This window comes from Triticum aestivum, chromosome 1A (assembly GCF_018294505.1).
Source record: "Triticum aestivum cultivar Chinese Spring chromosome 1A, IWGSC CS RefSeq v2.1, whole genome shotgun sequence".
Lineage (NCBI taxonomy): Eukaryota > Viridiplantae > Streptophyta > Magnoliopsida > Poales > Poaceae > Triticum > Triticum aestivum.
Window position 1 is genome coordinate 469437534 of NC_057794.1, and position 144179 is coordinate 469581712.

The window sequence follows — 144179 nt, forward strand, 5'->3', positions numbered from 1 at the left end:
AAGGTTTTATTTTATTTCGTACTAGTTTTGTTCTAGGCATAAGTAGAGTTTTAGAATAGTGTTTAATGCAATTCTTTTTCAATAAAATTTATTTGCTGTTTTATTTGATGTTACTTAATAAAAATCTTGTTTTTGTTCTGTAAAATAATGTTTTAATAGTAGGAAGCTATTCTTATAGTTGTTTCTCTTATAGTAAAGCCTTGTTTTGTTTCTTGTGATTTTCGTTGTGTGTATGATTGTGTTAACAAATTTTACTTGCTGTTACGTTAGAATTTTGTATGATGTTATACTTATTTGTGCTATGTTTGACTCGGTAGAATTTCCAGAGTGCGAGGCTTGCTACTTGGAGTCTTTACCATTTGAAGATCATTAGCAAGGCAAGTTTTGATCATGAAATTTTATCCCATGTTTTATTGCATTAGTAGTTTACCTCCCCACCATGCATGCAGTAGGAGAATTGAATCAAATCTTGAGTAGTATCATGTGGTAGGATGACCCAAATCCCTATGTTACCCTGGCCCAGGATGTTGTCGAGTTTATGCTATGCTCGTAGACGGGGTTGGTTGAGTGATTCATATAGGAGATGTGAGAGTCAAGATGATGACAACCCCATGACTTCAAGATGCTCAAGATAGACTTCAAAAATTCACTACTGAGTGGAGGACGGTTGATGGGCACCCTGGAGAAACCAGCGGATGGTCGGGATGCATGGAAAAGCACCATGACATCTAGCGGAATGCTTCACCCAACCACGAAGAGACGGGTGGATATACCTTGACCAGGAGCTTACACTAAAAAAAGACACATCCGAGACATTTTGGGAACGAAATTTTTTTCTGTCATGCTTATGACACTTCTACGACGATAATTGTGACAAAACCCGGTATCATCATAGATGTGGTGGGCTCCTGCTTCTGTGACAAAAATTATGACAAAAAATGGGCTTTTCATCCTGGGCGGGCCAGAGACGTAGCCGCATGACATTCTTTGGGCCGTGCATGACAAAAAAACCATGGTAGAAGCGAGGGCGAGGAAAATATCGAGGGAGTTCCCGGTTACGCTGGGTGGTGGGGGGTCGAGCGATGTGTTTTCTCTCATACGTACGCGCGTGTGTACGAGGTGTTGAGCTCTAACTGAACGCGAGCGAGGCGTTGGGCTCTAACTGAACCCGAGCGACTGCATTATAGCCTACGCGTTACTGAACCCGAGCGATTTATCGATGGCTGTTAACTGAACCCGATCGAGCGATTCCTTCGCTACTACTGCTAACTGAACCCGATCGAACCTGCTGCCTCTAGATGAATAGTGAGCATTGTTGGGGGGTTGTATGAACAGTTCCTGGTGGGGGGTGGATGAACAGGCCCCCGTGGTAGTAGAGGTCGTTGCCTCTGGATGAACAGTACCCCGATCGATCAAGCCAATGGATGAACAGGACCTGGTGGAGGGCTGGATGAACAGGACGACCCCATGGAGGGCTTGTTGAACAGTAGCTGGTGGAGGGCTGGATGAACAGTAGCCAGCGGAGGGGTGGTTGAATAGGACACCATGGCGAGGGCTGGTTGAACAGTAGCCAGTGGAGGAGCGCGCGGTGGAGGTTGGATGAACAAGAGCCCGTGGATGAACAGTCGCAGGTGGAGGCTGGAGGAGATCGACGGTGGATGAACAGTAGCCCGTGGAGGCCGGAGGAGGTCGACGGTGGAGATGAACAATATCCCGTGGAGTCCCGCTTTGCGGTACGCCCCACCCCTCCCGATGAACAGGACCCCCGTTTCGACCGTAGCGCTCCAACACAAGTCTATTTCCTCCGTTTTGCGGTACGCCACACCCCTCCCGATCAATAGGACCCCATTTCGACCAAGAGAAGTCTGTTTCCTCCGTTTTGCGATATGCCAGATGCCTCCCGATGAACACGATCATGTTTCGATCGTGGCTGGTCGAACACAAGGCCATGTCCTCTGCTCTGTGGTACGTCAGGCCTCATTTCCATCGGTTATTCCATCCAAGTCGGTTGCCTCCCGATGAACAGCACGCGTTCCGTTGCCTCCCGATGAACACGACACATTTCGTTGCCTCCCCATGAACATGATGACAACGCAGTTTCGCCGATGCGACCCAGCCATGTACACGAGCCCTGGCCGTACGTATGCACGAGTAGGCGTTTGAGACCCCGCCCGTATGTACGTACATGGCCGTATTTACTTTCTTGCACCCTGGCCGCTGTACGTACATGTACATGCTACGTGCGCGCCTCTACTACAACACATGCCCTTCCTTACACGACCACGGTTCATCGCTGCAGCATGCACACAGACCGGTTGTATGTACGTACACATTCGTGACCAGAATGACAACGCTACGTATGCTTCGACCAGGTGGGTCCCGACTGTCAGGCACTTCCTTGTGTGCGAAGATGTAGCTGGTGGGTCCCAACAGTCAGGGGGCGAATCATTTTTTCACCCGTAATATGGACGCACTTCCTTGCGTGTGAAGATGTAGCTAGTGGGTCCCAGCAGTCAGGGAGGAAACGTTTTTTTTCATGAAATACAGTGGCCCGTCTGGTGAGTCCCAGCTGTTAGGTGGACGGATCATTATTTTTCGCGTAATAAGGAGGCACTTCCTTGCTGCAGCCGTGGACCCAGCTGTCAGCCTCTCCATGTATAGTACTCTTCCGTTGGAAGTCGTTTTTTGACCACATTTACCACGCCGCGCCGAGAGCACCAAGGCGGTGGACGACGGTGAGGCCTAGGAAAGGGACGACGTGGAGCCGGGGAAGACGCGGCAGTGGATGCCCACGCGGAGAGGAGTACGAGGGTTCAGTGGTTCAACGTCGGTGTGAGGCTGTCGTCGCTGCAGAATAACAGGGGGTGTGGGTGAGTGGAGGGATGGCCTGGCCAGCGGTGGGAGTAGTAGGGGGCGGTCAGGCCTCCGCAGCAGCACAACCGACCAAGGGAGGCAAGAGCATGCGGCTTGACCGGCATTGCTTTGGGCGGCTGGAGCAAGAAGACCAAAGGTTGAAGAAGCACTACGGGCGTTGGATGGACATCGTACGATCACTGGAGCTAGAATCGTTCGCATTGACTAAGTTGACAAAGCCCTCCGACCCCGTCAACTTAGTGGGCCCACAAGTAAGCCTCCCACTACGCTGGGTCCCAGCTAGCAGGGGAGTATTCGTTTTTTGTGCGTAATAAGGAGGCACTTCCTTGTGTGCGAAGATATAGCTGGTGGGTCCGACCTGTCAGCGGGGGGAACATTTTTTTTCACGAAATACAGATGCCCTTCCGGTGGGTCCCAGATGTTAGGTGGAGGAATCATAATTTTGCACGTAATAAGGAGGCATTTTCTTGTGTGCGGCCGTGGACCAACCTGTCAGCTTCTCCACGTATAGTCCACATCTGATGGATGTCGTTCATTGACCATGTTGACCACGCCGCGCCAAGAGCACCAGGGCAGTGCACAACGGTGAGGCCTAGGAAGGGAACGACACAGAGTCGGGGAAGACTCGGCAGTGGTTGCCCACGCGGTGGGGAGTACGAGGGTTTACTGGTTCGACTGCCATCGCCGGAAAATAACAGGAGGTGTGGGTGAGTAAAGGAATGGCCTGGCCAGCAATGGAGTAGGGTGGGGCAGTGCGGCCTATGTGGCAGCACAGCCGGCCACGGGAGGCGGGAGTAGGCAGTCCCACCAGCGCTGGTTTGCGCGGCTGGAGCAAGAAGATCAGATATCACTAGTAGAAAACAGGGCTATGGTCCAGGCCGGCTCAGCCCATTAGTCCCGGTTCAGTGTAGAACCGGGACCAATGTGGGCATTGGTCCCGGTTCGTGAGCCCAGGGGGTCGGCCGGGCCACGTGGGCCATTGGTCCCAGTTCGTCTGGACCTTTTGGTCCCGGTTGGTGGGATGAACCGGGACCAATGGGCCTCGCTCCTGGCCCACCACCATTGGTCCCCGTTGGTGGCTTGAACCAGGACCAAAGGCTCCCCTTTAGTCCCGGTTCATGCCACCAACCGGGACCAATGAGGTGCCTATATATACCCCCTCGCGCAAGAGCAGAGCACAGTGCTCTGTTTTTTCTGGCCGAGGGGGGAGAGGGCTTTTGTGGTGCTCTAGCTCACCTCCTATGCACATGAGGTGTTCGATGGAATGCCCGAGCCACACTACTTAAGCTTTCTCCTCTCGAAGGTCGACCTCCAAGCTCCATTTTCCTCGAGATTTGTACACTTCTATTAATTTGGACACTTAATTATATATAATGCACGCAGATGAACCGGCAATGGATGTACGGTGACAAACACACCCGCGAGTACATTAAGGGCGTGCATGAGTTTCTCGATGCGGCTGAGGCAAACAAGCAGAATGGTTTTATGTGTTGTCCATGCACTGAATGTGGGAATACGAGGTCTTACTCTAACCGGAAAATCCTTCACTCCCACCTGCTTTACAAGGGTTTCATGCCACACTATAATGTTTGGACGAGGCACGGAGAAATAGGGGTTATGATGGAAGACGACGAAGAAGAAGAGTACGATGACAACTATGTGCCCCCTGAATACGGTGATGCTGCAATGGGGGGAGCTGGTGAAGATCAAGAGGAACCAGACGATGTGCCCAATGATGCTGCCACGGGTGAAGCTGCTGAAGATCAAGAGGAACCAGACGATGTGCCCGATGATGATGATCTCCGCCGGGTCATTGTCGATGCAAGGACGCAATGCATTAGTCAAAAGGAGAAGCTGAAGTTCGATCGCATGTTAGAGGATCACAAAAAAGGGTTATACCCCAATTGCGAAGATGGCAACACAAAGCTCGGTACCGTACTGGAATTGCTGCAGTGGAAGGCAGAGAATGCTGTGGCTGACAAAGGATTTGAGAAGCTACTGAAAATATTGAAGAAGAAGCTTCCAAAGGATAACGAATTGCCCGACAGTACATACGCAGCAAAGAAGGTCGTATGCCCTCTAGGATTGGAGGTGGAGAAGATACATGCATGCCCTAATGACTGCATCCTCTACCGCGGTGCATACAAGGATCTGAACGCATGCCCGGTATGCGGTGCGTTGCGGTATAAGATCAGACGAGATGACCCTGGTGATGTTGACGGCGAGCCCCTCAGGAAGAGGGTTCCTGCGAAGGTGATGTGGTATGCTCCTATAATACCACGGTTGAAACGTCTGTTCAGAAACGAAGAGCATGCCAAGTTGATGCGATGGCACAGTGAGAACCGAAAGAAAGATGGGAAGTTGAGAGCACCCGCTGACGGGTCGCAGTGGAGAAAAATCGAGAGAAAGTACTGGGATGAGTTTGCAAAGGACCCAAGGAATGTATGGTTTGCTTTAAGCGCGGATGGCATTAATCCTTTCGGGGAGCAGAGCAGCAATCACAACACCTGGCCCGTGACTCTATGTATGTATAACCTTCCTCCTTGGATGTGCATGAAGCGGAAGTTCATTATGATGCCAGTTCTCATCCAAGGCCCTAAGCAACCCGGCAACGAAATTGATGTGTACCTAAGGCCATTAGTTGAAGAACTTTTACAGCTGTGGAATGGAAACGGTGTACGTACGTGGGATGAGCACAGACAGGAGGAATTTAACCTTAAGGCGTTGCTGTTCGTGACCATCAACGATTGGCCCGCTCTCAGTAACCTTTCAGGACAGACAAACAAAGGATACCACGCATGCACGCACTGTTTAGATGACACTGAAAGTATATACCTGGACAAATGCAGGAAGAATGTGTACCTGGGCCATCGTCGATTTCTTCCGACCAACCATCAATGTCGAAAGAAAGGCAAGCATTTCAAAGGCGAGGCAGATCACCGGAAGAAGCCCGCCATGCGCACCGGTGATCACGTGCTTGCTATGGTCAATGATTTACACTACGTAATCTTTGGAAAGGGTCCCGGTGGACTAGCTGTTCCGAATGACGCTGAGGGACACGCACCCATGTGGAAGAAGAAATCTATATTTTGGGACCTACCCTACTGGAAAGACCTAGAGGTCCGCTCCTCAATCGACGTGATGCACGTGACGAAGAACCTTTGCGTGAACCTGCTAGGCTTCTTGGGCGTGTATGGGAAGACAAAAGATACACCTGAGGCACGAGAGGACCTGCAACATTTGCACGAAAAAGACGGCATGCCTCCGAAGCAGTATAAAGGTCCTGCCAGCTACGCTCTTACAAAAGAAGAGAAAGAAATCTTCTTTGAATGCCTGCTCAGTATGAAGGTCACGACTGGCTTCTCGTCGAATATAAAGGGAATAATAAATATGCCAGAGAAAAAGTTTCAGAACCTAAAGTCTCATGACTGCCACGTGATTATGACGCAACTGCTTCCGGTTGCATTGAGGGGGCTTCTACCGGAAAACGTCCGATTAGCCATTGTGAAGCTATGTGCATTCCTCAATGCAATCTCTCAGAAGGTGATCGATCCAGAAATCGTACCAAGGCTAAGGAGTGATGTGGCGCAATGTCTTGTCAGTTTCGAGCTGGTGTTCCCACCATCCTTCTTCAATATCATGACGCACGTCCTAGTTCATCTAGTCGACGAGATTGTCATCCTGGGGCCCGTATTTCTACACAATATGTTCCCCTTTGAGAGGTTCATGGGAGTCCTAAAGAAATATGTCCGTAACCGCGCTAGGCCAGAAGGAAGCATCTCCATGGGCCATCAAACAGAGGATGTTATCGGGTTTTGTGTTGACTTCATTCCTGGCCTTAACAAGATAGGTCTCCCTAAATCGCGGTATGAGGGGAGACTGACTGGAAAAGGCACTCTTGGAAGAGACTCAATAATATGCAGGGACGGATATTCTTGGTCTCAAGCACACTACACAGTTCTACAGAACTCTACCTTGGTGACCCCGTATGTCGATGAACACAAGAACAGTCTGCGCTCCAAACACCCGGAGCAGTGCGACGACTGGATTACATGTGAACACATCAGGACTTTCAGCAGTTGGTTGGAAACACGTCTCAGAGGTGACAACACTGTTTGTGATGAGTTGTACTTGTTGTCCAGGGGACCATCTTTGACTGTATTGACTTACAAAGGATACGAGATAAATGGGAATACATTTTACACGATCGCCCAAGATCAAAAGAGCACCAACCAAAACAGCGGTGTCCGCTTTGATGCAGCAACCGAGAGCGGAAAGGACACATATTATGGTTACATAGTGGACATATGGGAACTTGACTACGGACCTGATTTTAAGGTCCCTTTGTTTAAGTGCAAATGGGTCAATCTGTTAGGCGGCGGGGTACAGGTAGACCCACAGTACGGAATGACAACAGTGGATCTGAAAAATCTTGGGTACACTGACGAACCGTTCGTCCTAGCCAATGATGTGGCACAGGTTATCTATGTGAAGGACATGTCTACCAAACCGAGAAAAAGAAAAGATAAGGAAGCGAATACATCATACGATGAGCCAAAGCGCCACATAGTTCTTTCAGGAAAAAGGGACATCCTGGGAGTGGACGGCAAGACAGACATGTCTGAAGATTATGAAAAGTTTCATGAAATTCCTCCCTTCAATGTCAAGGCTGACCCAAGCATCCTGATAAACAATGAAGATTATCCATGGTTACGGCGCAATAAGCAAATGACACAAGCGAAGAAAAAGTGAAGACTTTCTCCCGCAATAAGCAAATGCTATGTGGGTGAAATTATGATACCATCCCAACTTTCAACTTTTTCAGAGTTCATTTGAAATGCTTTCATGTCTTATGGTTCGAAACTTTGATACTTCGAAAGTGATTGTCCATTTTGTACACGAAGTGCATCAAGTTTTTGTCGTAACCCTCTCTACTTTTTGGAACATGCTATGTGGGTGAAATGATGAGACCATGCCAACTTTCAACCTTTTCAGAGTTCATTTTGAAATGCTTTCCAATTTCAGAGTCATTTAGCTCAAAGAATGAATTAATAGCAAACAGAATGAACTACAAAACTTTTATGAAAATAAAAACAATCAATTAAAATATTATGTTATGATCAACTAAAATAAAACTATAATATTCTTCAATAGCAAAAAGAATATAATTTGTGTGACCTAAAATCAAACTATAATTTGTGTGACCTAAAATAAAAAATAAATAGCAAAGAAGAAAAAAAAAATTCTAATTTTATAGTAAAGTTATTCATAAACTAGTGATTCACACAAATTTTTAAAAATTCAAATTTAAACTATTTAAAATTTAAAACTAATGGCACTAACAGAAAGTTTATAATTTTTGTGACCTAAAAGCAAAAAGAAATCACTAAAAAACTGTAAGTATTTAGTTGTAAGTAGAAATAAAAATAAATAGAAAAAAATTCTAATTTTATAGTAAAGTTATTCATAAACTAGTGATTCACACAAATTTTTAAAAATTCAAATTTAAACTATTTAAAATTTAAAACTAATGGCACTAACAGAAAGTTTATAATTTTTGTGACATAAAAGCAAAAAGAAATCACTAAAAAAACTGTGTTAAGTAGAAATAAAAAAATAAAAAACCAAAAAATGTAGAAATTAAAAAGAAAAAACCAAAAAAAAAATGCCACCTACTGGGCCTCCACGGCCTGAATACGACTAGAAACCCTACATGGGCCAGGATTCAGGCCCGCAGAAGGCCCAATAGGCCCACAGGCAAAGCAGTGTCAAATTAGGCCCATAGGCCTGCAGTTCAGAGGAGTTCGAGAGGGAGGAGGCAGCAGAGCTTATAAACTGGTGTTGGGCGCTGTCAACTAGCGATATGGGACTAAACTTTTTGGCGCGGGGCGCACAAGGGTATTGGTCCCTGTTGGTGGCACCAACCGGGACTAAAGGGTGCATTCGTCACGGTTCGTGGCACCAACCGTGACCATTGCCCTCCTTTAGTCCCGGTTGGTGCCACCAACCGGGACCAATGGGCTTCGCTTCCCGCCCTTTGGGCTGCCGAAAAGAGGCCATTGGTCTCGGTTCATGGAAGCAACCGGGACTAATGCCCACCTTTAGTCCCGGTTGCTTCCACGAACCGAGACTAAAGCCTCTGCTATATAAGGCCACACTTTGGAATTTTTCATTCTCATCTTGCAGTTGTAGTTGCCGACGCCGCCAGGCTGCCCCGGCGCCGCACGCCCCCATCGTCGTCGTCGCCCGCGATGCGCGCCGCCCCAGCCCGCCCCCGTCACCGTCGCCCTCGTCCCTGCCCCGACGCGCACCGCCCCGTCCCTCCCTCGCCGTCACCAGCGCCGGCCGGCCCCTTGCCCGACGCCCGCCGCCCCGACCCGCCGTCGCCGTCGCCCGCGTCTCCTACCCCAAGCACGCGCCCACTGCCCCGTCGCCATCCTCGCCACCGACTCCGCGGTCCTCTTATGGTCTGGCCGGCGCCCTAGCTAGCATTTTTTTCATATATATGCTTTTTTTCATATATATATATGCTTGTTTTATATATATATGTATACATATGTTCTTTGTGTATATATCTATGTTCATGTATATATACAAAAGATAGTTTTTTTTAGAAAAATTAGGATTTTTTTCTGTTCATAGATTTTTTTGGTGATATTAATTATTGTAAATATGAAAATGTTTGTATATTCATATGAACAAATGAATTAGAAGAGGGAGAAGAAGAGGGGGTCGAGAGGGGGTCTAGGGTCGCCGAGGGGTCGAGGGTCGTCGAACATGAGAGGAGGAAGAGGATAAAAAAAGAAGAGGAATAAGAAAAGAAAAAAGAGGAGAAGCAAGAATAGAGGAGATGATCTTCTCCTCTATTCTTTCTTATCCTCTTTTTTTCTTCTTCTTCCTCTTTTTTTTATCGGGAACGAGGGTCGTCGAGGGTCGCCGAGCGGTAGAGGAAGAAGAGGATAAAATAGAAGAGGAAGAAAAAAAAGAGAGGGGTCGATGGTCGCCTAGGGGTCGAGGGTCGAGAGGGGGTCTAGGGTCGCCGAGAGGGGAGAGGAAGACGAGGAGAAATAAATAAGAAGAAGAAAAAAGAAGAAAAATAAGAGGAGAAGAAGAAAGGAATAGAGGAGAAGAAGAGAAAAATAGAATATATATTCTATTTTCTCTTTTCTCCTCTATTCCTTTCTTCTTCTCCTCTTTTTTCTTCTTTTTTTTCTTCGACACGTGGGGGGGGTCGAGAACGCCGGACATTCATGAGAGAGGCGAGGAAGAAGGGGAAGAAGAGGAGAGGAAGAAGAGGAAGTCTTCTCCTCTATTCTTTCTTTCTTCTTTTTTCTTCTTCTTCTTCCTCTTTATTTTATCGGGAACGAGGGTCGTCGAGAGGGTCGCCGAGCGGTAGAGGAGAAACCCTAAATAGAAAGTATCGTCGGTGTGAGATACATGTACCGTCGGTGTCGGACACTACATCCACATCCCACAAGTGGCGCGGGCTTCGACGCCCACGTCACTTGTGGGACGTGGATGTAGTGTCCGACACCGAAGGCCACATGTATCTCACACCCACGATACTTGCTAGCTATTTAGGGTTTCCTCTACCGAAAAAAGAGGAGAAATAAATAAGAAGAAGAAAAAAGAAGAAAAAGAAGAGGAGAAGAAGAAAGGAATAGTGGAGAAGAAGAGAAAATAGAATATATTCTATTTTCTCTTTTCTCCACTATTCCTTTCTTCTTCTCCTCTTTTTTTCTTTTCTTCTTCTTCTTCTTCTTCTTCTTCTTCTTCTTCTTCTTATTAGCCGGAAGTAGAGAGAGGTTTCCTAGTGTCAAAGTATTGAAGAAATCCATGCCTTCATCATTAGCCGGAAGTAACCAGGGCATGTTGGTATGAAGTTCTGCAAAGTTATTCTGGAATGGAGTCCCGGATAGAATAATCCGCTTTTTGGTATGAATTCAGCAAAGGCCTTCCAAATAGCGATATTCGGAAGGCTCTTGCTGAACTTTGTACCAAAAAGCGAATTATCCTATCTGGGACTCCGTTCCAGAACAACTTTGAAGAGCTTCGTACCATCATGCACATGTTACTTTCGCCTAATGATGAAGACATGGTTTTGTTGAATCCTTTGACACTAGGCAACCTCCCGATCCCTCGGCGATCCTCTCGAACATGAGAGGAAGAAGAGGGTCGTCTAGGGGTCGAGGGTTCCAGGGTCGTCGAGGGTTCGAGGGGTCGAGGATCGCCGAGGGGTCGAGAGAGGTTTCCTAGTGTCAAAGTATTGAAGAAATCCATGCCTTCATCATTAGCCGGAAGTAACCAGGGCATGTTGGTACGAAGTTCTGCAAAGTTGTTCTGGAATGGAGTCCCGGATAGAATAATCCGCCTTTTGGTACGAATTCAGCAAAGGCCTTCCAAATAGCGATATTAAGAAGGCTCTTTCTGAACTTTGTACCAAAAAGTGAATTATCCTATCTGGGACTCCGTTCCAAAACAACTTTGAAGAGCTTCGTACCATCATGCACATGTTACTTTCGCCTAATGATGAAGACATGGTTTTGTTGAATCCTTTGACACTAGGCAACCTCCCGACCCCTCGGCGATCCTCTCGAACATGAGAGGAAGAAGAGGGTCGTCTAGGGGTCGAGCATTCTTCTCCTCTATTCTTTCTTCTCCTCTTATTTTTCTTCTTCTTCCTCTTTTTTTATCGGGAACGAGGGTCGTCGAGGGACATAGATGTAGTGTCGTCGTTGTCGATATATACCCCCTCGCGATAGCTTACTATGATTAGGTAGCTAGTTCTACGTTTGGCACTAATATATCCATTTTTCATGTTTGAATAATAATTGCCATGTTGTAAATATTTGTAGAAACTATGGACACCGCCCTAGACGAAGCAACAAAAGAAGCATTGTTGAGGGACATAATCGCAGAAGGAAGTGATGCCATCTTGTTGTTTCTCAACAAAACTGATGGTCTGGAAGGAGAGGGTGAACAAGCTGGCTCCGGTGACCCAATGCCGGTGCAAGAAGGAGACTGTGATGATGGCTCCGGTGACCGAACCGAGTCCGGCCAGGTATATGTATTAGTTAAGCCTATGCTGACTAGCTGATTGATGCATTCATTGTTTTGGTATGTACACATATTAATTAAGTCTTTGTTCTTTTTTCTAGCCCTCCGAATCGAGCACAACTTCGGTAAAGAGACGAGGCCCAAAGAAAAAGTTGAGCTCGGATGAAAAGTTTGACATCATAGCAATCGCGCCCGACGGCCAACCTATTGAACCCCTCCGGACAAAGAGCACATTTGTTGCTCAGTGCGGGGTTCTGGTTAGGGACAAGATCCCGATAAGCATCCAACAATGGTTTAAGCCGGCTACAGAAGACCCTGAGGTGTCTTATGTCAACGATATGCAGAAAAATGATCTTTGGACTGAGCTGAAGTCAAATTTCACCCTACCGCCTGAGGATAATCCAGAGAACCCAGTTAAAGAGAAATTAATCAAGTCTTTTGCTCTGAAGAGGATGGCAGAACTATTCAGGAGGTGGAAGAAAGAGCTGAATAAGTTTGTCAAAAATAATGAGACACCAGAATTCAAGGGCAGATATGAGAAGATCAGAGATCACTAGCCCGCATTTGTGGCCCACAAGACATCAGAAAAGAGTAAGAAGATGTCGGCGACAAACAAGCAAAATGCTGCGAAGAAGAAGCTTCACCATCGCACGGGGTCAGGTGGCTACCTCGTAGCCCGGCCTAAGTGGTCCAAGACTGAGAATGATCTGGTTCATAAAGGGATCGAACCAGAGACAATTAACTGGCCAGACCGTTGCCGGACTTGGTTCTTCGGGGCTGGCGGAACACTGGACCCTGTAACAGGGAAGTGCATTTGGACGAACGATCAAATGGACATACCAGTCAGTAAGCTTAAGCAGTATATCGAAGCAGCGCAGGAAGGGACATTCTTTCCAGACAGAGAGAACGACGAGCTCACAATGGCCCTCGGGAATCCTGAGCACCCTGGACGGACACGAGGCACGCCAGGCTCCATTCCGTGGAAGGTTGGGTTTCCGGACGCAGGCGGTTACAAATCCCATGAGAGGAGGAAAAAAGTGCAGCAGACCCAAATACAGGCGCTGCAAGCAAGGGTAGACGCGATAGAGGAACGAGAAGCAAATCGCAGCAAACGTACTGCCGAAGCCTCCCCCGAAGCTACCCCGCCATCTCAACGCAGAAGCAGCGTGGCTTCCACCGAGCTGCTTCAGCTGGAGCATGCCTTGACGGCTCCTACCAGCTATCCCGTGGATGCTATAACGGAGTCTCAAAACTGCCACCTTATGACGCAATGGATGAATTTGAAGGTCAAGGCGGCTGTTGGCTCTGTTTATCCTACTGAACCCGGCGCAACTTTTCACTGCCGGCCGATTCCAGAAGGATATGCTAGGGTGATGGTGGATGAGATAACGGAGGGATTTGAGGACCTCCAGCTTGACCACCCTACCGGTGAAGGGGAGACTCGGCTGGGGTCTGCTCTGAAGACTCGATGCCTATGGCGGAAGGAGCTCATCAACCTTCCGAACTGGACGCCACCGCCTCCTCCTCCTCCTCCGGCGAGTCAGGGCACTCCGCCTCCACCGCCTCCTCCTCCGGCGAGTGATGATCAGGGCCCTCGGCCGGCTCCTTCTCCGGCGCGTGGCGGCACTCCGCCTCCTTCTCCGCCTGCGCCGACGCGCCCGAGCAGCCAGCCTCCTCCTTCTCCGCCTCGTCAGCAAGGGCGGAAGAGACCTGTCGCTGCTCCAGCTGCTCCGGCGCGTCATAGTCCTTCTCCTCCGCCGCTTAAGCAAGTAAAGAAGACAATCGCTCCGTATGCTCGGTCGGTGTCTACCAGTACATCCAGAGGCGGGAGGACATACAGATTCGGTCCTTCTCTGAAGACTCCAGAGAAGTTGCCATATGAGAGGACCCTGGAGGAGAACGCCGAGATCGCGCGAGAAGAAGTGAGGAACTTCTTTGAAGGGGTGAAAGCAAAGAAACATCCACCTTCGGAGGAGAAGGTAGATTGGGTGAAAGTGAAGCGCACTCTAGCTGCCCTGACAAAACCACCGAAGTCTGATCCGCCGAAAGGAAACTATCACCGCATTATTGGAAAGGAATTTGCCGAAGCGGAGCGGTCGGGAAGTACTGTCAGTGATCAAAGGCTGAAAGAACGACGAGCTGGGAAACAAATTGCCCAGCTCGGCGAACAAGCGAAGCAATCGTGCCCCCCGCTCAAGGTGCCTAGCCACAACGTCGATAATGATCCGAGGATGGTGCCCGGTTATAGCAATCTTGCAGATTACCTGCCCGACGAAGTACATTATGAACCCATGGAGGTGCAGATACAAAGATACGAGTACGGGAAGCCTCTCGTCAAAGATGAAAGATCTCTATCAACGATGATGCGAAGATTGCATGATTGGTACTTGAAAATCTGCAGAGACTCTGGGGGAGGAGTACTTTGTATGCGAGAGTTAAACCGGAGCATGACCTCGTTGGAATTGATCTGTTGCCTGTTCCATTTGAGGAGTTCTATCAGTTTTTCAATCAATTGGCCCTCGATAAAACAACGGTCGCCTGCTACTGTCTGTAAGTAGTACTACTTCTGTCATTAAGTTTCTCTATATAGCTTAGCTCTTTCATTGCATGTATTTATAATCATCCTCACTATATTATGCAGATTGAAGATCGCCGAATTGAAGAAAAGACAAGTCGGTGATATTGGGTTCATTAACACATATCTCATAGATGCAACTCAGGTTAAACTTCATGCCGCAGCTACCGAGGCCAGCTTGCTACGATCGTTCGTAATAAATCAAAACAAAGATATAATACTCTTTCCTTACAACTTCAGGTGAGTGTTACTGTCTTGTGCGTATTCGGTTTCCCTTATATATTAGTCAAGGTTATAGTAATGTAATTGATGAGTTATGCATGTGTGTGCAGTTACCACTATATTCTCCTAGAGATTAAGCTTGAGCAGGGAGTAGTAACCGTCTTGGACTCTAAACGAAAAGATCCCAAGGAGTATGCGGACATGACTGAAATCCTCAAGAAGTAAGTTAAATCGATCATTATCCACCATATCAGCAACTTTGTTCATTTCCTGATATCAAGTAATTGTTTTCTTTGTCCGGCAGGGTTTGGAGAAAATTCACCAAAACAGTTCCGGGACTGCCGAAGGAGCTGGAATTTAGACACCCGAAAGTAAGTACTATAGTAGCATGTTCCGCGCATCTCCTAGTGATTCAAGCGCTAGTTTCATCAATACCATTTAGCATTCTTGCTTATCAGTTTGATTGACCTCTATTTCTTGTAAAGTGGTTGTGGCAGGAACAAGGGAATGATTTCTGTGGATACTACATCTGCGAGTCCATCCGCCACACGACCTGTGAGCGGGGCGGGTACTCTAACGAACAATATGAAGTACGTAAATAACAACATTCACAATTTTATTTTATTACCATCATTTGTGTTGAGTTTCATTCATTTATATATATATATATGTATTGACCCCCTTCTTCAAATTAGATGTTTCGGAAGCGGGATGAACTCCTAGCACCAGCTCGCATGCGAGCAATTCAAGAGGAATTGGCGGCATTCTTTCTTGACCACGTGATCCCTGAAGACGGAGAATTCTATGTGGACCCTGAGTCCGTATGATTATATTTGTAAGAGATAATTATTGTATATATGTAGCCGGTAGTGTCAGATAGATATACGAGAACTTGTTGTTCGACCAATCTCTCGGAGAAGGAGAGGTGGTCGATATCACTTCTCTCTGTATATATGCATATATGTTCAGGACGATCTTCTATTTCCTTTGTTTGCTTACTAGCTAGCTAGCGTGTCTAGTCCTCTCTATATATGTATGTATAGTACGTAGCGTCGACCAAGCACGGACATAAGAGAGGACACTTCTCTCTATTAATTATAACTAGCTAACACAATATATGAAACACCTAAATTAACCCCGCAAAACCCCCAACCCCCCCCCCCTTTCAAAAAAAACAAAAACCCCAGCCACAGAAGTGCTGATGCGTGGATGCCTATTGGTCCTAGTTGGTGCCACCAACCGGGACCAAAGGGTCTCCTGACTGGGCTCTGCGCACTGCCCACGTGGAGGGCCTTTAGTCCCGGTTCTGGATTGAACCGGGACTAAAGGGGGGAGGTATTAGTACCGACACTTTAGTCCCGGTTCCGGAACCGGGACTAAAGGCCCTTACGAACCGGGACTATAGGCCCTTTTTCTACCAGTGTATTGAAGAAGCAGCACGGCCGTTGGATTAACATCCAACGATCACTGCTACTAGAATCATTTGTGGACTAAGTTGACAAAGCCTTTCGTACACGTCAACTTAGTAGAACCACAAGTCAGCCTCCAAATCTGTCCCAAACAGCATACGGCCCGAAATTTCTAGCCAGATTCAAATTAATTTAAAAACTAAACATACCTTAATTTAAATCCAATGAAATTTTACCCGCACAAAAACAATGAAATTTAAAATAACAAAATCGGAACGAAAAATGTATTTTGGAACTAATGCATGTTTGCAATATTTTTTTCATTTTACAGCCCATTTATTATTACTTATAGCCCATTTCTTAGTACTTATAGCCCTTTCTCTAGGCAAAATGCATCCCTCCTCATCTTGAAAGATTTCCGGCCCAGCAGACATAGAAAAGCAAGTAGGCCTATGTTGGTTATTCTGCAAAAAACAAAATAGCCGGGCTAGCCATTTTCAGAAAGGAAAAAACAAACTGGGTTGTTCATGTGCTAAACATATGAAATAAAATCCTGGGCTATACGGGCCACAGCTCCCGCACAACCCAGTTGATACCGTTCTCCGTCCCAAAAAACAAAAATTACTGCGCGCGCTGCTGGGTCCCAACTGTCATCCTCAGCATGTACAATCATCTCCTTATTCCTCTCGATTGTTGACCATATTGACAACATCGGAGGGCGGTGCCGTGGTGAGCGAACCAACGCGGAATATGATGGTGAGGCCTCGGACGGGAACTAACAGGAGCCGGCAAAGATGCGTGGAGTTTTAGGGTGCGATGTGGCCACGGTGCGTGCATGGCAGCACAGCTAGCCATGGGAGGCGGGAGCAGGCGGTCCCACCGGCACTAGTTTGGCTTTGGCGGCTGGAGGAAGAAGAGACTGAAGAAACACGACATACGTTGAATGGCAATCCAACGGACAAGGTTGGCACAATCGTTTGTTGACTAAGACAACACCAAGTAGCATACTTTTATATATATAGGAAGAAAAGAAAAACTGGCCTCGTTCGCTTGATAACATTCCCGAAACTGCGACCGTTCGATCTTGTGTCGCAACTAAAATTGCAAGGAAAATCCATTCATCTACCATCCTCCTCCCAGGGAACGTTCGCCACATAAGTGACTAGCACCTTTGGTTTTCAACCGAGAGACCTTGGCTTCAAGTCCCAGGAACTCTCAATTTTGTCCTCCTTCCTTCCTCGCAAAAAAAGAAAGAAAATCAAAGACTTGAGAAGGCATATAGAACAAGCTAGTGTACCAGTAAAGAGACGTTGCTAAGTTTTAGAAAAAAAGAGAGACGTGCTCCTATAGCTAGTTCGAATCCAAACCTAGACAATGACTATATATGGTGCTATGCTACTCTGCAAGTAATGAAACAGACATATCCAACGTTTCCTTCTCCTCTTCTCTACTTACTGTGCCTAGAATAAGAAGCTCTGGCTGTAGCAACCATGTCCGCTAGCTGCTCATTTACCTGCTCTTCAGCAGGCAACAACCAGATATGCGCCAAGTCGCCACCCGTACCATCTCATGTGGGTCTCATCACACCCCCGCCGGCACACGCACTACACCCGGTTGCTCATCGCAACCCGCTGCCGTTGGTGTGGTGCCACTGCTGCAAATCACGCAGTCATCCATCGTGTCTCAACCACAATCCTCAACCCTGGCCGAGTCTTCTACAAATGCCCGAATCATGGGGTAATAATACGTTTAAGTGTTGTTCTGCTCCTTTTAGTTGCTGATTTTTTTAATAGTTTGGTTGATGATTGATACGTCTCCAACGTATCTACTTTTTCTGGAGCCAAGACCCACCAGAGAGGGGCCCCTGGGTGGGAACAACCCACCAGGGCACGCCCTACTCTCCTGGCGCGCCCAGGTGGGTTGTACCCACCTAGTGGCCCTGTTGGTGACCCCCTGATACTATAAAATCACATATTTCCAGAAAAAAATAGGGAGAAAGAATTATCGCTATCCACCACACGGAGCCGCCGTCAAGCCCTGTTCCTCCTCGGTAGGGCATATCTGGAGTCCGTTTGGGGCACCGAAGAGGGGGATCTTCGTTCTTCGTTATTACCAACCAATCTCCATCGCCAATTCCATGATGCTCCCCACCGGGAGTGAGTAATTCCTTTGTAGGCTCGCTGGTCGGTGAGGAGTTGGATGAGACTCATCATGTAATCGAGTTAGTTTTGTTAGGGCCTGACCCCTAGTATCCACTATGTTCTTATATTGATGTTGCTATGACTTTGCTATGCTTAATGATTGTCACTTTGGGCCCGGCTGCCATGAACTCAGATCTGAACCGTTTATGAATTCATTATTATATCCATGTTTTAGATCTGATCTTTCAAGTTATAGTCATCTACTACGTGTTATGATCCGGAAACCCCGGAGTGACAACAACCGGGCCCACTCCCAGTGATGACCGTAGTTTGAGGAGTTCATGTGTTCACTATGTGTTAATGCTTTGTTCCGATTCTCTATTAAAAGGAGGCCTTAATATCCCTTAGTTTCCGATATGGACCCCGCTGCCACGGGAGGGTAGGACAAAAGGTGTCATGCAAGTTGTTTTAATAAAGCATGTATTACTATTTACGGAATACATGCCTACATTATATCGATGAACTGGAGCTAGTGCCGCGTCGCCCTAGGTTATAATTGTCTCATGATGAATATCATCCAACAAGTCACCGATCCAATGCCTACCAATTTATCCTTATTGATCTTGTTGTGTTACTATTTCTATCATCACTGTTACACTTGCTACAAATTACTGCTATCACTGTTATTGTTACCGTTGCTGCTGTCACTATTATCAAAACTATTAAACTACTTTGCTACTGATCACTTTGCTGTAGATAATTAATCTCCAGGTGTGGTTGAATTGACAACTCAACTGCTAATACCTTCAAATATTCTTTGGCTCCCCTTGTGTCGAATCTATAAATAGGGTTGAATACTCTACCCTTGAAAATTGTTGCGATCCCCTATACTTGTGGGTTATCATGACCTTTTTCTGGCACCGTTGCCGGGGAGCATAGCAATATTTGTTGAGTCACTTGGGATTATTATCAATTTATCACTATGAAGAATCTGAAGGATCCAAATACTAAGATTTATCCCTCAAAGACGACGGGAGGTAAGGAACTACCATCCAGTTCTGCTTTAGATTCACCTTCTGTTATGAGTAAACTTGCAACACCACCACATGCTATCAATTCTAATATGTCGCAAGTTATTGATGATGCTACTTCTACTATGAATGATGCTTATCATGATGCTAATACCTTTCTTGATAAAGATGATGTGCCACTTAGTGTGTTTCTTGATGAACAAATTGGTAGAGTAATACAACATGATGTTGTTGAATCTGATGATGAACTTGAAACTGAAACTCCTGAAACACCTGCTAGAACTAGCCTTCCTAGATATGAATTGCCTAAGGTATCAGAAGGTTATGTTCTGAGTGAAGAAATAAATAGAGAGATTCTTGCTTGCAATGATAGTTACGATCTAGAGAAATTATTATGCAAGTATAAAGAAAAATCTCTGAATGCTAGAATGAAATGTGATCCTAAATTTTCTACTTGACCTATCTTTACTGATGATAAGGATTATGAATTCTCTGTCGACCCAGAGTTAATTACTTTGGTTGAATCTGATCCTTTCCATGGTTATGAAAATGAAACTATTGTGGCACATCTTACTAAGTTGAATGATATAGCCACCCTTTTTACTCATGATGAGAAAACTCGTTATTACTTTATTCTCAAATTATTTCCTTTCGCATTAAAGGGTGATGCTAAAGCTTGGTACAATACTCTTACTCTTGGTTGTGTGCGTAGTCCCCAGGATATGATTTATTACTTCTCTAATATTTTCCTGCTCATAAGAAACAAGCTGCCTTACAGGAAATATTTAACTTTGTGCAAACTAAAGAAGAGAGTCTCCCACAAGCTTCGGGGAGGCTTTGCCAGTTACTTAATGCTTTGCCTGATCATCCTCTTAAGAAAAATGAAATACTTGATATCTTCTATAATGGACTAATAGATGCTTCTAGGGACTTCCTAGATAGTTGTGTTGGCTGTGTTTTTAGGAAATGAACTGTTGGGCAAGTTGAAGAATTATTGAATAGCATATTGAATAATTATGGTGATTGGACTCTTCCTGAACCACCGGCTATAAACAAAATAGCTGGACTAGCCTTTTCAGAAAGGAAAAAAACAAACTGGGTTGGTCATCTCCTAAACATATGAAATAAAAGCCTGGGCTAGACAGGCCACAGCTCCCGCACAACCCAGTTGATACCGTTCTCCGTCCCAAAAAAACAAAATTACTGCGCGCTGCTGGGTCCCAACTATCATCCTCACCATGTACAATCATTTCCATATTCCTCTCGGTTGTTGACCATATTGACAACATCGGCGGGCGGCGCCGCGATGAGCGAACCAACGCGGAAGATGATGGTGAGGCCTCGGACGGGAACGAATAGGAGCCGAGGAAGATGCGTAGAGTTTTAGGGTGCGATGTGGCCATGATGCGTGCATGGCAGCACAGCCACCCGTGGGAGGCGGGAGCAGGCGGTCCCACCGGCGCTGGTTTGGCTTTGGCGGCTGGAGGAAGAAGAGACTGAAGAAACACGACATACATTGAATGTCAATCCAACGGTCAAGGTTGTCACAATCGTTTGTTGACTAAGCAGACACCAAGTAGCATACTTTTTTATATATAGGAAGAAAAGAAAAACTGGGCTCGTTCACCTGATGACAATCCCGAAACTGCGACCGTTCGATCTTGCGTCGCAACTAAAATTGCAAGGAAAATGCATTCGTCTACCGTCCTCCTCCCAGGGAACGTTCGCCACATAAGTGACTAGCACCCTTGGTTTTCAACCGTGAGACCTTGGGTTCAAGTCCCAAGAACTCTCAATTTTGTAATCCGTCCTTCCTCACAGAAAAAGAAAGAAAATCAAAGACTTGAGAAGGCCTATAGAACAAGCTAGTGTACCAGTAAAGAGACGTTGCTGAGTTTTAGAAAAAAAGAGAGACGTGCTCCTATAGCTGGTCCGAATCCAAACCTAGACAATGACTATATATGGTGCTATGCTACTCTGCAAGTAATGAAACAGACATATCCAACGTTTCCTTCTCCTCTTCTCTACTTACTGTGCCTAGAATAAGAAGCTCTGGCCGTAGCAACCATGTCCGCTGGCTGCTCATCTACCTGCTCTTTAGCAGGCAACAACCAGATATGCGCCAAGTCGCCACCCGTACTATCGCCTGTGGGTCTCATCACACCCCCGCCGTCACACGCACTGCAGCCGGTTGCTCATCGCAACCCACTGTCGTTGGTCTGGTGCCACTACTAAAAATCACGCAGTCATCCATCGTGTCTCAACCACAATCCTCAACCCTGGCCGAGTCTTCTACAAATGCCCGAATCATGGGGTAATAATATGTTTAAGTGTTGTTCTACTCCTTTTAGTTGCTGATTTTTTTAATTGTTTGATTGATGATTGATATGTCTCCAACGTATCTATTTTTTCTGGAGCCACGACCAACTGGAGAGGGGCCCCTAGGTGGGCACAACCCACCAGGGCACGCCCCCATCTCCTGGCGCGCCCAGGTGCATTGTACCCACCAAGTGGCCCCATTGGCGAGCCCGTGATACTATAAAATCACATATTTCCAGAAAAAACAGGGAGAAAGAATTATCACGATCCACGAGAAGGAGCCGTCGCCAAGCCCTGTTCTTCCTCGGGAGGGAAGATCTAGAGTCCGTTTGGGGATCTGAAGAGGGGGATCTTCGTTCTTCGTTATCACCAACCAATCTCCATCGCCAATTCCATGATGCTCCCCACCGGGAGTGAGTAATTCCTTTGCAGGCTCGCTGGTTGCTACCTCTTAGCACTGCGTTGGTTTTCCCCGAAGAGGAAGGGATGATGCAGCAAAGTAGCGTAAGTATTTTCCTCAATTTTTGAGAACCAAGGTATCAATCCAGTAGGAGGCTACGCGCGAGTCCCTCGTACCTACACAAAACAAATAAATCCTCGCAACCAACGCAAATAGGGGTTGTCAATCCCTATATGGCCACTTAGGAGAGTGAGATCTGATTGATATGATAAAATAATATTTTTGGTATTTTTGTGATAAAGATGCAAAGTAAAATAAAGGCAAAGGAAATAGAAAAGGAAATAACTAAGTAGTAGGAGATTAATATGATGAGGGTAGACCCGGGGCCATAGGTTTCACTAGTGGCTTCTCTCGAGAGCATAAGTATTCTACGGTGAGTGGACAAATTACTGTTGAGCAATTGACAGAATTGAGCATAGTTATGAGAATATCTAGGCATGTTCATGTATATAGGCATCACGTCCGAGACAAGTAGACCGACTCATGCCTGCATCTAATACTATTACTCCACTCATCGCCTGCTATCCAGCATGCATCTAGAGTATTAAGTTAAAAATAGAGTAACACCTTAAGCAAGATGACATGATGTAGAAGGATAGACTCATGCAATATGAAGAAAACCCCATCTTGTTATCCTCGATGGCAATAATACAATACGTTCCTTGCTGCCCCTACTGTCACTGGGAAAGGACACCCCAAGATTGAACCCAAAGCTAAGCAGTTCTCCCATTGCAAGAAAGATCAATCTAGTAGGCCAAACCAAACTGATAATTAGAACAGACTTGCAAAGATAACCAATCATACATAAAAGAATTCAGAGAAGATTCAAATATTGTTCATAGATAGACTTGATCATAAACCCACAATTCATCGGTCTCTACAAACACACCGCAGAAAGAAGATCACATCGAATAGTTCTCCACAAGAGAGGGGGAGAACATTGTATTGAGATCCAAAAAGACAGAAGAAGCCATCTAGCTACTAACTATGGACCCATAGGTCTGAGGTAAACTACTCACACTTCATCGGAGGGGCTATGGTGTTGATGTAGAAGCCCTCCGTGATCGATGAACCCTGCGGCGGAGCTCCCGAACAGGCCCCAAGATGGGATCTCGTGGATACAGAAAGTTGTGGCAGTGGAATTAGGGTTTTGGCTCCATATCTAATCGTTTGGGGGTACGTAGGTATATATAGGATGAAGGAGTATGTGGGTGGAGCAACAGGGGGCCCACGAGGGTGGAGGGCGCGCCTGGGGTAGGCAAGCGCGCTCCCCTACCTCGTGGCCTCCTCTTTTATTTCTTGACGTAGGGTCCAAGTCTCCCCGGTCTTGTTCGTTGAGAAAATCACATTCCCGAAGGTTTCATTCCGTTTGGACTCCGTTTGATATTCCTTTTCTTTGAAACCCTAAAATAGGCAAAAAAAAGCAGCAATTCTGGCTGGGCCTCAGGTTAATAGGTTAGTCCCAAAAATAATATAAAAGTGGATAATGAAGCCCAATGATGTCCAAAACAGTAGATAATATAGCATGGAGCAATAAAAAATTATAGATACGTTGGAGACGTATCAAGCATCCCCAAGCTTAATTCCTGCTCGTCCTCGAGTAGGTAAATGATAAGAACATAATTTTTGATGCGCAGTGCTACTTGGCATAATTTTAATGTAATTCTTCTTAATTGTGGTATGAATATTCAGATCCGAAAGATTCAAGACAAAAGTTCATATTGACATAAAAATAATAATACTTCAAGCATACTAACTAAGAAATTATGTCTTCTCAAAATATCATGGCCAAAGAAAGTTCATCCCTACAAAATCATATAGATTAGTCATGTTTTATTTTCTTCACACAAGAATGCTCTCATCATGCACAACCCCGATGACAAGCCAAGCAATTGTTTCATACTTTAGTAATCTCAAACCTATAAACTTTCACGCAATATATGAGCGCGAGCCATGGACATAGCACTATGGGTGGAATAGAATGTAATGAGGGGGGTTATGTGGAGAAGACAAAAAAGGAGAAAGTCTCACATCAACTAGGCTAATCAATGGGCTATGGAGATGCCATCGATTGATGTTAATGCAAGGAGTAGGGATTGCCATGCAATGGATGCACTAGAGCTATAAATGTATGAAAGCTCAACAAAAGAAAACTAAGTTGGTGTGCATCCAACTTGCTTGCTCACGAAGACCTAGGGCACTTGAGGAGGCCCATTGTTGGAATATACAAGCCAAGTTCTATAATGGAAAATTCCAACTAGTATATGAAAGTGACAAAACAAGAGACTCTCTATCATGAAGATTAAGGTGCTACTTTGAAGCACAAGTGTGGCAAAGGATAGTAACATTGTCCCTTCTCTCTTTTTCTCTCAATTTTTTCTTTTTTTATTTGGGCCTTTCTCCCTTTTTTATGGCCTTTCTCTTTTTTTTGTGGCCTTTCTCCCTTTTTTATATTCCTCACTTGGGACAATGCTCTAGAAAATGATAATCACCACACTTCTATTTATTTACAACTCAATGATTACAACTTGATACTAGAACAAAGATGACTCTATATGAATGCCTTTGGCGGTGTACCGGGATATGCAATGAACCAAGAGTGACATGTATGAAAGAATTATGAACGGTAGCTTTGCCACAAATACTATGTCAACTACATGATCATGCTAAGCAATATGACAATGATGAATGTGTCATGATGAATGGAATGGTGGAAAGTTGTATGGCAATATATCTCGTAATGGCTATGGAAATTCCATAATAGGTAGGTATGGTGGCTGTTTTGAGGAAGATATAAGGAGGTTTATGAGTGAAAGAGCGTATCATATCACGGGGTTTGGATGCACCGACGAAGTTTGCGCCAACTCTCAGTGTGAGAAAGGGCAATACACGGTACCGAAGAGGCTAGCAAAGATGGAAGGGTGAGAGTGCGTATAATCCATGGAATCAACATTAGTCATAAAGAACTCACATACTTATTGCAAAAATCTATAAGTCATCAAAAAACATCGGTACTACGCGCATGCTCCTAGGGGGATAGATTGGTAGGAAAAGACCATCGTTCGTCCCCAACCGCCACTCATAAGGAAGACAATCAAATAACACCTCATGTTTTAAATTTGTTGCATAACGTTTACCATACGTGCATGCTACAGGACTTGCAAACTTCAACAAAAGTATTTCTCAATTTCACAACTACTCAACTAGCACGACTTTGATATTATTACCTCCATATCTCAAAGCAATCATCAAGCATCAACCTTCTCTTAGTATTCAAAACACTCTTAAGAAAATTTTACTAACTTTGAATACCTAGCATATTATGATTTTAAGCAAATTACCATGCTATTAAGACTCTCAAAATAATCTAAGTGAAGCATGAGAGATCAATAGTTTCTATAAAACAAATCCACCACCATGCTCTAAAAGATATAAGTGAAGTACTAGAGCAAAACTATATAACTCAAAAGATATAAGTGAAGCACATAGAGTATTCTAACAAATTCCAAATCATGTATGGCTCTCTCAAAAGGTGTGTACAGCAAGGATGATTCTAGTAAACTAAAAAGCAAAGACTCAAATAATACAAGACGCTTCAAGCAAAACACATATCATGTGGCGAATAAAAATATAGCTCTAAGTAAAGTTACCGATAGAAGTAGACGAAAGAGGTGATGCCTTCCGGGGCATCCCCAAGATTTGGCTTTTAGGTGTCCATAGATTATCTTGGGGGTGCCATGGGCATCCCCAAGCTTAGGCTCTTGCCACTCCTTGTTCCATAATCCATCAAATCTTTATCCAAAACTTGAAAACTTCACAACACAAAACTTTAAGTAGAAAATCTCATGAGCTCCATTAGCGAAAGAAAATAAATGACCACTTCAAGGTACTGTAATGAACTCATTCTTTATTTATATTGGTGTTATACCTACTGTATTCTAACTTCTCTATGGTTTATAAACTATTTTACTAGCCATAGATTCATCAAAATAAGAAAACAACACACGAAAAATAGAATCTGTCAAAAGTCTGTAGCTAGCGCAAGATCTGGACCCCAAAAATTCTAAAATAAATTGCCGGACGTGAGGAATTTATCTATTAATCGTCTGCAAAAAGAATTAACTAAATATCACTTTCCAAATAAAAATGACAGCAGTTCTCGTGAGCGCTAAAGTTTCTGTTTTTTACAGCAGGTTCAACAAGACTTTCCCCAAGTCTTCCCAACGGTTCTACTTGGCACAAACACTAATTAAACACAACAAATACAACCAAAACAGAGGATAGATAAATTATTTATTACTAAACAGGAGCAAAAAGCAAGTAATAAAAATAAAATTGGGTTTCCTCCCAACAAGTGCTATCATTTAACGCCCCTAGCTAGGCATAACAAGCAAGAATAGATCTAGGTATTGCCATCTTTGGTAGGCAATCCATAAGTGGCTCTCATAATAGATTCATAAGGTAATTTAATTTTATTTCTAGGAAAGTGTTCCATGCCTTTCCTTAATGGAAATTGGAATCTAATATTTCCTTCCTTCATATCAATAATTGCACCAATCGTTCTAAGGAAAGGTCTACCAAGAATAATAGGACATGAAGGATTGCAATCTATGTCAAGAACAATAAAATCTACAGGCACATAATTGCTATTTGCAACAATAAGAACATCATTAATTCTTCCCATAGGTTTCTTAATGGTGGAATCCACAAGGTGCAAGTTTAGAGAGCAATCATCAAAATCACGGAAACCTAACAAACACACAAAGTCTTTGGAATCGTGGAAACACTAGCACCCAAATCACATAAAGCATAGCATTCGTGATCTTTAATTTTCATTTTAATAGCGGGTTCCCACTCATCATAAAGTTTTCTAGGGATAGAAACTTGCAATTCAAGTTTTTCTTCATAAGATTGCATCAAGGCATCAACGATATGTTTAGTAAACGTTTTATTTTGACTATAAGCATGAGGAGAATTTAGCACGGATTGCAACAAGGAAATACAATCAATCAAAGAGAAATTTTCATAATTAAATTCCTTGAAATCCATAATGGTGGGTTTAGCAACATCTAGGGTTTTTATTTTTCAATCCCACTTTTATCAATTTTAGCATCAAGATCAACAAATTCCAAATTCTTGGAACACCTTCTAGGTAAAGGTGGATCATATTCAGTCCCATCATAATCAAGATTCATATTGCAAAACAAAGATTTAATAGGGGACACATCAATAACTTTTAGATCTTCATCTTTATTTTCATAGGAACTAGAAGAACACACTCTTATAAAGGCATCTTTCTTAGCACACATCCTAGCGATTCTTTCTTTGCACTCATCAATGGAAATTCTCATGGCTTTGAGAGACTCATTGATATCATGCTTAGGTGGAATAGATCTAAGTTTGAAAGAATCAACATCAGGAAAAATTCTATCAACGTTCCTAGCCAAATCATCAATCTTAAGCAATTTTTCTTCAATCAAAGCATTAAAATTCTTTTGCGAAGTAATAAATTCTTTAATATTAGATTCAAATTAGAGGGCATCTTATTATAATTTCCATAAGAATTGTTGTATGAATTACCATAATTATTAGAGGGATTACTAGGATAAGGCCTAGGGTTGAAATTTCCTCTATACGCGTTGTTACCAAACTTGTTCCTACCAACAAAATTCACATCCATAGATTCATTATTATTATGAATCAAAGTAGACAAGCACATATCATTAGGATCAGAAGAAACACTCTTATTAGCAAATAATTTCATAAGTTCATCCATCTTTCCACTCAAAACATTAATTTCTTCTATCACATGCACCTTTTTATTAGTAGAACTTTCAGTATGCCATTGAGAATAATTAACCATAATATTATCTAGGAGTTTAGTAGCCTCTCCTCAAGTAATTTCCATAAAAGTGCCTCCCGTGGCCAAATCTAAAAGATTTCTAGAAACAAAATTCAATCCGGCATAAAAAATTGTATAATCATCCACAAATTTAAACCATGAGTAGGGCAATTACGTATCATTAATTTCATTCTCTCCCAAGCTTGTGCAACATGTTCATGATCAAGTTGCTTAAAATTCATAATATCGTTTCTAAGAGATATGATCTTAGCGGGAGGAAAATACTTAGAGATAAAAGCATCTTTGCACTTGTTCCATGAATCAATACTATTTTTAGGCAAAGACGAAAACCAAGCTTTAGCACGATCTCTAAGCGAAAAAGGAAATAGCTTCAGTTTAACAAGATCATTATCCACATATTTCTTCTTTTGCATGTCACACAAATCAACGAAGCTATTTAGATGGGTAGCGGCATCTTCACTAGGAAGGCCGGAAAATGGATCTTTCATCACAAGATTCAGCAAAGCAGTATTAATTTCACAAGATTCGGCATCGGTAAGAGGAGCAATCGGAGTGCTAATAAAATCATTGTTGTTGGTATTGGTGAAGTCACAGAATTTAGTATTATCTTGAGCCATCGTGACAAGCAAGCAAACTAACCCACAAGCAAACAAAAAGCTAGTGGGACAAAAGAGGCAAATAGAGAAAGAGAGGGAGGATAGAGAGAGAGAGAGGGCGGATAAAACGGCAATGGTGAAGTGGGGGAGAGGATAACGAGAGGCAAATGGCAAATAATGTAATGCGGGAGATAATGGTATGTGATGGGTACTTCGTATGTTGACTTTTGTGTAGACCTCCCCAGCAACGGTGCCAGAAATCCTTCTTGCTACCTCTTGAGCACTAAGTTGGTTTTCCCCGAAGAGGAAGGGATGATGCAACAAAGTAGCGTAAGTATTTCCCTTAGTTTTTGAGAACCAAGGTATCAATCCAGTAGGAGGCTACGCGCAAGTCCATCGTACCTGCACAAAACAAATAAATCCTCGCAACCAACGCAAACAGGGGTTGTCAATCCCTATAAGGCCACTTACGAGAGTGAGATCTGATAGATATGATAAGATAATATTTTTGGTATTTTTGTGATAAAGATGCAAAGTTAAATAAAGGCAAAGTAAATAGCAAAGGAAATAACTAAGTAGTAGGAGATTAATATGATGAAGATAGACCTAGGGGCCATAGGTTTCACTAGTGGCTTCTCTCGAGAGCATAAGTATTCTACGGTGGGTGAACAAATTACTGTTGAGCAATTGACAGAATTGAGCATAGTTATGAGAATATCTAGGCATGATCATGTATATAGGCATCACGTCCGAGACAAGTAGACCGACTCCTACCTGCATCTACTAATATTACTCCACTCATCGACCGCTATCCAGCATGCATCTAGAGTATTAAGTTAAAAACAGAGTAACGCCTTAAGCGAGATGACATGATGTAGAGGGATAGACTCATGCAATATGAAGAAAACCCCAACTTGTTATCCTCGATGGCAACAATACAATACGTGCCTTGCTGCCCCTACTGTTACTGGGAAAGGAAATCGCAAGATTGAACCCAAAGCTAAGCACTTCTCCCATTGCAAGAAAGATCAATCTAGTATGCTAAACCAAACTGATAATTCGAAGAGACTTGCAAAGATAACCAATCATACATAAAATAATTCAGAGAAGATTCAAATATTGTTCATAGCTAGACTTGATTATAAACCCACAATTCATCTGTCTCAACAAACACACTGCAAAAAGAAGATTACATTGAATTGTTCTCCACAAGAGAGGGGGAGAACATTGTATTGAGATCCAAAAAGAGAGAAGAAGCCATCTAGCTATTAACTATGGACCCGTAGGTCTGAGGTAAACTACTCACACTTCATCGGAGGGGCTATGGTGTTGATGTAGAAGCCCTCCGTGATCGATGCCCCCTCCGGCGGAGCTCCAGAACAGGCCCCAAGATGGGATCTCGTGGATACAGAAAGTTGCGGCGGTGGAATTAGGGTTTTGGCTCCGTATCTGATTGTTTGGGGGTATGTAGGTATATATAAGAGGAATGAGTATGTCGGTGAAGCAACAGGGTCCCACGAGGGTGGAGGGCGCGCCTGGGGTAGGCAGGTGCACCCCCCTACCTCGGGGCCTCCTCTTTTCTTTCTTGACGTAGGGTCCAAGTCTCCTGGGTCTTGTTCGTTGAGAAAATCAGGTTCCCAAAGGTTTCATTTCGTTTGGACTCCGTTTGATATTCCTTTTCTTCGAAACCCTAAAATTGGCAAAAAAAACAGCAATTCTGGGCTGGGCCTCCGGTTAATAGGTTAGTCCCAAAAATAATATTAAAGTGGAAAATAAAGCCCAATAATGTCCAAAATAGTAGATAATATAGCATGGAGCAATCGAAAATGATAGATACGTTGGAGACGTATCACTGATCGGTGAGGAGTTGGATGAGATTCATCATGTAATCGAGTTAGTTTTGTTAGGGCCTCATCCCTAGTATCCACTATGATCTTAGATTGATGTTGCTATGACTTTGCTATGCTTAATGCTTGTCACTTTGGGCCCGGGTGCCATGAACTCAGATCTAAACCGTTTATGAATTCATCATTATATCCATGTTTTAGATCCGATCTTGCAAGTTATAGTCACCTACTATGTGTTATGATCCGGCAACCCCGGAGTGACAACAACTGGGCCCACTCCCGGTGATGACCGTAGTTTGAGGACTTCATGTATTCACTATGTGTTAATGCTTTGTTCCGGTTCTCTATTAAAATGAGGCCTTAATATCCCTTAGTTTCCGATATGGACCCCGCTGCCACGGGAGGGTAGGAGAAAAGATGTCATGCAAATTGTTTTAATAAAGCACGTATGATTATTTACGGAATACAAGCCTACATTATATCGATGAACTGGAGCTAGCACTACAAAAAAATACACTTCCGTGATGATACGTGTTTGTCACAGTAGGTCGCGTTTTCGGTCATGCATGTATGATAACCCACAAGTATAGGGGATCGCAACAGTTTTCGAGGGTAGAGTATTCAACCCAAATTTATTGATTCGACACAAGGGGAGCCAAAGAATATTCTCAAGTATTAGCAGCTGAGTTGTCAATTCAACCACACCTGGAAACTTAATATCTGCAGCAAAGTGTTTCGTAGCAAAGTAATATGATAGTGGTGATAATGTTAGCAAAAGGTAACAGTAGTAAAAGTAATGTTTTTGGTATTTTGTAGTGATGATGGCAATAGCAACGGAAAAGTAAATAAGCAAAGCACAATACATGGAAAGCTCGTAGGCAATGGATCGGTGATGGAGAATTATGCCGGATGTGGTTCATTATGTAACAATCATAACCTAGGGTGACACAGAACTAGCTCCAGATCATTGATATAATGTAGGCATGTATTGCGAACATAGTCATACGTGCTTATGGAAAAGAACTTGCATGACATCTTTTATCCTACCATCCCGTGGCAGCGGTGTCCTTACGGAAACTAAGGGATATTAAGGCCTCCTTTTAATAGAGAACCGGAACAAAGCATTCACGCATAGTGAATACATGAACTCCTCAAACTACGGTCATCACCGGTAAGTATCCCGATTATTGTCACTTCGGGGTTAACAGATCATAACACATGATAGGTGACTATAGACTTGCAAGATAGGATCTAGAACACTCATATATTGATGAAAACATAATAGGTTCAGATCTGAAATCATGGCACTCGGGCCCTAGTGACAAGCATTAAGCATAGCAAAGTCATAGCAACATCAATCTCAGAACATAGTGGACACTAGGGATCAAGCCCTAACAAAACTAACTCGATTACATGATAGATCCCATCGAACCCATCACCGTCCAGCAAGCCTATGATGGAATTACTCACGCACGGCGGTGAGCATCATGAAATTGGTGATGGAGGATGGTTGGTGATGACGATGGCGATGGATTCCCCTCTCCAGAGCCCCGAACATACTCTAGATCAGCCCTCCCGAGAGGTTTTAGGGCTTGGAGGTGGCTCCGTATCGTAAAATGCGATGATTTCTTCTCCTTGATTTTTTCTCATCGAAACTCAATATATGGAGGTGGAGTTGGAGTCGGAGACTCAACAAGGGGCCCAAGAGGTAGGGGGCGCGCCCTAGGGGGGTAGGCGCGCCCCCATCCTCGTGGAAATACGGTGGGGCCCCTAGCCTTCATCTTTGGTAGGTATTTTTCTTATTTTCTAAAAAGTGTCTCCGTGAAGTTTCAGGTCATTCCCAGAATGTTTGATCCTGCACATAAATAACACCATGCTAGTTCTGCTGAAAACAGCGTCAGTCCAGGTTAGTTCCATTCAAATCATGCAAGTTAGAGTCAAAAACAAGGGCAAAAGTGTTTGGAAAAGTAGATACGTTGGAGATGTATCAACTCCCCCATGCTTAAACCTTTGCTTGTCCTCAAGCAATTTAGTTGACAAACTGAAAGTGATAAAGAAAAACTTTTACAAACTATGTTTGCTCTTGTTGTTGTAAATATGTAAAGCCAACATTCAAGTTTTCAGCAAAGATTATAACTAACTACATTCGCAATAATGCATAGGTCTCAAGTTACTCAAATCAATAGCATAATCAACTAGCAAGCCATAATAATAAAACTCGGATGACAACACTTTCTCAAAACAATCATAATATGATATAACAAGGTGGTATCTCGCTAGCCCTTTCTGAGACCGCAGAACATAAATGTAGAGCACCATTAAAGACCAAGGACTGACTAGACATTGTAATTCATGGTAAAAGAGATCCAGTCAAATCATACTCAATGTAAACTAACAATAATGAATGCAAATGACAGAGGTGCTCTCCAACTGGTGCTTTTTAATAAGAGGATGATGACTCAGCATAAAAGTAAATAGATAGGCCCTTCGCAGAGGGGAGCAGGGATTTGTAGAGGTGCCAGAGCTCGGTTTTGAAACAGAGGTGAATAATATTTTGAGCAGTATACTTTCATTGTCAACATAACAACCAAGAGATGGCGATATCTTCCATGCTACACACATTATAGGCGGTTCCCAAACAGAATGGTAAAGTTTATACTCCCCCTTCCACCACAAGCATCAATCCATGGCTTGCTCGAAATAACGAGTGCCTCCAACTAACAAGAGTCCCAGGGGGAGTTTTGTTTGCAATTATTTTGATTTAGTTTGCATAAAGCATGGGACTGCGCATCCCGGTGACCAGCCATTTATCTCGTGAGTGAGCAGCGGAGTCCACTCCTCTTGAGAGTAATAACCCACCTAACATGTAAGATACAAACATCCCTAGTTGATACATGAGCTATTAGAGCATACAAAACATGATATTTATTTGAAGGTTAGAGTTTGGCACATACAAATTTACACTACTAGGAAAAGGGTTATAGATGGAATTGACACTAATGGCGCACCAGACATGTGGTGCGCCATTACTATATACTAATGGCGCACCATGTGTTGGTGCGCCATTAGTGTCCAAATACTAATGGCGCACCACATCCACGGTGCGCCATTAGTAAAAAAACTTTTTTTAATTTTTTTTTCAAAACTACTAATGGCGCACCGTGGGAGTGGTGCGCCATTACTAGTTGAACTAGTAATGGCGCACCACTCCCACGGTGCGCCATTAGTGAATTTTTTTTAATTTTTTTCAAAACTACTAATGGCGCACCGTTGGAGTGGTGCGCCATTACTAGTTGAACTAGTAATGGCGCACCACTCCCACGGTGCGCCATTAGTAACTTGGCCACCACTTCCAACGAATGCACCCCCCCCCCCCCATGGACCGCCTTTTCAGTTTAAAAAAAATAAACAAAAATGATGGAAATGTCAAAAAATAAAAGAAAATAAGTTTCCCATGTGATATGTGGTCTAGTTGTTGTGAAAATTTACAAATATGAATTTCGACTTTATTTGCGAAATCTCTCGAGAATTTGTAAAATGGGCATAACTTTTGCGTACAAACTCGGATGAAAAAGTTTTTTATATGAAAAATCATCTACTCAAAAAGTTACATCCGAATTCAAGCAGAAGCTTCTGTCGTACCCTTTACATGAGGATTCTTCCGCGGAAGAACAACTCATATTCGCCTTGTCACAGGGCGCCGAGCACAACCTGATGACCTATGAGGCGTATGATATCAACGGCTACACATTCTACACCGAGGACAAGGACATGAAGAGCGATGGTTATCAGAACTCCAGGGTAACGACGGAATCCTACACCGGTAACGACAAGGACAGATACTACGGAAGGATCGAGGAGATCTGGGAGCTGAGCTACGCTGGAGAAAAGGTCCCGATGTTCCGTTTCAGATGGCCCAAGAGCGTCCTAAAAGAAGACCGGTATTTCACCACCATGGTTATACCCGAACCCAAATCCAAGATGGCGGGCGCAAACGTCACCGCGAAAAATGAGCCATGGGTACTGGCTTCCCAAGTGGACCAATGCTTCTTCATTACCGACCCGTCAAAGCCCAGTCGTGTTGTCGTGAGGAGAGGCAAAAGGACGATCATCGGAATGGATGGAGTAGCCAATGAGCCAGACTTCAACAAGTACGGCGACCCGAAGATCGAACATGACGATGACGATGAAGTAGCAACATACACCACAAGAAGAAGCAGGACCACCCTACCTAAAGGACGTCCGTTCCATAGAAGAACTCCATTTGCGAAAAAGAAAGGCAAGAAGATTATGAACAGATAGCTAGCTAAGATCGACTGTATTTAAATTGTAGTCTTCATTTCTCGGTTGTATTTCATGGGCACTTTTTGATATCATGAATATTTTTAAATTTCATGGGCACTTTTTGAATTCATGAATATTTTTTCAAATTTGATGATATTTTTTCATATTCAATATGATAAAATATTGAATATTCATGAAGACACTCGATCTCGATCCCCCTCCATCTCGATCTCGATCCCACCCGCACCCTCCCCCGCTAGCTCCACCGCCACCGACGACCCACCGCACCCTCCCCCGCTCCACCGCCGCCGCCGACGACCCCCCGCACCCTCCCCCACTCCACCACCGCCGACGAGCACCCCCCGCACCCTCCCCCGCTCCACCACCGCCGACGAGCACCCCCCCGCACCCTCCCACGCTCCCCGGTGAGCTCCGCCTCCTCTCCCCTCTTCATTTTTTAAAAAATAATAATAAAAAAGTGTAGACTACAATTGTTGTTAAACAACAATTATTACTGTTTTTATAAAAAAATTACTGTTTCATATTCATATCCATTTTCTAAAAAATTATTACATGCAACAAAAAAAATTACTTATGGCGCACCTCTGGCTGGTGCGCCAATGCTATATATAAAAAAAGATTACTAATGGCGCACCTCTGCCTGGTGCGCCATTGCTATGAAAAAAAAGATTTCTAATGGCGCACCTCTGCTTGGTGCGCCATTGCTATGTAAAAAAAAGATTACTAATGGAGCACCGACCGCGGGTGCGCCATTAGTAAGATTCCCCCTAGCTAATTCCCTCCCTCTCGCCAGATCCCCTTCCTCCCTCTCCCTCGCCCCCGCTAGCTAATCCCCCCGCTGCCCCGACCCACGCCGCCGCCGCCCCCGCGCCTCCATCTCCGTCGCCGCCCCCATGCCACCGCCGCCCCCGCGCCTCCGTCTCCTTCGCCGCCCCACGCCACCGCCGCCCCCGCGCTTCCGTCTCGGTCGCCGCCCCCACGCCGCCGCCGCCCCCGCGCCTCTATCTCCGTCGCCGCCCCCACGCCACCGCGCCTCCGTCTCCGTCGCCGCCCCCGCGCCTCCTCGGACGCCCTCAGACGCCCGCCGATTTCCTCCTCCTCGGCCACCATCGCCACCGCTCGACGCCGAATTTGCGCCGCCTCGACTAGCTCCGGCTACCCCGAGTCACCCTCGACCTCCCCAGTGAGCACCCGAGCTGCTTCCCCCTCTTCCCCCTCTTGATTTCCTTCTGATGTGTTCTAGGGTTAGGGGTTGGAGAATTTTGGACAAGAAAAGGGGTTGGAGAATTAAGTAGCTAGGGTTGGGGAATTAAGTAGCTAAGGAGATTATGTTTAGAGCATCAATGATGGGTGTCGATATACCTCTGGATAATTTTGATTTTATTCATGTTCTCAAGGAATTGGAATTATCCAGGGAACAAATTATTAAGAAAACTGAACACTGTTTAGATATTCATGACTCGAATGGAAATGTCGCCTCCCTGTGTCTAAGTTGGCATGATTCTGTAGTGGAAGAGGAGGAGAAATTTACTGTTGTTTCTAGAAGAGAGAAGTCTCCTGCTAAGAGAAATGTCACTATTTCTTCTCTTACCTCCTCTTCTATACCTTGTACTAGAGGTCAGCAAAAGAATATCAGTTCTACTTTGCCCCCTAGTAGATCTGGATACTATTTCTGTTAGGAGATGGTGTTATATTAAGATGCATATATTGTTATGTTACGAAAATTGTATCATCTTGCCACTTAAGTCAGCCTTCCCTTTAAGCAGAAAATTCAGTTAGGAGCTACTGTCAAAAACTTGAGCTACTGTCAAAAACTTGAGCTACTATCAAAAAATTCAGTTAGGTACAGTTAGGAGCTACTATCAAAAACTTGAGCTACTGTCAAAAAATCAGTTAGGTACAGTTAGCATCATGTAAGAAAATGGCCATAATGTGCCCTGATAATGATGTATATTGTCATAAAAATATATAGTGGACTGCCATGATAATTACATGCTGCTAGTAGTTACTTCCACCATGAGTTTCATTAACTGCAAGTCAGTTTTGTTTATAGTTGAAAGTAAGTGTGTGGTTTGAAAATCAAACAGAAATGTTTTCTTAACTCAGAATCCTATTACTGCACCTGTACTGCACATTACAAAGTCTCCTAGTACTTAACCCACCCAAGCTATGAGGAAAAAAATTCAGTTAACTGTTATGGACAATTGTCAATTTTCTGTAATGATGATGGAACATTATAAAGCATTGTACTCCAATGTATATGAAGGATACAAAAAATTTAGCAACTTCTCTGATTTTATAAAGTTGTTCTTATATGGGTGAAACTTCACTTGTTTTTAGGCTAGTGCAGGGTGTTGCTTTATTCTTTCATCATTTGTAACTATGTCACAAATAAATTTTTCCTTCTCTGTATTTGAAGTAATGAATTGTATTCGGAGACTAATCTTCTATTGTATTCGATGAATCTGCTGTTGCTGTGTGCTACTGTCTATATTCTGTCAAATAATATATTTTGTAACCTGTGCAAAAATCAAAAAATAAAAAAAAATAAAACCAAATATTCATACTAATGGCGCATCACTACAGAGTGCGCCATTAGTATGCCAAAGTATACTAATGGCGCATCACCAAAGAGTGCGCCATTAGTATGCCAAGTATACTAATGGCGCATCCATCCGCAGTGCGCCATTAGTGTGCCAAAGCACATGGTTAAATATGGCCCCTGGGAGGCATACTAATGGCGCATAGTGTTATATACTAATGGCGCACTAGGTGGTGCGCCATTAGTATACCAGATACTAATGGTGCACCAGTGGTGCGCCATTAGTAATAAATACTAGTGGCGTGATACTAATGGCGCACCAGTGATGCGCCATTAGTAGGCAAAACTGGTGCGCCATTAGTAGGCCTTTTCCTAGTAGTGTTACTTGGAATGGTAGGTAGATACCATATATAGGTATGTATAGTGGACTCATGTGGGATAACTTTGGGGTTTAAGGAGTTTGGATGCACAAGCAATATTCCCGCTTAGTACAGGTGAAGTCTATCAAAAGACTGGGAAGCGACCAGCTAGAGAGCGACAACAGTCATGAACATGCATTAAAATTAATCAACACTGAATGCAAGCATGAGTAGGATATAATCCACCATGAACATAAATATCGTGAAGGCTATGTTGATTTTGTTTCAACTACATGCGTGAACATGTGCCAATTCAAGTCACTTAAATCATTCAGAGGAGGATACCACCCTATCATACCACATCATAACCATTTTAATAGCATGTTGGCATGCAAGGTAAACCATTATAACTCATAGCTAATCAAGCATGGCATAAGAAACTATGATCTCTAGTTGTCATTGCAAACATGTTTATTCATAATAGGCTGAATCAGGAACGATGAACTAATCATATTTACAAAAACAAAAGAGGTCGAGTTCATGCCAGATTTTCTCATTTCTGTCAGTCCATCATATATCATCATAATTGCCTTTCACTTGCATGACCGAATATTGTGAATAATAATAATAGTGTACGTGCATTGGACTAAGCTGGAATCTGCAGGCATCCAATAAATAGGAGAAGACAAGGCAATATGGGCTCTTTGGTCACATCAACAATAATGCATATAAGAGCCACTTCAACAATTTAGTTATGGTCTTCTCCTAACGACCCCCAAAGAAAATAAAAGAAATAAAACTATTTACACGGGAAAGCTCCCAACAAGCAAAAGAAGAACAGGAAATCTTTTTGGGTTTTCTTTTTAATTATTACTACAAGCATGGAAAGTAAACTAATTAAAATATACAACTAATTTTTTTGGTTTTTCTTAAGGTTTATTAAACACACAAGAAGAAAGCATAAAAAGGACAAATAAATTAGCATGGATGATACAATGAAAAAGTATGAGCACCGACATCTAGCAATGAGTGTGTGAACATAAATGTAATGTCGGTGGGAAATACGTACTCCCCCAAGCTTAGGCTTTTGGCCTAAGTTGGTCTATGGCCACGACTGGCCTGGCGGATATCCATAATAATAGTTGTTGGGGTCGTACTGTGATGAGGAAGAAGAAGGCTCAGATTGCCACTGGCTGACAATCATCTCCGGATCCCACTGGTAATTAGACTATCGTGAAGGTCAAATTATGGTTCCGGCTCTGGCTCCTCGGCTGGTGCAGGATTCCGGTAGGCGTGGATAGTCATCAACGAAATAAGGTATGTGCCTATAGTCAAATCAAACAAAGAAGGAGCAGGCAAGGTAATAGTCTCAGGATGATGTTTATTAAAGAACAATTGATATTTAAGCTCTCCTTCCCTATTCTTAACAATAAAATCATGTGCCACCATACTTTTATAATCTAGGTAAACACGAGGTACCACTTTTTCTTCCTTCTCAGCATGCCTAATAGGTATGTTAAAATGTGCAACTAGGCATGTAGCATAGATGCCTCCAAAGATGGGGCCCTTGGTACAGTTCAGACTTAACCGTTTGGCAAGAATGCTTCCCATACTAAAAGAGTTATCACCGTATAAACCATGGTGCAAAATAATAATATCAGGGATACTCAGGTTTCCACAGTTTCTGCGACCAATTAGGCAACGACTAGCAAATAATGCAAAGTAGCGTAAAACAGGAAAAATGTATGCTAGTGATTCATGCATCGGAAACCATCCTTGTTTCCCTACAGTGATAGTGTCAATAAATCCCTCCACATTATCACGATGTGGTTCTTCTGTCTTGCCCCCAAAAGGGACTAAACAGATCCGACAAAAATCATAAAGTCACATCTCCTTATGCTCATCATATAAATGAAATCCACCGTAGGTGGTGAGTTCCTAGAATGAAAATGAAAGTTTTGCACAAAGGTATTTGTGAGCAAGAGATACTGATCGCATTGGTCGTGGAGGAAAGTGGTAAGGCCTGCAGTCTGATCCAACTCATGAAAATCTTCATAAATCCCGGCTGCTCTTAAGAAATCCTCGAAACGCCATTCACACGCCCGAACCTCCATGGTGCGAGGCAGATTATACTTAGGCTTCGGTGCCTTTTCCTTCAAGCTTTGGCTCGATGAGCCCCTCAGGAGTCTCCTCATCATTTTCTGAAAAATTCTAAAATTTTTAGTAACTTCAAAATAAAAGTAAACCAAACTCAATAATATTGATAGTATCTACTCCTACAAGTGCCTAGGGCCTATATCATGCATCAAAACTACTTTTGACCATATAAATTTGACATGCAAGCTCAAGAACAGGGTCACCTAAGCAGCAAAAATTTGCAATGAATAAAGCACTAGAACAAAAACTAATTGGACCAATGGAGGAGTCACATACCAAGGAACAATCTCCCCAAGCAGTTTTGTGAGAGGTGCTTTGAGCAAGGAGATCGAAAATGGCAGCAAGATGTGCTAGAACTCATGCTTGAGCTGGTTATTCGTGTTTGTGGGAGGAAGATGAAGTGTGTGGGTGCAGGAAGAAGTGGAGGAGGGCCACCATGGGCCCACGAGGAAGGGGGCACGCCCTAGAGGGGTAGGCGCGCCCTCCACTCTCGTGGCAAGGTGGCTTCCCCCTGGTGTGTTCTTTGTTCCATAAATCTTCAAATATTCTAGAAAAAATCATATTTAATTTTCAGGGCATTTGGAGAACTTTTATTTTTGAGGTATTTTTATATTGCACGGATAATCAGATAACAGACAGAAAAATAATTATTTTATTTTATCTTATTTAATATAAATAACAGAATATAAAAGTGGGATAAAGAAAGTTGTGCCTTATAGTTTCATCCATCTCATGATCATCAAAAGGAATCCACTAACAAGGTTGATCAAGTCTTGTTAACGAACTCATTCCGAATAACATGGAACCAGAGAAATTTCGAATAACACTATGTTACCTCAATGGGGATATGCGCATCCCCAATAATAAGAATATCATATTTCTTCTTGACAGTAGGAAGAGGAAATTCAAAACCTCCAAATAAAATCGATGGAATTTTTCCAATAGAGTTGATACTATGAACTTGAGGTTGTTTCCTCGGAAAGTGTACCGTATGCTCATTGCCATTAACATGAAAAGTGACATTGCCTTTAGTGCAATCAATAACAGCCCCTGCGGTATTCAAAAAGGGTCTTCCAAGAATAATAGACATACTATCATCCTCGGGAATATCAAGAATAACAAAGTCCGTTAAAATAGTAACATTTGCAACTACAACAGGCACATCCTCACAAATACCAATAGGTATAGCAGTTGATTTATCAGCCTTTTGCAAAGATATTTCAATAGGTGTCAACTTATTCAAATCAAGTCTATGATATAAAGAGAGAGGCATAACACTAACACCGGCTCCAAGATCACGTAAAGCAGTTTTAACATAGTTTCTTTTAATAGAGCAATGTATAGTGGGTACTCCTGGATCTCCAAGTTTCTTTGGTATTCCACCCTTAAAAGTATAATTAGCAAGCATGGTGGAAATATCGGCTTCCGGTATCTTTCTCTTATTTGTAATAATATCTTTCATATACTTAGAATAAGGATTGGTTTTAAGCATATCAGTTAATCGCATACGCAAAAAGATAGGTCTAATCATTTCAGCAAAGCGCTCAAAATCCTCATCATCCTTTTTCTTGGATGGTTTGGGAGGAAAAGGCATGGGTTTCAGAACCCAATGCTCTCTTTCTTTACCATGTTTCCTAGCAACAAAGTCTTTCTTATCATAACGTTGATTCTTTGATTGTGGGTTATCAAGATCAATAGCAAGTTCAATTTCTATGTCATTATCATTACTACTTTGAGCATCATTATGAACATTATCATTAACATGATCACTAGTTTCAGGTTCATTACCAGGTTGTGTTTCAGCATCAGAAATAGAAATATCATTTGGATTCCCAGGTGTTTCAACAATAGGATCACTAGAAGCATGCAAAGTCCTATCATTTGTCTTTTTCTTCTTTTTAGAAGAAATAGGTGCATCTAAATTATTTCTCTGAGAATCTTGCTCAATTCTCTTAGGGTGGCCTTCAGGATACAAAGGTTCCTGAGTCATTCTACCAGTTCTAGTAGCCACTCTAACAGCATTATCATTATTTTTATTATTCAATTCATTGAGCAAATCATTTTGATCTTTAAGTACTTGTTCTACCTGAGTGGTAACCATAGAAGCATGTTTACTAATAAGTTTAAGTTCACCTTTAACATTAGCCATATAATCACCCAAGTGTTCAAGCATATTTGAATTGTATTTCAATTGTCAACCAAAACAAGCATTAAAATCTTCTTGCTTAGCCATAAATTTATCAAACTCATCTAAGCATGGGCTAGCAAACTTAGTAAACGGGACTACAGCTTTATCATATCTATAGAGAGAATTTACCTTTACTACCTGTGTCGGGTTATCAAGACCATGAGTTTCTTCAATAGGTAAAGGATTAAGATTATATGTTTCTTCAACAGGCGGTAAATTAAGACCAAGTATTTCTTGAATAGGAGGTAAATTCTTAACATCTTTGGCTTTAATACATTTTTCTTTCATAGAGTTCTTTGCCTCTTGCATATCTTCAGGACTGAGAAATAGAATATCCCTCTTCTTCGGAGTTAGTTTAGGAATAGGCTCAGGAATTGGCTCCGGAGGTGTCCAATTATTTTCATATGTCAACATATTATTCAATAGAATTTCAGCTTCATCCGGTGTTCTTTCCCTGAAAACAGAACCAGCACAATTATCCAGGTAATCTCTGGAGGCATCGGTTAGTCCATTATAGAAGATATCAAGTATTTCATTTTTCTTAAGAGGGTGATCAGGCAAAGCATTAAGTAATTGGAGAAGCCTCCCCCAAGCTTGTTGGAGACTCTCTTCTTCAATTTGCACAAAATTATATATATCCCTTAAAGCAGCTAGTTTCTTATGAGCAGGGAAATATTTAGCAGGGAAGTAATAAATCATATCCTGGGGACTACGCACACAACCAGGATCAAGATAATTAAACCATATCTTAGCATCACTCTTTAATGAGAATGGAAATATTTTAAGGATATAAAAGTAGCGAGTTCTCTCATCTTTAGTGAACAGGGTGGCTATATCATTCAATTTAGTAAGATGTGCCACAACAGTTTCAGATTCATAACCATGAAAAGGATCAGATTCAACCAAAGTAATTATATCAGGATCAACAGAGAATTCATAATCCTTATCAGTAACAAAGATAGGTGAAGTAGCAAAAGCATGATCAGGTTTCATTCTATGATTTAGGGATTGCTTACCCCATTTAGCTAATAATTTTTTAAGTTCAGTTCTATTTCTGCAAGCTAAAATAGCTAAAGAAGCATCTTGATCAAATACATAACCCTTAGGAATAGCAAGTGGTTCTTCATCATCACTTTCATCAGATTCAATATTTTCAATTTCTCTAGCCCTAGCAAGTTGTTCATCAAGAAAAGCCCTAAGTGACATCATAGTATCAGGCATAGAGGTAGTTTCATCATAAGTATCATGCATAGCAGAAGTGGCATCATCAATAACATGCGACATATCAGAACGAATAGCAGAAGCAGGTGTAGGTGTCGCAAGCTTACTCAAAACAGAAGGTGAATCAAGTGTAGAGCTAGATGGCAGTTCCTTACCTCCCCTCGTAGTTGAGGGATAGATCTTGGTTTTTGGATCTCTCAAGTTCTTCATAATGATAAGCAGATATATATCCCAAGTGACTCAAAGAATAGAGCTATGCTCCCCGGCAACGGCGCGAGAAAATAGTCTTGATAACCCACAAGTATAGGGGATCGAAATAGTTTTCGAGGGTAGAGTATTCAACCCAAATTTATTGATTTGACACAAGGGGAGCCAAAGAATATTCTCAAGTATTAGCAGCTGAGTTGTCAATTCAACCACACCTGGAAACTTAATATCTGTAGCAAAGTGTTTAGTAGCAAAGTAATATTATAGTGGTGATAACAGTAGCAAAAGGTAACAGTAGTAAAAGTAATGTTTTTGGTATTTTGTAGTGATGATAGAAATAGCAACGGAAAAGTAAATAAGCGAAGCACAATATATGGAAAGCTGGTAGGCAATGGATCGGTGATGGAGAATTATGCCAGATGTGGTTCATCATGTAACAGTCATAACCTAGGGTGACACATAACTAGCTCCAGTTCATTGACATAATGTAAGCATGTATTCCGAACATAGTCATACGTGCTTATGGAAAAGAACTTGCATGAAATCTTTTATCCTACCCTCCCATGGCAGCGGGGTCCTTACGGAAACTAAGGGATATTAAGGCCTTCTTTTAATAGAGAACCGGAACAAAGCATTAACACATAGTGAATACATGAACTCCTCAAACTACAGTCATCACCGGTAAGTATCCCGATTATTGTCACTTCGGGTTAACGGATCATAACACATAATAGGTGACTATAGACTTGCAAGATAGGATCAAGAACACTCATATATTGATGAAAACATAATAGGTTCAGATCTGAAATCATGGCACTCGGGCCCTAGTGACAAGCATTAAGCATAGCAAAGTCATAGCAACATCAATCTCAGAACATAGTGGACACTAGGGATCAAACCCTAACAAAACAAACTCGATTACATGATAGATCCCATCCAACCCGTCACCGTCCAGCAAGCCTACGATGGAATTACTCACGCACGGCGGTGAGCATCATGAAATTGGTGATGGAGGATGGTTGGTGATGATGATGGCGACGGATTCCCCTCTCCGGAGCCCGGAAAAGACTCCAGATCAGCCCTCCCGTGAGGTTTTAGGGCTTGGCAGTGGCTCCGTATCGTAAAACGCGATGATTTCTTCTCCTTGATTTTTTTCTCATCGAGACTCAATATATGGAGGTGGAGTTGGAGTCGCAGGTATTTTTCTTATTTTCTGAAAAGTGTCTCCGTGAAGTTTCAGGTCATTCCGAGAATGTTTGATCCTGCACATAAATAACACCATGGTAGTTCTGCTGAAAATAGCGTCAGTCCGGGTTAGTTCCATTCAAATCATGCAAGTTAGAGTCCAAAACAAGGGCAAAAGTGTTTGGAAAAGTAGATACATTGGAGACGTATCAATGTACATCCATGAACATTTTATGACAGGATCAAGATAGTCATAGATGTGCTGTCGTAGAAGTGTTCCATGACATTACCAAAATTATCATCACGGAAGTGTCCACTTCCATGATGATAAATCACGCGTCACAGAAGTGCTTTTGTCAAGGGTGACCGACACGTGGCATCCACCGTAATGGAACGCCGTTAAGCTATCGGGTCGGATTTTGGATCCGATAACCCGTTAACAGCCCTGACCAATGGGGATTTTCCACGTGTAAAATCATCATTGGCTGGAGAAAACACGTGTCGTCTCATCGCTGGGACAGATGTCGTCCACTCATTGGACAGAAGGCGCCCATGTTACGTCGACACGTGGCACGACCCAACAGAGGCCCATTCCTGTGAAAAGGTCGGCCCGTTTGACTTGGTCAAAAGGTGGTTGGTAGGCCCATGGAAAGCATGTTAACGGCATGTTCGCATATAGCCCATTTATAGCCCACTAACCCAAGGCCCGTTACGCCCTATTCGAATTAGGCCCAGTATCGTCATCTGGGCCATCCAATATGATTCCATCCCGTTTTCACTTCTGGCCCATGTATAGACCATGACGTCTTTCGGCACATATGAGGCCCTATGTAACTCTTGGCCTATTAACGGCCCGTGGTGAAACTGGCCTATAATGAACAGTGTATCACTTTACACCCATTAACGGCCCGTGGTGAAACTAGTCCGTAAAGAACAGTGTATCACTTTATACTCATTAACGGCCTGTTATTCCATTGGGCCGTTTCCAGCCCATGTTATCTTTCGGCCTTCTCAGAGCCCATTTATTCTTGGGCTATTTTCCAGCATTCGTTTACTTACGGGCCGTTACTGTCATTTTCTGCTTGTGGGCCAAATTCAGCCCGTGTTACAGTCAGCCCGTTTGTGGTACGTTAATACGTTGGGTCGTTTTCATAGCGTCATCAAATACGGCCTATTAACGATGGCATGTTATGGTCGACCCATGAATGGACGATTCCAACTCTAGCCTCTTTACGGCCAGAATGCGGTCTGTTTGGCCCATGTTTGGCCAATCGATCATACGGCCCGTATAAGGCCCATTGACGATACGACCCGTAGAAGGCCCATTGTTTCTACGGCTCGTAGAAGGCCCATTGTTTCTACGGCCCGTAAAAGGCCCACTGTTTCTACAGCCCGTAGAAGGCCCACTGGTTATACGACCCGTAGAAGGCCCATTGTTTCTAAGGCCCATAGGAGGGCCAGTGTCACTACAGTAAATATTAGCCCATGGTTATTGTGGCCTAGTTTTAAAAAATAGGTTATTGCAGCCACTAGCAAACCGCAGGAAAAGAACTGCACTGACTACAAGCAAACAAATAAACAAGACAACAAGGAAATAAATAAGCAAGCAACTTACACTAGGCTATCACGGCTATTACACATATTACATCCACTGGGCATCAAAGTTCGCCACCAGTGCAAATATAGGGAACACAACAGCATATAAACGCCGCAGCAAAACAAGTCCAGAACTGAAACCACTTTAGAAGAGCTCAAGAAAAAATATCCTGGGTACACATAATGCTGGCAAGATGCTTAGCAAGCTTATTAACTTTCTCTTGTTTGGTGCTTAAGTCCTCCAGCGCTTGCTGTAGCACCAGAAAGTATGCATCTGAATTCTGCAGGGACTTCCTCAGTCCTTCGGCTTCCTGTCGCATAACATCTGATTGATGTCTTTCAACTTAAAGTTGAGACTCAAGAAGCCGAACTGATTTGGGCAACGAGTTCGAAGAGCTAGTGCTAGCAGTGGTAGCCAGTAACTCGAACACTACATCAACACAGGACTTTGGGGTTGTCTCAGTGACTACAATATAGTTTTTATCAGATTTCTTGGAGACCAACAGGGATGTCTCACTATCTTGAACCCTTATCTGCATTACTCCTTTACCATTGCTTAACATGGTACTTGTTGACACCTGATTTTGGCAAGATACAGATTGCAATGAAGATGGTCTTGAGTGAATGAGTTTTCAGCATAAAAATATTCACGTCACCGAGTGGAACCACTTTGATGTTTCGGTTATATTCATTTGACTTTATCTTACGGACCGAAACTATACTCCGAGTGGCATAGTTCAATGTTCCGAGTGGTTTTTGGCCAATCACGTCTTCAAGATCACCTCGGATGAAGGAGCACTCTTAAGTAATTGTCTTCGTCTCGTCGAGGCAATTGATTTTGATATATAAATCATCTCAATCCGAGTTCATATGCAAAAGTTAGAGGCAATATACTGCAGACTGAACCTCAACGGAAATATGGCGCGAGGTGCCAGACACTTGTTTGATAGGTTGCGCGACTAATTCGGCCATCAATACGGCCTTGAATCGAAAAACCTTCAACATGGAAAAGTTTCGTCTCATCGAGCCGATCAATTTTCATATATAACTCGTCTCAATTCGAGATCATATGAGGCCTGGAGAGACAAATCAAGATCGGGCTATGTTTTCAGTCGGAAATCCGAGTGAAAAGTTTACCATCCGAGTGAAAGTTTACGGTCGAGTGAAAGTTTTCTTACCGGATGAACTTATTATTATCCAAGTGGAAATGTAGTCATCCGAGTGAAAATATGATCATCCGAGTGAAATTGTCGTCCAGGTGAAAATATTCCGAGTGAAAAGATTACCATCGGGACGAAAACTTGCCGATTGAATAAGGTAGTGCCTTCCGAGTGGAAATATAGTCATCCGAGTGAATAAGATAGTGCCTTCCGAGTGGAAATATAGTCATCCGAGTGGAAATATAGTCATCCGAGTGAAAGATTGTTTTCCGAGTGAAAAAGTCCAATCGGATGATCCGAGTGAAAGTATCTAATATCCTAGTGGATGAGCTCAAGTCCGAGTGAAATTGAACATGTGCTCGAAAGTTTATCAAAATGACCTTGGATGAAGAAGTGTTCAATACAGAAGTTGTGCGTATCATCAAGGCGGTAAATTTTGATTTTCGAGTCATCATCATCAGAGATAATATATAGCCTACAAATTCACTACGAGACTCGGATAATCCAGTCTACTGCAAAACCGAGTCCGACTGGAAGATAAAGATGACCTTGAAAAGTATTCAAGATAGCCTTATTTGGAAAAATGATCAACATGAGAGTTGTTCGTATCGTCAAGGCGCACAAGTTTGATATTTGGGCCGTCTCGATCGGAGATCATATGCAAGCCCGGCGGCCCGCACAAGAAGGAAGACAGAGTTTGGGCCAGATTCAGACTGAATCTGAGTTGGAATAGAATTAGGACTCTAGGACGTGAATTGATGTAATTTTTCTTGTAAGGAAAGCCTAGATGAATCCTTTACTTGTACGGCAAGTCCAGCCGCCTCTTATATATGTTGGGGGTGACGGCCGATTGAACAACACACAATCGAACAAATCAATATACTACTTTTTCATCTACGTTTTATCTCTCCACCGTTTTTTTCTCTCGTTCTTCGCTGTTCTTCGTGTTTGAGAGCTGCGAATTCCGAGGCTCTAGGGGCCAGCGAATCTATCTAGGGCATCCCATAGCCGCCGCACTCCCTGACGGGGTCCCTCCCGGGGGTGTGGGGTTTTCGGGTCTACAAAAGTGCCCGTCGACTGTCTTGCGTATCGCGCTGTCGGTCGGGTCTCCTTCGACGTGAGCTGCGGTGCATCACCCCCGGTGTCGAGGGTACACGTGATGTGTTCGTGTGTCAACACACTTTTTGGCGACTCCACTGGGGAACGAAGATCAATCGTCATCATCCACGATGTCTAATATTCCCAAGCCATCTGAGGTAGACACTGATAACATCATTAAGCCCAGTCTTGATGAGATATCGGCTGATAATCGCCAAGTTTATGAGGAGTACAAGAAGGCGCGCGAGGAGAAGGACTTGCAGGAGTTCCTTGCTAAGTTCAAGAAGGATCGCCAAGGCAACATCACTCCGATTGAAGAAATCAAGTTCCCTCCTCTTCAAGCCGAGCAGCTTAAACCCTCTGTAAGTACATCCTTTTCTCCTGAGAAGTGGGCTGAGATTGAAAGTCGTATTACTGATGGTAACAATCTAGTCTATCAAACTTTTATAGAAAATACTAATGCTCAGAAGAATATATCTCAATCGTCTAGTGGTAATAATGGTGTAGCTGCTAGTGTGCAAAACCCTAATCTGGCTTTACCTATTGCATCGGCGCCTCCCGTGCCGATGACTTATTATCCTACCCAAACAAATCAGATTGTGGCTACACCCATTAATCCTATTATGAGCACGACAGGTTCGGTGGCAACGCCGAACCAAACTCTACCTACAGCTACAACCACTCGACCACTACCAAATTATGGGTCGACATACATGCCACAATTCCTACCCACAACTAGCAACCCTACTCCTTCTATGCCACTACCACAAGCTGCATTGTCCACTATGGATGATGGTCTAGCTAATCTTAGAGAGGAAATGGCTAAAATGCTTCGAGAAAATTTTGGAGTTGAGTTACCTCGGAATCGGATTTACCAAAAGCCATACCCCAATTACTTTGATGCCATCCACTGCCCTCCGGGATATAAGATTCCAGATTTTGTTAAGTTCAATGGAGAGGGCACAAAAACCACATGGGAGCATGTTAGTCAATACTTAGCACAACTAGGTGAAGCAGGCTCACTAAATGAGTTGAAAGTGCGTTTGTTTCCTTTATCTTTAACTGGTACTACATTTTCATGGTTTTCTTCTTTACCACATGGTTCCATTCGGGTTTGGTTGCAGCTAGAGCGGAAATTTCATGATCACTTTTATAGTGGCGACAATGAACTCAAGTTATCACATCTAACATCGGTTAAACAGAAGCATGATGAATCGGTCTCCGATTACGTCAAGAGATTCAGAGAAACAAAAAATCGGTGTTTTAGTTTGGTGATAACCGAGAGAGACATGGCAGACCTAGTCCTGAGTGGTTTGAGAACTCCCATTAGAGAAAATCTGGAAGGTTATGAGTTCTTAAATATCAACCAAGTCTTACAAAGGGCTTTGGCTCAGGAAAGCCGAAGCAAAGATCTCAAAGAAGTGCATAGATACAAAGCCGATCGTCCAAAGATGAATATGGTGGAATATGATAGTGATCACTCGGACGATGAGGGTGATGTTTTTGCTACTGAATTTGTTTGGCCATCTAATGCCAAACCCTTTACTTGCAATGATCTGAAACCGATTCATAAGAATCGTGATGAAGAGATGAAGTTTACTTTTAACATTGCTAAGTGTGATAGAATATTTGATGCTTTGATGCAGGCTAAGATTATTAGAATATCTCATACTTTACCGCCGTTTGAAGAGCTAAAACGGCGTGCTTATTGCAAGTATCATAATTCTTTTTCTCATGCTACTAATGATTGCAATGTTTTTCAACGACAGATACAATCGGCCATTAATGATGGACGATTGAACTTTTCTGAGATGCAAGTTGATAAACAACCTTTTCCAATGAATACCATGGATTTGGAGGGCAAGAAGCTACTCATTCGGCCGGAGGTAGCTGAATCTGCTAATAAAGCTAATGTCATTGTTGGTGAGCCCAGGAAAGACAAGGAGGACAACAAGGTCTTGGGGAGACAGGTTGTGCTTGGTAAGCAACCCGATGGCAAGGAAGTAATCAAAATCACCATCAAGAATCCTACACTCGGGGGGAAACCGCAAGTGCAAGAAAATACGCGAGTTAAATTTCTCAAACCCAAGAGTCCAGAAGTTGGCAAGTGGAAGAGGAATGAAGCTAAAGTGCAACGCAAGCGGATCAAGCCAACTTTTGATATGTTGCTATGCAAATATGCTAATCAGTCGGCTGGTCCCAGCTCTAACCGGCCATCATACCTGAAGCGACCAAGGTCACCATCAGCTGATATGTTCAGTCAGTATATAAAACCGAGTGGACCAAGGGTGTCGTTTCCAGAAAAGCATACGCAATCTGTTTGGGATCGACTTGACTATTCATATAGAGGCCGACTGAACATCGGTAACTATCGGTCTGCTGGTCAAAACATGCGACCGGATGGAAATTATCCGAGTGTAGGAATGCACCCAGGTGGAAGCTATCTGAGTGAAAAAATGTGGCCGAGTAGATTCCATCCGACTGAATTCCATCCGAGTGGATTCCATTAGAGTAAAAAGGTGCGCCCGAGTGGAAATTTCATGCATCTGGAAAGTCGAAAAGAATGGCGTGTTAAATCACCAAGTGTTGTAGCAGTTGAGTCGGGAAAAGGCAAGGAGAAAATGGATGTCGACTCACTTATCTTGGGCACCGAAACATTCGCCATACAGCAGCCGATTGTGCATAGCAATCCGACTGAGCCGATACTTGCTATCGCGCCAAAGCACTCGGCTAATGACCATGAAGCAAGCACCAGCCGAGTAAAAACGAGAGATCCTAAATACACTCAGCCGAAGTGGTGTCCTCCAGGGCTAACAAAGACACAAAATAGGAAACTACAGAGGTTAAGGAGTCGAGAGATGGCAGAACAGGAGGCCGAGAAACAAAGGGATAAGTTGTTCAATGACACTCGACCCATGGTTCCACCAAAACAAGTGTGGAGGCCTAAACAAATACAAGATACAGCACCTTCTACATCTATCACAGCAATACCTACATCACCAAAGGAGGACGATGCAACAGATATGACATCGTCTGCGACACTTCTTACTTATCCTTCACTCGGACAAATTTCAGAATCGGTGGATGCACTCGAGGAGGAGGCTGATATGTTGGACTATGAGTCTACGCCGGTTCATGAAGGTATGGATATCAATATGGTGTACTACTTACCTGTTGAGTTTCGTGCTGTAGATGAAGAAGGGGAGGTGGCTCAGCTGGATTTTTGCCCTAAAAACGCAATATTCGAGAAGCCAAAAGAACTAGTAAGGCATGTTAAACCATTATATCTTAGAGGTCATATCAATGGGTCGCCGCTCACTCGGATGCTTGTTGATGGTGGTGTTGTGGTAAATCTTATGCCCTATTCAGTCTTGAAGAGATTGGGTTTGCCTGATGAAGAATTGATCAAGACCAATATGGTGCTCAACGGGTTTGAAGGCAAAGAGAAAACTGAAGCCAAAGGTGTAATGTATGTGGAGCTTACAGTCGGAAGGAAAACTTTGGCTACTGCATTCTTTGTCGCTGAGGTGCAAGGTAACTACAACGTCATACTAGGCCGCGATTGGGTTCATGCAAACCAGTGCGTGCCATCCACTATGCACCAGTTTTTGATTCAGTGGGTTGATGATGAAGTGGAAGTTATTCATGCTGATAACTCGGCCTGTGTTGCTTTGGTCGATGCATCGATGGATTGGCAACATCCCAACGCTACTTGCTTGACGGGACGTGACTTATCAGAATTTGATTTTCTCAGCGCAACCAAGAATGGTTTTGTGCCCGTCTCTTTAAAGCCGAGTGAATGCAATCGGCTCCAAGGTATGATATGTTTAAATGGATCCTAATTCCGAGTGGTTACAAAAACGTCTTGTAAAGTATCGGTCCAATGAGAACGATATATATGAGTCTATAGAGGAGTTGGATGACATGGATAAACTTGGATAAGGTTTTACATCAGCCGATCCGTTAGAAGAGGTAGATATTGGAGATGGTTCAGTCACTCGACCGACATTTATAAACAAAAATTTGAAACCCGATTGTAAGGCTAAGTTAATCGAGCTATTGAAAGAATATGTTTGTTGCTTTGCATGGGAATATCATGAGATGCCAGGATTAAGTCGAGAGCTAGTAGAACATCGGTTTCCTATAAAGGTCGGTTTTAGACCTTATAAACAGTCAGCCAGAAAATTTAATCCGAAAACATATGACCGGATCAAGGAAGAGATCGGTCGACTGCTTGGTGCTAATTTCATTCGACTTTGCAGGTATGCTGATTGGATTTCTAACATTGTCCCAGTGGAGAAGAAAGGGTTCGGTAAGTTGAGCGTGTGCATTGACTTCAGAGATTTGAATAGGGCTACACCCAAAGATGAGTATCCTATGCCAATAGCCGATATGCTTATTAATGATGCTTCTGGACATAAGGTTATTAGCTTTCTAGATGGTAATGCCGGATACAACCAAATTTTTATGGCCGAAGAGGACATGTACAAGACAACTTTTCGATGCCCTGGTTTCCTTGGTTTATTCGAGTGGACAGTGATGACATTCGGATTAAAAAATTCTAGCGCCATATATCAAAGGGCTATGAATTTGATTTTTCATGATTTACTCGGTATCATACTTGAAGTTTATATTGATGATATTGTTGTCAAATCGGATGCTTTTGAATCTCACTTGGCTGATTTGCGTTTAGCTTTTGAAAGAATGAAAAAGTATGGACTGAAAATGAATCCTTTGAAGTGTCCTTTCGGCGTGTCAGCTGGCAAGTTTTTGGGTTTCATTATTCATGAAGATGGTATAGAGATTGATCCCAAAAAGATAGAGGCTATACAGAAAGTGGAGGCTCCAACATGCAAGAGAGATATGCAAAAGTTCCTTGGCAAGGTCAATTATTTGAGAAGGTTCATAGCTAATCTATCAGGGAAAGTTGATGCATTTACTCCTATCCTTCGGTTAAAGAATGATGCTGATTTCACTTGGGGGGCAAAACAGCAAGAAACATTTGATATGATCAAGAATTATTTGTGCACTCCTCCGGTGATGAGAGCACCCAAGCATAGGGAACCCTTCAGACTTTACATTGCAGCAGAGGAAGGAGTTATTGGTGCTGTTCTAACTCAAGAGACCGAAGGAAAAGAGCATGCCATCACTTATTTGAGCGGCCGCTTATTGGACGCAGAGACAAGGTATACATTTATTGAGAAATTATGTCTATGCTTATATTATGCTTGCACAAAACTGAGACATTATTTAGTGCCGAGTGTTTGTGTAGTAGCTTGTCAAACCGATGTCATTAAATACATGTTGCATAGGCCAATTCTTAGTGGTAGATTTGGCAAGTGGGCTTATGCTTTGATTGAATATGATTTGGCTTATGAATCTCTAAAATTCATGAAAGGCCAAATTGTTGCTAATTTCATTGTTGAACATCGGGTTAATAACAAGCATGATGTTGATATGAACCTTGTTTCATTAGTACCATGGAGATTATACTTTGATGGTTCAGTTTGTAGCAATGGCCAAGGTATTGGTATTGTTTATATATCTCCTCATGGTGCTGTTTTTGAAGCCTCATGTCGCTTAGAATATTTTTGCACAAAGAATCAAGCCGAATATGTAGCATTATTATTCGGCCTAGAGATGTTACTTGCTATAGGTGCTACACATATTGAGGCTTATGGTGATTCGTTAATAGTGGTGCAGCAAATATCCAAAGTCTTTCAGTGTTTGGACGAATCACTTAATGTTTATCTTGATAGATGTCTAGATATAATTTCTACTTTGGATTGCTTTAGCATTGCTCATATATCTAGACATGACAATTGGAAAGCAAATGAATTGGCACAACAAGCATCCGGATATCATGTTGATCATGGCATGTTTCATATCTCTCAAAAACCGATGTCTTATCTTGCCAATATGGGAGAGGCCGAACCTGAACCCACTGATTCGGCCATTAACAAAAAGTCTAGTGCAGGTGACAATCCCGACTGGAGGAAGCCCATTGTTGATTACTTGTGCAATCCGCGTGAAAGGGTGGACAAGGTTGTTTGGCGTATGGCTTTCAAGTATACAATAAGAGATGATGGTCTGTATCGCCGAACTGTCGATGATGTTCTTCTAAAGTGTTTGGACGAGGACCAGGCAAGAGTTGCTATGGGAGAAGTACATGAAGGTATTTGTGGCACTCACCAGTCGGCTCCCAAGATGAAATGGTTATTGCGACGTGTTGGGTTTTATTGGCCGACTATGATTAATGATTGCTTCAGATATTATAAGGGGTGTGAAGCTTGTCAAAAGTTTGGTGATATTCAATTGGCTCCTGCTGCTATGTTACATCCTATTATCAAACCATGGCCTTTCAGAGGTTGGGGTTTAGATTTCATTGGACAAATCCATCCGTCTTCCTCAAAAGGGCATCGGTTCGTATTGGTGGCAACTGATTATTTCACTAAATGGTCTGAAGCAGTACCTCTCAAGAACATGACGCATACAGAGGTAATTCAATTCATAACCGAGCACATTATTCATAGATTCGGTATTCCTCAAACGTTAACTATAGATCAAGGTTCATCTTTCATGCCACACCAGGTTAGAGAGTTTGCCGAATCTTATAACATAAAGTTGCTCAATACTTCTCCATATTATGCCCAAGCTAATGGACAAGCTGAGTCTAGCAATAAAATTTTAATCAAGCTCATCAAGAAGAAGATTGAGGATAATCCAAGGAGATGGCATGACTTGTTGTCTGAGGCATTATGGGCACATAGAATCTCAAGGCATGGTGCTACGAAAGTGACTCCATATGAGCTAGTATATGGTCAGGAGGCTGTTTTACCGGTGGAAGTAAATTTGAATGCTTTGAGAATAGCCAAACAAAATGATTTTTCGGCAATAGACTTGATGATGGACAACATTGATGAGGTTGCTGATAAACGTTTGTCTGCTTTGAATGCCACAGAGAGAGATAAGTTGAGGGTGGCAAGGGCTTACAATAAGAAAGTCAAGTTGAAGAATTTTCAGGTTGGTGATCTGGTTTGGAAAGTGATTCTGCCGATTGGTTCAAGAGATAGAAAATTCAGGAAGTGGTCTCCAAGTTGGGAAGGTCCTTTTAGAATTACAAGATTTATTCCCGGAAATTCATATTTGGTGGAATCAATACAAGGGGCATTGTTACCTCGAGCTCTCAATGGCAAATATTTGAAGAAGTACCACCCGAGTGTGTGGCAGGAAGCCTAAGTGGGCAATGGCCGATATACGATTATCTCCCTTAGCACAAACATGGCTGATACATAATTATTGCCCTGAGAAAAATAAATGGCCGATGGAGTGTTGATATCGTCCTTAGAACAAACACTATGTATATTATTTTTCGGCGTGCAAGCTTTGCCGAAAAACAGGGGGGCATGTGTTGACACCTGATTTTGGAAAGATACAGATTGCAATGAAGATGGTCTCGAGTGAATGAGTTTTCAGCATAAAAATATTCACGTCACCGAGTGGAACCACCTTGATGTTTCGGTTATATTCATTCGACTTTATCTTACGGACCGAAACTATACTCCGAGTGGCATAGTTCAATGTTCCGAGTGGTTTTTGGCCAATCACATCTTCAAGATGACCTCGGATGAAGGAGCACTCTTAAGGAATTGTCTTCGTCTCGTCGGGATAATCGATTTTGATATATAAATCATCTCAATCCGAGTTCATATGCAAAAGTTAGAGGCAATATACTGCAGAATGAACCTCAACGGAAATATGGCGCGAGGTGCCAGACACTTGTCTGATAGGTTGCGCGAGTAATTCGGCCATCAATACGGCCTTCAATCTAAAAACCTTCAACATGGAAAAGTTTCGTGTCGTCGAGCCGATCGATTTTCATATATAATTCGTCTCAATCCGAGATCATATGAGGCCTGGAGAGACAAATCAAGATCGGGCTATGTTTTCAGTCGGAAATCCGAGTGAAAAGTTTACCATCCGAGTGAAAGTTTACGGTCGAGTGAAAGTTTTCTGACCGGATGAACTTATTATTATCCAAGTGGAAATGTAGTCATCCGAGTAAAAATATGATCATCTGAGTGAAATTGTCGTCCAGGTGAAAATATTCCGAGTGAAAAGATTACCATCGGGACGAAAACTTGCCGATTGAATAAGGTAGTGCCTTCCGAGTGGAAATATAGTCATCCGAGTGAATAAGATAGTGCCTTCCGAGTGGAAACATAGTCATCCGAGTGAAAATATAGTCATCCGAGTGAAAGATTGTTTTCCGAGTGAAAAAGTCCAATCGGACGATCCGAGTGAAAGTATCTAATATCCTAGTGGATGAGCTCAAGTCCGAGTGAAATTGAACATGTGCTCGAAAGTTTATCAAAATGACCTTGGATGAAGAAGTGTTCAATACAGAAGTTGTGCGTATCATCAAGGCGGTAAATTTTGTTTTTGGAGTCATCATCATCAGAGATAATATATAGCCTACAAATTCACTACGAGACTCGGATAATCCAGTCTACTGCAAAACCGAGTCCGACTGGAAGATAAAGATGACCTCGAAAAGTATTCAAGATGGCCTTATTTGAAAAATGATCAACATGAGAGTTGTTCGTATCGTCGAGGCGCACAAGTTTGATATTTGGGCCGTCTCGATCGGAGATCATATGCAAGCCCGGCGGCCCGCGCAAGAAGGAAGACAGAGTTTGGGCCAGATTCAGACTGAATCCGAGTTGGAATAGAATTAGGACTCTAGGACGTGAATTGATGTAATTTTTCTTGTAAGGAAAGCCTAGATGAATCCTTTACTTGTACGGGAAGTCCAGCCGCCTCTTATATATGTTTGGGGTGATGGCCGATTGAACAACACACAATCGAACAAATCAATATACTACTTTTTCATCTACGTTTTATCTCTCCACCGTTTTCTCTCTCGTTCTTCGCTGTTCTTCGTGTTTGAGAGCTGCGAATTCCGAGGCTCTAGGGGCGAGCGAATCGACCTAGGGCAGCCCATAGCCGCCGCACTCCCTGACGGGGTCCCTCCAGGGGGTGTGGGGTTTTCGGGTCTACAAAAGCGCCCGTCGAGTGTCTTACGTATCGCGCTATCGGTCGGGTCTCCTTCGACGTGAGCTGCGGTGCATCACCCCCGGCGTCGAGGGTACACGTGACGTGTTCGTGTGTCAACAGTACTCTTCTCCAATATTTTATCCGCGTTCTAAAAGAGAAACAAGAAAACACATCTCAGGTTTACAATGTAGTATATGAAACTCATTTTGGTAAACCAGTTCAGTAGTAAGGTGGATAGGATAACAACATGAAACAAACATATATCTATGTAGTATGTTCACTGTATGGTCTATATCATTCTAGTTTATGTTGCCAAATCAAGATAGATATAGTTCGAATCATATCTATTTAAGACAAAGCAGCATAGACAGAATATAAGTGTGGGAAACTACACAACAATAATAACACTTGTAATGTGCATGGCATGAGAACATAACTGTTTATTCAATTGAAACTGAAATCAACATAGAGCAAGTTACAACAGCAAATAGCCAAACACGTTGAAGAAACAGGTTTAAAACATACCTGTTGCGCCATTGGAGTTTCAATTGCATCTTTCAAATTTGAAATTAGTTGGTATCAGTAAATACAGTTATCCAAGAGCAAAGTAGTATGAACCATAGCTACGGAACCTTACGTGAGAACAATTCTTCTTCTGCTTTAAGCGTTGACTTCGGGTTTGGAGTGGTGGTCCTCGTGATTTGGGCACTGCAGTTGCCTTACTAACTGCTCGTGTTTGGGTGCTCTGTGGTGGAGACGGTGCTGTGTCAACGGGAACTGGGTGTCTGTCTGCTGGGGTTGGGGTTAGAAGGGGTGTAGCTGGTTCTCTGTCCAATTGGGTAGGGGTACAATCTGCATGAGTGTGGGTTATGTGTGGTGGGGCTGGTTCTTGGGCAAGTACAACCATGGTTCTATCTGCATCGACAGGTAGCACGATCTTTTCTGAAGACCGTGTTTTTACTCCCACAGATACTTCCATCACTCCCTCCAATTGAAATGGCTGATAAACAAGAAAAGTAATTGAATGTACAGACATTGTAAGATATATAGGTGTAATGGATAGTAGGGAAGAAAACAGGGCATGAAATAATTCACATTTATGTTGTCTAAGCAAACAGAATAGCAGGACATAATTTCACATATATGATGGCTAATTAAATAAGATAGCATGACACAAATTCACATGTATGATGGCTAACTAAACAGGATAGAATGACATACTTCAAAATATGATGACTATGTAAACAGGATGACATTATATAACTATACGATGTGTCTATTAAAGTGGTTGGCATGCCATAAATCACAAACATGTCGTCTATGGAAACATGATGGCATGATCTAATTCACGGATAGAATGACATAATTTAAAATATGATGACTATGTAGATAGGATGAGATGATATAACTATATTATGTCTTTAGAAAATGGGTTGGCATGCCATAATTCAGATACATGCTGTCTATGTAAACATCATGGCATGACATAATTCAAATATATGATTTATATACTAAGGAAGTGAGCAGTGGGTAATCGCATATATGATGTGTCAACTAAGGAGATGGCATTCAATATTGTGTATATGATGTAAAAACTAAGTATTGCAATACAACATATGCATTATATGAGTAATATAACCCTGCCAAGTTTGAGCATACACCTCAGGGGGATAATAGGACTGGTCATCTGCCTCTGAATCCTCCTTTGAAGAGCTATCTGTAACCAGCAAGATATCTGCTTCAGCAGGTAGCATTGTCTGCTCTGAAGACCTTGTTTTCACTCCAGATTTCTCCATCACCAATTCAAATGGCTGATGCACAGGAATAGCAGTTGAATATACAAACATTGTCGACAAAAGCAATGAGAAATACAAAAAAGGACGACATGATATAATTCACATATATGACGCTTGCCTAAACAGCATGGCATTGCATAATTCACATACATAATGCCTTGCAACAAGATAACATTTTAACATTGCATAATTCACATATATAATGTCTTGCAACAAGATGGCACTGCATAATTCACATATATGGTAATTAGACAGTAAACAGGTGACATTCACACAAAGCATGTCTAAACTAAGCAAATGAAATAGCAATGCAAGATACCATATGCACGATATGAGCAACATAATCGTGCCAAGTTAGGGCATGCACCTCGGGGGGGGGGGAATATGACTGGTCATCTTTATCTGAATCCTCCTCTGAGGATCTATTGGTAACCAGCAAGACATGCGCTTCGTCAGATAGCATTGTCTGCTCTGAAGACCTTGTTTCCACTCCAGATTTTTCCATGACCATGCTGAATGGCTGATGCACAGGAAGAGTAATTGAATGTACTAAAATTGTTGACAAATTTAACATGTAATAAAAAAATGACGGCATGATATAATTCACATATAAGATGACTGGCTAACCAGGGTGGCATTGCAAAATTCACATATATGATGCCTGGCTAGACAAGATGGCATTGCATGATTCACATATACGATAAAGAAACTAAATAGATGACATTGACACAAAGCATGTCTAAACTAAGCAGATGACATCTTTAATGTATACAGTAAGCAATGCAAGGCACCATATGCATGATATTACCAACATCAACATGCCAAGTTAGAGCGAAGACCTCATGGGGTAAATAGGAGTGGTCTTCTCCTTCTGAATCCCCCTCAGAACAGTTATCTTCCTCTTGATTACCATCCGAAATGGGTGGTGGGGGTTGCCTTTGCGCCCACCATGGAACGACGTCTGCATGAAATTTTATTGCCACGCAAGGCTCGTCTCTTTTGCTCTACATGATCAGTTCCATTGTGTACAATAACTGGCATGCATAGGAATAAAACATAGTGAGATCATGTAAGGAGTGCATGCACAAATCCAGAGTGATGGTAGCAAACTGTGGATAGACCCAAAACCAATGATAGCAGGAAGATAATAGCTTTAGTTCAAAAATACAAATAATGGCTCCTTTAATGTTTGTTTGCACTCAACATGAAACTCATAGTAGACACCAGAGATTAACCAGATAGTAGACAGATAGTACTGATTGCTGCCCCAATATGTACCCCACAACCATTTAAAAACTTAAGTTTCAGCATTAGTTTGGACCTGACTCGGAGTTTAATAGGTGAACACGACGATAATGTAGCATGTCATCATATTAAGCGACGCATAATGTAAGCAGACACAGAAGAGTGCGACCTCTCTTGCGGACCCTTGTAGTCCTCAAGGTCATCTGCTCAGTTGATGATGGTAATGCAGTTGCCGTGGCTGCCAGCGGCGGGGAAGAAGATCTGAGGCGGCAAAAGATAGTCTGGAGAGCAGATCCCTGCTGTGGTGAACCCTTCCGTCGTTGGAGCAGCTGAGCTGGGGTGGAACACAGCGCCACAGGAGCAGGACAAACCACACAAGGTTTTCTTTGACACATATCTGTAACAAAAGTAATTGAGTAAGGGCTTGTTTGAATTTGAGGATTCTAACAATGCAAGGATAGGAAATAGACAGGAATAGGATAGGAATGCACGTGCAAAATAGAGAATTTAAAAACATAGGATTTCTGCCAATCTGGGTGTTTGATTCACAACAATTGGAAGATCACATGATGCAAAAAAGCATGGTGAGATTAAGTCAAACCACAAGAAAATGTACGGTTATAATGCTATTATGCTACTATCTCTTAGTCTTGTGCTTGATGAATAGGAATATGAAAAGGAGGAGAAGTGGAAATTGGAATTCCTACGGTTTTCCTTTCAAGGAGACACTAAAGGAACAAATCCTACAGTTTTCCTTTGCTCCATTCCTTTGCACCAAATTCATGAAAAGTAGTACCATAGGAAACTTTCCAATCCCGATGTTTTTCATTCACTTTTCCTTTCAAGCACTGGCGATTCTAGTAGGAAGGCTTGAGCAAGGAAAATCCTACAGTAAAAAATGTTTTTGTGCTACTTCTATTACTTTGGACCCAGGCACTGCCATACTAGCTCAACTCCCAGGCCCATCGACAAATGCACAGCTCAAACGCATAGAGATAAATAATGATGGCGTTCAAGAGAGTCCATCACAGATAGCGAAGTTGCCTGGTACCTCACTGCTTGTCATATAGTAGGATAAAATAATCGTATTTCCCGTTACTACGAGTGCTCAGTGGACAATATATATAACATGTAGAGTAAAAAAGAGATGCAACAAGTGTACAACCTCTTTGGCGAAGCCATGTTGATCTCAGCGTGATTGGGTTGGCCGGTGAGGATTCTCCGGCTACTTGGCTGTCAGAGGAGGGGAAGAAGATCTTAGGCGTCTGGAGATGGAGCCCGAGGTACTGCTCCACTGTGATGGAGGGTTTCGTCGTTAGAGCAGCTTCGGTGAGTTGTACGACGCCGAGGCTGAAGCAGGACAAGAGAGACAACGAAAAACATTAACCCGAGTGGAATTCTAATAGCATCTCCAATACATGACGTAAAATACATAACCACAAAGTGCTAGATGTAAAATACATCAGCCGCTCATCTCTGAACTTAACTGTCGGAACTGAATTTAACTGTCGAAACTGAACTTAACTACCGAAAGTAAACTTAACTGTCAAAACTGAATTTTGCTGTCGAAACTAAACTTTGCTGTCGAAACTGAACGCACTAGCAAGGTGAGGCTACACGTCGGTCGACTGACTTTTTCTTCTCTGGTCAGTCGATTTTGCAGCCGTTGGATACGAAATCAAGGGCATGCGGTTCATCTTCAACCTCCACCCCCTGAGCCGTCAGCCACCACCGGCCAAATAGCAGCCCCCACCGCCCACGGCTGGCGGTGCGCCGCCCCGCCCGCCCCGAAAACACTCCCCACCGTCGGTCCGCCGCCGCTCCGGCCATCCCTCTAGGCCCCCCGTGCCGAGCTTTTTCTCCGGCGATCCCCATGCCACACCGCCCCACCAACGCCCCGCCACCGCCGGCGACCACCGCCCCCATCCTGAACACTAAGATAGATAGTGGGGTACCTCTCCCGCGAGCCCCCCCTCCCTGCTGTGGATGGTTCTTCCTTCACCCCGGCGAGCCCCCCCCCCCCCACCCTGTGAAAATCGACTGACCCAAAAGTCGATTCAGTTGACTGAAGTGTAGCTAAGTCGGAGCAGCATCGCAAGCAATAGCAAGAGCGAGAGCAGCAGCGCGAGCAAGAGCAATAGCAAGAGCAGACCAGGCAGGGGACCGAGAGCAAGAGCAGAGCAGCAGCATGAGCGAGAGCTAAAGCAGCAGCAACTCCTACTGATGTGGACGTTGCCGCCGAGGGAGCGACACCGTGGAGGAAGTGGCCGGTGATGCCGCCGTGGATGGAGCCGCGCCGTGTCGGCTCGGGACCGAGCGCCGTCAGCACCGTGAGATCGAATGAAGAAGAAAATGCGGCGATTAGTGTACAACCTCTTTGGTGGCGCCGATTAGGCCGCAGCTTCATCCGAGGAAATGGTGATGATGATGCTCTTCCGGTGATGCAGGTGAAGACAACGGTGTGGGAATGGAGGTGGCGCGAAAGATGAGGGGAACGTTGGGGCAGCTCCTTGGAGGTGGAGGACGGTGTGGCTGAACCGGCGGGACGATGTGATCGATGACGGATCCTCATCCGGTACGGTGGATGAGGGACGTCGAGGTGTTGCTGTGGACGACGTCGTCAGGGAAGAGGCTCCGGCTGGGTGGCGGACAGAGCAGGGTGTGGGGTTTCGTCGCGGGTTTTCGCAGCCTCGGTGTACGAATGGGTGGGCGGATGGGATGGCAGTGGGGAACCATGGCTTAGAGACGCGCTTGTCTGAAATGTGGGGTAAGTTACGAAAGTACCCCCACCGATTTGAGGGGGTTCTTTTGGTTCAGGGGTACCACGGGCATTTCGCTTGTTGGGATTTCACAGGAGGTGGGAGTTTTCGCGCGTGTTGTAATTTCGGAATAGCAAGGCGCAGGTTGAGATGGAGGGAGTTGTCGGAGCACAATGAGACAAAGATATATCTTAAATATTTCGAGCTAACAAGGCGCGGGTTGAAGAGGCGGGAGTTTCGCAGCACGATAGACAGAGACACTAGCTTGAATTTTCAGCATAACAAGGCGCGGCTTGAAATTTCGGATGAACAAGCTTAACGTGTACCCAAAAAAGACAATTTGCACCTCAACACGCACAACACAGTCAAACATCATTTAGACTAGAGTAAGGTACACGTGCATTGCACAAATGAGATTTGGCAACCAAATTATGAATAAATACCACATTATAGCATGCAAGCTTTGAGTCATATATGCATGATGTAGATGTTCGTTTAATTCTTATAGTTCATTTCATTCAAAATCATCTAGTTTTTATAAGAAAGCTAATGTATTTTAAGATTCATGGAATTCTGCGTCCTCAGACATAAAGTAAAAACAAATAATGGCAAATCATGTAGAAAAACATTTGGGCAATTCTGATATGCATGATTCTAGAACAAATAAGAAGTGCTTGTGTTTTTATGTTTGTGCATTATGCTTAAGTTCAACCATGGAGTCTTCTAGATTATACATGTCGCGAAATCTGGTGGAATCTAGATGATATCCAACGGCCAGTAGTGCTCAAATTTGCCATCTTTGGACCATCATATTCGCCTCATCCAATGACCATCTTTCAAAGTTAAAGTTACCCACACACAATATAAAAAATATATAAAATATAATATATATATATATGGGGGTATAGATATAGATATGTGATGCAAAAGCCGCCCATCATCTCCGATTAGAATAGTGTGTCCATAACATAGGAAAGAGTCAATGTATAAGAGCTTTTCAGCAAGTCCACATACTCAACTATCATATAATCCTTCACAATTGCTGACACTCATGCAATACTTATGGGTATGGAGTTTTAATTGGACACAGAGAAAGATAGAGCTTATAGTTTTGCCTCCCAACGTTCTACCTCAAGGGTAATGTCAACAGTAATAGTTCATGAAAACTCACATCTAATTAGCCATATATACCAGGATCTTTCCAACATATTGTGCTTGCCAAAGGATAAAATGTAAAAAGGAAGGGTGAGGATCACCATGACTCTTATGCAGTGTAGGAGATAAAAGTAAAAGATAGGCCCTTTGCAGAGGGAAGCAGAGGTTGTCATGTGCTTTTATGGTTGGATGCACAAAATCTTAATGCGAAAGAACGACACTTTATATTGCCACTTGTGATATGGACCTTTCTTATGCAGTCTGTCACTTTTATTACTTCCATATCACATGCTCGTATAAAGCTTATTTCCTCCACACCAATCAATCATACATATTTAGAGAGCAATTTTTATTGCTTGCACCGATGAAAACTTACTTGACGGATCTTACGCAATCCATAGGTAGATATGGTGGACTCTTATGGCAAGACTGGTTTAAGGGTATTTGGGAGCACAAGTAGTACCTCTACTTGGTGCAATGAATTTGGCTAGAATGAGGGGGAAAGGAAAGCTCATCATGTTGGAAGATTCAAGACAATATAATTTATCTCAGATGTAAGAAAACATAACCCATTACGTTGTCTTCCTTGTCCAATGTCAACTCTTTAGCATGTCATATTTTAATGAGTGCTCACAATCATAAAAGATGTCCAAGATAGTATATTTATATGTGAAGACCTCTCTTTCTTTATTACTTCCTATTAATTGTAATGATGATCAAAACTGTGTTTATCAACTCTCAACAACTTTTATTCATCATACTCTTTCTATGTGAGCTCATTACTCTCCATAAGACTCATATGATCTCTTTGTTTCTTTTTATTTATTTCTCTTTTCTTTTATTCCTTTAGGATCATGGCAAAATAATCAAGCCCTTGACTCAACACTAATCTTTATTATATAGCTCACGGACTTGATTACATAGAAGGATGATAAGGCAAAACTCACAACTAGATCATACTAAGAACTTTTATTCTACTAGATCAAGATATTACCAAAAGGATCGAACTAAGAAAAACGGTGAAGATAAAAGTGATGGTGATACGATACCGGGGCACTCCCGCAAGCTTGGTAGTTGCCAAGTGGAGTGCCCATACCCATGTGATTATGTCTCTCTTTTCGGGGATGGTGATGTGATGTTCTTGGCGATGATGACCCTCAAGATACGATTCTCCTCCTCAAGCTTGTTGACTGGCTGCTTGAGGTCCATTATTTCCTTTCGGAGTTTTCCTGTAACATCCAAAGCTCGCTGCACCCAAGGGTGCTGCATAGCTACGGGAGAACCAGTGACACTCTTTTTCATATTCTCATAAGAAATAAATCTAACATTGGAAGGGATAACCGAGTGTGGAATAGCTAAGCTCTACAATTCTCCCATTGTGAATCCAGCTTGTAGGCGGGAAGTGACTTCTTGATCCTCTTCCATGGCATCTATCATCTTCAAATCAGCCTCCATATCTTCCTCCATTGCTGGCCCAAAGGGGTCAACATGATTGTTTGTCGTTGATCTTGGTGCCGGATGGGACACCCGGCTCTCCCCGACTGACTCTTGTGAAGACATCCTGCTCTAATCTACAGCAGCAACAGCTCGATACACAAAAGAGATATTTTGCGTGATACGGGAGTCAAAAACCCCGGGAGATTATATAATGATTTTTTACCGACTAAAATACTTGTCGTGTACGAAAACGGAGTCCGGAGAGCGCACGAGGTGCCCACGAGGTAGGGGGCGTGCCCAGGGGGTAGGGCGCGCCCTCCACCCTCGTGGAGCCCTCGTGTCCTTCTCGGACTGCTGCTTATTTTTCTATTTTTCTAAATATTCCAAAATGGAGAAATATTGCCTTAAAAACTGTTTTGGAGTCGGTTTACTTACCGTACCACATACCTATTCCTTTTCGGAGTCTTAAATGTTCCGGAAAGTGTCCCTTATGTATTCTTCCGGAGTTACGGTTTCGATAACATTGGTTTCAACATTTATGGGATTACCTGAGATATAATATTTGATTGTTTGACCGTTCACCACCTTCTGATTGGTGCCTTCAAAGTTGTTCATTTTTTGGCACCGGAACATTAGACCTCCTCGATAACGTAAGGACCTTCCCATTTAGAGAGAAGTTTTCCTGCAAAAAATCTTAAATGAGAGTTGTATAGCAATACATAATCACCTACATTAAACTCGCGCTTTTGTATCCTTTTGTCATGCCATCTTTTAACTTTTTCTTTAAACAACTTGGCATTCTCGTAGGCTTGGGTTCTCCATTCATCGAGTGAGCTAATATCAAATAACCTCTTCTCACCGGCATGTTTAAAATCATAGTTAATTTCTTTAATAGCCCAATAAGCCTTGTGTTCTAGTTCGAGAGGTAAGTGAAATGCTTTTCCATAGACAATTTTATACGAAGACATACCCATAGGATTTTTATATGCAGTTCTATAGGCCCATAATGCATCATTAAGTTTCTTGGACCAATTCTTTCTAGACCTATTAATAGTCTTTTGCAAAATTAATTTGAGTTCTCTATTACTCAATTCTTCTGGACCACTAGACTGAGGGTGATAAGGAGATGCAATTCTATGATTAACATCATATTTAGCAAGCATTTTACGAAAAGCACCATGAATAAAATGTGAACCACCATCAGTCATCAAATACCTAGGGACTCCAAACCTTGGAAAAATAACTTCTTTAAGCATTTTAATAGAAGTGTTATGATCAGCACTACTAGTTGGAATAGCTTCTACCCACTTAGTAACGTAATCAACAACAACTAAAATATGTGTAACCATTAGAGAAGGAAAAGGTCCCATATAGTCAAAGCCCCAAACATCAAATGGTTCAATAACAAGTGAATAATTCATAGGCATTTCTTGACGTCTACTAATATTACCAATTCTTTGACATTCATCACAAGATAAGACAAACTTACGGGCATCCTTGAAGAGAGTAGGCCAATAAAAACCAGATTGCAGTACCTTATGTGCAGTCCTATCTCCAGCATGGTGTCCTCCATAAGCTTCGGAGTGACACTTGCGTAGGATCTGTTCCTATTCATGCTCAGGTACACAACGTCTAATAACACCATCTACTCCTTTATAAAGATGTGGGTCATCCCAAAAGTAATGCCTCAAATCATAGAAGAACTTTTTCTTTTGCTGGTATGTGAAACTAGGTGGTATAAACTTAGCAACAATGTAATTAGCATAATCATCATACCATGGAGCAGTATGAGAAGCATTTATGACATTTAATTGCTCATCAGGAAAGCTATCATCAATAGGTAATGGGTCATCAAGCACATTTTCTAACCTAGACAAGTTGTCTGCAATGGGGTTCTTAGCTCCTTTTCTATCAACAATATGTAAATCAAATTCTTGTAGTAAGAGAACCCATCAATAGGTTTAGCATCTTTCTTTTCCATAAGATATTTAATAGCAGCATGATCAGTGTGAATAGTTACTTTAGAATCAACAATATAAGGTCTAAACTTATCACAAGCAAATACAACTGCTAAGAATTCTTTTTCAGTAGTAGCATAATTTCTTTGAGAATTTTCTAAAGTTTTACTAGCATATTGAATAACATTTAGTTTCTTATCAACTCTTTGTCCTGGAATAGCACCTACAGCATAATCACTAGCATCACACATAATTTCAAAGGGTAAATTCCAATCAGGTGGCTGAACAATAGGTGCAGAGATCAATGCTTTCTTAAGTATTTCAAATGCTTCTACACAATCATCATCAAATACAAATGGTATATATTTTTGTAATAAATTAGTCAGAGGCCGAGAGATTTTTGAGAAGTCCTTAATGAACCTCCTATAAAAACCGGCATGACCATGGAAACTTCTTATACCTTTGATGTCCTTGGGACATGGCATCTTTTCAATAGCATCAACCTTGGCTTTATCAACTTCAATACCTCTTTCAGAAACTTTATGCCCCAAGACAATACCTTCATTAACCATAAAGTGGCACTTTTCCCAATTCCAGACAAGATTAGTTTCTTCACATCTCTGCAAAACTCGATCAAGGTTGCTCAAGCAATCATCAAAAGAAGATCCATAGACGGAAAAGTCGTCCATGAAAACCTCACAAATCTTTTCACAAAAGTCCGAGAATATAGCCATCATGCATCTTTGAAAGGAAGCAGGTGCATTACATAAACCAAAAGGCATAAGTCTATAAGCAAAAGTACCAAAAGGGCATGTAAAAGTACTCTTTGATTGATCTTTAGCTAACACATGTATTTGAGAGAAACCAGAATAACCATCTAGAGAGCAAAATGTGTATGTTTGGATAATCTTTCTGGCATTTGATCGATAAAAGGTAAGGGGTAATGATTTTTTTAGTAGCCTTATTTAATTTGCGGAAAATCAATTACCATCCTATAACCTATAATAATTATTTGAGGAATCAATTCATCTTTATCATTAGGAACAACATTAATACCTCCTTTCTTAGGGACACAATGGACATGGCTTACACACTGACTATCAGCAACGGGATAAATTATACCTGCCTCAAGGAGCTTTAGAATCTCCTTTCTTACCACTTCTTTCATTTTAGGATTTAGGCGGCGTTGATGATCACAAACTGGTTTAGCATCTTCTTCCAAATTAATTTTATGTTGACATAGAGTGCGACTAATGCCCTTAAGATCATCAAGAGTATACCCAATATCAGCACGGTGCTTCTTCAGAGTTTTCAATAATCTCTCTTCTTCATGCTCTGAAAGGTTAGCACCAATAATAACATGATATATCTTTTTCTCATCAAGATTAGCATATTTAAGAGTATCAGGTAACAGTTTAAGCTCAAACACGGGATCACCCTTGGGTGGAGGAGGATCCCCTAGGATTTCAACAGGTAAATTGTTTTTAAGAATAGGTTCCTGTTTAAAGAATACTTCATCTAATTCCCTTCTTTCATTCATAAACATGTCATTTTCATGGTCTAGCAAATATTGTTCTAAAGGATCACTAGGAGGTACGAAAATAGAAGCAAGACCAATAATTTCATCCTTACTAGGTAATTCTTCTTCACGGTGTTGTCTACTAAATTTAGAAAAATTAAATTCATGAGTCATATCATCTAAACCGATAGTAACAACATCTCTTTTGCAATCTATGGTAGCATTAACAGTATTTAAGAAGGGTCTACCAAATATAATGGGACAAAAGCTATCTTGTGGGGAACCAAGAACAAGAAAATCAGCAGGATATTTAGTTTTCCCACACAAGACTTCAACATCTCTAACAATTCCCATTGGTGAAATAGTATCTCTATTGGCAAGTTTAATTGTGACATCAATATCTTCCATCTCAGCAGGTGCAATATCATGCATAACTTCTTTGTATAAGGAATAAGGTATTGCACTAGCACTAGCACCCATATCACATAAGCCATGATAACAATGATCTTCTATTTTAATAGAAATAACAGGCATGCCTACTACAGGTCTAGGTTTATCTTTATCACGGGGTTTAGCAATTCTAGCAGTTCCATTACAGAAATAAATAACATGCCCATCTATATTATCAGACAAGAGATCTTTAACAATAGCAATATTAGGTTCAACTTTAACTTGCTCAAGAGGTGTATAAGTTTTAATATTGCTTTTACGAACCACAGTTGAAGCTTTAGCATGATCCTTTATCCTAACAGGGAAAGGTGGTTTCTCAACATAAGAAGTAGGAATAATACGATCATTATAAGTAATAGTCTTTTCTTCAACTTTAACAGGTGCAACTACTTTTACTTCTATGGGAGGATGATATTTAAACCACTTCTCCTTGGGGAGATCAACATAAGTAGCAAAATATTCACAGAAAGAAGCTACTATCTCAGAGTCAAGTCCATATTTAGTGCTAAATTTATGAAAAATATCGGTATCCATAAAAGGTTTAACACAATCAAAACTAGGTGTCATACCTGACTCCTTACCATTGTCGAGGTCCCAATCTTTAGAGTTGCGTTTAATTCTTTCCAATAAATCCCATTTGAATTAAATATCTTCATCATAAAAGAGCCAGCACAAGAAGTATCAAGCATGGTGCGATTGTTACCAGAAAGCCAAGCATAAAAATTTTGAATAATCATTTCTCTTGAGAGCTCATGGTTGGGGCATGAATATAACATTGATTTAAGCCTCCCCAAGCTTGAGCGATGCTTTCTCCTTCGCGAGGCCAAAAATTATATATATAATTGCGATCACGATGAACAAGATGCATAGGATAAAACTTCTAATGAAATTCCAATTTCAATCGTTTGTAATTCCAGGACCTCATATCATCACATAGCCTATACCATGTCGATGCATCTCCCCTCAACGATAAGGGGAGGACCTTCTGTAACACCCCGGATATGATTTTCCCAATATGTAATCCAACTCTTGCCATTTCCGACGTTAAGTTATTTTATTTTCTTGGGTTCAGGTTTTTGTCTCCGTGTGTTGTTATCGTTGTCATGCATCTCATATCATGTCATCATGTGCTTTGCATTTCCATATGTGTTCATCTCATGCATCCAAGCATTTTCCCCGTTGTCCGTTTTGCATTCCGGCGCTCCATTCTCCTCCGGTGGTCATTTCTACCTTTGTTTCGTGTGTGGGGATTAAACATTTCTGGATTGGACCGAGACTTGCCAAGCGGCCTTGGTTTACTACCGGTAAACCGCCTGTCAAGTTTTGTACCATTTGGACTTCGTTTGACGCTCCAACAGTTAACCGAGGGACCGAGAAGGCCTCATGTGTGTTGCAGCCCAACACCCCTCCATTTTGGCCCAAAACCCACCAAAACCTCTCCATCATCTAGAGCGTTCGATCACGATTGCGTGGCCGAAAACCGCACCTCATTTGGACACTCCTAGCTCCCTCTACCTCTATATAGAGACCCCTCCTCAAAATTCGCGGTTCCACTCTCCCCCAAACCCTAGCCCCGCTCCTCTCCGCGCACCGGACGTGTCTGCTGGCGCCGGACAACATCCGCCGCCACCACCGCCCAACCACGTTCCGCCATGTGGCACGGAGCCGCTCGTCCCGCCGCCGGCCCGGGGAGCCCGCATCTGGCCCCCGAGGCCCATCCGGATCCGCCGCCGCCCGCCTTCGTCCTCCTCCTGCACTCCGGCTCGCCGCGCCGCCGTGAGATCCACGCCGGCCGCAGCCCTCGTCGCCGGCCGGAGCAAGCTCCGCCGCGCCTCCTCGCTGTTCCGACTCCGGCGACCCGCCGCCCAACGCTGGTGCCTCGCCCGACCGCCGCCATCGCCGACTCGGCCTCCTCCGCACCTCCTCGCCCCGGGAAGCGCCAAGTCCGGCGACCTCCGGCAACTCCGGCGGCCTCGTCGACATTTCTAGCGACCTCGGCGTCCGTGCGCTACAGTGTTCTCAGATCTAGATCCGGTGGACTTTTTCTCAGAAACCCTAGATGTTTTGCCTAAGAGAGTACATCATTTCATCTCATTGCATCATTTTAATTTGAGTTCATCTTGATGCACGAAATGCTGTTGGAAGAGTGCTATTTGAGATAATTGTCAGATCTGCTGCTCCAATTAGATATTTGTCATTTTTGCCATGATTATTGTGTGCATGATATGCCCCTGAGCTCTACATGAGTTTTGTTATATGATTTTCCATCTATCCAGAGGTGTAATCCATGTATTTTTTTGATGTGTGTGGTGACTAGCAGAAGCTTGCAAAGTGGAGCATTCGTTAATTCTGATTTCAGGGACTTAGCAATTCCACTAAGTCCTTGATCTGTTTATCTCAATATGCCATATGTTCATGTTGTTTCCTAGTGATCCGTGCCTCTTTTGAGGATGATCAGTAAGGATGTTTTGTTAATATTGTAGTGCTTTATCCATCCATGTCTTTGTTTGCAATTATGGAGCAGTCTAGCTTGAGTCAATCGAGCTCTACTTTTGCTATTTCGTGAATCTGGGCAGATTGTCTACTTGTTAGCGATTTTGCCGAGGATGTTGTAGTTGATCCGTGCATGCTATGTTAGTGTCATTGCCATGTCTAGCTTGTATAATGTGTATTCTTGATGTGTGTATGCTTAGATTGTCATGACATGCTCTGTAGTAAGTGCATCGAGCTCGTAAACATGCCTACTTCATTTCTGATTTTGCATGCTCCAGTTTTTCACTAAGTCTGTGATCTGATTATGTTTTTGCCATGTTCACATGCTTGCAATTGTATTTTATGATCCCTTTTGGCTCAAGGTCACTAAGGGACTTTTGTTAAGCTCTTTGAGTAGCTCCATGCCAAGATCTACTTTGTCATGTTAAGGTCTTGTAGCATATAGTTTTCATGCTCCAAAGTGTGCTACCTGATCTGAATTCCAGACAAGTGTTAATTTCACTAAGTCTGAAATCAGTTTACCAAATGCTCTTTTTCCATGCTTGTTTGAACCTGTTAATGGATGAATTGGCCGTAGCTCAGTGTTCCTCTTTTGTTAAGCATCATGAATGGATCCGTGCCATATATTTCGCTGTCATGTTTGAGTGCTTTAGCATGTTCATCTTGTTGCATTTAGATGGCTACTTGCTGTATATCGCAGACCGGTGCCATATTTGCATCGCTTGCCATTTCCAAACCGTAACTCCGATTCCGACGTTCTTTATATCGTTTTCAAGAGATTTCATCTGACCTTTCCAGTGGCACACTTGGATTTCCAAGTTGAGGCCAGGTTCATGCATTCCTTGTCAAATCTTGCATATGCATCGCATATCACATCCCGCATAGCATACCATGTTTACATCATGTTGTTTGAGTGTGCACATCGTTGATTGTGTTCCGTTTGCTTGTTTTGTCTTGTTTGGGTAGAGCCGGGAGATGACTTTGCTAACGAGGAGCCCGTTGAGTTTGCTTTCGAGGATCCAGTCAACTCTGACAACTTTGCAGGCAAGATGATCATACCCTCGAAATCACTACTATCTTTGCTTTGATAGATGCTCGCTCTTTTGCTATGCCTATGCTATGATGCCTACCACTTGCTTATCATTCCCCCCAAATTGCCATGTCAAACCTCTAACCCACCATGTCCTAGCAAACCGTTGATTGGCTATGTTACCGCTTTGCTCACCCCTCTTATAGCGTTGCTAGTTGCAGGTGAAGATTGGAGACCGTTCCTTGTTGGAAAATTATTTACTTGTTGGGATATCATTATATTATCTTGTTATCTTAATGCATCTATATACTTGGTAAAGGGTGGAAGTCTCGGCCTCTCGCCTAGTGTTCTGTTCCACTCTTCCCGCCTTAGTTTCCGTCATATTGGTGTTATGTTCCCGGATTTTGCGTTCCTTACGCGGTTGGGTGATAATGGGAACCCCTTGATAGTTCGCCTTGATTAAAGCTTTTCCAGCGATGCCCAACCTTGGTTTTACCATTTGCCTCCTAGCCTCTTTTTCCCTTGGGTTTCCAGATCCCGAGGGTCATCTTATTTAAACCCCCCGGGCTAGTGCTCCTCTGAGTGTTGGTACAACCTAAAGCCCCTTGCAGCGCCACCTCGGGGAAACTCGAGGGCTGGTTCTAGTTGTACGGATTGCTTATCCGATTGTGCCCTGAGAACGAGATATGTGCAGCTCATATCGGGATTTGTCGGCACATTCGGGCGGTGTTGCTGGATTTGTTTTAACTTGTCGAAGTGTCTTGTAGAACCGGGATACCGAGTCTGATCGGAATGTCTCGGGAGAAGGTCTATTCCTTCGTTGACCATGAGAGCTTGTCGTGGGCTAAGTTGGGACTCCCCTAGAGGGATTTGAACTTTCAAAATCCATGGCCGCGGTTATGGGCAGATGGGAATTTGTTAATGTCCGGTTGTAGATAACTTGAACCTTAACTTAATTAAAATGAATCAACTGTGTGAGTTACCGTGATGGTCTCTTCTCGGCAGAGTCTGGGAAGTGAACACGGTGTTGGAGTAATGCTTGCGCAGGTTGTTCTCTAGTTATTCGTTCACGCTTGGCCTCCTCTTCTCGCTCTCTTTTGCGAATAGGTTAGCCACCATATCTGCTAGTCGCTTGCTACAGCTCCACATATTTACCTTGCCTTACCTATAAGCTTAAATAGTCTTGATCGTGAGGGTGCGAGATTGCTGAGTCCCTATGGCTCACAGATTACTTCCAAACCAGATGCAGGGCCTGATGACTCCGTTCCAGATGACGCGCTTGAGCTCAAGTGGGAGTTCGACGAGGACTCACGCCGTTACTATGTGTATTTCCCTGATGATCAGTAGTGGTGCCCAGTTGGGGCGATCGGGACCGTGTCGCATGTTGGGTTTATCTTTTATTTTGGCGCCGTAGTCGGGCCATGAGTGTTTGAATGTTGTAATGCTATTTATGTACTTTGTTTGACGTGGCGAGTGTAAGCCAACTATGTATCTCCCCTTTTACTATCTATATTACATGGGATGTTGTGAAGATTGCCTAACTTGCGACATTGCTTTCAATGCGGTTATGCCTCTAAGTCGTGCCTCGACATGTGGGAGATATAGCCGCATCGAGGGCGTTACAAGTTGGTATCAGAGCCTTCCCCGACCTTAGGAGCCCCCATTTCTTGATTGTTTTTAGCGGCCGAGTTGTGTCTAGAAAAATGTTTTTGAGTCATTTAGGAATTATATATCAGAGAGTTTAGGAATTATTTTTACTCCCCAGTCTCCTCATCGCTCTGGTAAGGCATCCTTACGTAGAGTTTTGACTCTTCTCTTCTCAAATTTCACAAAAAAAAATTTAGGATCACGCGGGTATCTTGGAATTGTTCCGATGGTTTTGTGACGAGAACATTGTTCTTGGTGCCTCCTGTCTTTAGGAGTTGTGGTAGTGTCCCGGGGAGTTGAGCTCCAAGGTGTTGTCGTCATAATTTTATCGTTGCAGTTCTAGAATACCTGAGTTTAGTACGCCGACATCGAAAATCTCTTTTATGCAGTTCGTTGGTGAGATAACCTCGACGCCACCAAGTACTGGGGCGGGAGTTCGGGAGTATCGCCATAACTTGTATAACGGATGCTTTTCGAAGGTTGAGGTAGATGGTTTCCAAAGTTTTTCTCGGATATGTGTTGAAGGATGGATACAGCTGGATGTAGGATTTGCTAGAGTTGGGTGAGATATTATGCTTCCCCTGTATCCCCAACACCTGATTGCATAACCGGAAAGGTTCGGGAGTTTCATGGGAGGGAATTCTTGTAGCTCTAGTTCTTCTTCCACAGATATTTGGTTTGAGATTGGGATTTCTTACCGACTATTCGTTCTTGATCCATACCTTGTTGATTTATTCCTCTACCTAAATTCTAAGTGGCTTCTCAATTTATGGATATGTGACCATTTCAAGTGGAACGCATTCGTTATTTTGTTCGGATGTGCAGACTATATGTTGCGATTTCAACCCGTTTGATTCAGCTTCATTTTATCTGGCTATATGCTAACGGTTGTCACCCTCTTCAGGATGGCTCCCGCTAAGAGTAGCAATCAAAATCAGAATCAGAATCAGGATCCGCCACCACCTCCACCTCCTCCGGAGGCATGGCAAGCTGTGATGGCCGCAACCAATGCAAACACACAGTTGATCATGCAAATTCTTCAAGAGCGCAACCAAGCAAACCAAGGCAACCAAGGCAACAATCAGAATCACTTTGCTACACTCAACCAGTTCCTTGCTAACGGGCCAAAGACTTTCAACAATTGGGTTGAGGCAACTGATCCTGACTATTGGCTCGTGGATCTGTGCAAGCATTTCGAGTGCGGTAACATCAGGCCTGAGGACTTCGTCAAGTTTGCTTCCTTCCAACTCAAAGACCAAGCTGCAGAATGGTTCCAGCAGTACAAGGATTCCAGAGGTGGCCGTGTGATTACCTGGGATGAATTCCATCAAGACTTCAAAGCTCATCATATTCCTCAGAGCATGGTTGAAAGCAAGCGTGAGGAATCCTGCAACCTGAAGCAAGGCTCTTTGTCTGTCTATGACTACAACAAGTTGTTTTAGAAGCTCGCCCGCTTTGCTAAGTAGGACGTCCCTGACGAGAAGAGCATGATATACCAGTTCAGGGGTGGTCTCAGAGAAGAAATCTAGCTAGCTCTTGTTCTCTTTGAGCCCTTGAGGTACGATGAGTTCTACAACATGGCATTGAAGCAAGAGGCCGCTCAACTGAGGTGTGATGCTTCCAAGAAGCGATTCGGAGATTCTACTCCTTCCTCTACTCAAGTGGCCAAGCAGTAGAAGTATTGGCTTCCTCCTCCTCCGTTCCGTCAGCCGTATCAGAAGAGAAAAGGTGGCAGTGGATCTTCCCACCCACCCAACCCTGGTTTTCAGAACAAGACTTCGTCTCAAGCTCCAAGATCATGTGCTCCGTATCACCGTCCGCTTTCAGAGGTCACGTGCAACAAGTGCCAACAGAAGGGTCACTATGCCAACAAATGCTTCAATCAGAGGCATCTTCCTCCTCCTCCTCCTGTGAGACAGGCAAGTACAGCTGTAGTCAAGCATAACCCCAAGTACGCCAAGGTTAACATGGGGAATGCAGCTCAGGCAGAGGACTCGTCAGATGTCATCATGGGTAACCTTCCTGTTAACGATATTCCTGCAAGAGTTCTTTTTGACACTGGTGCATCGCATTGTTTCATGTCAAGACCTTTTGCATCTAAGCATGATTTTTTTACTCAAGTGTTGTCGAAACTGTGGGCTATTTTTTTCTCCGGCCCGTCAAATGACATCTCGAGTATGCGTTCCGGATGTTACAATCACTTTGGGTGACTATAAGTTCTTGTCTTCTCCAAATGTTCTTGGTGACTCGGACATTGATCTTATTCTCGGTATGGATTGGCTTTCTAAGAACAAGGCGCATCTTGATTGTGCTGCAAGGCAGATTCAATTGACTCATTCGTCTGAGGATGTAATTGTCTTTGCCGCTTGTGATGATACCATCCGTCTGTTTTCTCTCAATGAGAAGGGTGAACTGGATGCCATCTCGCAAATTCCAGTCATTTGCGAATATCAAGACGTCTTTCCAGAAGAGCTTCCAGGAATGCCTCCGCACCGGCCAGTTGAATTCGTCATCGATCTCGAGCCTGGCACAGAACCTGTGTGCAAGCATCCTTACAAGCTCGGACCTGAAGAGTTGAAGGGGCTGAAGAAGCAACTCGATATTCAAGAGAGAATGGGTCTCATCCGACCTAGTTCTTCTCCATGGGGTTGTGGTGTTCTTTTTGTGAAGAAGAAGGATGGAACGGACCGACTTTGTGTTGATAACGGTCCATTGAACAAGAAGACCATCAAGAACAAATACCCACTTCCCAACATCAACGAGCCGTTCGAACAACTCAAAGGTGCCCAAGTATTCTCCAAGCTTGATCTCCATATGGGTTATCATCAGATTCGAATCTGTGAGCAAGATATTCCCAAGACGGCTTTCAGGACAAGCTTTGGTTCATATGAATACACTGTCATGTCCTTTGGCCTCGTCAACGCTCCTCCGACTTTCTCTCGCATGATGAACTTCATCTTCAACGCCTACACCAATGACTTTGTTTTGGTCTATCTTGACGACATTCTGGTCTTTTTGAAGAACAAGGAAGGTCATGCCAAGCACTTGCGTTTGGTACTCGATAAGCTCAGGGAACACAAGTTCTACGCCAAGTTCTCCAAGTGCGAATTTTGGCTCGATGAGGTTCTTTATCTTGGTCATATCATCTCTGCCAAGGGCATTGCGGTGAATCCTGAGAAGGTGTCTGCAATTGTGAATTGGGAACCACCTCAGAACGTGAAGCAACTCTGTAGCTTCCTCGGTCTCGCAAGCTACTGTCGAAGATTCGTTGGAAACTTTTCTAAGATCGCGAAGCCTCTCTCAAATCTTCTCCAGAAGCACGTCAAGTACGTTTGGTCTCCGGAGTGTGACATTGCTTTCAACACTTTGAAAGAGAAATTGGTCACTGCTCCAGTTCTGACTCCGCCTGATGAATCCAAGCCGTACGAGGTCTTTTGCGATGCCTCTCTCCAAGGTCTCGGTGCAGTGTTGATGCAAGATAAGAAAGTTGTGGCTTATACCTCTCGTCAGTTGAAGCCCAACGAGAAAAACAACCCCACTCATGACTTTGAGTTGGCGGCAGTTGTGCATGCTCTTTTGACCTGGAGACATCTCTTATTGGGAAGAAAAGTGGACATTTTCACTGACCACAAGAGTCTCAAGTACATCTTCACTCAGCCTAATCTCAACCTCAGGCAAACTCAATGGGTCGAAATGATTCAAGAGTATAATCCAAGTATCGAGTATACTCCAGGCAAGGCCAATGTGATTGCTGACGCATTGAGCAGGAAGGCTTATTGCAACAGCTTGATTCTCAAGCCTTATCAACCCAAGCTTTGTGAAGCTTTCTGCAAACTTAATCTGCAAGTTGTTCCTCAAGGTTTCCTCGCCAACCTTCAAGTCTCTCGTACCTTGGAAGACCAGATTTTCCAAGCCCAGCTTCTTGATGCTATGGTGAAAAAGGTGAAGATTGGGATTGCCAAGAGTCAACCCAAGTACAAGTGCTACCGCCTTGATGTAAAGGATACTCTGTTCTTCGAGGATCGTATTGTTGTGCCCAAAGGTGACCTTCGTAAAGTGATCATGAACGAGGCTCACAATTCTCTCCTCTCCATCCACCCTGGGATCATGAAGATGTATCAGGACCTCAAGCAGGCTTATTGGTGGACTCGAATGAAGCGCGAGATTGCTCAGTTCATGAATGAATGTGATGTCTGCAGAAGAGTGAAGGCAGAACACCAAAGGCTAGCTGGTCTCCTCCAACCTCTTGCCATTCCAGAATGGAAGTTTGACCACATTGAGATGGACTTCGTGACTGGGTTTCCAAAGTCCAAGCATGGCAATGATGCTATATTCGTTGTCATCGACAAACTCACTAAAGTGGCTCACTTTCTGCCTATCAAAGAGTCAATCACTTCATGTCAGTTGGCGGAGCTCTATACCTCTCGAATTGTCTCTCTACACGGTATTCCACAGGTGATCTCTTCAGACCGTGGCAGCATCTTTACCTCCAAGTTTTGGGATTCTTTTCAGAAGGCCATGGGCACCAACATCCACTTCAGCACAGCTTTCCATCCTCAAACTAGCGGTCAAGTCGAGCGTGTCAATCAGATTCTTGAAGATATGCTCAGGGCTTGTGTGATCTTCTTCGGCATGAAGTGGGAGGATTGTCTTCCATATGCTGAATTCTCCTACAACAACAGTTTTCAAGCAAGTTCGGGCAAGGCCCCATTTGAAATTCTGTATGGCAGGAAGTGTTGTACCCCTCTCAACTGGTCTCAAACCGGTGAACGTCAACTTCTGGGTAATGACTTAATCACAGAGGCAGAGGAAATGTGCAAAGTCATTCGACATAACCTCAAAGCAGCCCAATCCTACCAGAAGAGCTACTATGATAGTAAGCACCGTGATTTGGCTTTCAAGATCGGAGATCATGTTTACCTCCGCGTCTCTCCAATCAAAGGTACTCGTCACTTCGGTATCAAAGGGAAGCTTGCCCCCAGATACGTGGGACCATTCAAGATCGATAGCAAGAGAGGCGATCTCGCCTATCAACTCGAGCTTCCTTCAAACTTTGCAAATGTTCATGACGTGTTCCATGTCTCTCAGCTTCGAAAGTGCTTCAAGACTCCTGACCGCATCATCAACTTCGAGGACATTGAGCTCCAAGAAGATCTCTCTTATCGTGAGCACCCCGTTTCTATTCTTGAAGAGACTGAACGCAAGACTCGCAACAAGTCAATCAAATTCCTCAAAGTCAAGTGGTCACACCATTCCGACCGTGAAGCCACCTGGGAACGCGAGGATCACCTCCGTTCTGAGTACCCGGCGTTCTTTCAGTCCTAGATCTCGGGACGAGATCCTCTCGTAGTGGTGGAGTGTTGTAACACCGCGGATATGATTTTCCCAATATGTAATCCAACTCTTGCCATTTCCGGCGTTAAGTTATTTTATTTTCTCAGGATCGGGTTTTTGTCTCCATGTGTTGTTATCGTTGTCATGCATCTCATATCATGTCATCATGTGCTTTGCATTTGCATACGTGTTCATCTCATGCATCCGAGCATTTTCCCCGTTGTCTGTTTTGCATTCCGGTGCTCCGTTCTCCTCCGGTGATCATTTCTACCTTTCTTTCGTGTGTGGGGATTAAACATTTCCGGATTGGATCGAGACTTGCCAAGCAGCCATGGTTTACTACCGGTAGACCGCCTGTCAAGTTTCGTACCATTTGGACTTCGTTTGACGCTCCAACAGTTAACCGAGGGACCGAGAAGGCCTCATGTGTGTTGCAGCCCAACACCCCTCCATTTTGGCCCAAAACCCACCAAAACCTCTCCATCATCTAGAGCGTTCGATCACGATTGCGTGGCCGAAAACCGCACCTCATTTGGACACTCCTAGCTCCCTCTACCTCTATATAGAGACCCCTCCTCAAAATTCGCGGTTCCACTCTCCCCCAAACCCTAGCCCCGCTCCTCTCCGCGCACCGGACGTGTCTGCTGGCGCCGGACAACATCCGCCGCCACCACCGCCCAACCACGTTCCGCCATGTGGCACGGAGCCGCTCGTCCCGCCGCCGGCCCGGGGAGCCCGCATCTGGCCCCCGAGGCCCATCCGGATCCGCCGCCGCACGCCTTCGTCCTCCTCCTGCACTCCGGCTCGCCGCGCCGCCGTGAGATCCACGCCGGCCGCAGCCCTCGTCGCCGGCCGGAGCAAGCTCCGCCGCGCCTCCTCGCTGTTCTGACTCCGGCGACCCGCCGCCCAACGCCGGTGCCTCGCCCGACCGCCGCCATCGCCGACTCGGCCTCCTCCGCACCTCCTCGCCCCGGGAAGCGCCAAGTCCGGCGACCTCCGGCAACTCCGGCGGCCTCGTCGACATTTCTAGCGACCTCGGCGTCCGTGCGCTACAGTGTTCTCAGATCTAGATCCGGTGGACTTTTTCTCAGAAACCCTAGATGTTTTGCCTAAGAGAGTACATCATTTCATCTCATTGCATCATTTTAATTTGAGTTCATCTTGATGCACGAAATGCTGTTGGAAGAGTGCTATTTGAGATAATTGTCAGATCTGCTGCTCCAATTAGATATTTGTCATTTTTGCCATGATTATTGTGTGCATGATATGCCCCTGAGCTCTACATGAGTTTTGTTATATGATTTTCCATCTATCCAGAGGTGTAATCCATGTATTTTTTTGATGTGTGTGGTGACTAGCAGAAGCTTGCAAAGTGGAGCATTCGTTAATTCTGATTTCAGGGACTTAGCAATTCCACTAAGTCCTTGATCTGTTTATCTCAATATGCCATATGTTCATGTTGTTTCCTAGTGATCCGTGCCTCTTTTGAGGATGATCAGTAAGGATGTTTTGTTAATATTGTAGTGCTTTATCCATCCATGTCTTTGTTTGCAATTATGGAGCAGTCTAGCTTGAGTCAATCGAGCTCTACTTTTGCTATTTCGTGAATCTGGGCAGATTGTCTACTTGTTAGCGATTTTGCCGAGGATGTTGTAGTTGATCCGTGCATGCTATGTTAGTGTCATTGCCATGTCTAGCTTGTATAATGTGTATTCTTGATGTGTGTATGCTTAGATTGTCATGACATGCTCTGTAGTAAGTGCATCGAGCTCGTAAACATGCCTACTTCATTTCTGATTTTGCATGCTCCAGTTTTTCACTAAGTCTGTGATCTGATTATGTTTTTGCCATGTTCACATGCTTGCAATTGTATTTTATGATCCCTTTTGGCTCAAGGTCACTAAGGGACTTTTGTTAAGCTCTTTGAGTAGCTCCATGCCAAGCTCTACTTTGTCATGTTAAGGTCTTGTAGCATATAGTTTTCATGCTCCAAAGTGTGCTACCTGATCTGAATTCCAGACAAGTGTTAATTTCACTAAGTCTGAAATCAGTTTACCAAATGCTCTTTTTCCATGCTTGTTTGAACCTGTTAATGGATGAATTGGCCGTAGCTCAGTGTTCCTCTTTTGTTAAGCATCATGAATGGATCCGTGCCATATATTTCGCTGTCATGTTTGAGTGCTTTAGCATGTTCATCTTGTTGCATTTAGATGGCTACTTGCTGTATATCGCAGACCGGTGCCATATTTGCATCGCTTGCCATTTCCAAACCGTAACTCCGATTCCGACGTTCTTTATATCGTTTTCAAGAGATTTCATCTGACCTTTCCAGTGGCACACTTGGATTTCCAAGTTGAGGCCAGGTTCATGCATTCCTTGTCAAATCTTGCATATGCATCGCATATCGCATCCCGCATAGCATACCATGTTTACATCATGTTGTTTGAGTGTGCACATCGTTGATTGTGTTCCGTTTGCTTGTTTTGTCTTGTTTGGGTAGAGCCGGGAGATGACTTTGCTAACGAGGAGCCCGTTGAGTTTGCTTTCGAGGATCCAGTCAACTCTGACAACTTTGCAGGCAAGATGATCATACCCTCGAAATCACTACTATCTTTGCTTTGATAGATGCTCGCTCTTTTGCTATGCCTATGCTATGATGCCTACCACTTGCTTATCATTCCCCCCAAATTGCCATGTCAAACCTCTAACCCACCATGTCCTAGCAAACCGTTGATTGGCTATGTTACCGCTTTGCTCACCCCTCTTATAGCGTTGCTAGTTGCAGGTGAAGATTGGAGATCGTTCCTTGTTGGTACATTATTTACTTGTTGGGTTATCATTATATTATCTTGTTATCTTAATGCATCTATATACTTGGTAAAGGGTGGAAGGCTCGGCCTCTCTCCTAGTGTTTAGTTCCACTCTTGCCGCCCTAGTTTCCGTCATATCGGTGTTATGTTCCCGGATTTTGCGTTCCTTACGCGGTTGGGTGATAATGGGAACCCCTTGATAGTTCGCCTTGATTAAAGCTTTTCCAGCAATGCCCAACCTTGGTTTTAGCATTTTCCTCCTAGCCTCTTTTTCCCTTGGGTTTCCGAAGCCCGAGGGTCATCCTATTTAAACCACCCCGGGCCAGTGCTCCTCTGAGTGTTGGTCCAACCTAGAGCCCCTTGCAGCGCCACCTTGGGGAAACTCAAGGGTTGGTTCTAGTTGTACGGATTGCTTATCCGATTGTGCCCTGAGAACGAGATATGTGCAGCTCCTATTGGGATTTGTCGGCACATTCGGGTGGTGTTGCTGGATTTGTTTTAACTTGTCGAAGTGTCTTGTAGAACCGGGATACCGAGTCTGATCGGAATGTCTCGGGAGAAGGTCTATTCCTTCGTTGACCGTGAGAGCTTGTCATGGGCTAAGTTTGGACTCCCCTGCAGGGATTTGAACTTTCGAAAGCCGTGCCCGCGGTTATGGGCAGATGGGAATTTGTTAATATCCGGTTGTAGATAACTTGAACCTTAACTTAATTAAAATGAATCAACTGTGTGAGTTACTGTGATGGTCGCTTCTTGGCGGAGTCCGGGAAGTGAACACGGTGTTGGAGTAATGCTTGCGCACTTTGTTCTCTAGTTATTAGTTCGTGCTTCGCCTCCTCTTCTCGCTCTCTTTTGCGAACAGGTTAGCCACCATATCTGCTAGTCGCTTGCTGCAGCTCCACATATTTACCTTGCCTTACCTATAAGCTTAAATAGTCTTGATCGCGAGGGTGCGAGATTGCTGAGTCCCTGTTGCTCACAGATTACTTCCAAACCAGATGCAGGGTCTGATGACTCCATTCCAGATGACACACTTGAGCTCAAGTGGGAGTTCGTCGAGGTCTCACGCCGTTACTATGTGTCTTTCCCTGATGATCAGTAGTGGTGCCTAGTTGGGGCGATCGGGACCGTGTCGCATGTTGGGTTTATCTTTTATTTTGGCGTCGTAGTCGGGCCATGAGTGTTTGAATGTTGTAATGCTATTTATGTACTTTGTTTGACGTGGCGAGTGTAAGCCAACTATGTATCTCCCCTTTTATTATCTATATTACATGGGATGTTGTGAAGATTGCCTAAGTTGCGACATTGCTTTCAATGCGGTTATGCCTCTAAGTCGTGCCTCGACACGTGGGAGATATAGCCGCATCGAGGGCGTTACACCTTCTTCTTAACAACATCTCGAGGTACACCTGCAAGATTAAATAATCCACAAACTTGATCCACATATATCAAATGTTCCTCAGGATGTTTTGTTCCATCTCCTAAATAAGGATTAGCTAGCAGTTTTTCTATCATACCCGAAGGAACTTCAAAGCAAGCATTTTCATTTTCATATTCATTTTCAGTAGGTTTAGTAGGTTTAGGAGCAATTCTTTGCTCTACTGGTCGGGGTGAAGATACCCCTAACAAGCCCTTTAGAGGATTACCTTCCATAGTGACAAGTGACAATAAATTTCAGCACACTATATAAATTTTTCCTTACCAAATTCCACCTACCAAAGGCGCTTCACTCCCCGGCAACGGCACCAGAAAAGAGTCTTGATGACCAACAAGTATAGGGGATCTATCGTAGTCCTTTCGATAAGTAAGAGTGTCAAACTCAATCAGGAGCAGAAGGAAATGATAAGCGGTTTCCAGCAAGGTATTCTCTGCAAGTACTGAAATAAGTGGTAATAGATAGTTTTGTGACAAGATAATTTCTAACGAGCAACAAGTAAAAAAGTAAATAAGGTGCAGAAAGGTGGCCCAATCCTTTTTTTAGCAAAGGACAAGCCTGGACAAACTCTTATAAGATGTAAAGCGCTCCCGAGGGCACATGGGAATATAGTCAAGATAGTTTTCATCATGTTCATATGATTCGCGTTTGGTACTTTGATAATTTGGTATGTGGGTGGACCGGTGCCTGGGTGCTGCCCTTACTTGGACAAGCATCTCACTTGTGATTAACCTCTATTGCAAGCATCCGCAAATACAACAAAAGTATTAAGGTAAACCTAACCATAGCATGAAACATATGGATCCAAATCAGCCCCTTACGAAGCAACGCATAAACTAGGGTTTAAGCTTCTGTCACTCTAGCAACCCATCATCTACTTATTACCTCCCAATGCCTTCCTCTAGGCCCAAATAATGGTGAAGTGTCATGTAGACGATGTTCACATAACACCACTAGAGGAGAGACAACATACATCTCATCAAAATATCGAACGAATACCAAATTCACATGACTACTAATAGCAAGACTTCTCCCATGTCCTCAGGAACAAAAGTAACTACTCGCAAAGCATAAACATGTTCATAATCAGAGGGGTATTAATATGCATATAGGATCTGAACATATGATCTTCCACCAATTAAACCAACTAGCATCAACTACAAGGAGTAATTAACACTACTAGCAACCTACTAGCACCAATCCCAGACTTGAAGACAAGAATTGGATACAAGAGATGAACTAGGGTTTTGAGATGAGATGGTGCTAATGAAGATGTTGATGGAGATTGCCCTCTCCTGACGAGAGGAGCATTGGTGATGATGACGGCGATGATTTCCCCCTCCGAGAGGGAAGTTTCCCCGGCAGAACAGCTCCGCCAGAGCGCTAGATTGGTTCCGCCAAGGTTCCGCCTCGTGGCAGCGGAGTTTCGTCCGAGAAGATGGCTTATGATTTTTTTTCCATCAAAAGACTCCATATAGCAGAAGATGGCCACCGGAGGGCCACCAGGGGGCCCACGAGGTAGGGGGCGCGCCCCCACCCTCGTGGGCAGGGGGTGGCCCCCTGGTGAGGTTCTTGCTCTCAGGATTTTTTATATATTTGGAAAACATCTTCCGTGAAGTTTCAAGACTTTTGGAGCCGTGCAGAATAGGTCTCTAATATTTGCTCATTTTCCAGCCCGGAATACCAGCTGCCGGCATTCTCCCTCTTTATGTAAACCTTGTAAAATAAGAGAGAATAGGCATAAGTATTGTAACATAATGTATAATAACAGCCCATAATGCAATAAATATTGATATAAAAGCATGATGCAAAATGGACGTATCAGCGACGTGGATGTCTGCCATCGGTATCTCAAATTCAAATCAGTCTGACCTTGTTCAATGTGTATACCTTGCAACATGCTCGTTTCCAAACCACACCATGCATATCTCCGTTATATTCATGCATGCATGGGTTTCAAACATCAGGATCTCTTATTCAAATATTTGAATTCAACTTTACATTGATTATGACCTCACCTATTCTTTTACACCCACATAGTAGTCTTCTCTTTATAATTGTACCACTAACTTTCTCTCATGCATGCATGCACACACACTACCAATCGACATTATCCATCGCACGCATGCAATCTTTTTCTTCAGGTCGGTCTCCCATGAAGGCACACACCCACACACATCCCCCTCTCCATCATATCGGGCATTCTTTATCTCTCACGCGTGCATGCGCAATGATCGATGTTCCTCTATGTATGTGTGTATATAGCTAGGTCTTTCATAGTTCTCCACACAAACCAATCAATCGATATATCTAGTGAGGTCTCACCCTCTTTCCCACGTCCACATCGATCAATCTATACCTCTCTATATAGGATTAACATATATAGCTAATACACCCACATTAATTATATATCCAATGTCCCCCTCTCATCATCCATGCCTTCCGCTTCATCTCTCAGGCGCGTGCACAATGGCAAAGACAGGGGGCAGTAAGGGCCCTACCCCCTCCCCCCTAACATCACTATATATCGAGGCTAATATGAATGTGATCATCAGATAATTGCTGCTAAAAATGTTTTAAGTTCATGAATTGACCCTCCTCATAAAGGATTAGTAATGCTTGGCCCCCTAGCTCATTTATTTTTCATGGCTTCGCCACTGCGCGCAACAGCGCACGTGTTCGCCCCCTCTCTCTAAATATCGATCTCGCACTTGTGCGTTCCTTCATAGTCTCCCTCCACTCGGCCCCTCGCACCATCTTCTAGCCCCCCACCGGATTTTGCCACATGTACAATCTAGCAGACTCCATGGTTAAACTTAAGCATAATGCACAAACCTCAAAACAACAGTGGTTCTCTTTTGTTCTAGAATCTTCTGTATCATAACTGCCCAAACTTTTTTTCTAGTTGAATTGCCAGTATTTTTTTTACTTTATGCTTTACAACGCACAATTCCATGAATCATAAAATAGATTAAGGGCTTCTTTGATTCAAAATATTCTCAAAGGAATTTTGGAGGATTCTAATCATTAGGAATTTTTCCTATCTTGGTTGTTTGATTCATAGGATTGTAAACCATAGGAATTTTTCCATATGATTCATTTGCACTAGATTTTATAGGAAACATCCCATCCACTCAAACCTCTTTGAAAGAATTCTGCGTTTTTTCTATGCACAATCAAACACTCGTACAATCCTGTAGGATTCAAGACGACATTCCACTATAATCCCATGTTTTTCCTATTCCCGCGTTCTTAGCTTTTTTTATAAAAACTAATTGATTTTGAATGAGATGAACTATAAGAATTAAACGAAGGGCTACATCAAGCATATATGACTCAGAGCTTACATGCTATAGTGTGGTATTTATTCATAATTTGGTTGCAAAATTTGATGTGTGCAATGCACGTGTATACCTTACTAGTACTTCAAGTATGTGCAAAACACGTAAATTAGAATACCAATGGCATGCTACACAGTGTCTCTCTTACAGTTCATGAAGCCACGTGGCACATGTGGAGGCGTTGTCGCGACCTCCTTACATGGATTGATCACAGTGACGTGCTGCTAGTTCCAGAAGAATGTACTCGTCCTCCCTGAGCCATACTGGTGGTACATGCACGAAGCGAAGATGTGCATGCACGCCACGCACACACTCATTCCCTCGCACGCACATGTGGGTACACGGGCGGACGCAATTTTGTACCAAGATCCACCCCATCTGATAATTTGACGTGTGTAAAGTCATTCACTTCATTGATGGTCAATTAATACAGCGCATGCAAATTGAGTGGACGTGAGGGTGGAAGAAAGACATTATTACTCCACTGCGCGCATGCGAGTAGTTAAATCGTGGGTTGCTAGTAGTACTTCCATTGGTTTCCTTTGTATTTTGTGCCAATTTTTGACAGTAATATAATATTTACGCATTTGAGCAGTGTAGTATTTGAAATTTATGTTCTGCTAAACTCATCGGGAGCCGTTTCGGTCCTCGAAACCAAAACCATCAATTAATCTTTACCTTGTTCCCATCACATTCGAAAGCCTGCTCACACCTACTAGTACGTACCAAACCTGAACATGTTCCCACTATGCAGGTATTAGTACTAGTGCTAGTACTTAGGTTATAAAAAGGGGAACTACCTAACCGAAAATTACTCTACCATTCCTCCTCATAAGTGCTTCTTCTTCGTCCGTCATTGCCATGGCCGGTGAGCAGAGCTCTAGGTCGAGAACTACTCGTAGCAAGGGAGCGGCAACCAAGGCTGCGGGAAAAAAGAGAGGGCTCGCCTCCACACAGAGACCTCGAAAGATCTCTCACGGGCAGGCGATGGCTCCGAGGAGCGCCCTAGCCGCGGAGGCGAACATGCCGAGCCGGCGGAACTGGAGTCGTTATCCCTCGACGGCATGCCCGAACAGCTCAATAAGCACCTCAATAAGCAGAAGGAGTTCATCCAAGGCTTGATGAAGTTGCTGAAGGAGAGCCTCGACAACATGCTCGCTGAGCTCAGTCAGCAGGGGGAGTTAACCGCCGGCTTGGTGAAGCTGCTGAAGAAGAGCATTGCCTCGGAGAAGAAGGCGACCAGCGAAATCCTGTGACTTCAGGAGGACAAGGCGAAGCTCTGCCAAGAGATCGACCTGTTGAAGGAGAAGAACGCTGGCTGGAAGAAGCTGCAAGAGAATAGTAGTTCCTTGATGAACATGCTGCAGGCCCTTGTCATGGAACAAAAGGAGGAGTTGGCGAAGCTCCGCATCGAGCACCCTGCTGCTGTCAAGGTACGTAATGCGGCCGTGGAACAGATGATGAAGGCTCGCGTCGAGAAATCCTGCGTCATGGACAGAATGTAGAAGATGGCGGAGGAGACGCGCAAGGAGATGGAGGTAGTGGAGGCGATGAAAAACCAGTTACGACTCCGTGGCGAATTAGATCATTTGGGGTCATAATCTTCCTTCTTCTTTTGCTCTTCCGTTTCATCTTTTGCTTCGGGTGTTTCGCCGCACGTTTCACGTTCTCTGCGAGGCATGAATAGAACAATGGTTTTTTTGAGGGAATGAATAGAACAATGCTAGCAATGAGATGACTAGCAAATTAGATCATTTTTTATTGCCATATGGCACTGGGCTGCAGTGTTTCGCGCTCCTCCGTCGCAGTACTACTCCAGTGGAATACTTGAGTATACCACACGGTTCTTTGCTCCTCCTCGATCAGGTCGTCGGCGCATTTATATGAGCAGTCAAATTACAAGGCCCCGCCTTCCAGCAGTAGTGAGGCGTCAAATCACAAAGGGCCTCGCCTCTCGTGAAACCGACTAAGCTAGACTGCCCCGCCCTCTAGCCTTTTAAAAATGTATACTTTTGTACAGCAGTAGTATCAATGGATTGCGCCATGGAGCAAAACTTGAAATTAAAAAAAAGGACATATAGAGAGCGCTCGTCGCCAAATTATGCATATAGTACTATTAAAAAGGCTAGTCACAATAATGGTGTCCAGCACAACCCACCCCTCAAATAAAACTAAGACGGTGCTTGGAGACGTTTTAGTCCCATGACTAAAAGTAGTGGGACTAAAACATTCTAGCCTCACCCATGCTTGGATCCGAATACTAAAAAGGCTAAAATCAAGTTAATGAGCATTTATTATCCTCCAAACCCTCCAATCCAGAACTCGCCTGTGTTAAAGGAGAGGGGTTAAATGAGTAGAGAGAGGACTAATCCACATTTTAGTAGGGGTACCCCTGACTAAAAATTTTTAGTCTCAAGACTAGTTTTAGCCCCTCTTTAGTCAGGGGTGCTTGGAACTTTAGCATCTTGAAGATACTATTTTTAGTCAGACTAAAATAAGTCCCTTGGATCCAAGCACCCTCTATGCATCCTGGAATTCTTTGACAAAACTAAGCACCCTGAAATTCTTTGACAACTAAACTGCTGGCTATATGATGTTGGCCATATATATTGTATGTATATAATGTGAAGAAACGAGTGGTAGTACTATACCAAATAAAAGCTGAAATGTAAGAAATACTAGTATGTATGTACTGAAGAGTTAAAGTAACAAGAAGAAACATAACATTGTTCTGTTGGGGGCTCAGCACAACACACCCCTCAAATTAAATTAAGCACACCTGAAATTAAACTTTGCAACTATTCCGATAGACACTGCATTAGAACCACCATGAGCAACGACACTGCCACCTTACTCGGAGTCCTCGTCCACGTCCTCGATTTCGTCCTTGTCCCTCTTCCTCTTGGCCGATAATTCTTTGCTTGAACCACACGCTTGGCTGTTGCTCTTCATCCAAACCTTGTAGATATTGAAACAAAGGTAGCCATCCATTGCAGCATAGTGGATGTGGTCTATATCTAGTACATTCCACTGCCATGCATGACGATGAAAGGTCTATGGAGGTTTCTGCAGTTTACCGTATGAAGGATGAACCATGGCTCCTGCCAGATTCAGCATTGAAGGCTGACGAGAGGACACCAGCCGATTCTTCTGGAGGTCGAAGGTGTTGCCTACAACGAGGCCTATCCGAGGCAGGACTTCTTTGTCGTTACCGAAGTCTACAATAATGAATTTGACTAGGTTGCTCTCGAGGAAGCCCTTAAAATCCTGGCACTCAACGTCGGCATGGCATATGTGGTAGACCAAGCATAAGTCATGCATGCAAACCTGGATCACGGCAGGCTTCTTCCTCTCTTCGTCCTTTAGATCCTTCTCTCGTCCCAGGACTGTGGTGTACTCAACATCTATCCCAGCGACCCACTCATCATCTGAGTCTTCGAACATGCGTCTGAAGCGAGAAAGGCATCCTTTCACCGTCGCGGAAGAACGGGTGTAGATGACGTTGAACTCATCGCCGGTGATGGTTCTAACCTTGTGCTCACCGCCGATCGTGGAGATTTGGGAGGAGGGTTAGGATTAGTGGAACTACCGTAATGCGAACCGCCGTAGTATTGAAGGACGTGCGGGGATGAATAGGAGCAAACTGCCAGCGTGCGAACGGCAGGGTAGTGGCTTTCCATTCTCCCATGATATGGGCTTCCGAGAGCCCTTGGATCTGAGATCGAACGGTTGCATGGCGTGATTCTAGACCTATGGGTGAATATCCTATCCTGGAGGGTTATTCTGCAAATTTTTAGCAACTTAGCATGCGACCGTTTGATCTCAGATCCAAGGACTGCCAGCAACCTGTATCATGGTCGCGCCTACCACGACCGTCGCGTCGCTCGCGCGGTCGCACCCTTGGAGATTTAACACGGTGCGTTAGGCTATCTGATGTTGGCATGTCATACATAGTCATCACTTAGTCACTCATACTACAACAAGGTTGGTTATAAGGTTGGCTATAAGTGTATTTTTTACTCCTCTCTATCTCTTTCTTCGGACTCCCTCCGTCCCATAATATAAGAATGTTTTTGACACTAGTGTAGTGCCAAAAACATTATTATATTATGGGACACATTGAGTACTAATATTTATTGCATTTGCCAAGGAGTGACCTCTTCCAATGAAATGGTGTTGCTAAGTTTGCTTCATTTAATTAGTTATAGACTCAAAATTGTCTTTTCACCTAGGTACACGCGCTTAGCACCGTTTCTTCCTTGGGTCACCAAACTAGTCTCTCTCTTCTTCATTAACTTGCCACATCAGACTTTATGCCTATGTGGCAAGCTTAAGCACCTATAGGAGCAAGTAAAAGTAAGTACAATAGTGCGCTTTACATGGCATTTTTTCATATGTGGAGGAAAGAGAGGCAAGGAAAAAGTGGAGAAGTGGGCTCTCATGCAAGAGCCAGCCTCTACTACATGGTGGAGCATTGGGAGAGGCACCTATATGGAGGTGGTCAGGAATCGGGAGACTCACGCCGGTCGTAGTGCCACAGTTAAAATGATAATGGCAAGTCAATCACGGGGCCCCACCTGTCCAGCAGTAACTTGCTGTCAAATCATACAGCACTACGTTTGCAGCAGCCTACTCCCTCATCTTCTCGCGTCTCTGTCCAACCGACTAGGCGGAACTGCCCCACCGCCTACCGCGCAGGAAAAGCCCAGCCCTCGACTTTTAAATAGTATACAGTATACTAATTTTGTATCCATGGATTGCACCCGCGCCATGGAGCAAAGCATCTAGAAAACGGTGGTACACATGTACGGAGTATACAGCACGCCCGTCACGTTCGCGTTGCACCCCAGACGGTCGGTCGGTCTGGCACGCTGCTCTCCGAATGGAACGAGCGTCGTATTGTGTTTGCACACACATTGTCACATGGCTCGCACCGTCCTCGAAATCTCCCACTCAATGTCAAACCAACTAAGGATCTCCTTCAACCTAGCTAACTTTGCCTGGTCGCCACCGGCGATCTGCCTGATTCAGTGCTGCATCCTCTCCATAGATGTCCTTCTGAGTGGTCCGGTGCTAGGTTTGGAAGATGGGAGGAGAGAAGGTGGTCTTGCAATAGAGAAGAGGGAGAGGCGAGACGATGGTTTTGGAATGCAGATGATGGAGAGGAGAGGAGGTGGTTTTGCAATGGAGAAGATCGGAAGAGGGAGAGGCGAGACGGTGGTTTTGGAATGGAGATGATGGAGAGGAGAGGAAGTGGTTTTGCAATGGAGAAGATCAGAAGAGGGAGAGGCGAGACAGTGGTTTTGGAATGGAGATGATGGAGGGGAGAGGAGGTGGTTTTGCAAAGAAGAAGAGGGAGAGGAGCGTGCGGTAGCGATTTAGGATTGGACGAGAGGGCCGACGCGCTGTGACTGGATCAAAATCAAAATCAATTTACCCTTCAGTTAAGAAAGCGACCCCACATTAACTAGTCTCCCTTTTATTATGGGTCATAATTGACCATGATTTTCGCACATAAAATATATGTTATACGTTGCAAAAATAATATAATTTGAAAGTACATTCAGATATGAACCAAACGATACAATTTTTGGTGACATGCATCGCATTTTGCTTGTCAAATACAGTACGTGGTCAACCTTTGACCCAAAATACGCAAAAAATAAAAAAACTTCCAAGACCAGCGCCGCTCTTCCGCTCTTCTCCTCTTAAACCACCGCCGCTCCTCTTCTGTTCCAATCTAAATGCAACGCCGCTCCTCTCCTCTTCCATTTCAAAACCACCGCCCCTCCTCTCCTGTTCCAGTCCAAAACCAGCGTCGCTCCTCTCCCGTTCTAATCCAAAACCAGCGTTGCTCCTCTCCTCTTCCATTCAAAAACCACCGTCGGCGAGTAAAGGTGTTGTGGAGAAGTAGATCGATGGAGGAGTACAACCGATACCTGAGGATCGCAGACAGCGACCCTGTGAAGCTAGCCAGGATGTTGGAGATACAGTCTTGGTTTGACAACAAGGACCAACTAGCGGCGACGGCGACATCCATGGCCAAATATCTGCAACAGTGCGAAAAGGCAGTGATACTCCCTAGGGGAGTCGTGGCAGAGTACATAGAGCTGCTCCTCTGGGCCATGGAGCAAACAGATTCACCGAATCCGATCGTGAGGGAGCGGTGCTGGGAGTATCGATCCCAGATGGAGCATCCACTAGAGATTGAAGGATCGAGCATCTACAGGGTGTCATTTGTGAGGGTGTCCTGCCAGAGCGAGCCGGTGGAGTCTCCATCGATCGAACCCAACTGCAAGAGGAGAAAAGCCATTGGCCCGACGACGCTTCCCCGCAATCGTCTCCCTCGCCGTTCACATCATCTCACGGGGCGGCTCTCTGCCGTCGAGAAATAGGAGGGGGCTTCCCCCCAGCCCAATAGTCGGGCAGGTTGTGAATTGTCAGGAGGAGCTTAGGGTTATCAGTATTTGCAGGTTGTGAATTGTGTTTTGTGTTGTGTATTTTGAGAGTACTTTCAGATATGAATGTCTTTTGAATTTCATATTTGCAGTATTGAGCATATGAAGTATTTTTTGAATTCTAGAGATCTATTTTTAGCACATAAAAAAATATAGTTTCATAGGAGTATAAAAGTGCAGACAATGTGATTCTCAGAGAAGAAACTGCAAGTTTTAGTTTCAGATAAGAAACTGCAAGTTCAGTTTCAGATAAGAAACTGCAACTTTCAGAGGCGGAGCATTTATATTAACACGACCTTTTCAAACAGGGTTAACATCATGTTGGAAGTTTTATTCATGGTTGAAAATGAAACTACCAGCCAGTTAACATCATGCTGATCAACATTCATGCATAGCACATCTTCATATGATGCACAGTCAAAATGCCCACAGAATGTCGAGTGTGCGAAACACAGAGAAAACGAGGGACGTAGTTTTGGCAAGTGTTGGACGTGGTTTTGGGCTGTCCCGTCTAGGCTTTCATTTTTAACATGCGCAGCCCACGACCTCGGATGGGAGGTCCATAGGCCTGTTTGTATTTTCTTAGGGCCGTCCTGTATCGACCGGCCTATGGACCTCCCATCCGAGGTTTTATTTTTGGCATTCCAATTTATGTATTTTTTTGAAGAAAACGCAGAGGTCTGTTCTATTTTTCTATATAAGAATAGGAACGCCAGGTCCAACTTATGTTTCCCTTCTAACTATATTATATATATTTAAATTATTTTATATGTTATTATATATTATTTTTATTGTCATCATATATTTAACAGATACTTACATATGTAAGAAAACAATATCCCACATCTCATTAACTTATAAAAATAATTTCTTAACGAATAAAATCCTGGATTGTTTTGGCACAAAAATCCTAGTGATTGTGTACAAAAGCTTGGTAAGATTTAAGGATGAATGTAATAATATCACTTATTATTTAAATATATTTATAACAAAATGCTCAACCCCTTTTTATTTTTTGATAACATTGCTGGCCCAACCCAACAATATAATTAGAATCAGCCCAGCAAAATCGTGTATTTCGAGAAAGTGCAAATGGCCTGTAATTTTTTAGGAAATAAAATGAATGGGCCGCATGGACGCTACATTATTTGTTCACCCAGCCCAGCTATTGGCTGTAATTCAAAAGAATATATCAAACTGACTGTACATTCTACCGCGCAAAAAAAGACTGTAAATTCTGAAAAAATGGGTTGAATACGTGCCACATTTTTGGAGGCTAAAATGTGGGCCAATAGGTCGAAGCCAATGCAAGTCGTTGTCAATTTAGTCAACAAATGATTCTGACATGTTAGCCGTTGGATTTACATCCAACGACCGGCGTCCATCTTCAATCTCTCGTCTTCTTCCTCCAGCGCCGCCGGGACCACCTCCCGCCTCCTATTGCTAGTAGCTCTGCTTCGCACGCTTCGCTATGAAGCGCTACTCCACCGTTGGCCAGGCCATCCCTCCACCCCTCCACACCTCCTGTTCTTCTCCACCGACTACCGAAACACGCCGCACTAGAACCAGTTAACCCTTGTACACCTCTTCGTCTGCAACTCTACTCCCTTGTCTTCCCATCTCTGGCTCATTGCTGTCCAGTGCCTCGCCATCGTCCACCACCTTGGATGCACTTGGCGCGGCGTGGTCAATGTGGTCAACGAATGACACCATCGGAAGTAGACTGTGCGTGGAGAGGCTGACAGCTGGGTCCATGGCCGCACACAAGGAAATGCCACCTTATTACGCGCAAAATAATGATTCCTCCACCTGACATCTAGGACCCATTGGAAGGGCCTATGTATTTTGTGAAAATAACGTGCCCCTCGCTGACATGTCGGGCCCACCAGCCATCTTCGCACGAAATATTCCCCCTGCCAGCTGGAACCCAGCATAGTGGGAGGCTGACTTGTGGGCCTACCAAGTTGACAGGGATGGAGGGCTTTGTCAACTTAATCAATATGAACGATTCTAGCTCCTGTTACCATACGATGTTCATCCAACGGCCATAGTGCTTCTTTAGCCTCTGCTCTTCTTGCTCCAGCCGCCCAAACCAGCGCCGGCCGTGCCGCGTGCTCCTGCCTCCCGTGGCCAGCTGTGATGCCGCGGAGGCCTCACCGCCCCTACTACTCCCACCGCTGGCCAGGCCATCCCTCTACTCACCCACACCCCCTGTTATTCTACGGCGACAGCAGCCTCACACCGCAACCGAACTAGTGAACCCTTGTACTCCTCTTCGCGTGGGCATCCACTGCTGCGTCTTCCCCGGCTCCGAGTCGTCCCCTTCCTAGTCCTCGCCGTCGTCCACCGCCGTGGTGCTCTCGGCGTGGCGTGGTCAACGTATTCAAGGAACGACTTCCATCGGACATGGACTGTACGTGGAGAGGCTGACAGCTGGGTCCACGGCCGCAGCAAGGAAGTGCCTCCGTATTACGCACAAAATAATGATTCCTCCACATGACAGCGGGGACCCACCGGACGGGCCACTGTATTTCGCCAAAAAAACGTTTCCCCCTGACTGTTAGGACCCACCAGCTACATCTTCGCACGCAAGGAAGTGCGTCTGGGAAAAAAACGATTCGCCCCCCTGACTGCTGGGACCCACCAGCTACATCTTCGCATGCAAGGAAGTGCGTCCGGGCAAAAAAAACGATTCACCCCCCTAACTGCTGGGACCCACAAGCTACATCTTCGCACGCAAGGAAGTACCTGACAGTCGGGACCCACCTGGTCGAAGCATTCGTAGCGTTGTCATTCTGGTCGCGAACGTGTATGTACATATATACTGGTGGATGTAGAGGCGCGCACGTGTCGTAGTAGAGGCTCGTACGTGTCGTAGTAGAGGCGTGCACGTATCATGTACACGTATGTACAACGGCCAGGGTGCAAGAAAGAAAATACGTCCACGTATGTGTACATATGGGCGGGGTCTCGAATGCCTACTCGCGCATACGTACGGCCAGGGCTCGTGTACATGGCTGGGTCGGAATGGAGAAACAACGTCGTCGTCGTGTTCATGGGGAGGCAACGGAATGCATCGTGTTCATGGGGAGGCAACGAAATGCGTCGTGTTCATGGGGAGGCAACGGAATGCGTCGTGTTCATCAGGACGCAACGGAACGTGTGGGAGCCAACCGGCTGGGTCGGAACGGAATGCGTGGTCGTGTTCATTGAGAGGGCTTGGACGAAACAGGCGATGGAAACGAGGCCTGGCATACCGCAAAACGGAGGAAATGGACCTCCTACGTTCGGAACGGGGTCCTGTTGATCGGGAGGAGTGTGGCGTACCGCAAAATGGACGAAATGGACCTCCTACGGTCGAAACGGGGGTCCTGTTGATCGGGAGGAGTGTGGCATACCGCAAAATGGATGAAACGGACCTCCTACGGTCGAAACGGGGGTCCTGTTCATCGGGAGGGGTGTGGCGTACCGCAAAACGGGACTCCACAGGATACTGTTCATCTCCACCGTCGACCTCCTCCAGCCTCCACGGGCTACAGTCGACCTCCTCCAGCTTCCACGGGCTCCTGTTCATCCAGCCTCCACCGCGCGCTACTCCACCGGCTACTGTTCAACCACCCCTCCACAGGCACCCCTCCACCGTCTACTGTTCATCCAGCCCTCCACACCATGGGGTCCTGTTCAACCACCCCTCCACGGGCACCCCTCCACCGTCTACTGTTCATCTAGCCCTCCACACCACAGGGTCATGTTCATCCAGAGGCAACGCCACCGCTCACTGTTCATCCAACCCCCCCCCCCCCCGCCAGCAACCCTCACTGTTCATCCAATCGATCGGCTTCATTTAGCAGCAGTAGCGAAGGAATCGCTCGATCGGGTTCAGTTAATAGCCATCGATCGATCGCTCGGGTTCAGTAACGCGTAGCCTGCAATGTAATCGCTCGGGTTCAGTTAGAGCCCAACGCCTCGCTCGGGTTCAGTTAGGGCCAACGCCTCGCACACACGCCCGTATGTGTACGAGAGAAACGCGCATCGCTTGGCCCCTGACCTCCCACCGTAACCGGGAACTCCCCAAAATTTGCCTCCCCCTCGCTTCTACCACGGTTTTTTCCGTCATGGACGGCCCAAAGAATGTCATGCAGCTGCGTCTCCGGCCCGCCCAGGACGAAAAGCCCATTTTCTGTCATGATTTTTTGTCATAGAAGTAGGAGCCCACCACATATATGATGATACCGGGTTTTGTCACAATTATCGTCATAGAAGTGTCATATTTATGACAGAAAAAATTTCGTTCGGCCCAAAATGTCACGGATGTGTCTTTTTTGTAGTGTAGTGCCGTGTCGCCCTAGGTTATAACTGTATCATGATGAATATAATCCAACAAGTCACCGATCCAATGCCTACGAATTTATCCTTATTGATCTTGTTGTGTTACTATTTCTATCATCATTGTTACACTTGCTACAGATTACTGCTATCACTGTTACTGTTACTGTTGCTGCTGTCACTATTATGAAAACTATCAAATTACTTTGCTATTGATCACTTTGCTGTAGATAATTAATCTCCAGGTGTGGTTGAATTTACCACTCAACTGCTAATACCTTCAAATATTCTTTGGCTCCCCTTGCGTCGAATCTATAAATTGGGCTGAATACTCTACCCTCAAAAATTGTTGCGATCCCCTATACTTGTGGGTTATGAAGACCTTTTTCTGGCGCCGTTGCCGGGGAGCATAGAAATATTTGTTGAGTCACTTGGGATTATTATCAATTTATCACTATGAAGAATCTGAAGGATCCAAAGACTAAGATTTATCCCTCAAAGATGAGGGGAGGTAAGGAACTGCCATCCAGTTTAGCTTTAGATTCACCTTCTGTTATGAGTAAACATGCAACACCACCACATGCTATCAATTCTAATATGTCGCAAGTCATTGATGATACTACTTCTACTATGAATGATGCTAATACCTTTCTTGATAAAGATGATGTGCCACTTAGTGAGTTTCTTGATGAACAAATTGGTAGAGTAATACAACATGATGTTGTTGAATCTGATGATGAACTTGAAACTGAAACTCCTGAAACACCGGCTAGAACTAGCCTTCCTAGATATGAATTGCCTAAGGTATCAGAAGGTTATGTTCTGAGCGAAGAAACAACTAGAGAGATTCTTGCTTGCAATGATAGTTACGATCTAGAGAAATTATTATGCAAGTATAAAGAAAAATCTCTGAATGCTAGCATGAAATGTGATCCTAAATTTTCTATTTGACCTATCTTTATTGATGATAAGGATTATGAATTCTCTGTCAACCCAGAGTTAATTACTTTGGTTGAATCTGATCCTTTCCATGGTTATGAAAATGAAACTATTGTGGCACATCTTACTAAGTTGAATGATATAGCCACCCTTTTTACCCACGATGAGAAAACTCGTTATTACTTTATTCTCAAATTATTTCCTTTCACATTAACGGGTGATGCAAAAGCTTGGTACAATACTCTTACTCTTGGTTGTGTGCGTAGTCCCCAGGATATGATTTATTACTTCTCTGGAAAATATTTTCCTGCTCATAAGAAACAAGCTGCCTTACAGGAAATATTTAACTTTGTGCAAACTAAAGAAGAGAGTCCCCCACAAGCTTGGGGGAGGCTTCGCCAGTTACTTAATGCTTTGCCTGATCATCCTCTTAAGAAAAATGAAATACTTGATATCTTCTATAATGGACTAATCGATGCTTCTAGGAACTTCCTAGATAGTTGTGTTGGTTGTGTTTTCAGGGAACGAACTATTGGGCAAGCTAAAGAATTATTGAATAGCATATTGAATAATTATGATGATTGGACTCTTCCTGAACCACCGGCTATACCCACTCCTAAGAAGAGGGGTACATTATATCTCAGTCCTAAAGATATGCAAGAGGCAAAGAAATCTATGAAGGAAAAAGGTATTAAAGCTGAGGATGTTAAAAATTTACCTCGTATTGAAGAAATACATGGGCTTAATACACCACCACTGCCCAAGGTGGTAGAGGTAAATTCTCTTATGAAGTTTAATTAAAATGATAATCCTCACAGTAGGCATCCGAGTCAATGCCCTTATGAGTTTGAAAACTGCATTAGAAAACAAGTCACTTAAATGCAAATGTTATGAAGCAATTGAAATATAATTCTGATATGATTGCTAGCTTGAGTGACTTGTTATTTAGAATCTCAAATGATGTTAGAGGTGTTGGAAAACATGCTTCTATGGTTCAAACTCAATTAGAACAAGTTGCTAAATCTCAAAGAGGGTTGCTTGATGAAATGAATCATAATATGTGTGACTTTGCTGTTAGAGTTGCAACTAGAGGAGGTAAAATGACTCAGGAACCACTTTATCCTAAGGGACACCCAAAAAGAATTGAACCAGGTTCACAAAGAGCCAACACTAGTGCACCTAGTCCTTCTAGAAATAAAAAGAAGAAAAATGGTAGCACTTTGCATGCTTCTAGTGAACCTGAAATAGAAAAACCTACTGATAATGAAAATGAAACTTCTATCTCAGATGCTGAAACTCAATCTGGTAATGAACACTCACCTAGTGATAATGAAAAGGATAATGATGAGGTTCATGAAACACTCAAACAAATAATAAAGAACCAGATAATGATGTTGAGATAGAACCTGTTGATCTTGATAACCCATAACCCAAAAACAAAAAGTATGATAAAAGAGACTTCATTCCTAAAAACACGGTAAAGAAATAGAACCATGGGTTCAAAAACCTATGCCTTTTCCATCCAAGTCAACTAAAAATAAAGATGATGAAGAATTTGAACGCTTTGCTGAAATGCTGAGGCCTGTCTTTTTGTGTACTCGCTTGACTGACCTCTTGAAAATGCCTCCTTATGCAAAGTATATGAAAGACATCATCACAAACAAGAGAAAAATATCGGAAGCTGAAATCTCCACTATGCTTGCTAATTACACTTTCAAAGATGGAGTACCTAAAAAACTTGGAGATCCGGGTATACCAACTATACCTTGCTCTATCAAAAAGAATTATGTGAAAACTGCTTTGTGTGATTTAGGAGTTGGTGTTAGTGGTATGCCTTTCTCTTTATATAAAAGACTTGACTTGAATAAACTCACACCTACTAAAATATCTTTGCAAATGGCTGACAAGTCAACTGCCATACCTATCGGTATTTGTGAGGATGTGTCCGTTGTTGTTGCTAATGTTACTATTTTGACTGACTTTGTTATACTTGAGATGCCCGAGGACGGCAACATGTCGATTATCCTTGGTAGACCCTTCTTGGATACTGCAGGGGTTGTTACTGATTGCAGTGAAAGCAAGGTCACCTTTCATATTAATGGAAATGAGCATACGGTGCACTTTCCGAAGAAACAATTCCAAGTGAATGGTATTAACGTTATTGAAAAATCTCCGACAATCACTATTGGAAGTTTTCAAATACCTCTACCTACTATCAAAAAGAAGTATGAAATTCTTATTGTTGGGGAGATGCATATCCCCATTGTGGTAACTTAGTGATTTACGAAAGTTCTTCGATTTCCTGCTAATCGAAAGTGGTTGTTAATAAGACCTGATCAACCTTATTAATGAATCATTTTTGAACGGTATGAACTTGATGAATTTAGTAAGCACTACTTTCCGTCCCTAGTTTTTATTCTCTATTTTTATTAGTTAAATAAAATAAAATGCCATGTTTTTTCTATTTTCTGAATTCCCGTGCAATAAAAAATGACCCAAAAATAAAAGTTATGAGAATGCCCTGAAAATTTTATATGATTTTTTCTGAATATTTAAGAATTTTTGGTGCAAATAATACTAGAGGGCGTGCACCAGGTGGGCACAACCCACCTGGGCGCGCCAGCACCCCTAGGTGTGCCCTGGTGGGCTGTGGTCCCCATGTGGGCCCCCTCACTTATCTCTTTAGCCCACATCATCACTCACCTCCAGAAAAGAAATCCCCATTGCTTTCTCTCTCTCCCGTGTTCTTGAGCTCAAAACTTCGGATTTCGATCTCTTTTCTCGAAGCTCCGTTTCCGAAACTGTTTTGGGGATTGTTTCTTGGTATGTGACTTCACCATTTGTCCAATTAGTTTTTGTTTTAGTGGTTTATACATTGAATAAATAGCTACTCTTGATGCTATTGTAGATGTGCTTGCATGTTCAATTCTTAGTGTTCTAAGTAGTTTGAATGCCTGCTATGGCCTCTATGTATCCCTATGAGTAGTTGCTATTATAATTAGTTTTGCGAAGTTTTGTTGAGAAAATTTTGTGAACTAAAAATTCAGATTTTTGTTCATAGGAAAAATTGTACGCAGACATGATGAACCTGTTCGGAAGGAGTTCCTCAAGGAGACGATCCTCGAGGGCATCCTCTAGTGACACCTCTGCTCGCCGGTCTTACGTTGAACCAAGTGAAAGTTCCACGGGAGGTGCTGCCACCAAAACTTGCTTATGGCCTTGCGATGAGTATATGATGCAAGTGGGCATCAAAGAGGAATTTGAGCAATATGTTCACAATGCCGGTCTCGGTCCCTACCTCTCAGATAAGTGTGAATAGCGCCATCTCCTCACTGAATCATTTGTCAAAGGATTTAAATATTTTCCACGTGAGTGTAGGGTGTCGTTTATGCTTTATGATAACCCATATACTATTTCACTAGAGAACTTTGCTTACCATTGCAAGCTTCCATTTTGGGGTTCTCTTGATGAGCCAGCAAAGGCTGAGTATGAGTCTTTCCTGACTAGCCTTTGTTATGGTGAAAATAGGAGAGTGAGACAAGGAAGAATAAAGAGCATTCACTTTCCCGCAATTTAGTACTTTGCATTATTTTACGGGAAATTCATAGTGGGCAAGCAAGACTGTAGCATACTTTCTGCGCCAGACTTGAGCCTCATTCACACCGCTCTCACTGGTGAAAGGAATTATAACCTTGGAGCGATTGTTGCACGTAGACTTCAGCATAACGCCAAAAGTGGTTGGTTCTATGGTGGAATTTATGCCACACGTCTAGCATGGGGGTTGGGTGTTTCACCTTTGCCCTTTGATCCTATCCTACCCACTCGGAATTTAGATTTTGATGCCTTAAAAGAGCATAAGATTCTCAAGGGGAGGGCTGATAACTTCACTTATAATTTGTTGTTTAACCAATCACATGTTGTGGACACATATTTACCTACGCCTGCTCTCTTTGATTGTCACAGCAAGGGAAGATCTTTTGTTCTTGAGAGCGAGGCTCTATCTCACAACGCAACAGTGCTGGTGGCACAGTAGGCCGAGGCATCCGCACCAAGAGCCTCTATGAGCTACCACACCGACTACTACCCTCCAGGCTACTGATAGACTACAGACTTAGGCCAAAAGCCTAAGCTTGGGGGGGTACGTGTTTCTCACCGACATTACATTCATGCATATCATTCTATTTGTCGGTGTTCACACTTTTCCATTGTATCATCCATGCTGAGATTTATTTTCTTGCTTTCTTCTTGTGTGTCTAAAAAACTTTAGAAAAACCGAAAAAATAGTTGTAGTAATTTACTTTCTATGGATGTTTAGTAGTAGTACTAAAAAGAAAACCCAAAAAGATTTCCTTGTTCTTCTTTTACTTGTTGGGAGCTTTCCCGTGTAAATAGTTTTTCTCGTTTTTATTCTTTTTATTTGCTTATTGTAGAAAACCAAAAACTCACAAAAAAATTAGTGTGTTTCTCTGAATTTCTTTTTGTTCGAGTGTACCGAGGAGAAGACCATGATGAAAATGTTGAGTGGCTCTCATATGAATAATTGTTGAACTGATAAAGAGCCCATTTTACCTTGTATTCTCCTATTAAATAAAATGTTTTGCAGATTCCAGCTTAGTCCATGGCACTCTTGCACTATTATTATTTTCATATCATTCGGTCGTGCAAGTGAAAGGCAATAATGACGATATTCAATGAGCTGGTCGTGGCAAAGAGAAACTGGTATGAACTCTACTTGTTCTGTTTGTGTAAATATGTTTAACCTAGTATCCAGGCTTCAGCCCATTATGATTAAACATGTTTGCAATGACAATTAGAGATTATAGTTTCTCATGCCATGCATAAGTAGCTGGGAGTTGATAATGATTTATCTTGGATGTCAACATAGCGTTAAAATGATTGTGATGTAGTATGATGATATGGTATCCTCCTCTGAATGTTCGAGTGGCTTGACTTGGTACATGTTCATGCATGTGGTTGAATCAAAACCAACATAGCCTCTATGATATTTATGTTCATGGTGTTCGTATCCTACTCATGCTAGTGTCTAATGTTACTTATGCATAATGCATGGTTATGATCGTTGTTGCTCTCTAGCTGGCCGCTTCTCAATCTTAATTGCTAGCCTTCGCCTGTACTAAGTGGGAACTCTGCTTGTACATCAAAAACCTTGAACCCAAAGTTATTCCAGATGAGTCCATCATACCTACCTATATACGGTATTACCCTGCCGTCCTAAGTAAATTTGCATGTGCCACCTCTAAAAACTTCTAAAAATTATCCTTTTTGTGTGCCTGGATCGTTCATGGAACGACAGGAGGTGGTCGATATCTTCCGTGCTAAGCGGGTTATTCTCAGGTCGAGTGTTTATTCACTCGCTATCGCACGAGAAAATGGGCGGTAATAGGGATGCCCAGTCCCAAACTGCAACCATGAAAAAGAGTTCATCTCTTAAATAATCAAACAAAACTCCCAATGTAGTCAAAACCTTTACTTTTACCGCTTGGGAGCCATCACTAGCGTGCTGAGCATGGAAGATGTTGATAACTGATAGTCACAAAGTGAATAAGAAGGGTGCATGTCTCAAAATATCATTTATCTCTGTTTTAAAAATTGAGCTCTGGCACCTCTTCAAATCATTGTTTCCCTCTGCAAAGGGACTTTCTATTTACTTTTATGTTGTGTCATCACCTTCTAAAAAACAAGCGCCAGAAACTGAGTAGAGCACAGCTGTCATGATTTATGCATTGTGTGTAGCTAATGTTGGGTGCATCATGACTGGATCTTTTCTACCATGAATTACAATGTTTACTCTTCTTGAACTTTGGAGGTGCTCTGCATTTATGTTTTGCGGTCTCACAAAGGGCTAGCGAGATACCGCTATTGTCATATTATATCATGGTTGTTTTGACAACATGTAGCTATTTGAGATATATTATTATTGCTCGCTAGCTGATTATGTCATTGATATGAACCATTATAATATTTAAGTGTTATTGTTGACATGGTTAGTTATAATGTTGGCTGAAAACTTGGGTGTTGTTTAAGCTTATTTATGCAAACAAGAGCAAAATAGTTCGTAAAAGTTTTTCTTTCTCACTTTCAGTTTATCAACTGAATTGCTTGAAGACAAGCAAAGGTTTAAGCTTGGGGGAGTTGATACGTCTTCAACGTATCTACTTTTTCTGACGCTTTTCCTCTTGTTTTGGACTCTAATTTGCATGATTTTAATGAAACTAACCCCGGACTGGCGTTGTATTCAGCAGAACTACCATGGTGTTGTTTTTGTGCAGAAATAAAAGTTCTTGGAATGGAACGAAACTTTGCGAGGATTTTTATACCAATAATAAGAATTTCTGGAGCCAAGACCCACCGGAGAGGGGCCCCTGGGTGGGCACAACCCATCAGGGAGCGCCCCCCTCTCCTAGCACGCCCAGATGGGTTGTACCCACCTGGTAGCCCCGCTGACGACCCCCTGATACTATAAAATCACATATTTCCAGAAAAAATCAAGGAGAAACAATTATCTCGATCCACAAGACGGAGCCGCTGCCAAGCCCTGTTCTTCCTCGGGAGGGCTGATCTGGAGTCTGTTTGAGGCTCCGGAGTGGGGGATCTTCGTTCTTCATCATCACCAACCAATCTTCATCGCCAATTCCATGATGCTCCCCACCGGGAGTGAGTAATTCCTTTGTAGGCTCGCTGGTTAGTGAGGAGTTGGATGAGATTCATCATGTAATCGAGTTAGTTTTGTTAGGGCCTGATCCCTAGTATCCACTATGTTCTTAGATTGATGTTGCTATGACTTTGCTATGCTTAATGCTTGTCACTTTGGGCCCGGGTGCCATGAACTCAGATCTGAACCGTTTATGAATTCATCATTATATCCATGTTTTATATCCGATCTTGCAAGTTATAGTCACCTACTACGTGTTATGATCCGGCAACCCCGGAGTGACAACAACTGGGCCCACTCCCGGTGATGACCGTAGTTTGAGGAGGTCATGTATTCACTATGTGTTAATGCTTTATTCCGGTTCTCAATTAAAAGGAGGGCTTAATATCCCTTAGTTTCCAATATGGACCCCGCTGCCACGGGAGAGTAGGACAAAAGATGTCATGCAAGTTCTTTTAATAAAGCATGTATGACTATTGACGGAATACATGCCTACATTATATCGATGAACTGGAGCTAGTGCCATATCGCCCTAGGTTATAAATGTCTCGTGATGAATATCATCCAACAAGTCACCGATCCAATGCCTACGAATTTATCCTTATTGATCTTGCTACGTTACTATTGCTATCATCACTGTTACACTTGCTACAAATTACTGCTATCATTGTTACACTACTGGAATCTGCGTCTTTGCCATCCGCCATGGCAGACGGCAAAGGCATAGATCACGGACGGCAAACATCTTTGTCGTCCGCCAGCAGACGGCAAACTGACCATCTAAACACGTGCCATCAAAGGCCTTCTTTGCCGTCTGCTTCTTAGAAACGGATGCTACCTCTTGAGCACTGCGTTGGATTTCCTTGAAGAGGAAAGGATGAAGCAGCATAGTAGCGTAAGTATTTCCCTCAGTTTTTGAGAACCAAGGTATCAATCCAGAAGGAGGCTACGCGCGAGTCTCTCGTACCTGCACAAAACAAATAACTCCTCACAACCAACGCGATAAGGGGTTGCCAATCCCTTCACGGCACTTACGAGAGTGAGATCTGATAGATATGATAGAATAATATTTTTGGTATATTTGTGATAAAGATGCAAAGTAAAATAGAAGCAAAGTAAGAAAAGCAAAGGAAATAACTAAGTATTGGAAGATTAATATGATGAAGATAGACCCGGGGGCCATAGGTTTCACTAGTGGCTTCTCTCAAGAGCATAAGTATTTTACGGTGGGTGAACGAATTACTATTGAGCAATTGACAGAATTGAGCATAGTTATGAGAATATCTAGGTATGATCATGTATATAGGCATCACGTCTGAGACAAGTAGACCAACTCCTGCCTGCATCTACTACTATTACTCCACTCATCGACCACTATCCAGCATGCATCTAGAGTATTAAGTTCATGAAAATAGAGTAACGCCTTAAGCAAGATGACATGATGTAGAGGGATAAATTCATGCAATATGATAAAACCCCATCTTGTTATCCTCGTTGGCAACAATACAATATGTGCCTTGCTGCCCCTACTGTCATTGGGAAAGCACACCACAAGATTGAACCCAAAGCTAAGCACTTCTCCCATTGCAAGAAAGATCAATCTAGTAGGCCAAACCAAACTGATAATTCGAAGAGACTTGCAAACATAACCAATCATACATAAAAGAATTCAGAGAAGATTCAAATGTTGTTCATAGATAATCTTGATCATAAACCCACAATTGATCGGTCTCAACAAACACACCGCAAAAAGAAGATTACATCGAATAGATATCCACAAGAGAGGGGGAGAACATTGTATTGAGATCCAAAAAGAGAGAAGAAGCCATCTAGCTAATAACTATGGACCCGAAGGTCTCAGGTAAACTACTCACACTTCATCGGAGAGGCTATGGTGTTGATGTAGAAGCCCTCCATGATGGATGCCCCCTCAGGCGGAGCTGCAGAACAGGCCCCAAGATGGGATCTCATGGATACAGAAGGTTGCGGCGGTGGAATTAGGTTTTTGGCTCCGTCTCTGATTGTTTGGGGGTACGTAGGTATATATAGGACAAAGAAATACGTCGGTGGAGCAACAGGGGGCCCACGAGGGTGGAGGGCGCGCCCGGGGGGTAGGCGCGCCCCCCTACCTCGTGGCTTCCTCCTTTATTTCTTGACGTAGGGTCCAAGTCTCCTGGATCATGTTCGTTCCAAAAATCACATTCCCGAAGGTTTCATTCCGTTTGGACTCCGTTTGATATTCCTTTTGTGTGGAACTCTGAAATAGGCAAAAAACAGCAATTCTGGGCTGGGCCTCCGGTTAATAGGTTAGTCCCAAAAATAATATAAAAGTGGATAATAAATCCCAATAATGTCCAAAACAGTAGATAATATAGCATGGAGCAATCAAAAATTATAGATACGTTGGAGACGTATCAAACATCCCCAAGCTTAATTCCTGCTCGTCCTCGAGTAGGTAAATGATAAAAAAGATAATTTTTGATGCGGATTGCTACTTGGCATAATTTCAATGTAATTCTTCTTAATTGTAGTATGAATATTCAGATCCTAAAGATTCAAGAGAAAAGTTCATATTGACATAAAAATAATAATACTTCAAGCATACTAACTAAGCAATTATGTCTTCTCAAAATAACATGGCCAAAGAAAGTTCATCCCTACAAAATTATATAGTTTAGTCATGCCCCATTTTCGTCACACAAGAATGCTCTAATCATGCACAACCCCGATGACAAGCCAAACAATTGTTTCATACTTTAGTAATCTCAAACCTATAAACTTTCACGCAATATATGAGCGCGAGCCATGGACATAGCACTATGGGTGGAATAGAATATGATGATGGGGGTTATGTGGAGAAGACAAAAAGGAGAAACTCTCACATCAACGAGGCTAATCAATGGGCTATGGAGATGCCCATCGATTGATGTTAATGCAAGGAGTATTGATTGCCATGCAACGAATGCACTAGAGATAAATGTATGAAAGCTCAACAAAAGAAACTAAGTAGTTGTGTATCCAACTTGCTTGCTCACGAAGACCTAGGGCACTTGAGGAGGCCCATTGTTGGAATATACAAGCCAAGTTCTATAATGAAAAATTCCCACTAGTATATGAAAGTGAAAAAACAAAAGACTCTATATCATGAAGATTATGGTGCTACTTTGAAGCACAAGTGTGGCAAAGGATAGTAGCATTGTCCCTTCTCTCTTTTTCTCTCCTTTTTTGGGCCTTCTTTTCTCTTTTTTTACACCCCCCTTTTTATTTCCTCACTTGGGACAATGCTCTAGAAAATTATGATCATCACAATTCTATTTATTTACAACTCAATGATTACAACTCGATGCTAGAACAAAAGATGACTCTATATGAATGCCTCCGGCGGTTTACCGGGATATGCAATGGACCAAGACTGACATGTATGAAAGAATTATGAATGGTGGCTTTTCCACAAATACTATGTCAACTACATGATCATGCTAAGCAATATGACAATGATAAATGTGTCATGATAAACGGAATGGTGGAAAGTTGCATGGCAATATATCTCGGAATGGCTATGGAAATGCCATAACAGGTAGGTATGGTGGCTGTTTTGAGGAAGATATAAGGAGGTTTATGTGTGGAAGAGCGTATCATATCATAGGGTTTGGATGCACCGGTGAAGTTTGCACCAACTCTCAGTGTGAGAAGGGCAACGCACGGTACCGGAGACGCTAGCAATGATGGAAGGGTGAGAGTGCGTATAATCCATGGACTTAACATTAGTCATAAAGAACTCACATACTTATTGCAAAAATCTACAAGTCATCAAAAACCAAGCACTATGCGCATGCTCCTAGGGGGATAGATTGGTAGGAAAAGACCATCGCTCGTCCCCGACCGCCACTCATAAGGAAGACAATCAAAGAACACCTGATGTTTCAAATTTGTTACATAACGTTTCCCATACGTGCATGCTATGGGACTTGCAAACTTCAACACAAGCATTTCTCAAATTCACAACTACTCAACTAGCATGACTTTGATATTATTACCTCCATATCTCAAAACAATCATCAATCATCAAACTTCTCTTAGTATTCAAAACACTTATAAGAATTTTTTTTACTAATCTTGAATACCTAGCATATGAGGATTATTTAAGCAAATTACCATGCTATTTAAGACTCTCAAAATAATCTAAGTGAAGCATGAGAGATCAATAGTTTCTATAAAACAAATCCACCACCGTGCTCTAAAATATATAAGTGAAGTACTAGAGCAAAACTATATAACTCAAAAGGATATAAGTGAAGCACATATAGTATTCTAACAAATTCCAAATCATGTATGGCTCTCTCAAAATGTGTGTACAGCAAGGATGATTTTGTTAAACTAAAAATCAAAGACTCAAATCATACAAGACGCTCCAAGCAAAACACATATCATGTGGTGAATAAAAATATAGCTCCAAGTAAAGTTACCGATGGAAGTAGACGAAAGAGGGGATGCCTTCCGGGGCATCCCCAAGCTTTGCTTTTAGGTGTCCTTAGATTATCTTGGGGGTGCCATGGGCATCCCCAAGCTTAGGCTATTGCCACTCCTTGTTCCCTAATCCATCAAATCTTTACCCAAAACTTGAATACTTCACAACACAAAACTTAAAGTAGAAAATCTCGCGAGCTCCGTTAGCGAAATAAAACAAAAGACCACTTCAAGGTACTGTAATGAACTTATTCTTTATTTATATTGGTGTTAAACCTACTGTCTTACAACTTCTCTATGGTTTATAAACTATTTTGCTAGCCATAGATTCATCAAATTAAGCAAACAACACACAAATCTGTCAAAAATAGAACAGTCTGTAGTAATCTGTAACTAGCGCAAGATATGGAACCCCAAAAATTCTACAATAAATTTCTGGACGTGAGGAATTTATCTATTAATAATCTGAAAAAAGAATTACCTAAATAGCACTTTCCAAATAAAGATTGCAGCAGTTCTTGTGAGCGCTAAAGTTTCTGTTTTTTACAGCAAGATATCAGGACTTTCCCCAAGTTCTCCCAACGGTTCTACTTGGCACAAACACGAATTAAACACAAAAAACACAACCAAAACAGAGGCTAGATAAATTATTTATTACTAAACAGGTGCGAAAAGCAAGAAATAAAAATAAAATTGGGTTGCCTCCCAACAAGCGCTATCGTTTAACTCCCCTAGCTAGGCATAAAAAGCAAGGATAGATCTAGGTATTGCTATCTTTGGTAGGAAATCCATAAGTGGCTCTCATAATAGATTCATAAGGTAATTTAATTTAATTTCTAGGAAAGTGTTCCATGCCTTTCCTTAATGGAAATTGGAATCTAATAGTTCCTTCCTTCATATCAATAATTGCACCAATCGTTCTAAGGAAAGGTCTACCAAGGGTAATAGGACATGAAGGATTGCAATCTATTTCAAGAACAATAAAATCTACGGGCACATAATTCCTATTTGGAACAATAAGAACATCATTGATTCTTCCCATTGGTTTCTTAATAGTGGATTCCGCAAGGTGCAAGTTTAAAGAGCAATCATCAAAATCACGGAAACCTAACAAATCACACAAAGTCTTTGGAATTGTGGAAACACTAGCACCCAAATCACATAAAGCATAGAACTCATGATCTTTAATCTTAATTTTAATAGTTAGTTCCCACTCATCATAAAGTTTTCTAGGGATAGAAACTTCCAACTCAAGTTTTTCTTCATAAGATTGCATCAAGGCATCAACGATATGTTTAGTAAACGCTTTATTTTGATTATAAGCATGAGGAGAATTTAGCACGGATTGCAACAAGGAAATACAATCAATGAAAGAGCAATTTTCATAATTAAATTCCTTGAAATCCAAAATAGTGGGTTTAGCAACATCTAGGGTTTTAATTTCTTCAATCCCACTTTCATCAAATTTAGCATCAAGATCTAAAAACTCCGAATTTTTGGAACACCTTCTAGGTAAAGGTGGATCATATTCCGTCCCATAATTGTCAAGATTTATATTGCAAAACAAAGATTTAATAGGGGACACATCAATAACTTTTAGATCTTCATCTTTATTTTCATAGGAACTAGAAGAACACGCTCTTATAAAGGCATCTTTCTTAGCACGCATCCTAGCGGTTCTTTCTTTACACTCATCAATGGAAATTCTCATGGATTTGAGAGACTCATTGATATCATGCTTAGGAGGAATAGATCTAAGCTTTAAAGAATCAACATCAAGAGAAATTCTATCAACGTTCCTAGCCAAATCATCAACTTTAAGCAATTTCTCTTCAAGCAAAGCATTGAAATTCTTTTGCGAATTCATAAATTCCTTAACACTATTCTCAAATTCAGAGGGCATCTTATTGAAATTTCCATAAGATTTGTTGTAGGAATTTCCATAATTATTAGAGGGATTACTAGGATAAGGCCTAGGATTAAAGTTTCCTCTATACGCGTTGTAACCAACATTATTCCTACCAACAAAATTCACATCCATAGATTCATTGTTGTTCTCAATCAAAGTAGACAAGGGCATATCATTAGGATCAGAAGTAACACTCTTACAAGCAAATAATTTCATAAGTTCATCCATCTTTCCACTCAAAATATTAATTTCTTCTACCGCATGCACCTTTTTATTAGTAGATCTTTCAGTATGCCATTGAGAATAATTAACCATAATATTATCTAGGAGTATAGTAGATTCTCCTAAAGTGATTTCCATCAAAGTGCCTCCCGCGGCCGAATCTAAAAGATTTCTAAAAGCAAAATTCAATCCATCATAAAATTTTTGTATAATCATCCACAAATTCAAACCATGAGTAGGGCAATTACGTATCATTAATTTCATCCTCTCCCAAGCTTGTGCAACATGTTCATGATCAAGTTGCTTAAAATTCATAATATCGTTTCTAAGGGAGATGATCTTAGCAGGAGGAAAATACTTAGAGATAAAATCATCTTTGCACTTGTTCCAAGAATCAATACTATTTTTAGGCAAAGTCGAAAACCAAGCTTTAGCACAATCTCTCAGCGAAAAAGGAAATAGCTTCAACTTAACAATATCGTTGTCCACATCTTTCTTCTTTTGCATATCACACAAATCAACGAAGCTATTCAGATGGGTAGCGACATCTTCACTAGGAAGGCCGGTAAACGGATCTTTCATGACAAGATTCAGCAAAGCGGCATTAATTGTTGGGGAACGTAGCAGAAATTCAAAATTTTCCTACGTGTCACCAAGATCAATCTATGGAGAGACTAGCAACGATAGAGGAGTGCATCTTCATACCCTTGAAGATCGCAATGCGGAAGCGTTACAAGAACGCGGTTGGTGGATTCGTACACGTAGCGATTTAGATCGCGGTCGATTCCGATCTAAGCGCCGAACAATGGCGCCTCCGCGTTCAACACATGTACAGCCCGGTGACGTCTCCCATGCCTTGATCCAGCAAGGAGAGAGGGAGAGGTTGGGGAAGACTCCGTCTAGCAGCAGCACAACGGCGTGGTGATGGTGGGGGATCGCGATACTCCAGCAGGGCTTCGCCAAGCACTACGAGAGACGAGGAGCGAGAGGGGTAGGGCTACGCCAAGAGAGAGATCAAATCATGTGTTGGGCAGCCCCCAAAACCTCAAGTATATATAGGGGAAGGGGAGGGGCTGCGCCCCCATCTAGGGTTCCCTCCCTAGGGGTGCCGGCAGCCCCAAAACCCATCTAGGGTTGCGGCCAAGGGGGGGAAGAGAGGGGGAGCCCTACGGTGGGCCTTAAGGCCCATCTGGACCTAGGGTTTGCCCCCTTCCCACTCTCCACGTGCCCTGGGCCTTGGTGGGGGGCGCACCAGCCTACCTGGGGCTGGTTCCCTCCCACACTTGGCCCACGCAACCTTGTGGGGCTGGTGGCCCCACCTGGTGGACCCTGGGACCCTCCCGGTGGTCCCGGTACGTTACCGATAGCACCCGAAACTTTTTCCGGTGACCAAAACGAGACTTCCCATATATAAATCTTTACCTCTGGACCATTCAGGAACTCCTCGTGACGTCCGGGATCTCATCCGGGACTCCGAACAACATTCGGTAACCGCGTACATACTTTCCCTATAACCCTAGCCTCATCGAACCTTAAGTGTGTAGACCCTACGGGCTCGGGAGTCATGCAGACATGGCCGAGACAACTCTTCGGTCAATAACCAACAGCGGGATCTGGATACCCATGTTGGCTCCCACATGCTCCACGATGATCTCACCGGATGAACCATGATGTCAAGGATTCAGTCAATCCCGTATACAATTCCCTTTGTCTACCGGTATAGCACTCGCCCGAGATTTGATCATCGGTATCCCAATACCTTGTTCAATCTCATTACCGGCAAGTCTCTTTACTCGTTCCGTAACACATCATCCCGTGATCAACTCCTTGATCACATTGGGCACATTATGATGATGTCCTACTGAGTGGCCCAGAGATACCTCTCTGTTTACATGGAGTGACAAATCCCAGTCTCGATTCGTGCCAACCCAACAGACACTTTCGGAGATACCCATAGTGCACCTTTATAGCCACCCAGTTACGTTGTGACGTTTGGTACACCCAAAGCATTCCTACGGTATCTGGGAGTTGCACAGTCTCATGGTCTAAGGAAATGATACTTGATATTAGAAAAGCTTTAGCATATGAACCGCACGATCTTGTGCTAGGCTTAGGATTGGGTCTTGTCCATCACATCATTCTCCTAATGATGTGATCCCGTTATTAACGAAATCCAATGTCCATGGTCAGGAAACTATAACCATCAATTGATCAACGAGCTAGTCAACTAGAGGCTTACTAGGGACATGGTGTTGTCTATGTATCCACACATGTATCTGAGTCTCCTATCAATACAATTCTAGCATGGATAATAAACGATTATCATGAACAAGGAAATATAATAATAACTAATTTATTATTGCCTCTAGGGCATATTCCCAACAGTCTCCCACTTGCACTAGAGTCAATAATCCAGTTCACATCACTATGTGATTGTAATGAATCTAACACCCATGGGGTGTGTTCATATCTTGCTTGTGAGAGAGGTTTATCAGTCAATGGGTCTGAACCTTTCAGATCCATGTGTGCTTTACAAATCTCTATGTCATCTTGTAGATGCAGCTACCACGCGCTACTTGGAGCTATTCCAAATAACTGCTCTACTATACGAATCCGGTTTACTCCTCAGAGTCATCCGGATTAGTGTCAATGTTTGCATCGACGTAACCCTTTACGACGAACTCTTTTACCACCTCCATAATCGAGAAAATTCCTTAGTCCACTAGTTACTAAGGATAAGTTCGACCGCTGTCGTGTGATCCATTCCTGGATCACTCTTGTACCCCTTGACTGATTCATGGCAAGGCACACTTCAGGTGCGATACACAGCATAGCATACTGTAGAGCCTACGTCTAAAGCATAGGGGACGACCTTCATCCTTTCTCTCTCTTCTGCCGTGGTCAGTTCTTGAGTCTTACTCAATACTAACACCTTGTAACACAGCCAAGAACTCCTTCTTTGCTGATCTATTTTGAACTCCTTCCAAATCTTGTCACGGTATGTATTCATTTGAAACTACTATTAAGCGTTTTTGATCTATCCTTATAGATCTTGATGCTGAATGTTCAAGTAGCTTAATCCAGGTTTTCCATCGAAAAACACTTTTCATATAACCCTGCATGCTTTCCAGAAATTCTACATCACTTTTGATCAACAATATGTTAACAACATATACTCATCAAAAATTCTATAGTGCTCCCACTCACTTCTTTGGAAATACAAGTTTCTCATAAACTTTGTATAAACCCAAAATCTTTGATCATCTCATCAAAGCATACATTCCAACTCCGATATGCTTACTCCAGTCCTTAGAAGGATTGCTGGAGCTTTGCATACTTGTTAGCATCTTTCAGGATTGACAAAACCTTCTGGTTGTATCACATACAACCTTTCCTCAAGAAAAATGTCGAGGAAACAATGTTTTGACATCCTATCTGCAAGATTTCATAAATAATGCAGTAACTGCTAACATAATTCCAACAAACTCTTAGCATCGCTACGAGTGAGAAAGTCTCATCGTAGTCAACTCCTTGAACTTGTCAGGAAACATCTTAACGACAAGTCGAGCTTTCTTAATGGTGACACTTACCATCATTGTCCGTCTTCCTTTTAAAATCCATCTGCACCCAACAGCCTTACGACCATCAAGTAGTTCTTTTCAAAGTCTATACTTTGTTTTATACATGGATCCTCTCTCAGATTTTATGGCCTCAAGCCATTCGTCGGAATCCGGGCCCACCATCGCTTCCCCATAGCTCATAGGTTCATTGTTATCTAGCAACATGATTTCCAAGACAGGATTACGTACCACTCTGAAGTAGTACACATCCTTATCGACCTATGAGGTTTGGTAGTAACTTGATCCGAAGTTTCATGATCATTATCATAAGCTTCCACTTCAATTGGTGTAGGTGCCACAGGAACAACTTCCTGTGCCCTGCTACACACTAGTTGAAGTGACGGTTCAATAACCTCATCAAGTCTCCACCATCCTCCCACTCAATTCTTTCGAGAGAAACTTTTCCTCGAGAAAGGACCTGTTTCTAGAAACAATCACTTTTGCTTCTGGATCTGGAATAGGAGGTATACCCCAACTATTTTTGGGTATTCTATGAAGATGCATTTATCCGCTTTGGGTTCGAGCTTATCAGCCTGAAACCTTTTCACATAAGCATCGCAGCCCCAAACTTTTAAGAAACGACAGCTTAGGTTTCTCTAAACCATAGTTCATACGGTGTCGTCTCAACGGAATAGTGTGGTGCCCTATTTAAAGTGAGTGTGGTTGTCTCTAATGCCTAACCCATAAATGATAGTGGTAATTCGATAAGAGACATCATGGTATGCACCATATCCAATAGGGTGCAGTTGTGATGTTCGGACACACCATCACACTATGGTGGTCCATGCGGTATTAGTGTGAAACAATTTCCACAATGTCTTAATTGTGTGCCAAACTCGTAACTCAGATATTCATCTCTATGATCATATCATAGACATTTTATCATCTTGTCACGACGATCTTCAACTTCACTCTAAAATTACTTGAACCTTTCAATAATTCAGACCTGTGTTTCATCAAGTAAATATACTCAACATCTACTCAAATCATCTGTGAAGTAAGAACATAACAATATCCACTGTGTGCCTCAGCACTCATTGGACTACACACATCAAAAATGTATTACTTCCAACAAGTTGCTTTCTTGTTCCATCTTACTGAAAATGAGGCATTTCAGTCATCTTGCCCATGTGCTATGATTTGCATGTCTCAAGTGATTCAAAATCAAGTGCGATCCATCTGTATTGAGTTTCTTCATGCATATCTACCAATAGACATGGTTCGCATGTCTCAATCCTTTCAAAACGAGTGAGTCCAAAGATCCATCAACATGGAGCTTCTTCATGCGTTTTATACCAACATGACTCAAATGGCAGTGCCACAAGTATGTGGTACTATCATTACTATCTTATATCTTTTGGCATGAACATGTGTATCTCTACGATCGAGATTCAATGAACCATTCATTTTAGGTGCAAGACCATTGAAGGTATTATTCAGAGTAACCATTATTCTCCTTAAATGAATAACCGTAATGCGATAAACATAACCCAATCATGTCTATGCTCAACGCAAACACAAAATAACAATTATTGAGGTTCAACACCAATCCCGATGGTAGAGGGAGCGTGCGATATTTGATCACATCAACCTTGGAAACACTTCCAACACATATCGTCATCTGACCTTTAGCTAGTCTCCGCAGCCTTTTATTTCGAGTTACTAATGCTTAGCAACCGAACCGGTATTTAATACCCTGGTGCTACTAGGAGTACTAGTAAAGTACACAATAATATGACATATATCCAAAATATTTCTGTCGACCTTGCCAGCCTTCTCATATGCCAAGTATCTAGGGTAATATTGCTTCAGTGACCGTTCCCCTCATTATAGAAGCACTTAGTCTCGGGTTTGGTTCAACCTTGGGTTTCCTCACTAGAGCAGCAACTGATTTGCTGTCTCATGAAGTATCCCTTCTCTCCCTTGCCCTTCTTGAAACTAGTGGTTTAATCATCAACAATTGATGCTCCTACTTGATTTCTACTTTCGCGGTGTCAAACATCGCGAGTTGCTCAAGGATCATCATGTCTATCCCTGATATGTTATAGTTCATCACGAAGCTCCAATAGCTTGGTGGCAGTGCCTATGGAGAACCATCACTATCTCATCTGGAAGATTAACTCCCACTCGATTCAAGCGATTGTAGTACTCAGACAATCTGAGCACATGCTCAACGATTGAGTTTTTCTCCCTTAGTTTGTAGGCTTAAGAAACTTGTCAGAGGTCTCATACCTCTTGACGTGGGCACTAGTCTGAAATTCCAATTTAAGGCTTTGGCACATCTCATATGTTCTGCGATGTTTCAAAAACGTCTTTGGTGCCACAATTCTAAACCGTTAGCATTACGCATTGAACTATCAAGTAGTCATCAAAACGTGTATGTCAGATGTTTCACAACATCTACAGACGACGCTCAAGGTTCAACACACTGAGCGGTGCATTAAGGACATAATCCTTCTGTGCAGCAATGAGGACAATCCTCAGTTTACGGACCCTGTCTGCATAATTGTTACTATCAACTTTCAACAAAATTTTCTCTAGGAATATATCTAAAACAGTAGAACTAAAGCATAAGCTATGACATAATTTGCAAAGTTCTTTTGACTATGTTCATGATAATTAAGTTCATTTGATAATTTAGTGAACTCCCAATCAGATAGACATCCCTCTAGTCATCTAAGTGATACATGATCTGAGTCAACTAGTCCGTGTCCGATCATCATGTGAGACGGACTAGTCATCATCGGTGAACATCTTCATGTTGATCGTATCTTCTATACGACTCCTGTTCGACCTTTCGGTCTCCTGTGTTCCGAGGCCATGTCTGTACATGCTAGGCTCGTCAAGTTAACCTAAGTGTATTGCGTGTGTAAATCTGGCTTACACCCGTTGTATGCGAACGTTAGAACCTATCACACCCGATCATCACGTGGTGCTTCGGAACAACGGACCTTAGCAACGGTGCACAGTTAGGGGGAACACTTTATTGAAATTATTGCGAGGGATCATCTTATTTATGCTACCGTCGTTCTAAGAAAATAGGATGCAAACATGACAAACATCACATGCAAATCATAAAGTGACATGATATGGCCAATATCATATTGCGCCTTTGATCTCCATCTTCGAGGCGCGGCATGAACACCATCATCACCGGCATGACACCATGATCTCCATCATCATGATCTCCATCATCGTGTCTTCATGAAGTTGCCTCGCCAACTATTACTTCTACTACTATGGCTAACGGTTAGCAATAAATTAAAGTAATTACATGGCGTTTTCATTGACACGCATGTCATAAATAAATTAAGACAACTCCTATGGCTCCTGCCGGTTGTCATACTCATCGACATGCAAGTCGTGATTCCTATTACAAGAACATGATCAATCTCATACATCACATATATCATTCATCACATCCTTTTGGCCATATCACATCACGTAGCATACCCTGCAAAAACAAGTTAGACGTCCTCTAATTGTTGTTGCATGTTTTACGTGGCTGCTATGGGTTTCTAGCAAGAACGTTTCTTACCTACGCAAAACCACAATGGTGATATGCCAATTTCTATTTACCCTTCATAAGGACCCTTTTCATCGAATCCGATCCGACTAAAGTGGGAGAGACAGACACCCGCCAGCCACCTTATGCATCAAGTGCATGTCAGTCGATGGAACCAGTCTCACGTAAGTGTACGTGTAAGGTCGGTCCGGGCCGCTTCATCCCACAATGCCGTCGAATCAAGATAAGACTAGTAATGGCAAGCAAATTGAACAAATCATCGCCCACAACTACTTTGTGTTCTACTCGTGCATAGAATCTACGCATAGACCTAGCTCATGATGCCACTGTTGGGGAACATAGCAGAAATTCAAAATTTTCCTATATGTCACCAAGATCAATCTATGGAGAGACTAGCAACAAGAGAGGAGTGCATCTTCATACCCTTGAAGATCGCAATGCGGAAGCGTTACAAGAACGTGGTTGGTGGAGTCGTACACGCAGCGATTCAGATCGTGGTCGATTTCGATCTAAGCGCTGAACAACTGCGCCTCCGCGTCCAACACACGTACAGCCCGGTGACGTCTCCCACGCCTTGATCCAGCAAGGAGAGAGGGAGAGGTTGGGGAAGACTCCGTCCAGGAGCAGCACAATGGCATGGTGATGGTGGAGGAGCGCGGTACTCCAGAAGGGCTTCCCCAAGCACTACGAGAGACGAGGAGGGAGAGGGGTAGGGCTGCGCCAAGAGAGAGATCAAATCATGTGTTGGGCTGCCCCCAAAACCTCGAGTATATATAGGGGAAGGGGAGGGGCTGCACCCCCATCTAGGGTTCCCTCCCTAGGGGTGGCGGCAGCCCCAAAACCCATCTAGGGTTGCGGCCAAGGGGGGAAAGAGAGGGGGCGCCCTAGGGTGGGCCTTAAGGCCCATCTGGACCTAGGGTTTGCCCTCGTCCCACTCTCCACGCGCCCTGGGCCTTGGTGGGGGGTGCACCAGCCTACCTGGGGCTGGTCCCCTCCCACACTTGGCCCACGCAACCTTCTGGGGATGGTGGCCCCACCTGGCGGACCCCCAGGACCCTCCCGGTGGTCCCGGTACGTTACCGATAGCACCCGAAACTTTTCCGGTGACCAAAACGGGACTTCCCATATATAAATCTTTACCTCCGGACCATTCTGGAACTCCTCGTGACGTCCGGGATCTCATGCGGACCTCCGAACAACATTCGGTAACCGCGTACATACTTTCCCTATAACCCTAGCGTCATCAAACCTTAAGTGTGTCGACCCAACGGGCTCGGGAGTCATGTAGACATGGCCGAGACAACTATCCGGTCAATAACCAACAGCAGGATTTGGATATACATGTTGCCTCCCACATGCTCCATGATGATCTCATCGAATGAACCATGATGTCAAGGACTCAGTCAATCCCGTATGCAATTCCCTTTGTCTACCGGTATAGCACTTGCCCGAGATTCGATCGTCGGTATCCCGATACCTTGTTCAATCTCATTACCGGCAAGTCTCTTTACTTGTTCCGTAACACATCATCCCGTGATCAACTCCTTGATCACATTGTGCACATTATGATGATGTCCTACCGAGTGGGCCCAGAGATACCTCTCTGTTTACATGGAGTGACAAATCCCAGTCTCGTTTTGTGCCAACCCAACAGACACATTCGGAGATACCCGCAGTGCACCTTTATAGCCACCCAGTTACGTTGTGACGTTTGGTACAACAAAAGCATTCCTACAGTATCCGGGAGTTACACAATCTCATGGTCTAAGGAAATGATACTTGACATTAGAAAAGCTTTAGCATATGAACCACACGATCTTGTGCTAGGCTTAGGATTGGGTCTTGTCCATCACATCATTCTCCTAATGTTGTGATCCCGTTATCAACGACATCCAATGTCCATGATCAGGAAACTGTAACCATCTATTGATCAACGAGCTAGTCAACTAGAGGCTTACTAGGGACATGGTGTTGTCTATGTATCCACACATGTATCTGAGTTTCCTATCAATACAATTCTAGAATGGATAATAAACGATTATCATGAACAAGGAAATATAGTAATAACTAATTTATTATTGCCTCTAGGGCATATTTCCAACATTAATTTCACAAGATTCAGCATCGGTAAGAGGAGCGACCGAAGTGCTAATAAAATCATTGTTGTTGGTATTGGTAAAGTCACACAATTTAGTGTTATCTTGTGCCATCGTGACAAGCAAGCAATCCAACACACAAGCAAACAAAAGTCAAGCGGGCAAAAAGAGGCAAATAGAGAAAGAGAGGGAGGATAGAGAGAGAGGGCGAATAAAACAGCAGGGGTGAAGTGGGGGAGAGGAAAACGAGAGGCAAATAGCAAATAATGTAATGCGGGAGATAAGGGTTGTGATGGGTACTTGGTATGTTGACTTTTCTGTAGACTCCCCAGTAACGGCGCCTGAAATATTCTTGCTAGCTCTTGAGCACTGCGTTGGATTTCCTTGAAGAGGAAATGATGAAGCAGCAAACTAGCGTAAGTATTTCCCTGTGTTTTTGAGAACCAAGGTATCAATCCAGTAGGAGGCTATGCGCGAGTCCCTCGGACCTGCACAAAACAAATAACTCCTCGCAACCAACGCGATAAGGGGTTGTCAATACCTTCATGGTCACTTACGAGAGTGAGATCTGATAGATATGATAGAATAATATTTTTGGTATTTTTGTGATAAAGATGCAAAGTAAAATAAAAGCAAAGTAAAAAAGCAAAGGGAATAACTAAGTATTGGAAGATTAATATGATGAAGATAGACCCGGGGGCCATATGTTTCACTAGTGGCTTCTCTCAAGAGCATAAGTATTTTACGGTGGGTGAATGAATTACTGTTGAGGAATTGACAGAATTGAGCATAGTTATGAGAATATATAGGTATGATCATGTATATAGGCATCACGTCGGAGTCAAGTAGACCGACTCCCGCCTGCATCTACTACTATTACTCCACTCATCGACTGCTATCTGGCATGCATCTAGAGTATTAAGTTCATGAAAACAGAGTAACGCCTTAAGCAAGATGACATGATGTAGAGGGATAAATTCATGCAATATGATAAAACCCCATATTGTTATCCTCGATGGCAACAATACAATACGTTCCTTGCTGCCCCTACTGTCACTGGGAAGGGACACCACAAGATTAAACCCAAAGCTAAGCACTTCTCCCACTGCAAGAAACATCAATCTAGTAGGCCAAACCAAACTGATAATTCGAAGAGACTTCCAAAGGTAACCAATCATACATAAAAGAATTCAGAGAAGATTCAAATATTGTTCATAGATAATCTTGATCATAAACCCACAATTCATCGGTCTCAACAAACACACCGCAAAAAGAAGATTACATCGAATAGATCTCCACAAGAGAGGGGGAGAACATTGTATTGAGATCCAAAAAGAGAGAAGAAGCCATGTAGCTAATAACTATGGACCTGAATGTCTGAGGTAAACTACTCACACTTCATCGGAGAGGCTATGGTGTTGATGTAGAAGCCCTCCGTGATGGATGCCCCCTCCGGCGGAGCTCCGGAACAGGCCCCAAGATGGGATCTCGTGGATACAGAAGGTTGCGGTGGTGGAATTAGGTTTTTGGCTCCGTCTCTAATCGTTTGGGGGTACATAGGTATATATAGGAGGAAGGAGTACGTCGGTGGAGCAACAGGGGGCCACGAGGGTGGAGGGCGCGCCCCCTACCTCGTGGCTTCCTCCTTTATTTCTTGACGTAGGGTCCAAGTCTCCTGGATCATGTTCGTTCCGAAATCATGTTTCCAAAGGTTTCATTCCGTTTGGACTCCGTTTGATATTCCTTTTCTGTGAAACTCTGAAATTGGCAAAAAATATCAATTCTGGGTTGGGCCTTCGGTTAATAGGTTAGTCCCAAAAATAATATAAAAGTGGATAATAAAGCCCAATAATGTCCAAAACAGTAGATAATATAGCATGGAGCAATCAAAAATTATAGATACGTTGGAGACGTATCAATAGACGGCAAAGGATTGTGCCATCTGCCATCCGAGGCGAGCAAATGGCAAAGATAACGGACGACAGTGGGGTGGGGTGAGAGCCGTTAGGGGGTTAACGGCGCTCTTTGTCGTCCGCCAGCGGACGACAAAGATTCAAAGATGTTTGCCGTCCGCCGACAGACGGCAAAGAGCTCAGCTAGGCAGCACTGGGAAGTTGCCATGTGGCCAGCTATGCCGTCTGCCAGCGGACGACAAAGTGATCTGAATCTTTGCCATCTGCTGGCAACGGCGAAGTGACCGAATAGGCAGCCAGTGTTCCCAGTTTCTACAGGTAGCTACCATGTGTCCTCTTTGTCATCTGCTAGCAGAAGGCAAAGAGGCTATATATCCCCTGTTTTTATTTGAATCCATTTAATTTCACAGGAATTCACACACATATATACATATATATATTTTCACATGCACAACAGACATATGATGTATCCAACACATAGCCCCATCCATGACAACATATATATATACATAAGAAACAAAGTTCCATCCTTACATATTACAGTAACATCACAATGTTCATCCAACACATTGTTCCATGCATCCATATAACAAGTTCCACATTTTTCATCGATACAAACGAAAAAAAGAACAAGGAAACACGCACTCCATCCATGCAAGCTTACATATAGTTAATTAAATCTGCAAAATGGGAAACAAGAAAGTTAGAAGAAGAAGACTAGAATCAGAAGAAGAAGAAGAAAATGAAGAAGAAGAAGAAGAATAAGTAAGCATACTTAGGTAAAATGGAGCTAACCTAGCTAATTATGCCATTTTTGAGTGAACTAAGCATATTATGCCATTTTTCATATAACTTAGAGCTAACTTCATTTTAGAGAAGAAGAAGAAAACTAGAAGAAGACTAGAAGAAGAAGACCTTCTTTTCTTCCTATTCCTTCTTTTCTCCCTCTTCCTGGATTTTCTTCATCTTATTATGTCATTTGTGGACTAAATAGGCTAAATTATGTCATAAATGGACTAAATAGGATAAATTAGAAGAAAAATGCTATTTTTGAGCTTACCTAGCTAATTATGCCATTTTTGACCTAACTAAGCATATTATTCCATTTTTTATATAACTTAGAGCTAACTTCATTTTGGAGAAGAAGAAGAACAAGAAGAAGAAGACTAGAAGAAGAAGAGTTCTTCTTCTTCTTCTTTTATTCTTCTTCTTCTTCTTTTCTTCCCATTCCTTCTTTCCTTCCTCTTCCTTGATTTTCTTCATCTTATTATGTCATTTGTGGACTATATAGGCTCAATTATGTCAAAAATGGACTAAACATGCTAAATAAGAAGAAAAATATCGTTATCACAGAGGTGTAGGAATGGCCGGGGCTGCGCCAGTGGCAGACGGAGCTGAAGGACAGGTCGGGTTTCGTCATTGGCAGAAGGAGTGGTCGATGCTTGTTGGGAGCCATGCTGCACCAAAGATCATTTCCAATAATGTCTTGTTAGCAAGTTCGCAAAGTGAAATGTGAATAGTAGTATCTAACAACCGTTCAAATCAAACTCACCGTGGTCGCCGGAATAATCTGGGGCATCGGCGGAGGGGCCTGACCGTTTTTCTCGCACATGGTCTGCACATTTGGTTCTCACGAGTCAGTCATATTAGATAGTAATGCGAACATTACGTGCATGATTGGGCTTATATGCACGAGAAACTTACCATGATGAGCTCGTATAGGACCCAGTTAGCGCTGTCGTTCCGGTTCCTCTCCTCCTCCAACAGCTTAGCTGTCCTCTCCTCCATCTCCCTCGCCCTCTCCGCCGCCTCCCTTTTTGCCTCCTCTAAAAGCGTTTGGGTCTTCAATCTCTCTTTCTCAACCACTGCCTGCAACACACCACTCCTCGTTAGCATTGTATTCATCGACGGACGCACACACAATGTAATGGAGGAAATGTGAGAGAGTGCATATAACTAACCGCCATGGCGAGCTCCGCGGGCCGTGCACGAGGCGTTATCTCAGGATCAGAGCTACTCGGGCGCTTATTGATCTGCGGGAGAGTCATAGGACAATGTATCAGTCCATCACCAATGGCTTGAGAGCCATGGGGCCTCCCGCCACCAGATATCGTCACCAGCTTTGTATCAAAAGATCCTGGCTCGGGTTAAAGTCCTCCCCTTTCCTCGCCTTCCCCTCGTCTCTATACTTCACAAGCTTGTGGTGGGAGGAGATGTTGGTGAAGCTCTCTGGATGATCTAGGTCAGACTCCGTGAATGGCTTGGCCTTCTTGTACGGGGCCATATGTTCCATGCCATAGAGGTCGAACATACTTGGCACAAGCTTCTTATGGTGGTGCACCTAGGAGAGAGGAACAAAACATTAGTTATGCCAATTTTTAACTAACTAAAGCATATTAAGTCATTTTATAGAGCTATCTAAGGTTATTATGTCATTTTAGAGCTAAATATGTCATGAATGAACTAGCTAAGATTAGTTTAGGTCGTTATTGATCTATGAAGGTAGTTATGCCATTTTTTAACTAAGTAAAGCATATTAAGTCATTTTATAGAGCTATCTAAGGTTATTATGTCACTTTAGGGCTAAATATGTCATAAATGAACTATCCAAGGTAGTTATGCCATTTTTTAACTAACTAAGCATATTAATTAAGTCATTTTGGAAGGGATAAATGCTAGCATGAAGTATGAAATTGCATGAATCATGTAGCAAACCACATACCCAGTTATCCCCATACTCAAACAGGTTGGAGCTCCCTTGATGGTGTGGCACACCTTCCATTTGGTCGCGCTTATCCTTGGCACTTTGGTGTTCGACTTTCCATTGGGGAGAGCACCACGCATCCACCAACGCCTCCCAATAGTCCATCTTATCCACACACCATCTCGGGGGCACCTAAGTGAGTCAAGAGAAATTTCAGCGCTACGCCTATGAGTCAAATCAAGAAAACTAAGTTCAAGGCCTTAAGAATAGGTAATTACCTCCATGTACTTCTCCTTACTCAGAAACTTGCCACGACACTTCTTCTTGCCCCTCCTAATACCCTTCGAGGCATAGCAGTCTCGAACGGCCTCCACCCGAGCCTCGTGCCTTAAGTTCTGAAGTAGGCGCTTGCACTCAGTTTCGACAACCATACACGCGGCCTCCTGCTCTCCCTGTGAAACCCTATAGAAGGTCTGCAATCAAACAAGACAACACTGATTAGTACAATCACTAGGTAGTGTTGAATTTTAATTCTGTAAAGGAGAAATTACCCAAAATGGATGGAACACAATGTCGGCCACCGTCTCGCACAAGACACTGTCGACCCTCTCCTCCGGCAGGGCCGGGGCAACCGAGTACAGCTCCCAGGTCAGTGCTAGCTATGGAACCTGACCCTCACTGGGCAACGTGACCCACCTAGGGAAGTGCTACCGGCAAAGCACACCAAGGACCTTGTTGGGCCTGCGGACACCACGGGGGTGTACCCAGCCCCTGTAGTATGACAAGGCCAACACATTAGATATTAATTTGAAGGAACATGTAAGCAAAAGGTTAAAAAATAGTAAATGCACTTACTTCAACCCTTTAGGCGCAATCAACCACCTCTGGTCAGGGGTCGTCGGGACGGGTGGGAGCTTTGTATAGCCATGCTTGTAGACCTTCTTGCCCTTCTCAACCAGCTCGTCATCGCTGTAGCTATCATCTGAAAAAGGTGTCCTCGCTACCATCCTCCGGGCCACTATCCTCCGGAGTCTCGTGGGAAGAAGACTGCGGGATCGGAGTCTTCTGGGACGAAGACCCCGTGACCGGAGTCTTCTGGGACGAAGACTCTGGGACCGGACTCACGTGGGCCGAAGGATCGGCGACCCGAGTCTGGTCGGGCGAAGGATCAGCAACCGGAGGCTCATGGACCGGAGTCCGAGACGGGTCCACGTCAGACGGAGCAGTCCTGTGGTTGGGTGAATCAGCTGAGGGTGGCAGCGAGGAAGGCGTAACATCCTTCCTACCTCTCCCACTGCCACATCCACCTCTACCAGCCTTCTTCATCCTTCCCCGACCTCTCCCAGCCGAAGAAGAAGCGCCCACCGCAGTTGTCTGCATTCTGTCTAGCAGCACTCTCCGGAGGGGTTGGGCTATAATAATGGAACCACCCCTCCCAATAGCGCTCACAGGAGGATCGGGGCGCTCTGGACCCTTGCCCACCATCCTGTCAACACCTGCAATGACAAAAAGTAAACGAAATTAGTACAACATAAAAAATTTCGATACCTGACACGAACATAATATTTTGTATATAATTTAAGTGTATCATAATCATGAACATAATAAAACCCGATCAACTCAAATATATATGATGTTTTTGTATCATCATCATGTCCGGGGTCGATCGTGGTGTCGGGGTGTCGGGGTCGGGGTGTGCTGTCAGGGTGTCGAGGTGTGGTGTCAAGGTGTCGGGGGTCGGGTGGGGGGTCGGGGTGTCGATTGTCGGGGTCTCAGGGTGTCGGTGTGTCGGGGCAGGGGTGTCGGTGGTCAAGGTCGGGGTGTCGGTGGTCGGGGTCTCAGGTGTGGGGGTGTTGATGGTCGGGGTGTGGTGTCAGGGTGTTGGGGTGTCGGGGTCGGGGTGTCGTGTCTTGTCGAGGTCGGGGTGTCAGGGTCGGGGTGTGGGTCGGGGTGTGGTGTCAGGGTGTCGGGGGTCGGGGGTAACGGTGGGTGTGGTGTCAGGGTGTCGGTGGTCGGGGTCCGGTGTGATGTCAGGGTGTCGGGGTCGGGGTATCATGCCGGGGTGTCGTGTCGGGGTCGGGGTGTCAGGGTGTCGGGGTCGGGGTGTGGGTCGGGGTGTGGTGTCAGGGTGTCGGTTGGTCGGGGGTCGGGGTGTGGTGTCAGGGTGTCGGGGGTCGGGGTGTCGGGGTGTCGGGAGTCGGGGGTCGGGTCGGGGTCTCTTTTTTTCCTTTTCTTCTTCTCTTCTTCTTCGTCTTCTTCTCCTCCTCTCCTCTTTCTTCTTCTTCTTCATCATCTTCTTCTTGTTCTTCTTCTTCTTCTCCTCTCCTCTTCCTTCTTCTTCTACTTCTTCTTTCTTCTCCTCCTCCTCCCCCTCCTCCTCCTCCTCCTACTCTTCTTCTTCTCCTTTTTCCTCTTCTTCTTCTTTTCTTCTCTCTTCTTCTCCATCCTCCTGTTCCTCCCTCCTCCTCCTTCTACTTCTTCTAAACTAAAACTAAAACTAATCTAAAATAAACTAAACAAAAATAAACTAAAACTAATCTAAAATAAACTAAACTAAAACTAAACTAAAACTATATCTATAACTAAAATAGAAACTAAACTAAAAGAAACACAAAGAAACTAATTAAACAAAAAATGGGGAGGAGCTCACCTAGTGGAGGGGGAGGCTGGACGGCTGCGGCGGCCGCTGGAGGAGGCGGCGACCCGGTGGAGGTGGATGCCTGACGGTCGTGGTAGGACGGGGCGGGGACGGCCGCGGCACGGCTAGCCGACGTGGAAGAGGCGGCGGGGTCGTGGTGGAGGTCGGGGAGGGGTGCGGGGGGGGGGGGGGCGGCTACGCCGGACGGGGTCGTCGGCGGCGGCGCAGGCCAGTGTGGGTGGGGGAAGGCGACGGAGGGGAGGGGGCGGGGGGCGGGCGACGTGGAAGGGGCGGCGGGGGTGCGGTGGAGGTCGGGGCACTGCAGGGGAGGGATGCGGGGCGGCCGGCAACAGCAGACGGGGTTGGCGGCGGCGGCGCGGGTGTGGGTGGGGAGGGAATGAGAGAGTGGAGAGGAGACACAAAGGACGGGGGCGGGACGACAGTTAACGTACCCGCCTCTTTGCCGTCAGCCAACGGTCGGCAAAGATTCTTTGTCATCCTCTTGCAGACGGCAATGAGGTGGGGCCAGTGGGCTTGAGTTGGTTAAACAATAATTGGACCCACCCACCTCTTTGCTGTTTGCTAGCGGACGACAAAGATTCTTTGTCGTCAGCCGGTGGACGGCAAAGAATTGGCTGATGACAAAGACCTTGTTTGCCATCAGCCACATCTTTGCCATCCGTTTTCATGTGGTTGACGGCAAAGACCAGCGGACGGCAAAGAGTTGGCAGACAACAAATAAGCTAATTCCAGTAGTGTTACTGTTACCGTTGTTGTTGTCACTATTATCAAAACTATCAAACTACTTTGCTACTGATCACTTTTATGCAGATAATTAATCTCCGGGCGTGGTTGAATTGACAACTCAGATGCTAATACCTTCAAATATTCTTTGGCCCCCCTTGTGTCGAATCTATAAATTTGGGTTGAATACTCTACCCTGGAAAACTGTCGCGATCCCCTATACTTGTGGGTTATCAATGATCTTCCAATTTGATTCATGCAGAAAAGGGAAGATTTGTGTGATTTGTATTTTTGGGAAGTTGCTGATGTGGGGGAATGCAACTACGTTGATTATTTGGTTAGCCGAGGAATCCTAATACCAGCTGGTTGGGGTGTTGGACAAGTAACTAAAGGAACGACAGAAGAGGAAGATGTAGAGCGGAAGGTTAAAGATGTAGTTCCTCTAATCATGGCCAAGCAATAGCTGCTGAACGGCCTTGACAACAATGAGGAGATGAAAGAGCTTGTGTGGATAATGGGCAAAATCAAAGTGCTCTGTAGGATGATTGACTCTTTATTTAGAATGTATGTAGCACTCGTGATGTATTCAATGGCTATGACATCAGCACTTTGCTGAAACTAGTAATGAATGTAACATGTGTAGCAGGCTGAGCGTAGTATTGCGAACATCTAATGATTTATATTAACAAAAATCGAGGGGTATCCCCTTTTGCTCATAAATAAATAAATAAATAGAAGAGGCCCTTTTGGTAATAAATAAATAAATTAGCAAAGGCCCTGTCGGGTCAGATTTGTTCCCATTCGAAGACGTCGAGCAAATTGCAGTCCAATAACAAACTATTTCATTCAATTCAGGTTTCACAACCAAATATGAGTACAACTAAACAACAATGACATCATGTTTTAGTCGTCATACAATCACCAAACACAAATCAACATACATAACAAGTGATGTTCTCACATCAAAATACTAAACAACACGTTCATCAGGTTTTAGTTGTCATAGCAAACACAATTTCACATAGTAGATAAAACTGTCTTCTGACAGGCAAATACGACAAAATCAATCTAATCATCATCCGCAGCAGCAGCGTCAACATCTTCGCCATGTGTATCAGTCTGAATCATAATTCCCCAGAGTGTCATCTTCTTCTTCATCCTCAGTGTCCTCGAACGTTGGCTTCTTCTTGATCAACTCTTGTATGTCGACAGCACGACAGGCAATCTTTTCGCCAGCGTCATTGACGTGATGATTTTCAAATATATTTGGAACATCTGTGGAAACTTGTACATCAGGAGCAGTCTAAGCATCATCTTGTTGTGCAACTTCATTAAATGAATTCCTCTGCTCAAACCTTTGCAATAGTCTCCAGTCATCGCTACGTGCAGATGTGTCTTCCAAAAAAATATCTGTGTTGCTTGATTTACCAAAATAAAAGGCTCGTTGGTCTGGTACTCCGCATTGACATTGATGGATTTGAAATGATCATCAGCTCTGGGTTTTGCGATCCTGGAAAACAGGTTATACCAACGACAGCACAACAGAACCACACACCGATGATCCTCGAAACTGAGATATACTGCAACTGAACAATGTCTGTTATATTAGCATACATTTCAGTTATCTCTCTGCCGTATGTATCTATGCTCATGATGGCACTATTTTGTGTCAGTATCAGGACCTATTTCTAGTGCGTAAAGGGCATCATAAACTGCCTTCACATCCTCCCGCATCTTCTTAACCTGTGTTTAGAAAATAGACAAGATGATCATCTTGTGTACTCAATATATTAAAAAACTGACAGTGCAATTGTACATGGCTGTTGAACCATTTCGCAAATCCTTCCATAACCAGTTTGTCAATGTTTCTTGGATTTTGCGGCAGTAACTCCTTTTTGTAGATGTTGCACAACATAGTGATCGCGTCAAACATCTAAATATATAAGAATGTGCTGCAAGTTTAGTAGATTAAGATGTATAAGCTGCAGTACTTAACACTTATTTGATATAAGGTAGTATCTTAGGACAATTATTCAACACATACCAAACCATTTTGTCCAAATCTTTGGGTTTGTCCTCTTGTCGACTCTTCCCTGTAACTCGAGCAAAATAATCGAAAACATTGAGCTCAGGATTGTCTTCACCCACCTCTTTGCTAAGCTGATCAGCTGTTTCAATGTATTTTGAGCAGAATGTCAACATTTCTATAGCAATGTAGGCCTCTGCAATGGAACCCTCGGGTCTAGCTTTGTTCCTATCATAGCCCTTGAAAGTGCCTAGCCGTCTTTCAATAGGGTACATCCAGCCATACTGTACTGGACCTCTAAGTAGTGTCTCATCAGGTAGATGAACAGCCAAATGCACCATCACATCAAAGAAGGCTGAAGGATATATCTTCTCAAGGTAGCATAGGATAGTTGGTATCTTGTCTCTAAGACGCTCCAAAGCATCTATCCTGATATTTCTACTATAGAGTTCCCTGAAGAATTGTCGCAACTCTGCAACTACTCTGTATAAGCCAGGGAGGCCCAATCCTCCAAGGATAATAGGTAAAACCCTTTGAAGTAGGATGTGGCAGTAATGAGTTTTCAACCCTTGTACCATGTTTCCATCTGCACTGACTCTCCTTTCAAGGTTGGAAGCAAATCCATGTGGGATTCTCACACGTGACAGGACCTCGCAGAATTCTTTTCTTTTTACCTTATGCAAGACGTATGTAGCTGGTGCCATATCCCCTGGTTTATCTTCATCTTCCACCTGAAAATCCTTTCTGATACCCAGGTGTGTCAAATCAATCCTAAATTTTAAGGCATCTTTCGTCTTGCCTTCAATATTAAGAAGTGTGCCGATAATGTTGTCACATATATTTTTCTTGATGTGCATCACATCCAGATTATGCCGCAGATCCAAATCTTTCCAATACTCCAAGTCCCACTAAGTGGACCTGTGGGTAAAGAATAATCTCTCTTCTGCCCTACCATGCTTCCTTTTCCCGCTACCATTACCAGGATGGTTTCCTAGTGTAATATGCCTGACCTTCTCTAATTCCACTTGCAACTCATCGACGGTGAGCCTCTTTGGCACATCACAGTTTTCATGCTTTGCATTGAACACATGTCTTCGGTATTTCGTAGGACGCGGCTTATCCTTTGCAAAGAAACGACGGTGTCCAATGTAATAGATCTTGCTAAGTATTGCGTATGACACCGGATTCCCGTCACAGTGAACACATGCATTGTAACCACGTTTTGTTCGCCCTGACATAGTGCCCAAAGCCAGATAATCATGGATGCACCAAATTATAATAGCACGCAGAAAGAAATCAGCTGGTGGGCTGCTATATAGGTCTCGAGTGAGAACACCCCTCCATAGTTGTTGAAGTTCCTTGACAAGAGGCTCCATCAATAAATCAAAATCCTTTCCAGGACTTTTTGTGTAACACCTCGAATGTAACTTACCATAATTGTACTCCAACTCTTGCCATTTCTGGCTTTAAGTTATGATTTCCCTTCATGGTTGGGTTTGTCTTTATTTTGCTTTTTTTTCATGTCATGCATTCCATATCATGGCATCATGTGCACCGCACTTGCATACGTGTTCATCTCAAGCATCTGAGCATTTTCCCCGTTGTCCGTTTTGCAATCCGACACTCCTACGTCCTCCGGTGCCCCCTTTTGTCTCTTTTCATGTGCGGGTGTTAAAATTTCTTGAAATGGACCGAGATTTGCCAAGCGGCCTTGGTACACCACCGGTAGACTGCCTGTCCATTTGATACCCCAACAGTTAACCGGGGAACCGTAAAGGCCTCGTGCGTGTTGCAGCCCAACACCCCTCCAAAGTGGCCCAATAACCCATCCAAACACCCTCCATCCTCTCGGCCTTTTGATCAAGATCGCGTGGCCGAAAACCGCACCTCATTTGGACTCTCCTGCTCCCTCTACCTATATATATGTGATCCCCTCCTTTTCTCGCGCAGTCCAAACCCTAAAATTCCCCTTCGCGCCACCGGACATGTCCGGGCGACACCGGATGAATCGTGCCCCCGCCCGTGGCCAACCGCATGACGCCACGTGGCAGCGCCACCGCCCCCGCGCTGCCAGCCCGCCAAGCCCGCGGCCGGCCCCCGGAGCCTGGCTCCGCCCGCGCGCCCCACCGCCCTTCCTCCACCCGGCTCGCACCTGCCCGTGCCGTCACCGGCCTCCACAGCCGCCCCTACCTCACTGGACAGCTGCGGCGCCCGCCGCGCTCGACGCTGGTCGCCCCTCGTCGCCCGACACCGCCACGTCCCCGCGGCCCCGCCGCCGCTCATCGTCTCGTCGCCGGCAGTGTCGGGTGGTAGGTGCGACATATGCCAACGGGTGGCTTATCATTGAGGGAGCCAGTAAGACATTGCCGGTGCCTGGAAACGGGATGAGGTGAAGACATGCACGCCGGCGGATCTTACCCAGCTTCGGGGCTCTCCGTGGAGATAACACCCCTACTGCTGCTCTGCGGGGTCTCCGCATGATCACTAGATGGACAAGTAACTACACAATGCTCCTTGAGTTGTTCGGGTGGAAGGAGGAAGAAGGGCACGGCTAGCCTGCTTCTTCTCCTCGTATGGTGTTTAAACCTAGCTTGGGGTCGAACCCTTTGCATGGGTGCCCCGGGGGGTTTATATAGGCCTACCCCCCGGGGGTACAATGGTAATCCGACTGGGCGTGGGGCCCAGTCGTCTGTGACTGCGCTCGCCGGCTTCTGCGCCGGCCGCTGGGGCCCGCCGACTGGTGGGTCCCACCGGCTGCCGGATCCTTGGTCGACAGGCAGGCCCCACTGGTCAGGGCCTGGTCAGTGGCTGGTTACTGTTGCTCTATTCTGATGACGCAAGCCTCGTCGTGGTAAGCGTGGCTACAGTACCGCCGCCTGGCGGGCAATTACTGTAGCCTCACCGTGTCTTGTATCCTTAATGGGGCGTCTCCTTCGAGGAAGATGGCAAGCCGGCTGCGGGGAGCCGGCTTTCTCTTGGGCCGACTGGGGGAGGCATGGCCGCCTTCGAGGTCTCTCTGCCCGAAGGGACCCACCGCCCGTGGGCTGCGCTGGCAGTCTGTCATGGATGGCGTCAGGGTCGACATGGCAACAGTGCCGCGCCGGACGGGTCATGGCCACCCATACGGCGCACTGTGCCAGTCGTGCTCCGGGATTCTGGGGCGGCGGGCTTCACTATAGCCACGCCCCGTCTCATCGCCGTTAGGTTGATGCAAACTTCAAGGGTACGGTCTTGACCTCTTTATGGGAGCCGGCTTCTCGGAGTCGGCCTTCTCGCGGCCGGCTTCATGAACTCGGCCTTCCCATGGCGTTCTTCATGAGGGCTAAAGTGGGGCCGCCTCCCGAAAGCCAGCTTGGATAACAGCCGACAAGGGGAAGGCGGCCCCATGTCTTGGATTCTTGAGAGCTGGACGAGCTTGTAATTTTTTCAGAAGGTCCAGGGGAAGCCGGCTAGGCTACCCATGGCTATTTACTCCGACAGGCAGCCACCGCCCGGATCCGGCCGGGACCGACCTGGTCCCGCCGTCCCCGACCCCGCCGGTGCCTCCCCGAGCTTCTCCGGCTGCTTCCCTCGTCAACTCCGGTGATCCTCGGGTTCCGCGCGCGTCAGATCTGGATCGGGAAAACCCTAGGGTTGACCTCTCTTTTTCCTCAAAGTCATTTTTCTGCAGTATTTTGAGCCCCTGTTCATCGCATCATAACTCTGCCATCATAGCTCCGTTTCTTGCGCATAATATATCAAACTGTTCATCATGATGGGCTCTTCATTTTGTTCCATTGTGTCATGCTTGTTTGAGTCCATCTTGATGCCCAAATTGTTGATGCAAGAGTGCTATAAAATGTTAGTTCTTGTTTCTTAACAGATCTTGAGCAAATGTCATTTTTGCCATGATTATTGTGTGCTGCATATATATATGGGCATGAGCTCTACATGTGTTTTGGGATATGCCATGCCATCTTTGCAGGGGTGTATGCCATGTATTTTTTTGATCAATGTGGTGACTAGCACAAGCATGCAAAGTAGCCCTCGTAATATTGCTGATTTCAGGGACTTAGAATTTCACCAAGTCTTATTCCTGCTATCATTTTTATGACATGTATTCATGTTGCTACAGAGAGATCCATGCTTCTTTTGAGTATGTTGAGTAAGGATGATTTGGACATACGGTTGTGCTCTATCCATCCATGTCCCTAGTTGCAATTATGGAGTGCGCTAGCATGACTCAATCTTGCTCTACTTTTGCTATAAAATGTTCCTGGCAGATTGTTGACGTGTTAATCAATTTTGCCAAGGTTGTTGTAGTTGATCCATGCATGCTATGAGATTGTTCTTGACATGGTTAGCTTCATGAACATGTCTTCTTTCTGGTAGTATGCTTAGTTTGTCATTCTATGCCTTGTGGTGAGTGAATCGAGCTCGCAAAGAGGCCTTCATAAATCTATTTTTGCCATGTCCAGTTTTTTGCTAAGTCTGAATCTGTTAACGGAACTTTCTATGTTTACATGGGTGCCATCATATCTTCTAATCCTTTTTGGCTTATGGTCAGTAAGAGACTTTTGTTATATGCTTTGAGTAGATTCATGACATGCCTTGTATTGATATGATTTGTTTCTATAGATTGTTCTTAGCTTGCTCTAAACTTTGCTTCCTGATGTTAATTCCTGGCATGTTATTATTTTTACTAAGTCTGTGAAGCTGATATCTTTTGCACTTTTGCCATGCTTGTTTGAACCTGCTCTTGTGTGATTTAGCCGTAGCTCAGTGTTCATTTTTTTCAAGCATATCGAGTAGATCACTGCCATGTGCTTTGTTGCTATGTTAGAGTGCAGTAGCTTAGTTTCTTGTTGCATTTTAGATGGCATCGTGTTGTTAATCGCAAAATTGTGCCATTCTTGTTTTGCTTGCCATTTGCAAACCGTGCATCCGATTCCGGTAATCTCTATATCGATTTCGACCGAAATCAACTCATCTTTCCAGCGGCACTCTTGGTTTGCCAAGTTGAGGCCTGGTTCAATATTTTCCTTCCGGAGCATGCATATGCATTGCATATCACATCCCGCATGCCATGTCATGTTTTGCATCATGTTACTTGCGCATTGCACCGTGATTGATTGTTGGTCTTTTGCTTGTGTGCTTTCCTTGGGTAGAGCCGGGAAACGAGTTCGTGATCAAGCTTACGTGAACTCGGAGAACTTTGCAGGCGAGATGACCATACACTCGAAATCACTTCTATATTTGCTTGCTAGTTGCTCGCTCTATTGCCATGCCGCGATACCTACCACTTGCTATATCATGCCTCCCATATTGCCATCACAAGCCTCTAACCCAACTTTCCTAGCAAACCGTTGTTTGGCTATGTTACCGCTTTGCTCAGCCCCTCTTATAGCGTTGCTAGTTGTAGGTGAAGATGGAGTTTGTTCCTTGTTGGAACATGTTTCTTTTTGGGATATCATTGTTATATCTTGTTTACTTTAATGCACCTATATACTTGGTAAAGGGTGGAAGGCTCGGCCTTATGCCTGGTGTTTTGTTCCACTCTTGCTGCCCTAGTTTCCATCATACCGGTGGTATGTTCCTTGATTTTGCGTTCCTTACGCGGTTGGGTATTATGGGAACCCCTTGACAGTTCGCCTTGAATAAAACTCCTCCAGCAAGGCCCAACCTTGGTTTTACCATTTGCCACCTAAGCCTTTTTCCCTTGGGTTTCACGGACTCAAGGGTCATCTTTATTTTAACCCCCCTGGGCCAGTGCTTCTCTAAGTGTTGGTGCAAGCTGAGCGATGTCTGGCACCCCTTGGGCAACCAGGGTCTATGCCAACCCGACGTCTGGCTCATCCGGTGTGCCCTGAGAACGAGATATGTGCAGCTCCTATCGGGATTTGTCCCCATATTCGGGCGTCTTTGCTGGTCTTGTTTTACCATTGTCGAAATGTCTTGTAACTGGGATTCCGAGTCTGATCGGATCTTCCTGGGAGAAGGAATATCCTTCGTGGACTGTGAGAGCTTGTGATGGGCTAAGTTGGGACACCCCTGCAGGGTTTTGAACTTTCAAAAGACGTGCCCACGGTTATGGGCAGATGGGAATTTGTTAATATCCGGTTTTAGAAAACCTGACACATAACTTAATTAAAATGGATCAACCGCGTGTGTAGCCATGATGGTCTCTTTTTGGCGGAGTCCGGGAAGAGAACACAGTCTCGAGTTATGCTTGAACATAAGTTTTTTCAGGATCACTTCTTTGATCGTTATAGATTCTTGTCCGTGCTTTGCTTCTCTTCTCGCTCTCATTTGCTTAAGTTAGCCACTATATGCTAGTGCTTGCCGCAGCTCCACCTCACTACCTTTCCTACCCATAAAATTAAATAGTCTTCATCGCGAGGGTGTGAGATTCCTGAATCCCCGTGACGCACAAATTACTTCCAAAACCAGATGCAGGTGCCGATGAAGCCAGTGCAGGGGACGCGACCAAACTCAAGTGGGAGTTCGACGAGGATTTGGGACGTTATTATGTGTCTTTTCCGGACGATCAGTAGAGGAGCCCAGTTGGGGCGATCGGGGATCTTTTGCATTAGGGGTTGTCTTCTTTATTGGTTCCATAGTCGGACCTTGATTGTATCTGGATGATGTAATGCTATATTTATGTATTGTGTGAAGTGGCGATTGTAAGCCAACTCTTTATCCCTTTCTTATTCAGTACATGGTATGTGTAAAGATTACCCCTCTTGCAACATGCCTACTATGCGGTTATGCCTCTAAGTCGTGCTCCGACACGTGGGAGATATAGCCGCATCGTGGGTGTTACATTTTGGCCCTGGGATGAGGAAGGCCATCATGTAGTTTGATTCTTTGGTGGAGACATTTGGAGGCATGTTGTAAGGGATACCAAGCACTGGCCACATGCTATATGTGATGCTCTGGTGGCCAAATGGGTTAAATCCATCTAAAGCTAAGCCAAGTCTAATGTTTCTCGGGTCAGCAACAAACTTTTTGTGTTTTTGGTTGAAGCTTTGCCACTCACTACCATGAGATGGATGGCTCATTACATTCTGATCTCTGTACACATGGTTCCTAGAATTCCACAGTACATCCTCTCTTGTTTCAGCATCATGAAACAACCTCTGCAATCTTGGTATAATTGGAAAATGTCTCAGAACATTATGAGGAATCCTCTTCACAGCATCGCCATCTCTCCATCTTGATGATTTGCATTTCGGGCATCCACTTAAGTTGGCATAATCCTTCCGAAACAGAACACAATTATTCTTACAAACATGGATCATATCATATCCAATTCCAACTGCACAAAGGAAATTCTTCATTTTACTCTAGGTGTGTGGCAGCTTAGACGCATCTGGGAAATATTTGCGAAAAGCAGGCAACATTACATTGAATGATTTGTTGGTCATTCGCTCAGATGTCTTCACCTGAAGAAAGGTGACCATAGCTGAGAAGACCGACAGCTTATTTCCTGGGGTGACATCCACATTGCATTGTTCCAACATGCGGGCCCATCATTTTTCTTCTGTAGGTGAAAGTTCACGAAATGCATGAGCATTTCATAGCATTGTTTCAATGTTGGTCAAACTCACTGGCTCCACCACCACCACCTCCTCCACCTCTTCCACCTGAGCATCAGGCAGATCAAGATGGTGATCTGCTGCTTCCACGTAGTCAGTAACATTGACATTCACAGCTTCATCAGGATGAACCCACCTAGTATATGTGATCGACAACCCATACAAGTGTAGATGATTTTGCACGGTTGACTCGGATCTTGTAACTGAATGCATACAACTATTACATGGGCAGAGCACATCTAATTTCGAACCACCGTACTCAGCTCTATAAAGTTCATGAAGTTTTCAACCCCCTCGACATATGCAACGGAGAATCTTCAAGCACAAGTTATCCAAGTCCTGTCCATCTGTTAGACATACAGATTAGTTCTTCTACTAGATATTACAGGAAAAACATATATGTTTTTATGAAGTCCAGAAAAAATACCTAGGTCGATGTCTAAAGCTATGGCAAGATATTTGAACGAGAAGATCTAAGTAACAAAATATATGTAAAGCAAATTCAGCAAACAGATTTGAGTGCTAAATTATGGAAGGTTGTTTCAGTAGTCAATGAGGCCGAGCACACAGCCATCAAACTATCGAAGGCCATCGCAGCAACAAAGATCGAGTATAAAACGGTGTACAGCTATTTCACCTAACAGATTGGCTACAAGACCATGGAAATCTACATCACAATAAATAAACAGCAGGATATTTTAGAAACTAATCGGGCTTGGCATGCCATCTTAGCTGAGGGAGTCCCGGATTAGGAGGTCTCCGGACAGCCGGACTATATCCTTTGGCTGGACTATTGGACTATGAAGATACAAGATTGAAGACTTCGTCCCATGTCCGAATGGGACTCTCCTTGGCGTGGAAGGCAAGCTTGGCAATATGGATATGTAGATCTCCTTCCTTGTAACCGACTCTGTGTAACCCTAGCCCCCTCCGGTGTCTATATAAACCAAAGGGTTTAGTCCGTAGGACAACAACAATCATACCATAGGCTAGCTTCTAGGGTTTAGCCTCTATGATCTCGTGGTAGATCAACTCTTGTAATACTCATATCATCAAGATCAATCAAGCAGGACGTAGGGTATTACCTCCATCGAGAGGGCCCGAACCTGGGTAAACATCGTGTCCCCCGCCTCTTGTTACCATCCGCCTTAGATGCATAGTTCGGGACCCCCTACCCGAGATCCGCCTGTTTTGACACCGACATTGGTGCTTTCATTGAGAGTTCCACTGTGCCGTCACTGTAAGGCTTGATGGCTCCTTCGATCATCGGTAACAATGCGGTCCTGGGTGAGGTTTTCCTCCCCGGACAGATCTTTGTATTCGGTAGCTTCACACCACGGGCCAACTCGCTTGGCCATCTGGAGCAGATCGAGAGCTACACCCCTGGCCATCAGGTCAGGTTCGGAAACTTAAACTACACTACCGACATCTGCGGTGACTTGATCTTCGATGGATTCGAGCCCATGTCAGGTGCGCTGCACAATCACGACGAGTATGACGTAACTCTGCCGTCAGACAGTGTTTTGGAGATCACACCTGCAACTACTCTGGCCCTCAATCCAAAGCAAATTGCGCCATCTGAGGACGGGGGGATAGACCCCGCCATGGAGGCCGCACTCTCAGTGGCGATGGAGCCGGATACTGACTTCACCCCTTACGAGAGCCGTGTTGCCAAACCACTGGATTCATCTCCGGCCACAGACTCCAAGCTGCCTGCGTCTGTGCCTATCGAATCCGATTGGGCGCTGATCATGGAGTTCACCTCCGCGGATATCTTTCAGCACTCACCTTTCAGCGACGTGCTAAATTCATTAAGGTCTCTCTCCTTGTCAGGAGATCCTTGGCCGAACTATGTCCGGCTAGAATGGGATGCGGACGACGAGGAAATTCGCTGCCCACGCACCGCCCACTTAGTAGCCTCTATCAACGATTTAACAAACATGCTCGATTTCGACTCCGAAGACATCGACGGCATGGACGATGATGCAGGAGAGGAACAGGAACCAGTGCCCACAGGGCGCTGGGCAGCCACTTCACCCCATGACATATATATGGTGGATACACCCAAAGAAAACAATGATGAAGAACGGCAGGATGCAGCGAAGAATAGCTCCCTCGAGAAGCAAGCAAAGCGTCGACATAGGCGCCGCTCAAAATCCCGCCTCGGCAAAAATAGCGATAACAGCGCAAGAGAAAATAACACTCCAGTCGACTCCAGAGGAAACGACGACCACATTGACCCAGCGGCAGAGCATGATGAAACTGCAAACGGCGAACATAGTATGGATCCAATGTCCGAACACGGCGATGCCGAGGATAAACCACATCAACCCCCCTCTGGGGGGAAAACAGTCTGGACGAATATGCACACATCATCCCAGAAACACACTTGGAACAAGAGAACCTCCGTAGAAGGCTTATTGCCACAGCGAGGAGTCTGAAGAAGCAGAAGCAAAGGCTTAAGGCCGCACAAAATATGCTCAACAGCAGGTGGAACAAAGTGCTCGACAATGAAGAAAAGTATGGTGGAAGTTACCACACAAAGAGCTATCCAAAGCGCAAGCTATTACCTGAATTCGACGATGAGGCCTTAGAGCCCACTGAGGGAGTCCTGGATTAGGGGGTCTCCGGACAGCCGGACTATATCCTTTGGCCGGACTATTGGACTATGAAGATACAAGAGTGAAGACTTTGTCCCGTGTCCGGATGGGACTTTCTTGGCGTGGAAGGCCAGCTTGGCAATACCGGTACGTAGATCTCTTCCCTTGTAACCGACTCTGTGTAACCCTAGCCCCGTCCGGTGTCTATATAAACCGGAGGGTTTAGTCCGTAGGACAACAACAATCATACCATAGGCTAACTTCTAGGGTTTAGCCTCTACGATCTCGTGGTAGATCAACTCTTGTAATACTCATATCATCAATATCAATCAAGCAGGACGTAGGGTATTACCTCCATCAAGAGGGCCTGAACCTGGGTAAACATCGTGTCCCCTGCCTCATGTTACCATCCGCCTTAGACGCACAGTTCGGGACCCCTACTCGAGATCTGCCGGTTTTGATACCGACATTGGTGCTTTCATTGAGAGTTCCACTCTGTCATCATCATAAGGAGGGATGGCTCGTCTCGTTGTCAAGGACAACATCACCTCTGGGGGAGCCCTGGCCGTAGGCCAAACTCTCCGACTAGGCAGCTTCGTCATGACCGCCTGCTCGGCGGTTGCACCGACGATGACTTCTCAGGTCATCGAAAATAGCCTCCACATCGGCTCAAAATTCACCGAGCAGATGGATCCAATGGAGCTCTCCTCTTTGAACAAGCTCTTGGATCGCATCGCCACTTTGGGAGTCGCTACGTACTATGATCGGATCGGGCTTAAACCCGACCAAAGGGAGATTAACTCTCTGCCGGTCACCCATCAGATAGCAGTAGTTGAGGAGCAATGCGGCGATTCTTCCTCTATCCTAAGGGCGAACTATGTCTGGATTCCCGAGCTCTCCGAGCTGGATACCCGTCCACAGGAGGACATCTCCCTAACCCTGAACCTAGAATCAGGCAGCGGGCAAGACTTATCGGGCACCATATCGAACCGCGCTCATTATACCTGGGGGCTTCTTATATAGAAGCTTAATATAACTATTCTTCTGGGCTTTATGCCCCACACATGTGTTATTCTTCTGCATGTACCTTTTTTCGCCATTATATGCATCGATATGACTTAAGTTTTGGCCAAGCTGGGTTGCCTGGCTCTTGTATTTGTGCCCTACGTTCCCGTTAACTCGGCTGGGGCATAAGGGGAGCACCTCTGCGATTGTTACTGTCGGGTCAGCCGGATGTGTACCTCGGACTGGATGAAGCCGAAAGCTAGCGTTCTCAAGGGAATATTCGGTCGATGAACAAAAGATGACTTTTATTTATTTTTGATACATGCCCCCAGATGTTTATAGCCTGCGTCTCTTTTAGCAGTTCGTACATGACATTAGGGCATGCGTACCCAGGGAAAGGAACCCTTAACGAAACTATTCTCCCTAGAGGATGTTTCTTACTATCCATGTAATATAACATAGCTAGTTGGGTACTTGTCTATTCAAGCACTTATGACCCCTACACCTGGTTTCCACGCATACCCCGGTTTTTACATAACCAAGCAGTATTCGGATACACTCCAGACTATCGGGTCCAGAGGTCGAAGAAAAAAGGTCCGCCATGACAAATGATTTACAATCCGGCTAGAGACATTATATATGTCACTTAAAGTACACAGTCACCAAGACTGACTAAATTCTTCTTCTATACCATCCAACAGGTTGTCTAGCCTACAATCCTGTTGGGAAAACTTTGCGACTAATTCTGCTTGGTCATACACTAAACTGACGGGGATCCCTTTACCATCGGCCCCCACAGGTCCGACCTCGTCCATGTGATTCGCGTCAGCTTTGGTATATCGCGTCTTCACCATGGCC